This window comes from Thalia democratica, chromosome 4 (assembly GCF_965202585.1).
Source record: "Thalia democratica chromosome 4, ktThaDemo2.hap1.1, whole genome shotgun sequence".
Taxonomy (NCBI): domain Eukaryota; kingdom Metazoa; phylum Chordata; class Thaliacea; order Salpida; family Salpidae; genus Thalia; species Thalia democratica.
The window spans coordinates 49,027,189-49,147,362 of NC_139168.1; the positions used below are offsets into that span (position 1 = coordinate 49,027,189).

Below are 120,174 nucleotides of genomic sequence, written 5' to 3' on the forward strand. Positions count from 1 at the left end.
TGTTGAAAGTAATAATACAGTATTTAACCAAAAAAAATATATAAATCACTAAAAATTAAAAAATAACTTATTTTAACTACTTAATATTTCAATTTTACACAACACAAAAATAATGATCATCTACTACTACTGCTGGCCAAACTCTTTATATCTAGTAGTAATTACTTTCCTTATGTAGTATGCACTTAAGGATTACCCCAATGAACTATTTTTGGTTTTATTTTATTGATTTTCTGCATATATAGTCACAATTCACAACAATGTTGCTTAAAAAATAAACAAAATTTAACATGTAACAACAATTACCAGGGTTAAACTAACAATATCGAATCAGTTACATATTAAAAATAGTTTTTTTGTTTAAAAGTGAATAATGTTACTAAACTGGATCCGTGGTTGTGACTTGTAAGATATTTTTGTACACCTAGTCCTTGGACCAAATTATTTTTGAGTACTTGTTGGTCTTTTAATGAACAACAAGTATATATCTCTGTATACTATTGTAGTTAATTTATTTTTAAGAATATATTCATCACAAAAATTCAAAATACTGATAAAAATACATGTATTAATTATTTTAAAATAATCATTTAAATACTGAACAGAATGTATGGCTTGAGGTGTAGGGATTCTAATGATGGCTTTTAAAACTCTCAGAGTTAAAAGTTGCAAAATCAAAAACCATGGCTTCACAAAAAAAAATTGGTGCCAGTATGTATTGTTAACGTAAATTAATATAAAAATATTTCCTTTCTTGAAAATAAAATAATATTTATACCATTTTTTTGGCTTTTTTTTTCACAATGGAACTTTTGGAAAGGTAGTGCATTATATTTTTTAACGGAACTAAGGGCGCTTTTGATTGACTAATATTTTACTTAGTTTTGTTTTAATATCAAGTAATAAATTTTTTTTGGTTAACTTTTTATATATTTGGGGTAACGTGGGTAAGGGATAAGGGTATAGATAGATGTTCTTAAGATACTTTTTTATTATCTCTTTACCTCATCTGCATAATATTATGAATGAAAAAAATTCAAAAACCATTGCAGCCGACCCCTAAGAACTGTACACACACAGCACAGTGGGCTGGCAAGTGGCCATTGACTATTTTCGCGACTAAACAGTTAAAGCAAGATTTTATTTAATTGTTTAGAGCGGGGTTTCGTCTTTTAAAAACTGGGTTTGTTTCTGTTCTGCTTAAAGTATACTAAAAGTTATGTAAGCTATAATGTAGCCAAAATTTGCTTTTTTTAAGTTTAAAAAAGCCTCGAAAAATGCTCAAATTTTTGTCAAAATTAAGGTCTACATCTACTGTTAAAAAAAAAATTAAAAGCTTTTATACAAATACTTTTTTTTAAGTTTTTTCATTTCTTTGGTTTAGTGTTAATTGAAAAAATTCAAAATTCTTTTGAATATTTTAATGTAAAAGTATATTATTTCTCATTTAAAAAATCTTCTATTCTCGCCGAAAATTCAATGATGATTTCTGGCAATTTAGGGTATTCTTCAGGGTTAATTTTCTCAATTTGCCACCTTAGAACTAAAATAATTTTTTTTTTAATAATTTGGTAAAAATGACAATAAATCTATATACAATTTTACAGACAAATCTATTATGTGGAATATAACTATTTTTTAGGTTTTTACAAGCGATATTTCTGTTAAAAAAATGATATAAGATCCTATCCCTGGTTTTTAACTATGACAAAAAAGACCATTTTGTATGTTCTAGAAAGTTCTCAATTTGTATAAATTCACTTACTTTTGTTTTAATTGGTCAGAATCGAAGTTTGAAGGAATATCTAAAGGTCAAGGTATAATTTAATTATGTCAAAAAACAATGATGCTGGTCATGTCGGTCAAATGGATTCGCTTTACACCAACTGCGCATACTGTTCTTGCACATAGTGCTGAACTAATTGAGCAAAAAAACGATAGAGGTTTGCTAAGTTACACCGAAAGTGGATTGGAAGCTAACAACAAGTTTTTAAGACAGTACAGAATGAACTTTCCAAGGAAAACTTCTCAGTATGAAAATTTAACAGACTGTTTAAATCGAATATGGGACAAGAGTGACTACGATGTTAACAACACTTTAGACAGACTGAATTGCACTTTTTGTAAAGAAGTTGGACATACTGCGCGAAGTTGTTTGCAGCTAAATGAAAAAATTTCATCATGTAGTTCAGAATGGGAAACGTTGTTACATATGCTTTGTGCTACTGAATAGAGTGTTTTATTTATTTGAGAAACTTAATTTCAAAGAAGTTTTAAGAACTTACTGTTTGACTTATATTTTCTAGTAAATTTAAAGTGCTTTTTTTTAATCACAGGCTAAATTATTTTGTTTTTTGCACTGTTTTGCAACGAATAAATGTTTTTATTGTTCAGAATGTTTACGGTTTTTTTCTTTTGATACACTAGTACAAATGTAACGTTATTAATAATACAAACTTTGATATACAAAGATCAGTCTTAAATTAAAAAAAAACTGTATTTAGAGTATAGTTTCACCCGGCTTGATATTGAAAATTCATTCATATTTAAACTAAAATGGAAGTAAAGGTGACTCTCTTGAGGTAGCCAATTATCATTTTATTTTTTTTTAAGTTTCTTTCTTTAAAGTTTCATTATGAATTAAAATGTTAACTACTTTTTAAATAAAAACAAACATATTTCTTATTGTAACACTATTTGTAACTTTAAATTGTGTTATAGTGCTTTTTATGACAGTTTTATGTCAATGGCCGCTTGATCCCCGTTTTCAGCCCACTTTGCACAGTTAGCAGACCACCTTTAGAGTTTCAAGATGATAAAAGGGTTTCCCAAACTTTTTTTAATAAATTTTAAAGAAACTAAAAATGCTATAGCTCCTTCCAACAACATTTCTGTCAGAAACTAACATTAAATACGCTTAGGATTTTTTTTGGTTTTAATAATCAACTTAAGACTAGGACTCTCCTGGACCGATAAACGAAAAGTTTTTTTTTCGTGCACCAGGTCCTAGGACCAAACATTTTGAGCATATTTTTTGTCGTTCAATAAACTATAATCAATCTTAAAATGTATCAATGAGATGAGCGACTCGTGACCGAAAGGTTCTTCGTGAACTAGGTCCTAATACCAAAAATTTTGAACTTCTTTTTTTTTTTATCGCTCGATAAACTTAGATAGAACTATCTAGTGTAAGTTTTAATTTATAACCTTGCGGTGCCTCCTTTTAAAGCTTATGGCCCCTAAATTCTCTAAAATTTTCCAACAACATCTAGTATATTTTCAAAATTACCCTTTAATTCGGCTAAGTCCTTTTATTTTCTCATCATTATCAGCCATAGAATATCTAATGAAAATTTTTAATTAAGGTCTCATGGCCCCCTGTGACCCCTTTACCTTTACTACTCACGACCCCTACTTTGCTGCGTATGGCTTTCTAAATCTTTGAAAAGGTCCAAGGTTACCTTATGTTGTATCATTATATACATAGAATAAGTTTTGTCAGGGTGGCCAATGGTTTTGGAGTAATTTTTCCAGGCTCTCTGAATTTCTTCAAGGTTTTTGAAAGTACTTATTTTTGGGTCTATTTTTAGTTTAAATATAAGTTTAAGGTAAAAAACTGTTTTAAGCAATACAAAAACATTAAAAAGATACTGTAAATGATACTGACAAAACATTTCATCCTTATGATAAATTTGTCGTGTCAAATCAAAATTTCACTACTTAACATGTAAAAATTGTTTAAAATTTCAGGTTCTAGCTTTTTTTTTTTTCAATATTTCTTAAATTCTAGGCTAAGTGGCCACCTTAATTTTAACAAAATATCTGCATTGCATTAATTAAACGATTGTAAGTTTACTTTTCTCACTATCTTATAAAGCGTTGTAGTTAACTATACTATTTCTTTTATTTCTGGTATTGTTTTTTTGCTAGCTTTGGGGTTAATTTTTTTTGTTACTACTGTTTTATTAATATATATAATAGTTTTTCTAGTTATTTATCTATGTAGTTCACCTATAAATAGCTTTTTTAAGTAATTAATATAATTTTAATTACCGAACTATATAAGTTTTTTCGTGCACCAGATGTTAAAACCAAGTATTTTGAGCGTTTTTTTTTCGTTCAATAAACTAAAACCTATAATTACTAATCTAAAGTTAATAGAAAACTAAATGTTCAAAACTCTAAACACGTACTTATTATCTAACATCTACAGTTTTTTTTTAGAGTGGAAATGTTATGAAAACTACAACAGCATTTATGTTAATGTATTTTAATTACTTAATAGTATTCTTAAGTCCTGGACAAGACGTTAAAAGGTATCCTTGGTCTGCGACTCGATAATCGAAAGGTCCTTTGTGCACCAGGTTCTAGGACCAAACATCTTGTTTTGATCATTCATGTTAGGATTAGATAAATTTCAGTCAGCTACCCTAAAAGTCTTAAAAACCTGTCTAAAGTATCAGTTTTTATTTTTATACAGACTATTAGTACCTCTCTAAACATAAGATAACTTTATGAATTCGTATGCATGCACATTGCACTACTACTATTTTACAGTGTTGTTTTGTAGAAGTTAAAACTATCAGTTGCTTATAAAAAAATCTTGCTTTCATCTTCGCAAAGAAATAAAACTACTTTGTTTAACTTTAGGAAGAACATTTGATTTTAATGAAGTGTGTTTGCACTACCTCATTATTAAATATCTATTTTACTTTATAAATTTAAAAACTAAGTCGTAAATCAAACACGAAAAATTAAAAAAAAAGTTTTTTAAATATATTACATTTAATTTTAATGTATCAGTATGTATGTCAAAATAAAAGTGTTTCACTAATTTAAATTATCAATTGTTTTAGTAAGATAATTGCCATTAAACATTTATCGAAATATTTTACTTATTATTAAAAAGAAAAGCATCGTTAGTTTTAATGAAAAGAGATTTTTTTTATCCGCTGTTATATTTAATTGTGTTATGAATATAATAACCACATACAACTCTGCATTAAATAAAATAACAAACACAAAATGTTGCTTCTTTAAGTCATCTTTAATTCTATTTTGTTACTGATAAGTTTTAAAAACGTGTTTGCTTGGTACAAAAATATCTTGTCAAATTTGTTCTAAATGCAAAATTACTATGTAGTTTTGCAACAAAACAGAGATTTAATTAATTTTTAAAATTTTCTAAACTCACACTCAAAATTTTCCCTTTGCAACAATAAACATTTGAAGGTTTTGTGTGCATGTTTCAGTTTCTCCTATAATATATGCCCTATAAAAATAACATTTAAAAGAAAATTTACATTTACATACAAAAACCATCAGTAACATTAGATTTGAGAATACTTATAAAGTTAGAACCTAAAATTACTATTCAATAAGCATTTTTTAACATAAACTTTAACTGCTGTTTTTTGATTATTTCACATTTTTGGGACACTATACCAAAACTAAAATAACTAAAGTAGTTTAGACTAGGCGTTGTTCCATTTTTTTGAAGTATAAAATTTTATTGAAAGTCTAGTGCAAAAAAAAAAACTGTGGTTAACCTCAAATTATCTGTATGTAACTATTTAAATTTCCAAACTAAACATCTCGTTAAGTTTTAGAAAACTAGGTTTTATATATAAAGAGTTTGTTGGGGTCAGAGCATTAAAGTATATTTTAAAACTTTCATAAAAGTTTTCTTGAGAATACAGAAAATTCATTATAAAACTATACAGTCTAAAATTTTAAAATATTTTTTTAGTCTTTTTTTAAGGAACAAATATTTTGATAAAGTAAGACTACCTACTTTAGCTAGAAGAAGGTTGTTTTAAATAACTTCATTTGTATTATTAAGTTAATTTTCTCTTTAATTATTTTAAGTCAACTTGAAACACATCTAGCAGTAAAAATTTAAAGAAGTTTGTACTTTGAAATATAACTTAAATTACTTGATTTGGGTTGAGTAGCGGTCATAAAAAGTATTCTGTTACTATGGATTACATAGCAAGTTGATTCGTTATTTTAAAGGTATTGTATCTTACTTTACTTTAAATAACTACTTTATAATAAGCTAAGGATGATTATATGGTTTTTTAACAATTTTATAATTTGCAATAATATTTATTTCAATGGTGACAAACAAAGCGCAATTTTTATCTAAAATATTTAGATCAAAGTTGAGACATTGTAGTAAAAAAGTTTTTGTCTATAAATTAATAAGTTTATAGACAAAAATGTATTAATTACCGATTAATCTATTCCAACAAAAAATTGTTACTTTTGTGTAATTAATTTAACTATTTTACAATTCTTGCTTATTAAAAAAGTAGTAGTTACAAGTGTTTCAAACGCTTTTTATAGTTCAAATAATAGCTAGATTCTCAGATATTGGTTATAAATGTAAGTTTTAATGAAGATTTTATTTAAGAATTACCTCAGTTATCTATCTCTAATAATGGCTTAATTTTCCTTTTGAATTAGAAGAAAATAATGTCTCACAACAAACATCGAAAGATAAAACCAAGACTTTCATAATATTTAAAGTACAATAACATAGGGGGTTAATCAGCGGTCTCACTTTACTACAATACGAATTTATAAACTTATTGTATAAAAAATCCACTACATGCAGTCAACTCTCGCAAATCTACGCACATTGTTTCCACACCAAAAATGCGTAACAAAACGAGATGTAGCAAACATAGCTACTATATTGACTGTTTAATCTAAAAATGCATTAAATACAGTTTTGGTACTTTCCCACTTTTTTGTTAACAAAATTACTTTTCACTCTTCTTGTACATATATGTGAAAAGTTTTAATAAAAATTGTTTGTGTATACAAAGTTTTTTTTATAGTTTGTTCCTTGCCCACCTAAGGTTAAGCTTGTCTTGCTCTGTCTAATACCATGCAAAACAAGTTTAATCTTAGGTCGACAAGAAAGAAAACTAGCTAAGATGACATTTAATGTTGTGTTTACTAAGAAAAAGAAATAAGATTTTTGTAATGTGTATATATGGTTTTATTTAATATCATTGTCACATTTGTTAGAAAGTTTCTTTTGAGGTTTCTATAGATAATTATTCATTGTGTGGTGAACTTTCATTCTTGTTAAAGAATAATTTTTCTGTTATAGTTTTAATTAGACAAGATTTATATACAGAATACAATACTAAAATAAGTCAAGGCACGGTAATTTTTTTGTTTGTGATTTTTCCACGGGATCTATAATTAAAAAGCATCAAATGATTGTTTTTAAAAGTCTACAAATTTTTATTGCACAACATTTAAGTTTAAAACGTTTTCAGGTTCACAGCCCGTCTTCAATAAACTATGTTTATGAAAAAAAGTTATGTTTTTTGAACGGGTTGTGAACCTAAAAACGTTTTAAACTAAAGTATTGTGCAATAAAAATTTGTATATTTTTCAAAACAATCATTTGATGCTTTTTAATTAAAACTGTAGTTAACTGTATAAGTTTAGGGTACAATAAGGCATATTTAAATGTTTATCTTACCGCCGAGGAACATGCCCTTACAAAGTCTAAACAAGTTATTATTTTAAATTATATATAAAATATTAAAAACATAGTTATCACAAACCTTATATTTAAGGAAATATAAGGAATACACTGATATATATCTATACAATTAGAAGAAAATTAAAATAATACTGAAATTTTATATTATCATTAAATGATATCAGATTAAAAATTTTATAGTCTTAAAAATTTAAGTTACTAAAACTCATGACTATCCATTTGTTCATAAAAGTGGTTTATGTTAACTTTCTAAAATTAATAATATATACCTATACAGAAACTTGTGTTAAAAAAAAAAAATGTTATCTCGCAAAGTATTTATATTCTAAATATTCATTAAAAATATTTATAAGTAAAAATAAATACATTTGAATAAGTTTTCTTATTTAACTATAAAAAAGGAATTTGAATACTAAAAATAATAAAATATAAAAATTAAATATATTATTAAATGTATTGGTTGAACTTAACAGTGTGAAAAAAGACTATCACAAGTACAAATTTGACAAAGTATGTTGGGTTTTTAACGCACTTTAAAACTTAATACTACCGAGAAAATTTTTTGTTACAAATCGTCTATTATTAGACGTAGAGAAAAAAACACATTTTATTAAACAAAAAAATTAGACTACTACACAATTAGCTTCAATTAATTTTTTGTAGTATAATGTGCAAAACTTGAACATTACAACTTTATTACTTTGATATAAAAAAACAATTGAAGTTACAACACTTAATTTTTAATAAACTACCATTAGTTAAAAGCAAAAAAATCACTAAAAGTTAATCCAAGTACTTATATACAATACACATTAATTAGTATAAATATAGTGGTGGCTTATATTAGCTTTCCAATTAATATACATATATGATAAATGTAAGCATATATAAAATTTTTGTATACTATATTTTATTCTACTTGTACTTAATTCCATGTGTTAATATTTTCTTAAAAAGTTTATTAGTCGAATTTCTAACATTTATTAAACATTCTCACTATTATCTTGTAAATAGATATAAAACAGCACAATCAAGTTTATTAAAAATACCAAAAGCAGTGACAATTTTATGCAATATAAATGCATAGGAATAATTCAAAAACAAAAATAGTTTAAAATAAAGGCAAAACAAGAAAATATTATAGCATAGTTCTCGACTACAATAAAAGCTATGTTTAAACAAGTAATACGTAATTGGGAACAATTTCTCTTTTCTTGTGTGTAGTACAAACTCTTTCTTTACTTTTATATCATAATCATGCCAACTGTTAGTGCTTTGTATTAAACTTAAGCTTTGTAAATATATTACGTCAAGTTTAAGTTCCATTTTACTTTAAAAAATATTAGCTAAAAATTATAACATAATATAGAAAGTTGGTTTCGTATAAGTAATAGTAGTTCAAAAAAAAAAAAAGATACGTGGTTGATTAAAAATATCGACTACGAATAAAATATTCCAAAAAAATTCAAAAGAAAATATTTCAAACTTTTCAGCAATTAAACTTGATTTTTGTATAAACATATTAATTAAGTCATTAATCACACCTAGTGCAATCACAAGTAAACATAAAAATATAAGTTTTAACCTTACCGAAACAATAAAATATATTAAAAATGTATTTATTGAAAATAATTTAAATTTAATAAAGAAAAAATCCATTGAATGTATAAACGGCCAGATTTTACACCTTAAAGCACAGCTGTGTGAACCGATGCAAATTATTTTGAAAGTTTAAATTGAACATACAACTTGAAACGGTGGATTATGAAAAAATCTAAATCACTTAAATTGCTGCGGTTGCATCAGTATTTACACTTTAAAACACGCGAAAGTTAGTTCTTTAAATTTTCATATAATAGTAATGACAATTTTACTTGATATATATTTGCTTTATTTGTATTTTTGTTAATTCATATTAATAATTTAATGAAAAACAGCTTTAATCATGAGATCATATATCAAAAAAGTATTATGGAAATACTAAGTTAATATTTTTACACCATATGATTATCTTAATAATAGATTAAAACAAAAGCTAGTTAAACAAAAATGTTCTGGTTTATATTTAATATTTAAACAAGAAAAAAAATTCAATACTACTATCTAACTTAAATTTTTTTTGCTTGGTATAGACTTTGTATGTTCACTTACTACATACTATTTACCAAAAAACTTTATTGTTAGTACTTAAAGGAAGCGCTATATAGTAAAAATACTTTGAATTGTCGAATTATAATACAACAATCTTAGTCTTTCAATGTTTTATTAAGCTAGTATAATTATTCAAAATTTTCATAACATAAAAATCTGATTAGACTCAAATAATTATTAAAATATGACACAATCATAAAAAAAGAGTTATAAACTTTAGAAACACTAAAGTAAATACTACAAACATTATTCATTGCCTTCAACCAATTTAATATATAGTTTAGAAAGTTTTCAGTAAAACTGGAATTTAATAAATACATGCAACTTTGTACAAAAACAGTATATTTAAAAATACTCTTAAAGTTATTTAGTAAAAAAAAAACGCTATATTATTATGATAAGTTGTTTTATAGACCAATATTTTTAATTCAATTTTTTAATAAAGTTAATAATTTTAAATCTAATGTTCAGACAAGTTTTATAAACAATCTAAAACTTCGAACTTTCAAAAATAAATCGAGTATTGTAATATTAAGTAAAGCTGTTTTTAATTATAGACGATAAGACAGGGGTCGGTAGACTACGGCCTCTGGCCAGATCTGACCTGTTAAGCGGAAATATCCGGCCCACGGTGTATTTTTAGCTTGAAATTTTTTATGTAAAATAAGGAAAATTAAGTCTCTTTAAATAATTATTAACAACTGTACTCATAGTTAGGATGTGAATAAAGTAAACAGTAATGCTTAATTAATGAACATTTTATAAAAGTTTTGGTTTTTAACATCTTTTTTAATATAGAACTTTCAAAGCTTAGGAGGTCTGAGAAAACGTTTTTGTAAAAATTTCGACATGCGAAAGGCTTTTTCAAGTAAATCTGGCCCATTGCATATAAAAAGATCCCAACCCCTGTCATAACAATAATATTTCAGAATATTAAAAAAAAAGCATTATTTCGGAGTTTTAAAACTCTAAATATAGAATTGCATAAAAACAGTTTGACACAGGAAAAAGCTTCCTGAAACAGTTTCAGTGTGTAGTTCAAATATTAACCATAATTCTTTGGCTTTCACAAAATAAAATTTATCACATATGGCTTTAACTAACATAAAAAACTTAATATTTACAAAATAAAACATTTAAACTTTGATAATTATAAACTTTGAATTAGTTTTGAAAAAAAAGCAGTGATTAGTCTGACAACTTGATTTTTGAACAACGAAAAAAATATTAAACCAACAATGATAGTTTTCGGTCCAAATTTAAAAATAAGTTTACCTTGTAAGCGAATACGTAATTGTAGAAGATAAAAGGCAGAAAATAAATGAACACATTGGACTAAAAACGGCATGCGCCAGCTATTTTGATTAAACAATGTAGAAATAAAAACAAGTTAACTTTAATCATTTTGAACTTTATCGTCAGTTGCCCCACATTCGGCTTGTTCTATAAACAATGGATTGCTAATTTTTAATTTATACTTTTGTCACGTGCACGCTCTATTTGAGTATATAGGGTTCATTGCATTTGAATCTATATGTGTGCTGTAAGCCTGTAAATATTAAAACTAAATAACTGAAAATACACAAAAAAGATTAAGTTACACTTAACAAAAGGTTTACCTAGACTAGGGGGTAGACAAAATATAGCCCACCAAACAGATCTGGCCTCATATCTAAAATATCTGGCCCCGAGACGTAAATATTAGATTAAAAACAACTTGTGTAAAACAAATAAATTAAAATTTTCGTCATAAATATGTTTAATGTGCACTTAATTTGATTTTTAAGTACTCAGTGGTTATCCTAGAATAATTACAATAAAATTTTGCGTTAGAGTTTACTGCACAATTTATAATACATAAATTTAGTAAAACTCGGCCCACAAAAACTTTTTTCTGAAAAGTAAAGCCTGCGAAAGACTTGTTCTGGTTAAACTGGCCCGCCAACTATAAAAATTTTAACCTAGACAATAGGTAAAATAACAATTAGCTTGATTCAATTAGACTTTCATTTTTTCTAAAAAAGCATTAGAAAATAGTCGGCGTTTCTTGAAATTCTACAGCTTATTTTATTGGTGTGTAAATAAAAACTAGTGATAGCTTTTTAAATTATCAATTGACAATAATAAGACCAAACAAACTTAACTGAAAGTAGTTTTAATTAACATAAATATAAAACTGATATTTAAAACATTGTGCGAAAAAATAAATCCAAGTGTTCAACTGCTATAAGTTTACTTAAAAAACAATTACAATGATACGCTAAGAAAATAGCGTTAATGATAGTATTCTGAAAATAATACTCAAGTACAATAAGGTTCTTTACTCAGAAAAAAGCATACCTGCATATTATTTTGTGAGGAGTGATTTTGAATATTTGTGTTGTGTTGGTGCGGATGGCTTATCATTGACTTGTTATCGTACATGCTATTTGATGAAATGTGATGCTGCTGAGATATAATTTGCTGCTGAGGTGTCACTTCTGTTTGTATTTTTTTTTTCATACAAATAACTAAAAATACTTATATGTTTAAGCTGTAAATAACTTAAAAATAAAGTAAGTTTCTGCTAATATTGGCTTATCGAATAAATTGCCAAGGCGTTAAAAGCTAAATTTTGCTTACTCAACTATTGCAAAGAAGGATCGAAAGTACTAAAAATATACTTTAAACATTTATTGAAAGTATAAAATACATTTTTATGCATTAAATAATATATATACAATTATAATTGAAGAACAGTTTATTCCAACACAGAAAACTAGTATATAATTTTTAAACTTAAAGCAAAAGTAACTGACTTAATTAGGTACAACCAATCACCTTATTTTTACTAAAGTATTTAAAAACAATTACATAAATTTCCATTATTTTGTTTCTTTGGATTATATACATGTATTATTATAAACAAATAAAAATTAAAGATAGTATGATAAACTATTTTACTAATTTAATAATAAATTTTTCAAATAATAGTAAGAATAAAATAATAAATGATTCAAAGTTTTGTTTTAAAATACCTTCTCCAAATAAATAACGTTGTTCTATTTTTTATATCCTTAAAATTTAGAAACTAAAACAAAGTTTAGATGTAGTTATTAAACATAAAGAAGTCAGTATATGTTTAAACATAGTATAATAAATCCTATGTAGTAAATAAACCTACACTGATTTTACATCTTTCAGATTTAATGCTATGTAGAACAAACGTTGTTCTATAGATTATATTTCTTTTTAAATTATTTATAAAGTATTGAGCACTTTGAACAAAACAACAATTTATCATTGGTATATAAATTAAATCAAACATACCTTTATGTAAAAAATGAATATGATAAAAACAATATATTTAACATAATAGTTTAGTATTGTAAAACTAATCATTACAAATTACTTATATAATACAAAACAAGTTAACTGAACTAGTTTAAAAATTTATAAAAAAACTTCATTAAGAATTAAGCAGATTGTATATACTCAAGTTATTTAAAAAAGATAAAACTTTATTGACTATAAAGAAAATTTTCAATTTTGAAAAAGAAACAGATATCTAATAGGTAATATCAAAAACTAAAACTTTTTTTTTTCAAAAAAGCATATACTAGTTTACTATTAGTTTAAATGACTAAAAAAAGTTATAAAATAAATTAGAGCCTATCATTTTTACTCTTATTATAAAATAATGTAAAATACTTAAACTTAGAGATGATTTTTTTTACATAGGGTATTGTTATGAAGGTTTGGTATCTTCATTCTAAATTAAATCACATTTAAAATTGTTTATCTCTTGTATTTGCTCATCAATAAACTTTGTCGGAAAAGATTTTTTTTACCATTAGTTCTCTAACTCATTCGTTATGTTGTAAACTCTCTAAGACGAGATATACAAACACTTCATAGCAATACCCTAAGTGAAAAAACAATCTGATTTTTTTTTAAACATCACTGTATATTCGAAGATATCGGGGTATTGGGGAATTGCGTTTAAAACAAAAAATACGGAAATATTTATACCTAAAGGATTTAATTAGTCGTGTGTATGAAAGTTGAGTAGTATAAAAATTCACGTGTCCAGGTCATCTGAACAACAAGTATATTGGTGAGACTGAACGACAATTGTTAATAAAAATTAAAGAGTATGTAACTCATGGTTGCCACTGATTAAGCTGAGAAAAAATTCCTGACTTTTTACCAAAATTTTCCTGACTTTTCTAAATCAAACTCTTAAATTAAACTTATTATAAAATACATAATCTAACACTTGAAACTATATAAAGCTTTCTATCTAGTTTTTATACAGGTTAAAAACAACAGTTTTTTGCTGAATTCTATCATCAAACTTCCAGTACATCACTTGAACCATCTGTGTATGATAGATGTTTGTAATAAACAGCTCTATCAGCAAAATACTTGTAATATTACCTTATAAACACAGCTTGTCCGGAAAAAGACACAATTTTTTAGCATTTCCTAGCATAAATGTATCTAGATAAACAAACAACATATAAGGAACTTTTACAATTAAAACCTTGAATTAATAACGAACTTTCACAACTTAAATCTTAAAACAATAAAGAACACATTTTTTTAGAATTTCCTAGCATAAATGTATCTATATAAACAAAATGACATATAAGGAACTTATACAATTAAAACCTTATATCAATAAGGAACTTTCACAACTAAAATCTTAAAACAATAACGAACTTTTACAATTAAAACTTTTAAACAATAAAAAACTTAAAACATATTTTAGTTATATAAATTGTTTACTTAGTTTAATAAAATACTACCCAGACTATTGAATATAAAATCCTTAAATTGAAAATAAATTAAAAAGAATATACTTAAGTAACTATAAAAAAGACATAAAAAAGTAAACTATATATCTCTTGTATAAAATATTTCCTTTTATCATTTAGTATAAATTTTTTAACAAATAAATATACTCTTATTTACTTTAAAAACTCAAGTTACTCTACAAAAAATACAAATAATAAGTAAATTTAATTTTGGCATATACCTTTCTTATAACTTAATTTATAAACTTAAACAACTTTGAAAAAATTATAACGAGGTTAAGTATACACATTAACTTGTTTCATAAAATACTAAACTAACTGCTTAGTTATAAAGAACTCAATTATTTACTTAAACAAAAAAAACTTTGATTCTAAAATTATGCTAGATAAACTTTTGTGTTTATATCACAGTTTCATTATGGAAGTGTCCTTGCTACAGATCATCAATACTTGAAAGCTTACAAAATCTGCTTGTTCAAGTAGGGTATTTGTTAAATATGTTAATAGAAAAATTTTGCAGTTTTATAAAGGATATTTTACTAATTTATACCAGATGAAGGCATTGGAATACAAAATTAAATATTTTTGTAAATTTCTAGGAATATTTTGGAATTTTTTTCTGTTTTTAAAGGACTTTTAATTAATTTTTACCATTTAAAGGCTTTGGAAAACAAGGAATTTTGTAAATTTAAACTGACGAAATCTGAATTTTTTTTTAATCTTATCAAATTTCCTGACTTTTTTTCAAAACCCCCTATTTTTTCCTGACTTTTGTCATTTTTTAAAATTTTTCCTGACTTTTCCTGACCGAGTGGCAACCCTGGTAACTCCAACTAATAGTGCACTGTTTGAACACATCGAAAATTGTGCATATTTGGAAAATAATGATGACATTTATAATTTTTTTTAAATTCTAAAAATGTGTAATTCTTACTATAGTTTATTATCTACAGATGCTTTACTAATTAAAAAACTTGAACCTAACTTCAAATAACAACTTGGTCTTGATAAAGAGTAAGTGTGAACATACTAAACAATTTACTTTGTTTTGATTAGTTTTTTTATTTAAACAATCCTTTTTGTGTTAATTATTTGTTGTGATTATTACTTACGTATTTCGATTATGTAAGTTGGTTTACTATGATCATGCAGTTTCAATTATTTAGTGAGTAGTTAAGTTGTTTTTTGACAAAGGAATATGTTGATAATGAAAGCTAACTTAAATTGTGATAAATTCTAATTATGAAAAAAGTGTTTTGTCTTGTAATAAAATGGTATTTAAAAGCATTAATAGTCTTCACATATTAGAATTATATAATTTATCTATTTTTTGAATGGTAAAAAATACTTGAAATAGAAGCATAATTATATAAAATGTTGTTAAAAAAATACTGTGTGTATAAGCACACAAGGTTTATATAATAGTAATCGAATAAAGAGTGTTTTATGGCTACAAGAAAAAACCGCGAAAAATATGATACTTGAATAGACAAAGAGAACACTGAAAGACATTGAAATTTAAAAAAATGATTAATAAGTGAAGAATTATTTTGCTTTCTAAAATAAAACTACTTAGTTATTTTAATACCCTATAGATCAACAAACCCTTTTTTACCACTAAAACATCAAAAATAATTTATTAAAACAGTTTTCTAAATCTTAAAACAAATGGTATATAAATTTAATTACATTACATGTTAATACTATATGTTTTAGTGAAAGCACAAATGAGAAACTATACTACACACCCAAATAATAATAAAAGTAAGCAAACTTCGGTTTAAAGTAGATTATAAAAATACAATTAAACATGTAACTGTAGAAATATTTAAAGCAGAAAACATATTACAGTAATTTTTTACATAATGTAAAGAAAATTAAGTTTTTATATTCCCATTTCCATAGTTTTTCTTTATATACAGTAATTTTGTCTTACATATCAGATTTCCTTCTAAGACTTTTTGCAGACAGTGTTTATATAAACTGGTGTATTGTTAGTAAAAGTTATGAGTTTGAGGAGATGATTACACTTTTATAAATAGAAGCTTAATAGAAATGCTCGTATTTACAACTTTTATACAATATAAATAATAATTGCACAACAAACAACAATAGTTTAGTGTTTTAAAAAGAAATATCAAATTAAAATCTATTTTTAGTACGCACTTTAAATCAATTTCATAAACAAACTTGCTACACAAAATAAAACAATTTACTGTCGATACGTAAACAACCAAATTTTTGTATGTCTTGCTTTTTGTAAATTCAAGAAATAAATACTTCTTAACTCGCTTGACAGAATTAAAAAAAAATTTAGAAATGTTTCTATATATGTAAGCTGACTTAAATATGTTGTTGAATAACAATTTATTTCAGTTGACTTTAAACAAAAATAACACTAAACTATGGAAATTTTAACCGCTGCACATTAACTGACCGTTAGTAGCCTCGACTTTTATGGCAGGGTGAGTAAGTTGGCAGTTTGTTGAAGTGGCTACTTGTTCATCATGCTGTGTTGTAGCAACTGGCTGGGTTAGCAAGTCAAACTTAATACCTGACATTTGCATGGATTGTTGTTGCATCTTTGTAACTGGACAGTCACTAAATTATTATTTATTGTAAGATTTTGAAAGTGATTTTGTCATTTAATCTGCAAAAAATTTATACAACAAATAAAAAGAACAAAAAGTAAAAAGCACAAAAAAAATCAACGAGTATAGTTAATTTAAAGTTGTAAATTTCAAACATCTGTTTTTCTTTGAAACTATTAGCAAATTACATTGAATTTTATGATTTCAGTTTCTACAGTGTAGTAAATGTAGTATATTTATAAAACTACAATATTAATCTAAGAAGTGAAAATAAACTGACCGATGAGAAAGTAAAAGTTGTTTTAGAGTTGCTACTTCGTCTTTAAGTGCTGCAATTTCAGTCTGAATTTTATTAAAAATTTAATTCTAAAATTTGATGACTATAACTTTATAAAAATATAACGAAGTTGAATATTTAGTTATGTACATAAAAACGATCTTTCACATATACATTAACTAAATCGTATCTTTTACGCTAAAAGTCGGTATCCAATATAGCACTAAAATAAGACTTGAAATAAAAGCATAATTATATAAAATGTTGTTAAACAAAATACTGTGTGTGTAAGCACACAAGGTTTAAATTATAGTAATCGAAGAAAACTTAATTAAGTAAGGATGTTTTGACATATGACTAACTTTTATTTAAAAATAATAAATGGTAAAAAGAAGGTTAACATTTATAAAATATAACATCATTGTCTTTGCCAAATTTACTACTAAAAATTTAGAGCGATTGATTTTGAGTGTAAATTTATTTGAATTTCAGTGAGAAACATAAATTAGAATGTAAAAAATGCTAATTATTTAAGGTTTTTTAAATAAAAGATTTCAACAAAAAAAAGGTCGTTGAAATAAGATAAAAAAATTTGACCGTTTTTTTTAAAATTTAATAAACTAATTACTTTAAAAAACAAAAACAATAAAATTTAGTACTTTGAAAAGAGTATATGAAAATTACCTGCATAACTAAGTTGGTTTGTTGCAAATTTTTTGCTTTAGATTCTAGATTGCAAACCCATTTCTTCTTTTTGTTTCGACATCTAAATTTAATTACAATATTTCAAAAAATAACATTAGTATTAGAAAAAAAAACTTAAACAAAGAAAACCTTAAGAGTTTGTTTTAATCAAATGACAAATTTTTCATTAGTAAATTTTTAAACTACCATATATCAATATTTTGTTTTCTTATTTTAAAAACTTTATTAGATAACATTTGTATGTTTTAAAGCTAAAATGTAAGTGTTTACATACTCTTAGTTATTTGATTTACACCACCTTCATCAATTAGTTAACTGATTCAATTTACTAAAATTAATTTATAAAAGAAAAAAAAAAGTTTTGGTTTTGCTTAAAAGGCCTCACTAATTAACTTTATAATAAACTAATTTTTTTTTTCGATTTTTGAACAGCTTTGTTCAATTAAAAATTAATGACCTAATACTGGAGCAACGTCTTCATAAAGAATAAAAGCTATAAAGATTTGAACATTTTGTCTCACGCATTTTTAGTCTTCCGCAAGCCAAATAAAGATTTTTAGACGAGTGATCGATTACTTTCTCGGGAAAATTTTTATAATGCTTGCCGCTGTCATTGATGTTAAAATCAAAATACAATATTTTAAACCGTAGTATCCATCATGACGATTTAATATTATTTTCAATTACACCTATCCAATTGCCTAACGTACTTTTATTCTTTAGAAGAAATTCGATTATCTGTGCTCATAAACTTTCGTTGTAAATTTAACATAGCAATCAACTAATATTGTAACTTACAAGCTATTTACTATTAAATATTACTTAAATAATATATAACTATTATTTTTTTAATAAGTTTTAGGCTTTAAATTAAATACGAAAAAAAAAACAGCGCAAGTATTTGTGAATACTGAAAGTTGCAAACACACAAACATCACTTCTATAGAAACTCAGACAAGTGGAAACAAATAAATTACTATGAGAAAATCGTAGTGAGGAATGCAATTCAATATGTTTCATTGTAATTTTTTTTTATCGCGATGAATATTTTCGTTGGCTTAGAGCGTAATTTTTTGGGTTAGGTTGATTAGCTACCAAACAAAATCTATTAATGTTATATACTGTACTATAACTAGTTCATAAAAGTTGAGTTTAAATTTAATTCAAGTTTAAAAAAATTTATATAACTTCAATTATTTTAAAACGTAATACTAATTACTTTATAAGATTAATATACTTAACTTGTAAAAATAAATTTTTATATTAAATCGAAGTCGCGAGTAAAAGTTAGAAAGAACAACTAATTTTTAAATATTGTAGACTTAGTAAATAAAATCAAAACTTTACTTAATTTTCTTAATACAAAAACAATAATTAGTATAATTTACAACTGACAAAAAAGTAAGAGAGGGAAAAAAATGTGTGTTAACTATTTTAAGAAAGTGTTTCATTGCAATCAATAAAGATTCATTTTTTTGTGTATTTTTTGCATTATAAATTTACCTAATAAACTAAATATTTTGAAAAAAACTGATTACCATAATGCCAAAACATTTTAACAAACTATCAAGTGTAGACTTCTATCTTAATTGAGGTAGATAATGTGTAAAAATACTAATTCTTATAATAAAAACTCGATAGTAGTAAAATATACACCATTTTAAAAATATCTGATATACCTGCTTGCAGCAGCTCTATTTCTTTCTAAAAAGCGTTGCCTCTTTATGTCAGGGTCAATATCTTTACTTTGTCTACCTCTCCGCCTTCCAGTGGTAGTTGTGGGCTGCTGTTGTTCTGTAGCCTCTTTTTTAGAAGTCTGAAGTTTATCTTGTTTCAAAGCTTGCTCTTTTTTGGTTAAAGAATTTGTAGCTTCTGAATCGACTGGTGCATTCAAGCTGTCTTCCTACATATTTTATACAGTTATTCGACTGATAACTATTTTTCTAATAACAACACACACACTCACATATATATATATCGAACTCAAATCAATATTATATACATATTTCAAAAAACAACATTACAGTTTTTAAGTAAGGTCAAAAGTTAATTATTTTAAGTAAGTAGAACATTTTATTATGGACTATTTTATATGTAGTCGCTGTAACATATCCAATAGATCGTAAAATGAGAGATTGGTTAAATTTTGACTGAAATCTCTAGAATATAGAAGATGGGAATTTGATTTATTTACGCTTTATAAAATTATTAATGGCAAATATAAGGTTTTTTTCAGTCAAATTTTCAGTTTTTCCTATAATAAATATCAGTTAAGAGGAAATAATAGAAAAATAAAATGTAAACATAATTTTAACAACTGTTAGTGGCGTGGTTCATATTTTTAGAGAGCAAAGAATATGTCAGGGTTGCCACTCGTTTTTTCAAAAATTTTTCCAGTTTTTCCAAATTTTTTCCAGGTTTTAACAAGTACACATTTTTGGGTCTATTTTTATTTTAAAGTAGGGGTAGGGAGTACAGCACATTTTTTTGGTCATATTGTTATACTCATTTAAGTCCATATGATTTGGATTTTTTTTTTGAATTATTAAAAATATCTTTGAAAAAAAAAAATTCCAAAAAAAAGTTTGCTGCTCAAAAAACTAATTTCATTCCCAAAAATCACATACTTTTCAATTTTTTGACTTAAACAGTAATAAAATCACTTAAACATGTCCTAGACTTATAATTTATGTCTTAAATGAAAGCTCATACTTCTTGACATATATTTAAAGACATATTAACTGCTTTTGATGTATTATTACATCATAATCAACCAAAATGTGCAAAATTTGTCAGTAAAATGTAGGGATAGGGATTACACCATATTTTTTTGGTCATATTGTAAAATTCAAATAAGTACATATGATTCGATGTTTTTTTGATAAGTTAAAAAGAATCAAAAAAAATATTTTACAAAAAAAAAAAGTTGCTACCCAAAAAAACTGATTTAAACCCCAAAAATCACATATTTATTGATTTTTCGACTTAAACAGTAACAAAATTACTTATACATGTTCCAGACTTATAATTGATATCTTAAATGAAAGCTTATAATTATAGGCATAAATTAAAGACATTTCAACTGTTTTTGTTCTATTAAGAAGTCATTATTACACTAAATATGCAAATTTTGTCTGTAAAATTGTACTTTTTTTTCTAATATAAAAAGTGTCAAGTCGGCTAGGCAGAAAGGTATTACTGATGTAATGTCTTTTTTTTCTAATATAAAAAACAAATTCTTTTGCTGTTTTACTTTAAGTTTTTTGATTTAGAATGTAAAATGTGTCAAGTCAGCTAGGCAGAAAGGTATTACTGATGTAATGTCATTTCAATTGCATGTTGATATATGTATAAAATACATTTTAAATCACTTTCCGTTATTAGAAATTATGTCTAAGAGTAAAAGATCTAGACTTATATATCATAGAAAGTACACGTAAATTTATAAAAATTAGTGTAATTCTATTCTTTAAATTTAAGAATTTTTATTCAATTGAACAATAAATTTCTATCTGTATTATTCTTTTTTAACTTTAAGTATATTATTGTTTCAAAATTACTATTAGTTAAAGTTTATAAAGTATTGTACATGTAAATAAATTAAAACTTAGTTTATTAGCTTGTTTAAATGTTTTAATTCTCTAATTTCAAAGCTTTTTATCAAACATTCTTTAGATTTAAACTTATAGCAGTTAATTGTTATTGTATTTACTTATAGAAAATGCTCTCAATAATTATAATTTATAATAACGGAAAGCGATTTAAATGTATTTTATGTATATATATATATATATATCAACATGCTATTGAAATGACATCACATCAGTAGTACCTTGCTGCCTAGCTGACTTGACACATTCTATATTCTAAATCAAAAAACTAAAAGTAAAACAGCAGAAAAATTTGCTCTTTATATTAGAAAAAAGTACGATTTACAGACAAAGTTTGCATATTTAGTGTAATAATGATGTCTTAATACAACAAAAGCAGTTTAAATGTCTTTAATTTATGCCTATAATAATAAGCTTTCATTTAGGATATCAATTATAAGTCTAGGACATGAATAAGTAATTTTATTACTGTTTAAGTCGAAAAATCAAAAAAATGTGATTTTTGGGGTTGAAATCAGTTTTTTGGTCAGCAGCTTTTTTTTTTTTGCAAAATTATATATTTTTTTTAGATTATTTTTAACTAAGCAAAAACACATCCGAATCATATGTACGTATTTGAATTTTACAATATAACCAAAAAAATGTGCTGTACTCCCTGCCCCTACATTTTAAAGACAAATTTTGCACATTTAGGGTGATTATGACGTAACAATACATCAAAAGCAGTGTAACGCCTCTGGCTATAAATTAAATTCAGCAAAAGAGTTTTCTCTAATTAGGGGTTTTTTATTAATTAGTTAACTTTCTAAATTGCCGCCTTAGATTGAGTTTTATTAGATGTGTGGCAGTTCAAGCTTAACTTTTCTATGTGCTAAATTGTGAGTATTGTTATTAATCTCTTATTTTTAGTTCTGTCTCTTAAATTGATATTTCTAATAAAGTTAAATTGAAGTTAATTTTACTTTGGTTTGCATAAATTTGAATAAATAAACTCTGCTGTTGATAAAATTAAATTGAAGTTAATTGTACTTTTGGTTTTGCATAAATTTGAATAAATAAACTTGGCTGTTGATAAAATTAAATTGAAGTTATTTGTACTTTGGTTTTACATAAATTTGAATAAATAAACTTTGGTGTTAATACTTAATTATATTGAAATTATCTGTAATTTGGTTTTACATAAATTTGAATAAATAAACTTTGGTGTTAATAGTTAATTATATTGAAATTATCTGTAATTTGGTTTTACATAAAATTGAATAAATAAGCTTTGTTGTTGATATTTAATTTAAGTAGCAAGCAGCTTTTGGTACTCTTATAAATCTCTGAAATTTACAAACCAACTTTAATTAATTTTAAAATAAACTAGTGGGCCACACCTAACTCTTGGTATAGCACAATGAGTAACAGATCCAAGCCCTTTAGTTCTCTTTAGAGAACATACATCATACTTTAGACAAGGTCAACAACCCCGAAACTCGCTGTAGCCAACGTAATATAGACAGAGGGATTAACAAAAGGGGTGTTGACCCACACTCTTCGCGCCGTAGCCAACCTGGTCCATCAGACCAACCACAAGCAACGTGCGAAAGATAGCAGTTAATATTTTTTAACTATATGTTAATAAGTATAAGCTTTCATTTAAGACATATGTTATAAGTCTAGGACATGTATTACTGTTAAAGTCAAAAAATCGAAAAGTATGTGATTTTTGGGGGTTAAATTAGTTTTTTGGGCGGCAAACTTTGTTTTTTTAATTTTTTTTAAGATTCTTTTTAATGAAGCATAAACACATCCAAATCATATAGACTCATAAGTCCAGCAAACATCACCTAAGTACTCCCTACCCCTATTTAAAGTTAAGTTTATGTCAAGAAACAGTGTTTAAATAGTATAAGAACATTGAAGTTAAGTTTGAACTGTTAAGCTATTTTAAATGTATTTGAATTAAAAAAATTTCATGATGACAAAATTTTTTTGATATATTTTTAGAGTCAAGTCGAAATTTTACAACTTAACATGTTTAAAATTGTTAAAAATTCCAGGTTTTTTTCAAAATTTCTCAAATTCCATGGTTTTTGCCTAAATTGTCAAATTCAAGGTTTTTCAGGTAAAGTGACAACCCTGATATGAGGAACAAGTTACAACAGGATGTGTGAGAGGGTGGAACATTTTGCTTTTAACTAAAAACATTTAATTTAAATAGTATAAATATGAGTAAAATTCAGAACTTTCTAAAAAAACAGAGAAAAAAGGAAAATTTATAATACCTATCTCATCTAAATTAACTACTGATTTCTCAATTTTTTTATTTGTAATATTATTTAGTTTTATTTCCCTACGCCTACCCCTAACAAACCATAAATTTATTTCATTAATTTTATACAAAAGTGTTTTTATGTAGTAAGTTGTCGCCTTTTATATCAAGCAAATAAGTTCAAACTTTATAATGAGTTTTTTATAATATTAACTTTGTTTAATATTGTGTTTATGCTTATTTTTTGAAAATAAATGTATTTCATTTTATTTTTCTAATTGTGTGTCCTGTTTAAGTGGCACAGATTTTGATGCCTTAGTCCAACATTGCACAATAAACAATATAATAATTATTATTATCATTATATATCGTAATATATAGGAACTATCTTAATACAATATTTAGTATTTTGATGATAGCCATGATTAATAGATGTATAAAAACTATTAATTACTCAATTTAGATTTACAAGTAACACTTTAGTACACAAAGTATGGGACAGGTATGATTTCACTATAGCGTTTGCAGATAGATTAAATAAGCTTACTGTTTTTATGTGATTTTTAAACTAGTTAATTTATTCAGTTTCTAAAGCAACCACATGCACAACAATAGACTTGAAAGTATAAAGTTAATTTAAAAATACAAATAACCCTAGCTATGTAAAATTGATAAAATTGTTAAATTTTCTTTCGTGTAAATAATAATAAAAAACTATAAATTTTAACATTAAAAAATTTTTTTTTAATTTAGTTAAAAATTTTTAGTTCAAAGGATTTTTAGCAGCATGTGGTCCAGCTTATGACCCAATAGATTGCTTACAAAAAAGCTTAGATTATAATCTAAAAGTTTACTTTTTCAATATTACCAAGTTACCCAAATTCTAACAGACAACCAACTTTTTTTTTGAAAATTTGATGATATAAAATTTTTTCTAAAAACCTTATTTTAACACTAATGTATTTGAAATCAGATTTAAAAATTCTGACTCTAAAATAACGACAATAAATATAGCAAAATATTCTATAAAACTGGTTATGTTTTAAATTTTTTATACTCTAAAAAATTTTTATTGAGATTAATATATCTGGCCTTAAATTAAGATCCGATGAAAATTCAAAATTATGTATTTCTACAATTTTATTATTAATTATTAAATTTTGAATTAGTAAATCAATCGTAGTTATGTAACATAGAACAGAGCTAGTTGGTTTTTAAGAAAGCTAAAATATTTTGCATCTACAACAACACCCAAAAAGTTCAAATACCTTTACTAGTCTAGGATTGTTGGTTTTTAGAGTTTCTTTTAATTTTTGTTTTGCATCCATTTTGTTTTCATGAACTACGATACTTTTTTCAGATGTAAAATTGTTTGAACTCACCTTAAATAGAAGCATATTTATTAAAAACAACAGAAAGTTTTAAAATAAGACAACTTAAGTCATTTTTTGAGCTCAATTTAAAATAACTTCAGTAATAATTATCAATTAAAACATTCAGGTATTGGGTACAAAATATTATTGTTTTTGCACACTTAATTAAATAAATATTTTTCTATGTAGCTTTAATAATTTTTATAATACAAAGTTTTTTACAATTCAACCATTACATGATATATAAATTTTCTTAGTAAAGAAATCATTAGTTTTTGATTTTTTATAGTTTATCAGCGTATTTGAAAAAAATACTATCATATTTATTAACTCTTTACTTTTTACTTCTAGTTTGTTACAGTTTCTTTAAAACTTATTTTCGTTTAGTCTTCACAGTTGTATTTACAGTGAAATTCTGCACTGGATATATTGTGATTAAAAAGAATGATTAACACTATCTCAAAACAAAATGTCACAAAATATATAAGAGCATTTGAAAAACTTTAAGTAACATTTTATTTTGCAATTGTTTAAAATATAAAGTTTACAAATTTTATTAAATATTCTAATTAAGAGGTAACACGTGCACAAGCGATGGAAGTTAGATAATGATATATGCACCTTGATTATATAACTTTATTCACATGCCATACGATTTTTGTTTTAAACTTTAGATTAAAATGAAACTAGAGTATTTTACCTTACAATATAAATACTTATTTACTGTTTATTAAACGACATAACGGTTTTAGCACAAGAATTTGATAAGTATAATAACATTTTACTTTTTTATAGATTCTAGATCTTGAATTCAAGAAGTTATGATAAGACAGCTCGAGTTATTTAAGCTTTACAAACTACTAATCAAACTTCTAAAACTGATTATTCCGTAAAGTAATAATCTTAATACTATATAACAGACTATGAGTCTTAAAAATGTAAAATAACTGTAAAATCAAGATTTCAAAAAGTTAACACATGACTTAAATAGGATTGACTTAATCAAAAATATAAGTTTAAATAATCATAAGAAAATAAGCTAACCTAATATTTTAATAAATCAAGCAAGCCTTCTTAAAAAAGGTACTTAAAGGTACTTCTTACCAGTTACAAAAGATAAACTAGTTGATGAATAAATAAATAGTATAAATAGAATTAACTTTAAAAACTTTTTTAAATATCAGAAATAAAAAACAGCAACCACATTTTTTCATTTCAAGTTTTAGATATTTTTTAAAACAACTAAAGTTACAATAGTGTATTAATTAATTAATTTCAACAAATATTGGCTGCATGAAAAAACAAGTTTGATGATCAAAATTACTGGGCTAAAAAGAAATTCTGATAATCTTATACAGACATCTATATTTTCTGGTTTTTATTGAATATGTTCCAATAACAATAAACTTTCTGACCTTGCTAAGCTACTCACCAAACGACAACCTTAAGTTAAACCATATACCAGGTTTAAAGAAAATATTTTATAGTTCCAGAAAACTTTAATTTAAACTAATTTTGAAAGCAATTAACACTTACATGAAATTGAGGATTTATAGTGGATGTAACAACATTGTCTTCGTTATTGATGACGACAGTAGGTGGAGGTGCAAGTTGAGCTGATCCATGAGGTGGAATGCTCAATGACAAGCCTGTTGAAGACTTGATACTCCTGTTAAATTTTAAAAAATTACTACAAATCTGCTTGTATTTTGATTATTTTGTTTTAACATTTTTCATAAAATAATTTATCATCGAGTGAAATAAATTACCACTATAAACTTCAATTAAAAATTACTTTGTATAAGGATAAAATTAATAAAAAAATAATTTTTACATAAATATAATACAAAAAAAATTAATTAGTTTTAAGCTTTAGGTTGTTAATGACAGAATAATATATTTTTACTTTGTTGTTATCAATAAAAGTTAGATAGTATATAAATTTTAAAAAATTAAATTCGATCGTTTTTAACAAAAGCTTAAAATAACTTAAGTAGTTGCTTTTAACTGAACTTAAACATCAAACGTAAAAACTTATAATCTAAAAAGCACAAATTATTTGGTTATTTTTAATAACAAATTTGTAAACACCCTTTCATAGGTTATTACGAAATTACTCTATAAATCTATAAATGTATTATTTTTTAATCCAGACCTAAAGTATTGAAAAAGCATATCCAGTTATTTTATTACAAATTTACTATTTCAAACAAAATAACTTTTTTTTTAAATATAAGAAATTTCTGAAAGCAATTGTTTTAGAATATCCGAAAGCAATTCAAAAATGTTTATGAATTTTCAAAACTAAACATTTAAAAAACTGCTTTTCATTATGAAACCTTTGAAAAACACTTCAGATATATAGTTTTAAATACTAATTTTGATATAAACTGCATAAATAAATTTTAATGCTTATATTTGAAATGGGACACGTTCAAAATCCACCCGCAATCAAAATCCACCCGCGATCAAAATCCACCCGATCAAAATCCACCCGATCAAAATCCACCCGATCAAAATCCACCCGAGTCAAAATCTACCCGATCAAAACCCACCCGGCTCAAAATCCACCCGATCAAAATCTACCCGGTTCAAAATCCACCCGATCAAAATCCACCCGGGTCAAAATCCACCCGATCAAAATCCACCCGAGTCAAAATCCACCCGAGTCAAAATCCACCCGTTCAAAATCAACCCGGTTCAAAATCCACCCGATCAAAATCAACCCGGTTCAAAATCCACCCGATTAAAATCAACCCGATCAAAATCAACCCGAGTCAAAATCCACCCGAGTCAAAATCCACCCGATCAAAATCAACCCGGTTCAATATCCACCCGATCGAAATCCATCCGAGTCAAAATCCACCCGATCAAAATCAACCCAGTTCAAAATCAACCCAGATCAAAATCAACCCAATCAAAATCAACCCGGTTCAAAATCCACCCAATCAAAATTAACCCAGTTCAGTAGTGTTGGTGTTAATTTAAAAAAAAGAAGTTATAAAAAATAAAAAAAGAATTACGCTCAGTTTTAACCCATTTAAACTTCCTTCTAATTTAATTTCTCAAAGTCAATCATAATTAAATAAAAATATTTACTAAGGATAACTCATAGTAAATTAAAATATCAAAACTATAGAGTTTATAAATTAGAAGAATCTTTAATAACATTTATTAAACTAAAGAAAATTACAAAAATCAAATACCAAATAATGTAAATTTATGAAAATGTTAATAAAATGTTACAAAAAGAAAATTAAAATATTAATCTAAAATTGTTGAGCTTTTTTTTTTGATGTAAAAAGTTTTGTGTTTTGTGATTTACTTAAATTTCAAAATAGTATTACATACAATATTTTATTATATAAAAATTTTAACTAACAGTATTTATAAAAAAAAAAAATATAGATAAAGAATTATATAAAATTGCTACGTGATAATAAAATAAAAATCCTTTGTTAAATTTGGAAAAACTATCACCTATTAATTATATTTTAAACATTATTGTTTTCGACGTGGAAAAGACGTTAAAAGATATTTTTGGTGTGCGACTCGATAACTTTAAGGTATGTTCGTGCAAGAGGACTTAGGACCAAATATTTTGAGCGCTTTTATTTGTCGTTTAGTAAACAATTTATTGACGTTTCTTTTATTAGTAATTTTTAAAAACAGAACATAAATTTTAATATAAAAATACGAAAACTAATTTACTAAAAATATAAATGAGGAATATGTAAGAAATCAATAACTGTTTTAAAACAATTTTATTGTTTTCTATCTAATTTTTGTTACAAATATTTTTTAGTTATTTTTTTTAATTTATACAATAATTTTAGCTGCTATTATCTTTTTTTCAAAGTGTTATTTGAATTTTATTTTATTAAATGTTTTTTTTATAAACCATCTATTTTTGAAAAAACTAAAAATTGTTTCGTCTAAGGTAACTAAAGTTATAAGTTATTTTTAATTAGATAACAACTTAATTTGCTAGTTTTTAACTAATAGTACAAATTAAAAAGCTAAACATTTTTCAATGAATTCTAAAGTCCTTTACATAAAACAAATATCGACTCTACAATTCATTGAGTTTGTTCAAATAGCTTGTAAATTGCAACTAAAAAAGTTAGTAGTTAGACTTGAGCTAGGGAAATTATATACTTTAGAATTGTAGTAGTAAAGTTTAAATTCAAGTATAATTATTTTTATGAATTTTTGTACCAGACTGTATCAACTTAAACAATCGTATTATTAATTTTATTAATAGGTTAAGGCCAGTTTTGAAAGTGATTAATTGAGTGGTTTTATAAAGTTTAATCTCTTTTGGTTAACGTTTAAATTTTAAATTTAAAATTTTCTTATCTAAAACTTTTAATTTTTATGCGATAAATGTTCTTGAATTAATTTCCGACAATTTAATTTAAAAGCTATAACTGCATGTTTTTAATTAATTAGTTGTAAACGTTTTATGTTTTTTTTATAAATATAAAGTTGCATAGAAATTGTAATTAAGTAAGATAAATTATTATTTACTGTTCAATGTTATATTGTTAATTGATATTTTTTAATTCATAGAAATGGAAATGTTATTATTTACCACTATTTTTTTAAAATATAATCTTCATATAAAAAAAGTCCATTTGTTAAAACTTAAGAAATTTTAAGTAATTTAATTAAAAATGAAACAATATTAAAATTAGTGATGTACCGGACTCATTATCCGGGTCCGGGTCCGGCCGGATATTGCCATTTTTGTCTGATATCCGGATCCGGCCGGATTCTAATTTGAAAAAAAAGTCCGGATCCGGTTCCGGCCGGACTCTAGTTTGAAAAAATAGTCCGGGTCCGGTTCCGGCCGGATTCTAATTTGAAAAAAAAGTCCGGATCCGGGTCCGGCCGGATCCTAACAGAGATCCGGCCGGAAAAGGATCTAGTTAGTAAAACAGAGCATACTGAAAAGTATTTTTTCAAAAACAAACCCTGTGTAAATTAATAAGAGTCATTTTCGTCAGTTAAAATTAAACACCTACCGTGATTGGCTCATTCTGTACCAAGACTAATTTACATTTGTTTACATTTGAACTATGAAATACACATTTCATAAATGCAACTCTTTACATATCTTGTAAAATTAAAAGCTTTGGAATGAATACTTGCATTATTTATTGTTTTAAGTTGTGCTCAGAGAATATTTAGAGTTAATACGTTGAATGTACGAGCAAATGAGAATCATATGACAAAATGTTTCAAACTAAATACTGATGCAACAAAACATCAGAACATGACAGGCAGTTTATATGTAAGCAGTTATTTAGTTTAGTGTGCAGCTTGAAGCAAAAAAATATCTTTAACTTTTTTGTGAATACTTATTGTAAGTAGTGTTTTGTTTTAAAAGTGAATATTTCAACTGGTGTTTAATTGTTTAAATATTTAAGCCAGGTTTAAAGTTTAATAGTTTACTAAAAATGTTACAGTTTCTTGTTTACTAAAAGTTTTATTTAATTTTTAGTTTGTTGTTTTAAGTCTTTTGATATAGATTTAAATAGCTTCCAGTTTTTAAAGTGTTACCAAAGTAATTAATAATTTTGTATATGCTAGTATTTCTTGTTGTGTTTTATATAAAAGATTCATCACTCAAAACTGTCGTGTCTGATTATAGAAAGTAGTGTCAGTTAGAATTTAGTATTTGTTAGATATTAATTAAATAAGGTAGGATTTAATCATGATGGGTTGTACTAATAAGTTAAGTGTACCACCATAAGTCCACAACTTTACTACCGAATTGTCAACCTTTGCTAGCTGTTCTACTGATTATTAGATTAAAGTAATTTATTCAGTTTTTAAAAACCTCATTCTGACTCAGGCTTGTTTATACTCACTCTAGCTAGTTCTATTGACTTAAACAGTGGCAACCCTGCTGGTTTGAAAATTTTTGGGAATTAAGAAAATCTTGGACTGCCTCAGGCTAGTTTAGTTTTTTATAAAAACTCAGGCTAGTTTTCTTTTAGATTTTGAATGAGTTTGAGCTGATCCAGTTTTCAATATTTTGTATTTTTCTAGTGTTTTTGTTCCAGAACTTGATTTCAGATTTTTAATTGTAAATAAGACCTAAATTTGTAAACCTTGTGGCTAGCTGTTCTACTTATTATTATATTAAAGTTTTTTTTTCAGTTTTTAAAAACCTCATTCTGACTTAGGCTAGTTTATACTAGTGATGTATCGGACTCACTATCCGGGTCCGGCCGGATATTGCCATTTTTGTCTGATATCCGGATCCGGCCGGATTCTAATTTGAAAAAAAAGTCCGGATCCGGTTCCGGCCGGACTCTAATTTGAAAAAAAAGTCCGGATCCGGTTCCGGCCGGATTCTAATTTGAAAAAAAAGTCTGGATCCGGTTCCGGCCGGATTCTAATTTGAAAAAAAAGTCCGGATCCGGGTCCGGCCGGACCCAAAATTGTGGGTCCGGTACATCACTAATTAAAATTAAACAAAATTTTATATTGGTTATAACGAATTTAAACGGTAAAGACAACTATTGTTATAACAAATTGTTTAGTAGACAAATTAAACTAAACATAAAACGTTAAGATCTTGAAAAACGTTAAAATATATGTAAAACGTTAAGATCTTGAAGATTTCAGTAATAGATAAATACGACATGACACAAAACAGTGTGTATTTGTATGTTCTAAAAATTTTACAAAACTTTATTTTTGTACTATAGTTTCTAAAAATGGTATAAAAAGACATTTAATAACTTTTTTAAATAGTGTAAGTTTTTCTTTTAAAACCTTTAAATACCTTAATAATCTATCTAAAGTTTTTCGGGTTGCAACTTTTTGAAACAAAAAAAGTACAACAGTTACTTCAACCCAGCCACCGTGTTTTTAAAAGTTAAAAACATGTAAAATTGCCAATTAAAAAAACTTTGCATCATTATATAAGTAATTTATCCAAGTATGTAAACTTTTGTTGTTTAAAAGGAAAAGTAAAGTCTAAACTATAAAGAAAAACTTCTAGATTTACTATCTGTCTTTTTTCACATCTAAGGCTTAAGCATAATAAATGGTTTTTAAATGATATTCAGGAACTTAAAAACAAACTATTATAATTTCTTTTTCTTTTTTTGAAAATTTCAATTTAAATTTTGTTTTGTTTAGCGGACCAAATTTACATGCTCGAGGGCCACATATTTACACTTCGAGGGCCGCAGTTTGCTGACCCATAAATTAAATGGATTAATTTGTAGTATAAATGGTAGCTTTCACTTGTAATACTCAGTTTTTATAAAAATTATATCGTGTGACGTATTTGTTTAAAAATTTCTTAAAAGTTCTAAATTATTAAATTTTATACCTAGAAACAATAAATTATAATTGATTGTCGTGTAATTGTGATTGAGATAAAACTAGATTATTTTTTCTGGCACATCCTTTAGTTTTCTAAAAGTTTTAACATAGTCATATTTGTATAGTAAAACTTTAATTTATTTATCCTGACGTTGTTTAACTTTTATTAGCTCTTAAAGTTATACTTATATCAAAAACAACAGTTCCTTTAAAAGCTGCTTGCCGGCTGTAGCTATTCAAAATAATATTCAGTAATCGAAAAAACATAAATATTTTTGTCAAAAATTCCTTATAATAAGCAAAAATACCAAATAACAACTCAAAAAACTTCACAAAATAAGTTCAATCTGTAGTACAGTTTTTATATTCTTAGGTCAATTTATAAGGGACAAAAATACATGATTTTATAAGTGTTTATAAAATAAAACTTGTTTAAGATTGGTACTTTAGAGTGGTGAGATTTGTTTAAATGATACTTGATTTAAAAAGAAATAAATAATTAAGGTGCTTGTTTCGATTCGGTTGGATTTTGACATTGGTTGATTTTGTGTCGGTAGGATTTTGACTCGGGTTGATTTTAACTCGGGTGGATTTTGATCGGGTGGATTTTGACTTGGGTTGATTTTGATCGGGTGGATTTTGAACCGGGTGGATTTTGAACCGGGTGGATTTTGAAACGGGTGGATTTAGAGTCGGGTTGATTTTGATCGGGTGGATTTTGAACCGGGTGGATTTTGATCGGGTGGATTTTGAAACGGGTGGATTAAAAGTCGGGTTGATTTTGATCGGGTGGATTTTGACTCGGGTGGATTTTAATCGGGTGGATTTTAACTCGGGTGGATTTTGATCGGGTGGATTTTGATCGGATGGATTTTGAACCGGGTTGATTTTGATCGGGTGGATTTTGACTCGGTTTGATTTTGATCGGGTAGATTTTGACTCGGGTGGATTTTGATCGGGTGGATTTTGACTCGGGTGGATTTTGATCGGGTGGATTTTGACTCGGGTGGATTTTGATCGGGTGGATTTTGAAAGCGGGTGGATTTTGATCGGGTGGATTTTGATCGGGTGGATTTTGAACGCGGGTGGATTTTGATAGGATTTTTTTTTTCCAGGATTCAAGGTTTTTTTGGCAACTCTGTTACTATTATATTAACATGATACTTATACAACTAGAACTGTTAATTAATTAAAAATCTAACGATGAAGGGCTGCAAGAGTTGTTATAAGTACGAGGCAGATTGTCTTTTTGCTTGTGATAATCACTAGTAATTGAAGATGTAGTAACAGCAGATACAGATCTTTCCTCTCTCGTAGGCAAATTATTAGTTGTTTCCGTTATTGTAGTCTCATTCTGTTAAAAAAAATATCTTGTTATTACTTAAACATATTGCTCATAATGCTTAACAACAACAATCAAAAAGAAATTTTTGTATTATAAACTCTATTAAATATAGAACATTGCTTAAAAATACTATAAATTTTAAGTAAAATATATGTTAAGTTTTCACAAAGAATTCAAAAAATATCAAACTAGTCTGAGTAAAATTAATTTAAAATAGCTCAAGTAAGACTAAATGAATAGCAATCTTGAAAAATATAACATCCCATTTTAAACAAATTTTATTTAAAAACGCTTAAATATTGTTTTTAATGTTTGATTTGAAATCTTTACTACTTAAATGTTAAATTTAAGGCCATAGGGGGGGTCCACTTTGTTTTTTACAACTTGATCTTATTTTGTAGAATTTAATCTGAGCTATCAGACACTTTTAACCGCTTAAAAAAACTCAAAGTAACTTTTGAGATATAAGCGATCAAAGAAAGGGCGTTCAATAGGTTCCTTATGGAAGGCGAAAACTAAAAATGCGAAAAAAGACTATTTCACTAAAAATCTATCTCCTCCTTCATTTTTTGAGTAATCTTTCTCAAATTTTTACAGAATGTATATCATTAAACTTTAAAGAGATCGATTGTAGGAATTTTTTTAGCTTTGAGTAAAAAAAAAATTATTGTCAAAAAAATACCCTTTTTTTTAGTTTTTTGTGGATGAAATTTTTATTTTTCAAAATTTCAAAAATTCCAACATTCAGATTCTTCAAAATATTAAAAGGAACATTTCCTGAAAATTTGAAGTCTCTAGGTCAAAAAATTAAGGAGAAGATAGGTTTTTAGTGAATTTTAAAATTTCCGAGAAAATTGACCCCGAAAAATTTACGGTCCATACGTTTATATTGGAAAATTTTTACAAAAAGTTAAATATCTCAAAATTTAAATGATATTTTTGAATTCTATAAAAACTGGCTTATAGTTTGTACTTTAAGCTTTCATATAAAAGCCAAAGTTAATTTTAATAAAAAAAAATGTTGGACCCCCCCCCCCCTATGGCCTTAACATCAATTAAAGTTTTAATATATTTTTCATTTAAAAATTCTGCAACAATCTAAACTTAAAATTTTATAAGAACTTCTTATTGTGAAGGATTCTTAAAGCAAAGTTTAGATGACATAGGTAAAGGCAAGAGCAGATATTGTAAGGAGTTTAGACAATTTAAAAAAAAAAGAGTGTTATTGTACAGTATTCTTGTTGTGTATTAAAAAAACTATCAATGTTAAAATGAAAACTATACATTTTTTTATGCTAACTATGATTTGTTAGTAAATTTTTATATAAAACAACTTGCTTGATAGAATATAATAACAACAATTTTGAACATTTTCAATTTATCAAATTAACGGCATTAAGTATTTTTATAATTATTTTACATATCTTTGTAAAATAAGATTTTTATATTTATAAATAACTAAAAAACAATTGAAAATAACATTTTTAATTATTTTGTTGCTGACTGTAGTGGTTGCTTGATTGTTGTTTTGTTTTTCATTTTCGTTATCCACCGGATTCGCAGTAGTATAACTACCAAGTTGGTTGTTAAGAAAGGGATTATTAATAGCAACTGTAGGTGAAGTTGCAACCGAAACATTTGCAGCAAACATCGCCTACAAATTTACAATTAAGTTTCAGTTTGTTTACGCTATGTTTAATTTATATAGTTAATAGAACAATATCTTAAAGTACATTTTTGAACTATTTAATCTAAATCAGCGATTTTTAACCTGGTGTTAATTTAATTCTTTTGTTTTAGGGGGTATACTTTCTAGATAACAGTAAGGGTATAAAAATGTTATAAATTGTATTTTTTATTTATAACATAGTATCAAAATGTCTTTTTGTTTTTTATATAAACTCTTTAATTTTTTTAATTGTTATGTCTAATAAGCTTTCAATTGCCTAGAAATTTTTCAACGTAATTGATTCAACGTAAAATTTTCAACGTAAAACGCTTGTTATGCAATTTGCAGTCTTTGTAAAAAAATTCATTAGAAGATGTAATGCTAATTTTTACAGCACTTCTTTTTTACTAAAGAATTTGAACTTAAAACATCAAAGATAAATTTCAGAGGCTAGAAAATCATCATCATTATCCAATAAAGCAGTCAGCGATAGTTCGTCCCCAACTCGAAAACAAAAGAAGCTAACAGCAATGAACCAAGCTAGTATTGAGAATTTTCGCACTGTTAAACAATGGAAAATAAACGATCGAAACGTAATCAAACTTCATTTAAAGATTATGAACATGATAGCTATGGATAACCAATCATTTTAATTACTAGCAATCAAGGTTCCATAGACCTGTTGGCTGCTTTAGAGCCAGGTTACTTGATTCCGAGCACTAAACTTTTCACTGATACAATGATTCCTCAGACTTATGTAAGTTTGAAGATAAAAGTACAAGCTGAGTTATCAGAAATTTCTTTTTTGTCATTTACAAGTGACAAATGTTCATATTCGAAGACAATGAAATTATATCTTTCTTTAACGGCGCATTGGTTAAATAAAAGCTTTGAGTACAAACACCGAGCTTTGCACTGTAAGGACATAGAAGGTTCTCACACTGGCTTTAATATTTGTGAAAACATAAAGGAAATGCTTGAAAATTGGGGTATTAATATGAATCATATTCACGTTTTTCTGCGCAACGATGCATTGAACATGAAGTCTGGGTGTTGATGTTAGAATACTCTTTAGCACCCTGTTTTATTCGCACGCTTCAACTGATAATTAAAGATTCACTGTTTTCAGAAAGTAACATAAGTGTTTAATAGCCAAGGCCCGTCAAAATACTGGCCACTTAAGCATTCTTCTACAGCGTGCGAAAAATTAAAAAAAATCCAGGTCAATTTAGTTTCATCAGTGTCAATGCAAAAAGCCTTGTTACTTGTGCAAGATGTTGATACAAGGTGGAACTCAACCTACCTAATGCTGAAAAAATTATAAAAATAAAAATTAAGTTTCCAGAACTACGTGGTTAACAACTAATTTAAACCAGAAAATATTCTTACAGCTGATGAATGGAAACTTGTTAGCCTCCTTAATATACTGCTCGAACCTTTTTATATAGTAACGCAGAAAAGTAGTAGAAAAACGAATTGCTGTCAAGTGTAATCCTGCATGCAGCAGTACTAAAAGATTTTTAATATTAAAGCTAATAGTCCACCAGGTCTAGATCAAAGTAGTTCTACAACCTTGGCAGAAAATATAGAAGCTTTCGAAAGAATGCTCTATAATACTAATAACAGGACACGAATAAACCTTCATAATAACAAATTGTTTTACACACAACAGCTATTGATATGATCCACGTTATCGACTTGACTTTTTCCCTGCTAATCTTAAACAAAAGGCTGTAAGGGTACTAAAATCACAAGTAAAAAATTATAGTTGTCGTGAGACTGGTCAAAGTGGTCAAGTTCCTCTAGTACTATCTAATAAACCTAAAGCTTAAATACCTACAAATGATGTTTAAAAAAATTGTCGTTCTATTCTACATTTAAATCGGAAAGAAGTGCAAAGATTCACGAAAGTGAGCAATAAGATTCAGTTGATCAGGAAATTGAGACAGAAATTAAGGCTTTTTTGGCAGAAGAAAATATATCTGCTGAAGAAGTAAAATAAGCTGAAAACTTGTTTTGGTAAAACTCAAACAAGAAAAAAATACACACATCTTGCCAGGTTTGCAAGAAGATATCTTTCGGCACCACCATCTTATGTTTATTCTGAAAGGTTAATTCAGAAGCTGGTAACTTATACGAACAAAAGCGGAATCGATTGCTACCAAAAACCGGCGAAAAACTTTTATTTCGTCATTACAACTTGAAAAACAAGAATAGGTTTCTTTGTAGCTTATTGCATTGATATGAATAATGTTAATTACTAAAATACTTACTTTTGTATATATAAACAGTTTCTAAAGAAGTTATTGTAAGTAAAAGTCTAATGTGAAGCCTATCATTAAAAAAAAGTTCGTTATTTTTTTAAAGCATTGTAACATTTAATTTAGTTTACTTTTAAGTCATACAAGTACAAAATTCAAAACTAGTCGTATAATTAGCTTGATATTTAACATTTAAATTGAGATTTCGTATAGGTAATTTTTTTTTTGTTTTTTTACAACGTTCTTTTTCCTAGTGTTCATATAAAACATTTAGACAATAACATTGTGTTTTTTAACAAAATATTTATATTAAACAGTTTTTACTAATTAATGGTTCTATAAATAATAATTAAATTTCTAAGTTTGTTGTTTATCGAAACTGCATAAAACTTAAAATAATTAGGATGCGGATCAGACCGGATCTTAAATTAAAAAAATTAATGCAGAACCAGCCGGATCTTAATTTGAAATATTAGATCCGGAACCGGCCGGATCTTAAATAGTGGATCCGGTAGATCACTAGTTGACATTCATCGAAAAATGTTGGATCCCCTTATGATCATAATTATAAAACAAAAATTATGTTTAACTGGATAAAATGAACTTTCCGTACAATTTCTCCAAATAACTTTAAACACGATTAAAGTTAACTAAGATATTGTTAAACTTTTTATGTGAAAAATTCATAGAACTTTTGATTATGCGTATGACTTTTGAGAACCTAAAAAATAAAAGTTGAATTGTCTATTTTAAAATAATTAACATTTTTTGGAAATTTATTTATGCACAATAATATAATTATTATAAGTTTTTTAACGACCTACTTTCGGATGGTTTTTGCTGACTTTTATCTAAATTCACATCCAATAGGAACCAAATAGGACAACTTTACCAAATGTAAATCCAGCCCAGACCGGATACAAATGTTTGTTTTTAATAAAATTTTAGTTAGATCCAGGTCTTAACAAGTTATGGCCAGATCCGGGGTTTGGATCCTGTAGAACACTAAAAAAAATGTATAGCTCTTATATAATAGTACTTATACAACATTTTCACTTTAACTTAGCTAGTTTTATCGTATACCAAGTAAACAATCATTTCTGTATATCACTATACTCACATTTAATATAAATATTATTTAATATGTAAAACCCTGTGAATTATGTCCCCTATGCTTTCCTCTATTGCGATATCAAACACTAACAGCTTGTTTTAAGTTTTCATTTTTGTACATATTTCTCGCTGCTTTTAGAAAACTGATCATGGGGTTTTTTGAGTAATATTTCAGTTTATTTTTAGATTAACTTTATCGATTCATTATAATAAGACTTTTTCGATTAATTACTTGTTTAAAAAAAAATTTAAGATGTTGTCTTTAATTAATTGAAAGTATCAGAAAATAATTTAGATATTAAATTATTAAGTTTTTAGTGCTTAACTTCGAGCTGAAAAAAATTGACTTACCGCAGCAGCCCTTTGGCTATCAGACATCACCGAAATTAATCCTGTTGAGAAAAAAAAATGTAACACCATATACTATTAATCAAACTACTGAAAAAACAAACTAGTAGTTTAGTTTTTAATAAATTATACTTGTAATTTATCTTTTTTTTAAACTTATACGAATCTTGTAATAATGGGAAAGAACAACTTTTACTAATTAAAAACTATTCTCTTAAAATTTAACAATAATTTTGACTTTAAACTTTTAATAGAGTTAAAGTCTTTAAATAAAAATGCTGGATTTAGTGAGTAGCTATCAGATTCGCACTTAGTGTTATCATTGTACGAGATTAATGTTTTACACGGGTAACAGCCATGAAATTGAGCCCACTAACTTTACACTGTTTAACTATGTTCTAAAAGCCATAAACCTTAACTACACACCAATAAATCTTAATCTACAAATACGAAAACTTTTTACTTATACTTTATTGAAAACGACATCGTGTTAAAAATGACGTCTCATGTAAAACTGTGAGAAAAATTATTTTTAAGAGTTGCTAATGTCAAGTACAAAATAAAATACCGACCACTCCAGCACAGCTTATAATTAATTACCTACAATTAACTAGTATTTTTACTAATCCCTAGTGCAAAAAAAAACTATTACACATTTTAATTATTCCATAACTTAAACATACTTGTACAGTACTTTTATGCTCGGTAATTCATTTTATTTATATATATCAAATTAAGAATAAGTAAAAACTTAACTATCACATAGTAAATTTGTCAATATGCTTTTCACTCTTTATAGTATGCTTATATATAAATTTGATGAGTATTCTTAAGCTTTATACTAAGATCTTTAAAACTTATATTTAAAAATGTGTACATACTTTAGTGGACTTCGGAGTTTTAAAAAATAATAATGTTAGTTAAACTAGGTGCAAAAGTATTAAGTTATTATAAATCTATATCAAAAGATAAATATAAAAAATAAATACTAAAGAATTAAATAGTATAAAAATGTTTAAAAAAAAAGATTGACTACACTTCATGTAAATTGAAATAAAATATATAATTTTTTTTTTCAAAACTTTTAAATTTTTTTTTAGCAACTTTGAGTAATCATGAATCAAATATTGCATTCATAACAATAGACTTAACTTATTTGTGAATAGTTACAAGATAATCGAAAGTTGCAAAAATTACTAACCAGGATATGGCATCAACGTTGGACTCAATAAATGATTGGTTGGAATGGTCATGGGCGAGTTACCGCCACTGAAACCAGCATGTGCAGCTTGTAGTGCTTGTAATGGTTGAGGTGAAGGAATTAGAGAAGGAGGCATAAAAAAGTTAGTTGGAGTAAGACCTCCAGTGACTGGGGATAGTGCTAACATGTGCATTGGCTAAAAATGTACAAAATAAAATTGTTATCTTAAAATGCAATAAACAGATACATTTAGTTTTAGCTTCATCATTTCAGTATATAATAAATATAAGTAGTTACAGGGTTGCCACTCGTTTTTTTTAAAATTTGTCCAGGTTTTCTAAATTTCTTACAGGTTTTTAAAAGTGAACATTTTTGGGTCTATTTTTAGTTTTAAGTTAATTTCTATAAAAGAAACTGTGTTAAATAGTACAAAAACATTTAAAAGATGCTGTAAAGTTATTTTAAATGTGTTTTTTAATAAACTTTTTTTTAATTTTTTGATGATGACAAAAAAATCTTATTTATATGGTAGATTTTTTGTGTCAAATTGAAATTTTAATACTGAAAATGTTAAAATTATTTTAAATTCCAGGTTTTTCCAGGTTTTTTGATCAAAATTTCAGGTTTTTCCAGGTTTTTATCAAAATTTCTCAAAATCCAGGTTTTTCCAAGTTATTTTTGCCTAAATTGTCGAATTCCAGGTTTTTCCAGGTTTCCAGGTAAAGTGGCAACCCTGTAGCTGTAATACTAACACCTAGTATGTATTTTAAGATTTTAGCGTTGAAAAAGTGAAAAAAAAAATTTGAAACTTTAGTGTAAAAATTTATAATTTAACTTTTGATATTAACTTACATAAATTTAGTAATTTATAAAATCTGATTATTATTGAAGTAAAATAACATTAAGTAAAAACAGACTCGAAAATCAAATGTTAGTTTTATTAACAATTATTTCTTACAGTAGTTACTTACCTTATTTGCATTTAGGGATGAAATTTGACTAAACGTTTGATTTGCTCTTCTTGCTTTTGACCCCTGAAAAAACAGTATTGTTGACAAAGTAAATTAAAACTATTCTAAAACTGGATTCTGTCGTAAAATCCAAACATATTAGGCAATTTTTTTTAAATTGATTTTTAGATGTTTTAAATTTATAATTTATTAACAACTATCAAAATTCACTGTTAATTTTTTTCTTTAAAAATTTCTAAAGTTTTTTTGTCAATTTCTTCCAGATTTTCTGGTTATCTTCCAGGTTTTTAAAAAACAAGTTTTTTGGTCCATTTTTGGTAAAAATTTCAAACTTAAATTTTAAATTTTTTTTGAATTTTTAATAATAAGAATTAAAAGATCTGTAAAGCTACTTTAAATGCGTTTTTTAATGAAAAAATTAAATGATACAAATTTTATTTTATTTTTTGATAGATGATTTGTATCAAATAGAAATTTCGTTACTTAACGTGAAAAATGGTTAAAAATTCCTGGTTTTTTAGTTACTTTTGTTCTTAATTCAGGTTTTTTATTCAAAATTTCTCAAATTATAAATTTTTCTAGGTTGTTTTTCCCTAAATTGTCAAAATCAAGGGTTTCAGGTTTTTTGGCAACCCTGTCTTTAACTAAAAAAATATCTACATATAACTATTTTTGTAGTTTAACTTCGTATGCAATAAAAATTTCAAATGTTATACTTCTTTATGTGCTGCTTTGAAATCTATATCAAACGGATTTGGATTAGTAAGCTCATCAAAAAGTCCAACTTGATTACCGTATTGTAAAAACCTTGTAGGCGTTGGAGTTTGGTCTAATAAGTTGAATACGAAAAATAATAAATAAAACTATATGGTGACAAGTAACAAAAACAGTAATAATAAAAATGATAATGTAGTAATAATAATAACAATAATAATTCTATGAAAACTAATACTTTTGAGTGGTATTCTAATTTTAGAGTTACATGGTATATTTGTCATGCAGATTTCAGAAATCTTGAAACAGTTGTTTTATAGGAGTTGTAATAGGTTTTGTATGAATGCTTTTTGTATAAACTATAAATTACTTTTAATTAACTTTAAAAACTTACTTTTGGTGTGTAGTCGATTTGGTAATATTTCTTTTAAATATAAAGAGAACCTTTTGTGCTGCCAATTTTTTGAAAATTTCAGAAGTCATAACTAATCTTTTTTTTCTTAGCTTTATATGGTCATCAAAAAAAAATTATAGAAATCCCTAATCGAACTTATTTTTTATATTAATTTCACGAAGTTTTAAACACTTTTAATAATATCAACCTATACACTTATTTTTTGAAACTACTTTTAAAAATGTGAAGAATTTAAGATTGCTTTCGCTGAAAGACAAGAGACTTTTAATAAATAGTCTTACTTCTTTCTTTTTTTCTTTAGTTTTGATATTTAAAATCTTTTACGTCTCTATATTTGATCTTTTGAAAAAACTTCAGACTTTTTTAAGCTATATAATTATATGAAGGCTAAAATTAAATTTACATTGTTAGATGTAGATAAAAAAGTTGAAAAAAAAAACTTCCTTATGTCCTTCAATTGTTATAAATGTAACTGAATGCAGGATAAATAATAGGCTATATAGATATAAAACATAGTTAAAGGTTGCCACTCTTTGAAGCAAAAATATAGCCTGAATGACAAAAACTAGCTGAAGACTATGTGAGTTTATGACAAAAAGTTAAATTGTTAGAATGAGTCAAAAAAAAAGTTCAAATGATTAATCAAGTTCTAATACATAAAAACATCATAATAACAACAAAAAATCTCTTAAAAAATAGTTGATTTTAGTGTGATAAAAACAATCCTGAGATTGAGGAAAAATAGCCGAATTTTTCAAACAAACGTTTAAAATCAAATCAGTTTAAATTTGAATGAGTGTTTTAAAAACTTCAAGTTAGCCTGAATAGCCTAAGTGAGTGGCAACCGAGATAGTTGTTTTGAGATAATTTTGTTGACAAACAATGAACAAAAATTTTTTACCTTTTTAACAAATTTACGTGTAATAATATTAAATATAAACATGTTTAAATCTCAATTTCTTTTTCTAACCCAAAAACTATTAGTTCTGAAAATTTATTCCTGTAAGCTTAGATAAGTACTAGACTGAACCGCTTGACCATCGATAAAAGTCCATAAAGCGATTTTCGACCTGGTTTTGTACTTGTAGGACTCATCAGTAAGAATTAATTATGATGAACTGTTGTACCAGTCAAAACCAAACTCGCTTCACTACTTTTGAACTGAAGCTTTTGTTTGTGGGTGAAGCCAAATGCTTTATGAGTCCTAATAAGGACAAAATAGTCACATGGACTGTTTTTATGGTGGAGCGGTGCATTCTAGTGCTTATTGATAGATAGCACAACATCTCAGCTTTAAAGATAACCAAAATAATTACTACTTTTTAGCTTAGATAGACGACCTATAATATTTTGTTTTACAAAAACCAAGCCAAAGACTTTTTATCCCTTAACTTACAATATAATTTTTACAGGTATAAGCAATCAAAGTCAGTTAGTATTCTACAACGAATACGCCTTCTTTTTTGCTTTTTAACCAATCATTTTTGAATTTTACAATTAGTCCCTTGCTAAAATTTTAATAATTTACCCGAAACAGTATTTAAAAATTCTGATTAAAAAAAATAATATACAACCTTTGAGTTTTAATTTTTAAACAAATTCTTTTATTTATAAATTATCAAAGGGATATTTCTTGAATATGAGAATTCCAGCTCAAAAAACCACAATGTAGATTTTTTTTTGTACTTTTAACATTACAAAAAAATTTACAATGAAAAAAGGGCAGTCTATATGATTATATTGGAAACTTTTTTCTAAATCGATTTATAGTGTGTACTTAAAGCTTTAACATTAATGTCAATGTATTTTTAATACCATTTCCACGTCTTTAAATTTAAATAAGTAATTTGAATTTTGTACAAATATAAAATAGTATTTAAAAACCTAATAAAAACTGTACAAAAAAAATTTCAACTAAACTTAAAAAAAAAAAAGATTAAACCTTAAAAATATTCATAAAAACATTTAGTATACTTGTTAAGCAAATGATCAACTAAACTTAAAAAATATTTATATTGAAAAACCCTAAAAATATAAAATACATATTGGAATGTTAAGAAATAACAATAATTCATTAAAATTGAAAATATTTTCAAATAGAAATTTTTAAAAGAAAACACTTATCACTTACCAACAGTAAGAGCTTCAGAAAGATAGTTAGCTCCTTTAACTCCGAGTTTTAAAGTCATCTGATGCTTTGTTTCATGTGCAACCAAACGATCTTTTGATGTGAAGGTCTAAAAAAATTTAAATAAAGTTAGCTAAAAATAGCTTAATTCACACATACTTTAATATTGTATTTAATTGCTGAATAAACAAAACGTCCATAAAAAATACATAGAATCCATATTTTTGTCCAAAATTAACTTTGAGTTATAAAAAATAACTTCTTTAATTATCTTTAGGGAAATAAAAAAAAACAATATTAAGACTATCAGAGTAACAAATTGAAAAAAAATCAAAAAGCTAGCCAAGTTAAAAGCAGGGTTGCCAAATTTTTTGAGAAATTTCTTCAAGGTTTTCTGAATTTCTTCCAGGTTCTTAAAAGTAAACATTTTAAGTTAAAACTGTTTTAACTGTACTAAGTTGTATAACAACATTAAAAAGATACTGTTAAGCTATTTTGGATGTGTTTTTTAATAAAAAAATTTAGTGATGACAAAAAACTTTTCACTTTATAATAAATTTTTTGTGTCAAATTGAAATTTTACTACTTAGCATGTAAAAATTGTCTGAAATTTATTTTTGTTCAAAATTACAGGTTTTTTAGTGATTTTTGTTCAAAGTTTCTCAAATTCCAGGTTTTTCAAGGTTTTATAGCCTAATTTGTCAAATTCCAGGTTTTTTGGCAACCCTGTAAAAGGTAAAAAAGTAGTTGCACTTATATAAATTAAAATAACACCTAAAAAACTTTGAAGTTGCTAAAAACAAGACTGGAAGTATATGCTTGCCTTTTCATGTTTCTAAACTTTACCCCAGGTAAATCTAACCCTTTTATAGCAATAATTAAAATATAAACTGCTCTTAATTTAATTACTAGCTTTTGCTAGTGCTTTATTAATGTTTACTTTCTCATTTATAAGGTTATAAATAGTATTTTTGTATTGAATACTACTATTATTTTAAGGTATTAAGGTTTGCATTTTCTACAGAGTGAGGTCCACAAGAAACTCTTAATAGAAAAGTTGGGATTTTATTTATAAAAGAGTGCTAACCCCTGCTCTATAATTTCATAATCTAGTTAAGGGTTTTCCAAAGTAATAGAAACGGCCATATGGGAAATTTTGGCTATCAGGGGGAGAAAATAGTAAGGGGACAATAAGTGAATGAATAATTAACTAGTAAAAGGACAATATCTAATAAGTGAGTGATTATTTTTTAACTACTTCCAAGTAGGCGATTATTAAAATTAGTGTAGGGCCCCCTGATCTAAACACTTATTTTTCACTAAAGCAAATATTTATTAATATTTGAAATTAATGTTTTTTTTTAAACAGTAGTTCAATAAACTACTTAACAATAAACTTATTACTAATGTTGTAGTTCCAATCATAAGGGACCCTTTCACTTTGAATGGAAAACTAGTTATACCACAATAGTTTTCATCCACTTTAGGAAACCCAAAACAAAAGTAAATGACACTTACAAACTTGTCTTTACAAAAGTAAAAAAAACACTTACAAACTTGTTTTAAAATTAAAAGTACAATTAAAGTTTTTTTAGAAATATAAATTTAATACTTGAGATTTTTTTTCATTGTTTTAACTATTAACATTTTTTGTTTATAATTTAGTACATAAAATAAATAAAATTCGACTTCAAGTTTTTTGCTGAATTTGAGAATATTTAGAGATTACTTTAACCTTTTTATAATTTTTAGTTTTTTAGAAAGTCAAGAAATTCATCCATGAAAATTTCTTTAAATCGTCTAAAAACTTGTAGAACATGTTTTTGAGATGATTGTTACATGTAGAAAAACTCAGCCAAAAACTCAAAGGTCGAATTTTCAAGGTCCCACAAAATTTACACATGGGTTGTTTTTAAAAAAATGTAAATAGCGTGACGGTAAAAGCTAAAAAACTTTATTTTTATGTTGTTTTAATTTACCATGCACAAAAAGTTAAACTTATTTTTATTTTTGTGGTGCAGCAGATGCACTGCACCCTAATGTATACATGGCAACTATTTAAAACTAATAAATATATTTCATGGTTATCATTAAAGGCTAAATACAAAAACTACACTGATTTTGTTAAACATTTAAAATGATCAAATAATTTTATGAAAACAATATAATTAGTTATTAATTAATTAAGTTGACAATTTAATTACTGGCTATAATTTGTGACATTCATCTTGTCAAGTTAACTACTTTACAATTAAATTTGGAATACTTCTGGTGTAAAAAAAAATTCAAAGTTAAATTTAAATATTTTAGATTAAAAAATTTATATTTAGTTATATTAAATGAGCAAAAACTTTATTATTTAAAACAGGGTTCCCAAACTTTTTTGCAAATGGCCCCCTTTAAAGAAATTGAAAAAGCCTTGGGCCCCCTTCAACAAATTACTCATAAACTACGATAAAAAACACTAAAAACCTTTTCTTTTTGCTCTTCATCTGCAACTCAAGAATATCTAGTGTAAATTTAAAATTATGACCTTGTGGCCCCCTGTGGCTTCTTTACTGCTCGTGGCCCCCTGAATATCTGTCATGCCCCACTTTGGGAAACCCTGATTTAAAACAAAATGCTTATATTATGTAATAATTATAATAGAAGTATGACATTTTGTATAAAATAATATCAAGTGACCAAAAAAATGGCAATAAACTTAAAATAGTCCTTAATATACGCTTTATTTAAAGCTGCTTTTAGTTTTTTTTAGAGAAATAAATTTTATGTGTTTATGTCAGTGAACTTTTTACTTAAAAAACTATCTTTTTTTTTTTCCTTATGAATTTACAGAACTTTTAATAACTATTACCAAATGCATTTTCGATTAGGGTGTATTTTTTTAACATTTTCCATAGGACATAGTTACACTGTAGTTTTGCTAGAAAATTTTACTATGATATAAAATTTCAAATTATATCCTCAGTCAAATAAGTAAAAATAACTGTTTTTTGAATTTTAAACTTTATAATTACTATCAAGCTAAAGTAGTGTTTATAGAATCTTTATATTTTAAGCTAAATTATTATTTTGAAACTACAATACAAAAATTATGTTGAAATACTAGATTACTGTTATTATATCATTTTTTTTTTAATATCTAAAACAATTCAAGGCCATAAGGGGATGCAATTTACACTGGCTCTTATTGAAAATATCTATAGGTTACTAATAGCTTTATAGAATGTTAGTAATTTTAATCATTTTAAAAATTTATTTGATTTTGAAAAGGTTATTATAGATATTTATAGAGCAATCGTTCTCCCGTTGTGCAGCTGTGCATAAAAAGTTAGAAATAAAAATATTTCAAGTGTTTCTAAACAGTTTTATATATTGAGACCCTCAAGTATGTATACAATTTATTTTTTTATAACATTTTAAATTTTTAGAATCTTGTGAGCACAGAATTAAGTGCATAGGGGGGTGAACACCCTTTTTTGGTTGTTGATCTTATTTTATAAAGTTTTTACTAAGCTACAAAATGGTTTTACAGATTTAAAAAATTCAAAATAATTTTTGAGATATAGCCGGTCAAAGTTGGAGGCAACAATAAGTTCCTTATGGGAGGCGCAAACTAAAACGGCAAAAATAGACTATTTCACTAAAAATCTCTTCTCCTACGTTTTTTGAGATAACTACCTCAAATTTTCAGGAGTGTTCCTTGATATATTTAGAAAATTCTGTCGGAAAAATTTTTTAACAATTAAAAGTAAAAATTTTATATAAAAAATAAACAAAAAAAAGTTTTAGTATTAGTAATGGACTTACTGTAAAAAAATAAGAAAATTAAGATAATAGATTTTTTGTGAAACTGCTTTTCCCTGTTTTCGGGTTTGCACCTATTATTAAGAACATATTGAACCCACTACTTTGATTGCTTAAATTTTAAAAGTTTTTTAGAAATTTTTTAAGTGGTGTTAGTTTTTTACAGCCAATATAAAACTCTACAATTAAGATCAACTCCTTAAAAGTAAGATGAACCTTTTTAAGCTCTTAATCTGAAAATTTCAAATTTATATTAAATGTATTTTAGAAAAGAAGGATCAGAAATTTGACGTACACCACCTAAAATAAGAAAAAACATTAAACACAAATTAAATATCATTAACATTTTAAAAAAGTACATTAAGAAACCAAATAACCTAACCAGTGGTTCCCAATTATTTTTATTATGTGCACAGAAGGTTAATAGACAACACTTTTTCAATAAACTACTATTGTTTGTTAAATGTATTGGAGCTTCTAAATAACTATTAAAAGCATTTTCGAATAGACAACAGAATAGAATATGTACTTATTTGAAAAATTTTTGAAATTAACTTTTCACAGTTAATTAGTTTGTAAGCACACTTCTCTTTAACTTTGCAATAATAGTATTGAAAGGGTCTTTAAACAACTTTCTTATAATTTTGTGTTGTAAAAAGAGTTTTGTAAATATCTTAATAATTATTTTTATATTGAATTTTTAAGTGTACACTAGTGTGAATTAGATGGCTTATTAGGTTAAATATATAATATTTTTTGATAGTTGCATAGTGGTGTCCCTATGGATCGTACAAAACTTTATTCGCCTAGCTTAACAGTATTTTCAAATAAAGATATAATATTAAAAAAATAGTATTTTAAGATTAGAGGACTTCAACTAAAGTAAACTAAGCTTATTACATCCAAAAGAAATACTTGTCATAAAATGCAGAATTAGTTTTATTCCATTAAAATTTAGGGAGGACACTTTTGTTTTCAAACACCAACCTTACAACAGATTATATTTAAACTTATTTGACATTTTAGTCCTTTACAAGATTTATAAGAACTATTGGAAATGTGCTTAGTAATAATATTTATGTAATTTATAACCTACAACAATCAATCTAATGTTTATCTGTAAATAAAAATATTTAGCAAATAAATTATATTTTACAATGAGTTAGGTTAATCTTTTTCAGAAAAATAAATAAACGTAATAAAAAAGGAAACTCTAATATAATCAGTTTGTTGTTTTACCGGTTTTTCAAACAGATTACTTAAGTTTAGTATCAAGCTTCATTATAAATAAAAATAAAATGGCCAATTTACACTTTTTGACTACCAGTAAAAACTTGAGTTAAAATGTTAGTATTCATAAATATGTTCAAAATCAAAATATTATTTTATAGAAACTACTCAAAAAGCATGTAGTTGATAGTTTTTATTTAAATCAGTAAATATTGTTAAGCAGCAATATCATTTTAATTCATCAACTTTCTATTTTTTAGTTAAGCACATACAAAAAAATGCAAACAACGTTAATTGAAACAAGCAGCAAAAATATGAATGTGAACATATTCTTTTAAAAATTAAGTCTATTAATACTTTATTTACTGATGAATTGACTAATTTTAAAAGAATATTATTTTTTTATGTGTCAGAATTAAATTTTTAAATGAATGCTGCTCCCATATTTTTCGTCAATTTATTGTCAATAATTTAGTTTATCAGTAAAATTCATTAGTGTGGTCCTATAGTTTAAGGGTCCTAATGAAGGCTTAAAAATTTAAACGTTGCATGAACAAAACCCATGGCTAAAACATAAACAAAAAAAGGTTAAAAAAAATATTACTTTACATAAAACCAATATTGATATTTTTATTTAGTTTACGAGCTTTCTATAGTACAATTATTAATCAAGGGCAAAGGCAGGTAAGAAATCTTTTTTACATGTTGATGTACTTTTAAAGAATTTAAGTTTGCTAACAGTTGCTTTTTACCATTTCTTATAATGAAATTTAGTTTTAGAGATACAAGGGGACAAAGTCTGAGAGTTCAATAGGATACTTATGGAAGGGCAAAGTTTAAAAGGCTTAAACTAAATAGTATTTCATTAAAAATCTGTCTTCTCCAACAGTTTTTTTCTCAATATATCTCAGTTTATTCTCAATTTAATAATTAACAGTTCTATAAGATTTTTTTTTTAATTTGAGTAGTTGTCTGTTTACTTGAAAATTTAAGTATAATAGACTTTTGTTTATGCATTGTAATGCAAGGAACATTTCTTAAAAATTTGAGATAAAATGCTAAAATAATGAATGAGGGAGATAGAGATAAGAGTTTTTCAAATTTTTAAGAAAATTAGCCTTATAATTTTTAGATTCTTCGTGGTTGTATTGGATTTTTTTACTAGTTATATCTCAAAAGTTAATTGAAAGTTTTATTTTTTATAAAAGTATGTTATAGTATATATATATTCTTAAGCTTTAAGTGAGCCTATGTTAAATCCTAGAAACCTTTTTCTAATGTTTTTCTTGACTTAATTAATATTTTATTATTGTTGTTCGGTTTTAAATAATATAAAAAAATATTATTTATTTATTTGGTTCAACTAATAACTATTTATGATATTGTTGGCTCTACAGCAAAACGTTAGTTAAACATTCAACATGCAACATTTTAGTACCTGGTTACACCCATTTTCAGAGCAAAAAAACTTTTCTGCAACATCGTTGTCATTTGTATTTACCTTATTACTCCCATCATTAGCAGCATTTTCACTTTCAAGAGATGAGGACATCACTTTGAAACTTCCAATTAACTTGTTTACAATTTATCTGTATGGACTAGTATGAAAAAATTATTACTCTTTCATGGAGATGGTGATAACAAAAAGAATTTTAGGAGTTTAGGAAACAAAGTACTAAAAGTTCTTAACAAATATAAAAATTTTGTTGTTTTTTACAACTTTAAACATACTTTAAGTATATACAGCTATACAACTTTTATTAAAGAAAAAAATTATGACTACTAAAAAAATATTACCAAATGATGGAATAAAGTTTATTACAATGTTTTTCAATTACTATGTTTATCAAACACATGTAATACCATTACCAAAAACAATCGGAATAATAAAAAAATATATCTCCTATAAAAAATATTCAAAAATTTACATGTCCTAAACAACACTCTTCAATTGATGATGAAGTATTACAAACTTTTCATCACAAAGAAAATGTTTAATCACTCCAAAACTGCTTAGCTTGAGACTTAACTCTATCCTCATACTGGCTCTTGTTATGCTGGTAGATAGCATAAGCTTCTGCCTGAGCTGGATCATTGATATTAGGCTCGGTCAGTAAATCTTGGATACCTAGTAAAATTTGCTTGATAGTGATAGCAGGGCGCCAGTCCTTTTCTTCATCTAGAATAGACAAGCAAACAGTACCTGATGGATAAACATTTGGGTGAAATAATGGTGGCTCAAACTTGCACTTTGGTGGAGATGAAGGATAATCATCTTTAAACAGCATACGCAAGCGGTAAAGACCACCTTCCCAGGATGTTCCTTTTTTGCCAGGAATAGCACATTCCCAGTTCATCAAATTCATGCTACCATCTCCATTTTTGGTGGGTTTAGCCACAAAACCAAAAGGATGATCCTTGCGCCAAGCTTTTCTTTCTTCTGTAAGTCTTGCTGTGGCAATTCCATTCATGGTAAATGAAAAATCTAAAAAACAATGCCTGTTTTTGTAATTCCGTAATAAAAATCGGTACAAATAGTAGACATATAGTAGAATATCATCATATAAATAACAATTTATATAAAATATTATCACATTTTGTATTTAAATATAACTGACAAAATTCACAGACTTTTTTTTCAACAAATAAAAATATTTTAAGGCTGCAGTTGTCATTTTACTCTTTTATATAAACTCAAATATCTAGTTTAAGTTTTGAATATCCCATGAAATACACTTAAGAACTTTTTTATCTTCACGTTGAAACTTAGATTATCTAGTGAAGTTTTATTTTACAAGTCATACTATGTCTGCAGACTGCAGGTTTAGACTTTTATGAGCTGTAACCCACTCATAATAAAAAATGCTTCCATGCCATACTTTTAACCTTCATTAGTCTCAACTCCTGATATATAGAAGTAAAACTATAGCTGGATAAATGGAAATTAAGTAGCCTGATAGACTTAAAACTACTTTTAGCTACTTTACTCTGCTGTTCAACCCCCTACAATAGAACATTAAAAACCTAACACAATTCAATCCAGGTCAAAATATATTATATAGTTTATATTACAGCCAATTCAAGTTCTTTTTTTTTTTTTTGAAATCAGGATCTAACCAGATCATTTTTGTCCAATCTAGAAAGAAAAAATTGTATTTGAGGAAATTTTATCTATAGTTATTTTTATTATTCATTCTCAATATTATTTTCACATTAATCTTAAATAAGAATTGCCAAACAATCTTTGTTAATTTTCTATTGGTTCTCTGAATCTCTTCCAAATTTTTTAAATTACAAGGTTTTTGGTCTATTTTTTATTTTTAATGGAGGTTAAAGATAAAAATGTCTTAAATAATATAGAAACATTGAAAAGATACAGTAAAACTATTTCAAATTCAGTTTTTAATAATTTTCAATGATAGAAAAAAAAACGATATTTGTAGTTATTGTTAGTAACTAACTAAAATGCCATTACTTTACTTGTGGAAATTCTTTTAAATTTTGGGTTTTTAGTTATTTTTAATCAAAATTTCTATTTTTATTCAAAAAGTATCAAATGTCAGGTTATTCCAGGATTTTGGTATACTCTGTAAAATTAATGAAAAATTTTTTTACTCACATAAAGAACTTCCTAAAAGCTCAAAGTCTAAAACCTATAAACTAGGAGAGTGTATGTATAACAGTTTGCCAAGTTTTTCTAGGTTTTCTGAATTTCTTCCAGATTTTTAACAGATGTTTTTTAATATACTTTAGTATAAAATTAATTGCAAGGTAAAAAACTGTCTTAAATGGTATGAAAATATTAAATAAAACATTAAAAAGATACTACAATCCTACTTGAAATGTGTTTTATATTATTTGTATCTAATCTAAATTTCACAACTTTACAAGAAAAAATTGTTCAAAAATACAAGTATTCAAAGTTTTTTTTTATTTTAACTCTCAAATTTCTTGTTTTTTAAGGTTTATTTTTTGGCAAGTCTGATATAGGATTCCCATATAATTTTTTTTTTAATTTTAACATTCAACTTTTAAATGTACCATTCCAATCAACTGAATAAGTTAATATTATTTGGAAATATACAGGCTAAAAAAATATTTTTATCACTAATTTAGCATTTATTTTTAATTTCAGTATAATAACAAAGATGTTTATAATACATCATAGGAAGCAATTTAAGAACAACTAAGAGTTATTTTTCATCTTTTTTAATTTCCCTTAAAAATATATCAGATGAAGTTGTAGAGTCTAATGTTCTTTCTGAAAATATTCTACTGAAATAGAGAAGTTAATTTCATATAATATCAAGTTTCTACTATTTCTTACAGGGTTACCACTCCTTGAGCAATAAAAAACATGCCTGAGTAACAAAAAACTGATTCAAGTCACATAAAGCTAGACAAACCAACCATATTTTGAAAATTATTTCATTGAAAAACTATGTGAGATTTCCAAAAATATTTTAACCAGGGTTACCACTCTGAGTCATAAACAAATGTCCTGATTGACATTAAACTGTCCCAAGTCGTCCTGAATTCTTTTATCTTTAAAAAATACTTTTCAACTTTTCAAATTTAATAATCTTTGTTCTTCAATAAAATGTGTATAAAATAACAATATATTGAACTATATCTCAATTGAATTCTAGAAAAAATCTGTCTTGAACTTATTGAAAAAGCTATAACTTACCTGAGTTGTTAATAAAAAACAAAACTACCATAAGTCATCTGGAGTTTTACAATTCAAAATATTCTGTGTTGTTCTTGCTGTTTTGAGATCCTGAATGTGTGGCAACCATATAAGTAGCCTCAATTATGCAAATAATATTCAAATAAGCTTGAGTCTAGCTGTAATTATATTTCAAACTAGCTTAAGTTAGATCCAGTTATCATTAGTAGCCTGAATGTGTGGCACCCCTTATTATTTCCAAAATTTATCAGTCTAAAATTTAATCTAAATAATTATCATTTTGTAGAATTTTTTTATCAGTTTTAATGTTATTTCAGAGATAAACTTTTTTTTTTAAATCTTTTTTATGCTATGAATTTTATACCAAATTGAAGACAATTTAAGTTTTCGAAGTGCAATAGCAGTTACAACAGTTTTAAGAAATTTCCTTATATAGGACATTTCCTGTAAGTTTGAGGTCTTTAAACAAAAACAATAAAAGATACAATCTAATTATGATTTTTGATTTCAATAACAAATAAATAAATAAATAAACATTCCTTCCACATATTTGAATCGACAAATCATTTAAATTTGATTATATTGCATCAAGGCCATAAGGGGGTAAGCCATGTTTTTTTTACAAGTTGACCTATTTTTATAGAGTTTTTAATAAGCTTCAAATTGATTTTTACTGTTTAAAAAATTTTTAAGTTATTTTATGAGACATGACTGGTGAAGTCGGGACACATAATGGGTTCCTTGGGAAGGGAAAACTAAAACAGCAAAAAAAGCCTACTTAATTTAAAATATATCTTCTACATTTTTCAAGCAATCCTCTTCAAACTTTCAGTCTTATCTTTATACAAAAACAAAAAAACTTAGCTTTGGACTTAAAAAATTTTTAAGTTAAAGTACCTTCTTTTGAAAAAAAGACTTTAATTTTTGTCATAATTTTTTTTTTAAACTAATAAAACTTATAAGTAATGTTTTTTTTCTTACAATATAAGGAACATTACCTGAAAATTTAAAGAAGATTGCTTAAAAAATGAAGTGGGAGATAGATTTTTAGTGAATTTTAATACTTTTGTATCATAAAATTTCACCAAAATATAAATTATCTTATCAATTAAATGATATTTTTAAATTCTGTAAAAACTGGCTTGTTGTTACTTAGAGCTTTCATATAAAATTAAAACTTAATTTTTATAAATAAAAATATTTGTTTAAATCTTTGATTATACAAAAGGCCTTTTCAATGTCTTTTTAATAGGACTAATTGCAAGTTGAGTTTTTTTATTATCAAAAATGGGTAATTACCTAGGATGATGTTGCACCAATATCAAGCTGAATTTATTACATTTGGTTTATTTTTTAACCATAATTTTAGGCTAAAAATTAATACTAAGTAAGTACAAAAATAAAATTAAACTTATTTGTCATTAACTAACAAAAGTTAAACTTAAATTGCTTTAATTTAAAAACGTAATAGTTTATATTGATTACAATATATTACATGTTTTGGTTTTAAGAAAACAAATAGAGAGATCTCAACTACTAAAGGTGAAATAATGAATTTATTCTTTTAATAATTTAATTTACAAACTAAGTTTTGGTCAAAGACCACGGCAGTGCTTAAATAAATGTTATTCAAATAGAATCACAAATAGTAATCTTATTCAAATAGAATTCTATTGGAATAAGATTTATTTCAACACTGACCAGGTCTTTGACCAAAACTTAGCTTGTAAAATAAATTCTTGAAAGATTGAAATCATTTATTAAAATATTGTAAAATAAAACTAAATAAATATTTTAGTTTTTAACAAATAATTTTAGTTCTTACTGTGTATTTTATAGCTTGTTTGAAACCAAGTATCTTTTTAGATTAAACATAATAATATTTAGCGTAAAATTATGGCTTTAAAAGACATTGAATACAATATTATTTCAGCTTGATATTGGTGCAACATCATTCTAAGTAATTACCCAAAAATCACATAATAACTTAAAAAAACAATACAAATAACTGAGTTAATTTTAAATTTTTTAATCAATCCTAAAATTAGCTTTTTGAATTTCAAAACTAGCTTGGGTTAGGGTAAGCTTATAGCAACTTTAAATACTCTTTACAATACTTAATGACTATTACTACTCTTAGTTAAATTTTACCTTAAAAAACTTATAAAATTAATCCTATATGTGACCGTTAAGTATATATATGCCTGCTTTAAAAACTCTCAAATTAAACATTGCAAGAAAAAAAAAACTAGTGGTGAACACATGATCAAAAAGACAATTTTAAAATTAAATAACTGATGTTAATTGATTAAAATAATAACTTTTATTTCTTATGGTTTTGCTTTTATTTTTTGTTCTACTTCCTACTAGTTTGTTAGAAATAAGTTAAAGGCCATGCAACCAAAACATCTTCAAATTCATCCATGTGTGCATAGAAGTTATAGTATAAGAAGTAATTGCATTGCAGGACACTCAACACAAGGATATTTAAAAAAGTTATAACAAATAAAGAAACTACTTTTAAGTTAGATTAACTGTTCTAAAAAGTTAATTATTAATCAAAAAACTCCAAATATAGAAAAATAAAGTGTTTTGACTTGAAAAAACTATAGCCTCTTGAGCACAGATTTTTTTTTAGTTTAGTTTGAACAGCTTTTAAAAAGTTTGAATAACTTTGTAATAAAATTCAACTTTTATTAATAATAAGATTATAAACAGTAACTTTTCATATTAATTAAGTCAACATTTTTTTTGGTTTTGGTACTAATTTTTCAATCATGTACATAGTGGGCAATTTTGATAATATGAATATAACAATATGTCTTTTATTTAGTAGAAGCGCACAAAGAAGCAACTTGGAAAATATATTTTGAAATCAGGGAGAATGTTATGATTTGACTGTTTTTTTATTTTTTTTTTATTCAGGAACCAAGTGTATAAAACTTCTTTAAAGAGCAGAACAATTAGAAAGTAAAATATTTATAAAACAGAACCTCGTATGTTTTTTTATTCTATATGTCCTGGACATAACGTTAAACTGTTCTGGTGTATGACTCGATAACCAAAAGGTTTTTTCGTGCACCAGCTCCTTTGACCAAACATTTTGAGCGTTTTTTGTCGTTCAATAAACAATATATAAAAGTTAAGTTTTTTCACGCGATTGTTTTTAAACTTAGTCGAAGTTCTTGATAGAAAATTATAAACAGTAGTTACTAGTTACGGTCTTGTTGTTCTTTCCTTATCGTTTTTGCCAAAACAAAAATTTTAATTTTTTTATGATATTTCCCTTTAATCTTTTTCTAAAGCAGCACTGTTATAAGTTGGTTTTCATTAAATCTGTTGGTTTTAAAACTTCCACTTTTTTTTCATCTTAATATGTAAAGACTAGACGTACGATTTATGTTAAAAATCTGTAGCGTATACAACTGCTAAATTTACGCAATACTGCAGTTCAGGTAACTTTTTCTTCAATTAAGTTTATGTAACAGAATATTTAGACAAAGCTTTATTAGTTTTTTTTTTTTGTAACAGCTGAAAGTTTTAGTTGAATGCTTACTTTTAAGTATCAAAATCTATATTTTTTTTACTTAACGAGTTGAAAAAAAACTGCTAGCCTCTTTAAAATTAATTTGACTAAATAACAAAAATGTTAAAAATCGCTTATTACTTGCTTTGCTATACCTTGAGTTTTTGTTTAGCGGTTTATTTCTTTAGTTTTTTACACTTAGAATAGCTACCATCTAATGTTAACTAATTCAATTAAAATAGTACAAGAAATACAAATGTTAAATTTCATAGAAAAAGACTTTTGGAAAAGTGACACCTTTACAAAACTGACGCTGAGAAAAACTAATAATTAGGTGAAAGTTAATTAATCGGGATTTATTTTAACTAAGAATCGATAAGGTAGGAAATGACTCAGGTTGCGTTTGATCGGATGGGAATTGATTTAGGTTTGAATTTATCAGGTCGTTTTTATCGTATGACAATTGATTCCAGAGGGATTAGGGCGCGCGTTGCAACATAAACCCATTTATAAAAATATAACCGTAGAATTGGCACAATCAATTTACTCTCAGTTTAATTTATATAATACCTGTGATTTTTTATTCAAAAATTTTTTAATTTATTTCGCTTAATACAAATTATCATAATTAAAAATCTAGCCTGAGCTGGATCCCGTCCACAGACCTTATGTTTTTATAACCCTATTCTGTAACAAAATTATTTTAATTTTAATTAATAAATTGAACACGGTATTTATTTAATTATTAACTACATTATGGCTATAATTTGTAAACTGTTTAATTAATGTATTTGAAGTGTAAGTCAACATTAGTAGTTAAAAAAAAAGTATTAACATATATTAGATCCCAAGGTTTTAGTTAAAAATCTCCCAGGTATGTTAAATCAATCGTTAAGTGATCTACCGGATCAAAGATCCAGATTTTTTATATCCGGATTGAGATCTAGCCGGATCCTATTGTTATAGATCAGGTAGATCACTGAATTTACTTTATTTTTTCAGCTCCTTATAGTATTTGTATCTTAATTATAGTTTCATTGTTTGGTAAAATTTTAATCGATTAAGTGTTTACATCTCATTATCGCCTTATTAGTTGATAAAAAATAACTTAATACTACTGCATCTTACAGTTTTAAAATAAAAAAATCTAAAATTATTTAATTATAATAATATCTTTCCACACTACCACCTTCTGTGTAATCTTGGAGATTTTAAATTATACATTAATATTTTAATTACATTGTAATTTGTACGAGCAAAATCGTAATCGATCGATTGCTTCCAAAGACCAGCGAAAAGTTTTTATTTCTCCATTAAAACTTGAAAAAACATATTAGTTTTGGTTTTGTGGTTTAAAAGCATAAAGATTTTTTTGCAATTGTAGTACATTTTATAATAAAATTAATCAAAAGTTAATAACCTAATTCTTTTTCATTATTTTAATGGTAAAACCTTAATGCTATGTTGAATTAATTTTTTCTTTATTAAATTTTTTATCTTTTTTATTTATTTTAGATCTTTGCTTTAGTTGATATTTATGATAAGCCCATGTTGTTTACAGTTGTACTTCGTTTTATCATATTAAACAGTTTCCAAAGTCAATGTTCTATGTTAATTTTTGCAACAGTAAAATTCTAGTTTTAATTTAAATGTAAAAAGTTTTAACTTAATTTGTATTGCATTTTTTACTTCAAACAGTTACTAAAGTTGATATTTAGTTCATTTTTCTTTTATACCATACATGTAATAAAAATACAAGTCAACTGTAAATAAAGATTGTAATCATAATTTTTAATTTAAACTGAGATCTTATGTTTGTAATTCTTTTTTTTTTGCCTCCTAGTACAATGTATATTTTTTATTTGTTTTAAAAGTAAAGTATTTCATTCAACAACACCAAAAAATTTATTTATTTGCACATAAAAATTCAAATTTAAACCTTTTTTTTAAATAAATTATGAGTAATATATTACTTTAATATTGTCTGTAAGATTATATTATTTTTACATTACAAGTAACTTTTAAATTTTAGAATGTGGATTAGTGATCTACCGGATCAATGATCTGGAACCGAAACCGCCAGGAACCGGCCATCTTTTACTTGGAACCGGATCCGGCCAGATCCTAATAAAAAAAATTAAATCCGCTTTAGTTTGGAAATACTTTGTTTTCCGCGATCAGTTTCTTTCAGTTACGAGCTTGAGCTTAGCTTGAGAGCGTTTTTTAGGAATTTTATAAAAAGTCAAACTTAAGACCTAATTATTTTCCTTATCTTAATAGCTAATTTTTTTATTCTAGAGAACGGTCCTTTTTCTTTAATTAAAAAAAAAAATCATTAAATTTGGGTTTGACTTTTGAGTAGGGCCCATTTAAAAATTCTGTGTTTTTTTCTATTTTTTTATTTATACAACATTTTCTCAAAAATAATATTTTTTTTCAATTTTTTTTTAAATATACTTATTAAAATGAGTTTGATGATATTGTAAACTTTTTTTTTAATTTTTTTTTTCGATTTTTTTATACCATAAGCCTGAATAAAATTTTCAGAAAAATTTAAATTTTGCACGATTTTTGTTTTTCAGATATACAACCTTTTATGCAAAAATAAAATATTTTTTTAATAATTTTACTTTTAACAGATTGGTATAGTTATGTATTATGATGTTGTGATATTTTTTCCTAGTTTATTATTGCTTTTAAAATATATGACCCATACAAGTTTTACCTAAACTCTTAGCACTTTAGAAATAGCGTTGCTAAGAGTTTAGGTAAAACTTGTATGGGTCATATATTTTAAAAGCAATAATGAATTGGAAAAAAAATATCACAACATCATAAAACCTAACTATACAAATCTGTTGAAAATTAAAATTAATAAAAAAATATTTTATTTTTACAAAAAAGGTTGTATATCAGAAAAACAAAAACCGTGCAAAATTGGAATTTTTCTGAAAAGTTTATTCAGGCTTGTGGTACAAAAAATTTTTTTTTTAAGTTTACAACATTATTAAACTCAGTTTGTTAAGTATGTTGAAAAAAAAAATTAATTATTGTTTTTTGAGAAAAGGTTGTATAAATAAAAAAATAGAAAAAAAAACAAAATTTTTAAATGGGCCCCACTCAAAAACTCAAACCCTAACTCAATGGATAATTTTTAATTAAAGAAAAAAGACCGTTCTCTAGAATAAAAAAAAAGTTTATAATTAGCTCTTAAGATAAGGAAAATAATTGGGTCTTAAAATTGGACTTTTTATAAAATTCCTAAAAAACGCTTTCAAGCTAAGTTCACGCTCGTCTTTTAGTTTTATATGCTTAGACTATTGTGGTTTGAATATTTAATATATGTATAAAATTAGTTAAGCGAAACAGACTAATAAAATTTTAGTTTATCAATCATTTATTGTTAAAATGCAGTTATATACAGTAGTTTATCTAAAAATTAATAACTTCTCATCTTAATTTTATATATAGTACTTATATTATTTTAATTTACCATTATTTAATCTACTTTTGATGCAAGTTTGAAAACGTTTTAGCGTAGGAAAAACTTTTTTAGTCCATTATAATAAATATAGGGAGATATGATTTGGTTCTTCTTTTAAATATGTAGTATGTAGTTAGAAACAAGGTTCACACACGGTCAGGATACTAAGGATAACTCATGATAGTTATATAATTTTAAGAACTTTTAAAATTTTAGAAAACATATATTCTAGATTTTAATTTAAGTAAGATTTAGTTAATTTCAACTTCTTATAATTCAATTTTTTATAATCATATTTTTTGATAAAAACTTGAATTTTAATATTTTTGAAAAATTATAAAAATATTATAAAACTCCAGATTACTCAGTACAGTTTCATTGGCAACCCTGTAAAAATGTTAAAATATAAGACTAATCATATTATTTTTAATAAATAAATTTCTAACAGTTACATAGTTTATTTATCCAAAATAAAAAATGTCAACTGCATGAAAAAATTTGAACATGAAGGAGGAAGACCCTTGTTATGCAATTTTCAGTCTTTGCAATATACTCATTAAAACATTTAATTCTTATTCGTACAGCACTTTCCTCTTTACTAAAGAATTTGAATTCAAAACATAAAAGACAAATTTCAGAGGCTAGAAAATCATCATCATCATCATCCAATAAAGCAGTCAGCGATAGTTTGTCCCCAACTCCAAAACAAAAGAAGCTAACAGCAATGAAGTAAGCTAATATTGAGAGTTATCGCCCTGTTAAAAAATGGAAAACAAACGATCAAAAAGCAATCAAAATTAAAAAAAGAATATGATTGCTATGGACAACTAACCATTTTTGTTAACTAGCGATCAAGGTTGTTTGTTGCTGTAGAGTCAGGTTACTTGATTTCGAGCTATAAGTACTTCACTGATACAATGCTTCCTTAGACTTATGATAATTAGAAGGTAAAGATACAAATTGAGATATCAAAAGCTTCGTTTTTATCATTTTCAAGTGACATATGGGTAAGTTTAAACTCAATGACATCATATCTTTCTTTAACAGCTCATTGGTTAAATGAAAGCTTTGAGTACAAACACCGAGCTTTGCGCTGTAAGGAAGTAGAAGGTTCTCACACTGGCTTTAATATTTGTGAAAACATAAAGGAGATGCTTTTGTGTTGTAAAAAAAACATATCAAGTATTTTACTGGTTCTGAAAATAAAGTACAAAACAGCTTCAACGTTTATAAAATTCGATATATCTAAGTTTATTAAAGTATCTCAGCAACATAAAAAAAGTTACTCGTTTTTATATAGTATTTTATTTGTTTCGGTAACAAAATACTTTATTTTGAAAAAGAGTTTAGTTCAATTTTGAAAAACATTGCTTAAATAAACCAGTTTTATGGAAAAGGTGTTTTTGATTGGTTTCAAAATTTAGTATACGTTTTTTATTATACTCATCTTAGCAAAAAAAAATTGAGGTACTCCTTTAATTTTGCTTTAAATCTTACTGAATTTACGAAAAAACGTACAAATTATTAGTATCAATAGGTTAGAAATTTACAAGACTTATACATAGAAAAAAAGGATACTATCAAAAGTAGATTTAGGATATATCATAATGATTGTTTGGAAGTAGTGGACAACTTAATGTGATCAAGCACGGAGGAGAGACTAAGGAGTCTTGAAAACAATGGATTTGATATTAAGATACAGGTTAACTTGTTTTTCAATGACAAATTCGTAGATATTAGATCATCAAAACGAAAGCTATAGCCGCCTAATTTAGCCCAAAAAATCAATTGCAGACGATAATGTGTACAACCAACATATTAAAAGCATGTATTAAAACACATTTCGGTTGCAGTTAATAAGCATTTTTAAAAGGTCTCTGACTGCTAAAATATGTTAAAGGGAATAACCAGGCATTAAAAATATTTTTGTTAGTATTTAATATGACATAAAGTAACATTATAAATTGGAATAATAAAATGTAATGTAAATCGTTCAAAGGTAATATATTAAAACATAAAAAGACACTTAGAGTATTAATTGTAACTGTTTTTAAAACAGTTTTAAATTAAGAACTTTTTCAAAGTATAAATACTTAACTGTTTATGTTTTAACTTTTTTAATTAGTTTAAACAAATTGATAAGATGTTTATAAATAAGTATTCATTTAAAACTTATAGTTTTCAAAATTAGTTTTTAATATAAATAAAGTTTATATTATGATCTATTAAAAAATTAAAGTGATAGACTTTTAAATAAACTTAGAAAAAAAATAAAGGGCCTATTTTACAAAAAGTTTACGTAAAATACAATATCTGTAGAAGTATAAAACTAATATTAATGCGTAAACTACAAAAGCCTTCAGGTATGCTAAGTTCCTTACAAATTTTTTTTTGTGCTAAACTATTTTAACCTACGGTAATAAAAAAAAAATTTCTTTGCACTGTAATTCAAGAAGCTTGAAAAAAGTTTTATAATTGCGTAGAATATGATAATAAATAAAAATTAAACAAAGTAAACATCACGTGCACTTCACGATTGTTTAGACAGAATTCTAACAAATGCTTCAAGTTAGAAAAAAAATTCACCGAAATGTTATTATACTAAAAAATTGATTATACAAATCATTTATTTTCTTTAAAAATATAATTCAATCATAAAATTTGTGCATGTTTTTAAATTAAGAGTTAGTTATACAATTTTGTGAAAGTAAAAAAAAAAGAAAACTGTTCTAAATAAATGCTAAGGAAAATTATAAAAGCTATAGCTAGAGTTCGAAAAAAAAATTGTCATTTAGATTTAAACTATTAAAAAAACAGTGATAGTTTATAGTTTTAATTTACATGAAGCGATTAATATAAACTTAATTAATCATAAAAATAATTCGAAAAAATTAAAATGCGGTGTTATCATCATCAGAATTTAAATTTGAATCATTTAATATTTTTTTAGATGGTTCTGGAAGTTTGAATTTAACTTTCAGCGATGCACCACTTTTGTTTGATCTTATAGAGCTGTTTGTAGACAATTTTGAAGTATTTTTTTTGCGTTTTGGGGGTGTTGGTGGTTGTTCGTTTTCAACTTTCACTGATACTTCAGACGTGCTCACAGATGGAGCTTTTGAAGGTTCGTCCATTGCAAATATATCGGTTTTCATCATGACACTCTGACGATCCATTCGCGTCATTGGTGAATCAAAACCCATTTTTTTTCTTTAAAATTTAAAAGCAGTAAAAATAGTGATATTGATAGTAAATATTATCTGAAATACTGTAAATTAAATACAAATATAGTTTTTTTTAGATTTTTAAATTTCAGGAAAGTTAGTTTAGATAGTTGTTCTAAAAATTCAAAAGCTCTAGTTTAACAAAGAGTTATATACATACTCAGAAATACTTTAGTTTATAGATTTAATTAAATGATGTAAGAAATTAAGTTTCAATAAAGTTTTTGAATTTAAGGCTTAATTTAGTTAAAATTCTGGATAATGTTTTACTTAGTCTAGATCAGGGGTTCCAAAACTTTTTTCACAAGGCCCCCTTTGAAGAAAAAAAAAAAAAAACATACATGGCTTCTTCTCTTATTTAATTTTACATACGCCCATACGCCTAAGATATTTTTTTGCTCTTTGCAATCAACTCCAGAGTATCTAGTATACCACCTTTAACCTATATGACCTTTTTTTTTGTGATTCACTGAAAACTTCAGAATATTTAATGTAGTTTATTTTATTGCTTTATGGCATTATTTAATACTCACTGCTCCCTTTGCAACGTACGCCCCCTAAATTTCAGAAATGGCCCACAAGCGGGCCATATAACTCACTTTGGGAAACCCTGGTCTAGATAATATAATAGCTTTAAATTATTCAGTTCAACAATTTTTTAGTTTATTATTGTTTATACGCATTTTATCGCATTGTAAACATATTATTTACAAAAATTTTTGCATCAACTGCAGCAACCTTTCAAATGAAAATAAAAACAGTTTTTAAATCCTTATCGATGGGAGATTTTAATAGAAATAAGTAAAAAAAAAAAAGTTAATCTTTGCTGTATAACATAATAAAAAAGATTGCAAAGTATGTTGGTAATTGTTTTTTAACATTAAAAAAAAATATGTAGTACTGTGAAATCTAAAGTATTTTACAAAATTTATTTGTAATTTAGTACTTATTACGTTTTTTTAAACTAAACGTATATTTCAAAAGTTCTTAAAGGTACAAAAGGTTTTAAACGGAAAGCACTTTTTCGCCTGTTATTATCAGTTTGACTAAGATTTATGAAGCATGTAAAAATGCTTCATAAAACTTATTTGACACTTCTTTCTGCAGTTAAGATTTTGTAAACATTTTTCAACTCCTAAGTAAAACAATTTTTAGTGGTTTGAAAAAGACATTATAAGTCAATTCTAAAAACAAAGGACTAATAATACACAGAGAAATCTGCTAACCACACAGAGACTTACCAGAATTTATAAAATTTTCTAAATCAAGCAAAACTAAATAGTATAAAAAGTGTGAGTGTATCGAAAATAACTTAAATACATAAAGATGAAGACACTAAACAGGAATGATGTTCTAAAGCATACTTAACTTCATATACCAACATATAAAAAATTAAATAAAGCACAATTCCAGATATATCGTTGTTATATACTTAGTGTATAATCTGACAATAAAACAGCTGGTAGGTTTTAAATTTTGAAAAACTAATTACTAAAACTCATGTACGCCTTCTTCCACATCCAAAAAAAAACTAAAAAAGTTCTTTCTCACACGTTATAAAAAAAAATGTTTTAAAATAAAATAATATTGAAAAAAATTGACATATAATTATATCATCAAAGCTATGTAAAATCGATTAGTGTTTTAGTTTTGCTTTAAATTATTTATTGTACAAATCGTATTCATTAGTTTGTTATTACTACTTGAGAAAAGGTTTTGGTTTTGTTTAATTAATTGACTTGTTTGAAAGCTAATTTTACAATGTTAAAGAAATTAACATTAAGTATTCAACAAAAGTATTCATTTTTAAGTTAAAGAATTTAAAATAAGTGATTAAGCCTATTTAGGTTGAAAATAAAGTAAGAATTATTACGTCTCATTTCTGCTTTAAAAAATAAACACTAAACAAGTTTTACAGCAACAAACATTCGAAATAAGTAAATAAACCTATTTAGTTTGAAACTAATGAACGAATTATTACTTTTCTCTTATTTATTCTATAAATAAACATTAAACTTGTTTTACAGCAATAAAAAAATCTACTTAAATGTCAACTAACAAAGAATGTTTGTTGGAAATCGATGAAAACGGGTTGTAAGGTTGAGTGTTGATTATATCAAATGACTGATTTCCACTGTCTGTATCTCCACCTTTGTCTGATTCATATGCATGGTTAGAGTAGGCACTCCTAATGGTAAAATTTTAGTTATGGTATTTAGCTAGTTGTAAAGTTATTGTTACTAATAAATTTTTGATTAGTAACAAATAATTTTTAAAGTTTATTGCTTTTTGATCTTTTTAAGCTTTTTTACCTAACTGAAATTACAGCCATAAAAAAATCTTATATTTTTAATCTCATAACTTTTTAAAGTTATTAAGTCTATGTAATTTTCATAATTTAGTTTTTAATAAAAATCTTAAAAATAATCAGTTTTGATAAAGCATACTTGTAAGCAACATTCGGTTCTTTCTCGTTAGCATGGAAGTCGTCATTTCCTCCGTATCCATAAACATCTTGCTCTTGTTTAATTTTTTTTTCTTTTTTTTTCCTCATTTCATATTGCTTTTTATCTTGCATTATCTTGAAAGTTAGAAACAATTGTTTTTATGTATTTCACTTTAAATGTCTTTTTATTCTGCTTTATTTGAAAAATTATAAGAAAATTATTTATTTTTTTGGCTTTTCAAGGTAAAATAAGGTTATTACAAAATTTAAACAATTTATATGTTAAATTAGAACTAGATGAATAATTATAGTCAGTACTTTTATTAAAAAAAAGGATGTAACAATTTATAACTGTTAGTGCTTTTGTTCGTACAATATAAAAAAGAAGTGTTGCTTCTATATATAAATGATCGAAAATCGCTTTGAAAATAAACTTTAGAGACTAAATGATAAACTCAGTTTTGTTTCAATTAATATCTTTTTTCATAGAATAAGTATTTAAATGTAAAAAATAATCGCAAATAAGAAACAAATTAAAAAAAATTACAGTAAAAAAAAAGTTGTTTATTTTGTACCGAAATATACAACAAATATCATTTTTGAATATAGTGAAGAATCTGTAAAGTAGTATATATCAGTACTTAATAGTTTATACTACAAATTCAGGTATTTCTTTATATTTTTTAGAGTCGATTTCTTTATCGTGTCCAATAAACTAAACTATTACTGTTAACATTGTAGTAATTTAGCTTTGTCTTCTTTAAAGTTATTGTTAACGGTTTAGCTAACCAATTATTTTACATTATCTTTAATTTCACTTAAAACTTGCAAAAACTGTTGATGAAAGATAGCCAAAAAAACGTAAACTAATGAATGTGGATATTACTTGATCAACTGTTGTATAACATATAGTTTTATTTACTGCAAACGTCAAAATATCTATCCTTCAAAAAATAAACTTCATAAAAGTTTATTAATATGAGTTTTTAAGTTTGTAGTAACGAGTAGAAACTAAAAATAATTCAGTAAATGCAATGTACTTATAGTTTACCTAAACATTTTAAGTATAGTTTTAAGCCAAGTTTTGTGTATAAAAATTGAAAAAAAATTCATGTTTTTAAAAACAATTTTCTATATTTTGTTAAAATAAGACAAAAAAAAATTTATATCATGGATTTAAACTCATATATAAAGCGAAACAGAGTTTATAATAAAAGAAATTTGACGACTTCGAACACTATAAACTTACTTTGATTATATACATGAAAAAACTTGTGTAAACTAAAACTAATTAAACAACCGTAACTGAAACTAGTCATTTCTTTTTATAAACTTGAAATATAAATTTTTCTTGACGAGCTAAGGACTTAAGAGACTGAAAGATAAAATTAAAGACTATATACTTGCGTAGAAAAACAGTATACATGATAATTTATTAAAAACTATGGAAAATAATGCTTCATAAATTTTCAAAAGCTGGGTACAATTGACTTTTTCAGAAAATTACATTTAAAAATGATTGCCTTAAAAATAAATTTTAAGACATATCTTGCACATGTAGATGACCAAAACTTTGATGTGCTCTAGTTGTGAAATAAAACTTACATAGCACAGTTGAAACTAAGAACAAAGTAGCATAAATTTCTAAATTAAGTATTAATTATAAAAAATATTTCTAATACCTGATATTCAGAACGATTTTTGATGATGCTGTCGTCATCTTTCCAAGAGAGTGTCGTTCTTGCAAGCTCATGTAAAGCTGTCGACCACCTAATGTTAAAGGATAACTTGATTATACATTTTTCTTAGATGGAAAAAAAAATTTTTGAATTGAAAAGTTTTGAGAAAATAATAAAATTTACAAGTTAAAATATTACTTTTCTTATTGAATTAAAAACTTATATAAATAGATATATTCAGAATCTATATATTCACTTTATTAATTTTGTTTAAAAGCAACACTTAAAAGTTAGTTTTAAAACATAAGCAACTAATTTAAAAAGTATAATACTTTTTATCTTTACCTATGAATAAAAAAGTCTAAAAATAGACAAGGTTACTTAATTATTATAAATATACCTGTGGAAGAGCATGCAAGTAAATTGTATTAACAACACCACGACGAAAAAAGAAAGGAATATGAACGAAACAGGGTTTATCTGTTGGTGTTTTATATAAAAGTTAAAACATTACTACGGAAATATCTTTGAACAAACTAACTTTTTAATTGTATCTGAATATAAAAAATCAAATTTTTTTGACAGTATTCAAATATTTTAGTAATTTATGAAATTTCTATTAAAATTTATACTAGTATAAAACTTAAAACTCTATATTTAGCTAGTCTCAAATTTATTTTTGTTCTAATTATTGTTATTTTATCGTTTGTTATTATTATTTTTTAATGTTATCAAAGCAGAATATGGCAGAATAGTTTTACTGGCAGTTTTAATTAATGTAAATAACACCACTGCTTATGAAGTGTATTTCATTTAAAAACAATCTTGTCCTGGACATGACGTTAAAGTGTTCATGCGTATGACTCGATAACCAAAAGGTTTTTCCGTATACCAGGTCCTTTGAACAAACTTTTTGAGCGTTTTTTTTTGTTCTTAAATAAACAATACTTTAAACTTATATTGACAAAAGTTTAAAATAAAAATCATGTTTGATAGCGGTTTGTGATACCAAAATACATATTTCAATACAACTGTTAAACTATTATATTCCATAGTATTATAATACAAATAAGTTTAAAATAAAAACACACTTTTTAAAAATCCTAAAAAATAAAGAAATATTTTTAGCTGAATAAAAAGATAAAACAAAGATTTGAAAAATAAGAACTAAGATTAAAATAAGGTTTTTATAAGTATATAGGTCTATATGATAAACTTTTTGCTTATGTAGACCTATCTAAAGTTCAGATAAGTAGTTTAAAAAGTACAGTGAAAATGCGAAATTTATATAAAACACGGTACAAAGTCCATTAAACTGTAAAAGTTTGATACTTACACAACTACCATTTTAATTAACTACATAATTTAATGAAGCTAGAAATTAAACTCTAGTTGAACACTCTTTGACTATTGCATATTTACACAGCTGTACATTCGAGTGTTTATTTCTAATTCAAACAAGTGATGATTAGAGCAATATGCTACATAAAAGAATATTTATATTTATGATTTTCTTATTTTAAATAAAGTATTTAAAAGCCTTTTTAAGTGGGATCAGTAAAGACTGATTCAGTTGAATAAGTCTAATTCTTTTTATATATATATACATAGTTTATTTCAAAATTAAGAATTAAAAAAAATGGACATATGTTTCATGTTTCTTTTTGCCACAATCATTTTATTGATATAAATGTATGTATTTTACTAAGTTTATTGTAGAAAAAAACCGTTTTGAAGTAATTAATTATAATTTGCATTTAGTAAATATAAAAAAGCTGACAGTTAGGATAATGGATTACACAAGAAAACAAAATCATGCATTTATGTATAAACTACTAAAAGTAAAAGTTTTAAAATATTTGTCAACATGGTCTAAACTGGGCAAGTTAAACGGTATAGTTAAAACGAAAAAAATACCCATCAAATAAAATAAGTATTGTCTGTTGTTGACACTCCAAAGAACAGATTATTAAATTGGCTAGAAAAACAAATAAAAAGTTATTTGCATAACAAAGTTAGCGTTTCATCATCAAACTAGTTTGTAAACAAAATACCCAACCTATAGACATAAAAAATTCAAACTTTTGCTAGTTTAAGCAACAAAAACCTGTACACTTAAGTTCAATTTAAAAAAAATCATTGAAGTGTTTGCATTTACAAAAAATACAATACAAAATGGGAGGTACTATGCAGAACTACAACAAAACCAGAAAAAAAAACAAAATTTTAACTTGTGTAACTTGGAAAAATACGAAATCAATAAAACTAAAAGTAGCAGAATATACAAACGAAAAGAAAGAGAAAACAACCCTACCTCGATAACCAAAATATGTATTTAAAAAAAAATACAATAACCAAAATGGAAACAAATAAGACTAAAAACAAGAACAAACAGCACAAAATAAAGCATAGATTAACTTGTTCTAAAATAATTTTATCAAAATAGGCTAACTAAGTTTGTTCAAACATTTAGTCACAATATTTAGATTTAGATACATTTAGATACGTCACAATATTCTTTTCTGTAGTTAAAAAAAACTTTGCTAATAAAACTTTAATTTTGCTCTGAAGAGACGCTTTAAGCGCTAAAAAAGTTGTAAATAAACAAAGAATAGATGTTTTTTATATAATTATTATATATATAATACTAATAAAGGTTTAATGAAGAATAAATAGTTTCAATTTTTTATTGGGTGGTTGTTGGTAATCTATAGTCTAAATTTTTAGATTTTTACATTAGTCCAAATTTATGGAACTTCTGTAAGCTCTTTTATAAGGAACTTTAGAATATACACTGTTATAATAAATGTATCAAGTTTTAAATATTTTGAAAACTTTATGAATTTTTTAAATATTTAAAAGCAACAGTTTTTAGTCGGAATACTTCATAAAAACATCAATTTAAGTCAATAAGGAGATATATAAATATTTTTACAACTAGAATTATTTATAGACTTTTAATCAAGCTACCAGTTACTATTTACAGCTTTAAAGGTTTTAACATTTTATTCATTGAGGATTAAGTTAAAGATGTCAATAGGCTTATTAAAAAATGTATAAATAAAAAAGGCAACAAAATATTTAAATAAAAATCAACCTCCCTTAACGTTTTTCTAAATGCCGAGTTATTTTTTTGAATTTATAGCTACTAATAAATTAGAAAAGATTAAATGAGACAAATACGTTTATTTAAACAACTCTGCATTATATTTTTAGTGTTAAAGTAATATTTTCTTAAAAGTATCTAGCTAAAATATTCTAAAAAAAGATATTCAGTGTATATTTATTTTTCTAAAAATAGACAAAACAAAATTGCCCATTGGTTTTATATTTATAGTTAACTAAAACTTTTATATTTTGAACAAATTAAGTTATAGTCAACACGTATACCTTTTGAATAAGATTCAATGTCAGTTTATATGAAAAAAACATAAAGTCCTTTTGTTTTTACTTTTAATTTCGTTATTTCACTTTTAAATAATTTTATGAAACAAAAGCAAACATTTTAAATACTGTTTAAAAGTTAGTAGTTTTAAAATAGCTAGATGACAATATAAAAATTCTTAAAAAAAAAAATATATATATATTTGTCAGCTTTGTATTAATAAAATAATATTGAACTTTTACTCATAAGAATTTTTTTTAACAAAAAGTTAAAGTGTTAAATGCCCTGTTCAAAAACTTTAAATTAAAATTTGATATTTTAGTTACTTACATTATAGACTATTTTTAACAAAAGTACAAAAAAAAACCTTTAGTTGCTTATATTACAGTGCATCTTCGCTAATCCGGCCCGAGGTATTTGATCTCGTTCTAATCCGATTAATTTTAATTTAAAATTATATATAATTAGTAAAGCTAAAATCAATGTTTTCTCTTTAAAACTTAAAATCGACACAAATTAAATTGTTTACGGTATGATCTGTTTTCGTTAAGTTAAATATTTAAATTTTATCGACGATTTTTTTTGTTTATTTTTGTCTGTTGTAATTGTTTGATTTGTTGTAAAAAATTAATATAAATTACTTTAACAGAAATTTTAATGTGCGTTGTAAGATACGCATTGCATAATAAAAAAAAGTGTACAATTAAAAAAACGATATTTTGTTCTTATTTGGCCATAATAACGAAAAAAGCTTGCTCAAAATTGCCAAATTAGCGAGGAAGCACTGTAAATGGTAGCCAAGTTCTAGAACAGAGTACTGCTTACAAGACAAAGAAAAAATACAATGAATAAAACTTAATGTTTTTATTTTTATACTTTCAGGTTATTTCAAGAGTAACAATCAAAGTTTTCAACTTGAATCAAAGGTAAGAATACAAGTTTATTGATTCACGAATTTATTTATAAAACTGAGAATTTCATTAGTTTTATTAATTGAGTGAAACACTATTTATAAATAAATTCGGGAACCAAAAAAAGTATAAAGTCTTATGTTATCTAACTTTTAATTCAGCTCGATTAATATTGGTCTGATATTGGAATAGTGTAATTAAACTTACTTTTACTTCTTCTCCTTGGATGTATAATGTAATGGCAACATCTGTTATAGCTAGTTGCAGAGCAAAGTTTAAAACTAGCCAAAGTGCGTTAGCGAAATAATAAGCACCTGTTGCCTTGTTGCGCAGTTCTCTCAATTCATCTGTTTTGTTTTTTGGTCAAAGTTACTTGGAGTAAAACTATCAAACACAGCTAATGTAAACTAATGAGTTTTAAACGTAATAATAACATATTTAATTAACTAAAAAAAGTTGTGTGTATTGAAATGAATTGTAAAATTATATAAAGTAAACAAATAAAACAATAACTGTAAATTGAATTCAGTTGATCGAGCAAAATGATTGTGTTAGTAGAATTATAAGTTGACTAAATTAAAAACAAACACAGTAAAAAACCCTAGTTTTTTTGCTATATAATGAGTTTTTAATGCAAAAAGAACAGAATTAAATAATATAAAGTTTCAAAGCTGTCCACTGTTTATGACAGCGTTTTAAACAGTTTATCTACATTTATTTTAATTAGAGAAATATGTAGGTTTTGTCGTCACTTTGGTTAAAAATCTTTTTTTTTCTTTTGATACTGACTACTCAGTTAAAAAAAAATTTCTAACTAAAAACGTTAAGTGGATGTTTATTTAGATAAAACAATTTTTAACCTTTAATCCGCTTTTGCTCTTGTTTATTTTCATTAAGAGGGAATAAATGTTCTTTAATCAAATACTTCCAAAATTTTCTTTCATCATCTTCGATATAACTAGAAGAAAAATATTTAAAAAAATTGTTCAAAATGAATTTACATTAAGAAAAACATTCAATAGGTGAACTCTTCATGCATTTTATAATACTTGGTAAATGGCTAATCTTTATTTTATTTAAACTTTTACTTCACTAAGTTAAGCTTCAATTATTTTTGCTTACAACGATTTTAGCGATATATAAAAAAAAGGTTATTAATAGTTTTCGCTAAAAAAATAAAAAAAACTGTTTTTTAAGTATGATAATCTGTTTGTGACTATATTTTTATATAACTACTTGTACTGTTAATATTATTTGTACACAGTTTTCTTAAAAAACGTAGTAATTTCTAGACAGCTTTGATAACAAAAATTTTCTGAGTTACCAGGTGTTTTGTATGAATATTGCAGGACATTTTTAATTCAAAATTTATATTGAAATTCAATGTTGTAAAGCTTGTACTACAAGACAACTAAATTTTTAGATTAACTATTATATCCATATCACCTCAATAAAGAACTAGTAAGAACTCAAGTTATTCAAGTGAATAAGTTGTAAAGTTTTGAAGTTTACTTGAAACATTAGCTGCCTAAAAGCTATCACAAACGAAAAAAGATAGTAACTAGTCGCAAGAACTTTTATTTGATAGTAAAATATCAATGTCTATTAGCAGTTTGAAAAAATTTAAAAAAAATCTGCACTATAAGTGGTTTTGATTTAGTATTTGTTGTTTCTCAATAGTCTTTTTAATTTTCTAAAGTTCTACTTTTTACATATTCATTTTAAATTTTTTGCAGGTAAGCTTATTTTTAACCCCTTTTACAATACAATGAATGTTGAAAAAATAAAAGTTAGTAATACTGAAAGTTGTATATATTCTCATTTCATCGACCAAAAAGATATGACCGAATAATAATATTAAAAAATGCCATTAAATAAAGCTGTACTTACTTCTATTCAAATATTTATGAAGATAATTAAAAATTTACTATCACATCAAAGTAAAGCTTACCTTTAATAAGAATAAATCTTATTCGGTAGTGTATAATTAACAGTTGAAATAAAATTATTTTTCAATACATTAAAACATAATGTTAAGTATTTATTGAACCTAAGTTTTCACTAACAAAGTTGTTTTTAAAAGATTTTTATTTTTTCATAAATTACACAACAATCAACAATAACCTCTATAAAAGCTTTTAAGAAAAACTTAGTTTTCAAATATCCCACCTAAAGCTATACTTCTTGTAGTTCTTTAAGTTGTAAACATATTTTTATTTTTTTTACTCATTCATGTTAAATATGCATAAATGTAACAAATAAATATAACAGGATATAAGATTAAATAAATATTTATCAAAAAAAAAAACGACTATATTTTATTACGGTGTTCGATTTTTTTTGTTTTAAGACTCTTACTAATTTAAAGCAAAAAAAAAAAGGTTTTAACAACTTTATTGGACAGTTTTCAAGTTCTCCGTCTTGTATCCAGTTGATTGATTCGTTTTGTTCCTCTTCTTCTCTTAAACTATCAATTTCTTCATCTTCAGATGAATAAACTTCGGAAATACTTGTCTTAACAAAAAAAAGTTTAAATTGCTAGTTAATGATCAGTAGTGGTAAAATTTCATATAACTTAAGTAAGAAAACATATAATCAGCTACTTACTACGCTTGTAAAACTTTCTTACTATCTGTATTCCTAACAGACAATCATGACAAAACAGAATAATTGTACTTACTTTGTTTAAATATCTTATACAGCAAACAAACTCACAGTATTTGTTTTTCAACATATGAAAAAGTTTGTTTGTTTAATTATTTGCACGCAAAAAAATAAGATAAAGTATTTCCTTTATGAAAACTGAAAAGCACATAATTGTTCAACAAATAATGCGTTGGTTATAAAAAAGGTTTTTTACATAACCTGATTTAATATCTGAATATTTTACAAAAAAAACTTTATGTTTTACTTGCATATATATTTATCTTCTTCAATATAATCTTATTTTATGCCGTCTGATTTCAATTTATTATTTTCATGTCTAAGATTTTTTTCAATTTTTTTTTATATAGTTTTTAGTATTAGTACATACTTAATTTTATGTTGTAAAAAGGGCAAAATGTTTAGTGAACATAGAAAACTTCATAAATATATTTTGCTCTACTATCTTAAACAAGCTAAAAACATTTACATAAATTTGTAAAATACTATTTTATATTATCAACAAAAACATCGGCGAAAGTCTGCAGAGCAGAAGTCTGGACATTCGTATGCCGTGAGACAAGCTCAAGTTTAAAAAAAGGGTTGACCATACTAATTCGATCATCAGACCACAAGCTTAGATAGACTGAGACTGGTTTCGTAAATACTAAAAAAAATTTTGTTGATTGTATTTCATACGAGTGTACCAGATGTCTTGCCAAGTGGACAATGTATTAAACGTTGCACGGCAAAAAACAATGCTGACGTCACTGATCAATACCAGAAGATGGTTGCTTCATGCAAAAGCTCAATAAACCGTTTGTAGATTGGAAACTGTAAGTTTTTCAGTTGTGTCTGACTAATGAGTCCTAATGAGGACGAAACCGGTCTCAGCCTGCCGAAGCTTGTGGTCTGATGATCGACTTAGTATGGTCAACCATTTTTTTGTATTATCTTACACTTTTGTGTTATCTTATTTATTTCTTTTTAAAAAACTATTGTAAAACTAAAAGCTTGCTATGGTAGAAGTAACTGTTTTAAAAACTTAAAATTTTTTTTATAAAAATCTACAACTACAAAATTTTGATAAATAACATGTATTCTATACTAAAAGTATACGATTATTTCTAAACCATTATTTAAAAAACACACTTTATCAGAAAGGTTATCATTCCAAACAAGACTTTCCAATTCTAAAGCTTTTTTCCTTGCCTCATTTTGAGCTTCATTGTTCATTTCAAACTGTGTAGTTCTTTTCATTTTAGAGTTGGATCTAAAACATTTTTTTGTTACTAACTATTAGTCAAAACTGCTTAGTTTTCTCTCATAATATTTTATAACGTTTATATGTAACTGACATCGTTAAATGCTTATAACTAACCATAATAATTAATTTATTAAACTAGCACACATAAAGTCAAAAGCTTATTCGTTAATTAAAAGATAAACCACGGTTATTTTGAATAAGCTGCTTTACATTTAAAACAAGTTGATGAACATTTATTTTTGATTGACAGGCCATAGTATGCCGAACTGTATTGGAACTGCAAACTAATGTCAATACAAAGATATATTCTTTTCAACAAAAACTCTGAACAGCTCAGTTAAGTCTAAACTTATGTCGAACAAAGCAAAAGGTAAAACAAAGTTCAAGTATTTTGGTTGTTTATACACATATTTTAGAGATAGATGTAGATTATTTAACTAGATTTATTCTTATTATATTTAAATAAACCATTTAAAACCATAATATTATATGTTTTAATAAAAAAATGTTAGATCAGAAAAAAAAATTTTAAGCTCTCTTATTTACCTTTTAAAGAGTTGAAGATTTTTATACATTGAAACTTTAGTAATTGAGCTGAATTTTAACAACATTCTAAAATTGTTATGAAGCTCAGTAAAAGCTTTAAAGAAAGTCCATTACACTTCATGTTTGGTTTAATTTTGTTGTTAAAGTTTGTATAAATATTAAGTTGTTCATTATATTAGGTTTCTATTTACTTATAAACGATAATAATATTTTGAGTACCAAAATAATTTGCTTTTAAACTAAAACTTTATATAAAATTATTCAGAATAATATAAATAAGGAAAAAAAAACTAGTAATACTTATGAGTTTGTGAAAAATTTAATTTTAGCTAAATAGTTTCAATTACTTTACATTTAAAAAAAGTTTCACCCGTAACCAAATTAAACTGCAAAATAAAAACAACAAACTAGCAATCATATACTGTTTTATATATTTATCAACTTATAAAACAGAAAATTTGTTATAAAACACAACTGATGAATTATTTATAAACTATAAATATACAAAACAGTATATAAATATTAGTTATTATTTAAAAACTATAAAAAGATACACAGTGTAAAAATTAACCTAGACATTCTAGACAGCTTACGAATTTTTCCTGTCGTTAACTCTTCTTTATCATTGGTCTCTAATTGAAGTTTTTTCGCTTGTTTAGCTGTGATACTCATTCTACTCATTCTTTTTTTAAACTTTTCTGCATTTTCACCTTTAAAATATTTCTATTTAAAATTTAATAAATTTTATTAGATTACCATATAGTAGCTAGAAAATTAAAAAAAATTAATACTTGTAAATAAAGCTTAGTAGTCAAACAACTATAATATTTAACCTTTCGTTAATTTTCTTACTTAAAGCACAAAGACTTTGTAGCAATGTATTTAAATATTCTTATTGAACGACAAAAGAAAAGCGTTAAAAAAGTTTTGTCTGGGCCTGTTGTAAGAAAAAACCTTTCGGTTAACTTCGAGATGCACACCAGTTATAAAACTGAATCTTATCAAGTTTTATTTTATAAGACTTTCACTATTGTACATAATATCTGCAACATCTTACTAATGAAATAATTCTAAGTATTTTTAATTTGATAAAACTACTAACCGTAGTTATCTGCTTTTGCTTTACTAAATTCTTCTAGCATCTGTTCTTTTGTTTTCGTCATAGTTTTTTTACGATGCATAGTAGTTTTTCTACGAAGTTGCTGCTTTTCAACTGCATTGTTATTGGTCGGTAAAGGCTTATAGTAGCCCATACTTGAGTCGTTGATGCACATAAAACATTTACACAAGTTTCCTAAGCCGCATTCATAGTAACCATTTTCATCAGAATAATTTAGGTGCTTACTCAAAGCACTTTGGTTCTGCATAAGTTTTGATTGCAATTTTTTTACGTTATAATATCCAAAATAAAATCCAAAGTAGCTGAATAAACTGTTCTAATAAATTTTGTTTTATTTCAAAAAAGATTTTATTTAATTTGTAATAAGTTTTATTGTGTATACAAATATAAATGTACGTTTTTAAATATAATCAACAGTTTTTTATTCTTCGTGACAAACTTTGACTGCCTTTTGCAGCTTTATCAAAACAGATAAAGTTTCTTAGTCGAGAAAATGTAAAAATTAAGTTATCAAATTATGAAGTAGTAGGTAAAAAGCTTATTAGTCGTAGTTTATTTTGAAAGTTTTATTTTACTGGTTTTTGTTTAATTTCTTTTTATTTTAAGTTTATGGTTTTTAAGAAATATTTTTTTTTAGTTATGCAGGAAGAGTTTTTGTCTCTCTTTTTTTGTTTAGTGATGACTCTTTGTTTACTTTTTCAATCTCAATATTGTCTAAGCTGCCTAGTATATAAATCTTATTAATTTTCGGTTTAGTTTTAGTTCGGCAAAATATTTTTTATTTCAAATCGTATTTTTGTTGATTTATTTTAAATTATATACATTGTTTAATAACTATATGTATAATTTCTTGTCAGTTTTTGAAGATTGTCTTGTGGTTTTATTTTCTGTCTTTTAATTTTTACTAATTGAGAATACGTAAGTTTTAGTTCTGTAGTCCGTTATTATTATAAGTAGCTAAATAAATGAGATTGCTTGCTAAGCAGTTATTATATAGTGGGTAGTGTTAGTTTCTTTCTTGTTTTAAGTGCTGACTTGCTTATTGTTTTGTTTTCGTGACTAAGAGTTTATATTTGAAAATTATCAATGCAAACTTACACTGATTTTATTTTTAGTAAGGAAAGGTAATGTCAAAGTTGTGGTTGTTTTTATGATAATCATTACCTACATTTATCGCCACAGTAAAAAGTATATTTTCAAATATATTACACAATTCCTTCGAGAAAAACTTTATTTTGCTTTGATAAAACTTTAAAAAGCAGCGAAACAGGATAGCAATGTCAATAAATAGCTGTTTTTCTCAAAGTAGTTTTTGAAAAGTTTAATTAAAAAGTGCGAACAACTATACTCAGGTTTAGCCTACTGGTTCCTAAGTGAACGGTGTAAAAACATACTATACAAACTATATTTACTTTATTTATTTAACAACTTTACTTGAAAAATTACTCACTTCTTGTTTTTTATCCTCAGGACTTTCTTCAATTACTTCAGGTTGCTTAACTTCTCTTGTTCCCCATGAGACATCATCCATATTGTTTAAGCTGTGTATTTTAAAATTAAACCACTATTTACATTAAAAAGAGAGATACAACGTAATAAAAAATAAGTATAAATTTTATTGGAAGGGGCCATTGCTTTAATAATTTCTTAAAGGGGCCATATGAAAAAAGTTGGGAAAACCCTGATATAGATAGTAGATTTCTTATAAAATAGCATAATAATATCAAATTTGCATAGCTACTTGCTTTACTGCCACATTGTGTTTTGTTAAATAAAACAATCTGATACTGGTGTGAGTCTGTCAACTGTGCTATTTTTTTCCTTATGTTTTTCATTTATTTAGAAACAAATAGCAGTTATTTTACAGCAGGCACGTAGCTTGCGTTGTGTAAAGTACATTACTTTAAATTAAAGGCTAGCTTTCAAAGGTATCCTTAATTATATTTACTAGACTTTTCTATATTGATTTATAAATCTTTAAATTTATATGTAAATATATTGTTTATTGAACGAGAAGAAAGCGCTAAAAAAGTTTGGCCTAAAGACCTGGTGTACAAAAATAGTTTCAATAATATTTTATATTTTTAATTTTTTTTTAATCAAGGTTTTATATAAAAAATAGAGTTAGATAAGATTAAAAAAATTATTTATCTGAACCTGTCATGGACATGATATTAAAAGGTATTCGTGGTGTGTGACTCGATAACCGAAAGGTTCTTTAAGCACCAGGTCCTAGGACCTAATACTTTGAGCGTTTTTTTTTGTTGTCAATAAAATTATAGCGAACGTGCATATGTTTAAAAAAGATATTTAAGCTTATATATTTTATAAATTTGCAAAAACTACAATGGAGTTTTTTCAACTGAATTTTTTTTGATACTTTAGTTAATAACAAACATTGTTAGTTTGTAAGTTTCAGTTTACAATTTACTTCAACACATTCAAAGTATTTTAATGTTAAAAATAAAACCCGAAATACTAAGCTTTTTTACAGTTTATAGTTCTTTTTTTCAATGTTTAGAATAGATTCTAACTATTTAAAAAAGAATTTAAAGAACTTATGCAGATTTTGAAACTTTTTGTAATGTAGGTATATAACGAATAGTTTGAATAAAAATAAATTCAAAATAAAAGAAAAAAAGTTAACTTGAAACTAATGTAATTTATTATATAGTAACATGAACTTTTTACCTGTATATTTTTATTTATAATTCTATCAATTTAAATTTACAATAAACTATATTTAAATAAACAAAATATAAAGTTTACTTACAAAAACTATTAGTGTAACTTTTCTTATGTAACAACAGCTATAGTCACCTGTATACCATCAAGAAAATAAAAGCAGAAGGAACCATCAAGTAGTATAGAGGTCCTGTAAACAAACAAGAAAGTTCTCCAGGATGAGCAAGACCAGTGAAAAGGTATAAACCCACCAAAACAACATAAAACAGATTATTTGGGTCCAACAAAGCTGTTTATTTTGTTTTAAATAAAGTACAGCACAAAAATAATAACAAACGCTTATATTGTTTTTGATTAAGTAGATTATTCACTAAACTTTTCAACTTGTTTCTATATAATAAAATAATTTACTTGATGATGCTAGTGATCCAACTACTCCAACAACAACAGCCATCATTACAAGGGCATACACTATTGTTAGAATTCCTGCTACTGCAAGCTATCATAGAATAGTTTGATTTAGATTTTAAAATAAGACCAACTAAACAAAACAATTAAATAAAATATCTTAATTTTTTTACAGTTTTTTTTGTATTTTTGACTTATGTTTGTCATCATTGTGTACATAGACTTTTTTTTTACTTTTTATAAAAAATAGTGGTTTTATAATTTTGTTTTACACATTTATATGCTTACCCATCTTTGTCGATTGTATGTTATAAACTTTTACTGGTAGTAAAGACAAAATATCTAATGTTAAATTATTAAATGAATAAACTCAATAAAGATCCACATAATGATACAAAATTTTTCAAGTTTTAAAGTCTACCGTCAATAAATCATTTTTGTTTATTATTAATATATCATTTATTAATACTTTTTTTCATACCTTTGAACACTTACCTGAATATTTTTACTAGTAGTGTAGCAGATGATAATGTAAATGATTACTGGAATAACTGAAACTAGCATCCCTGCAGTGGCACTCCAAGAAAATATGTAACTGAATGCTCCAGCCACCATCATTATAACTGTAGCGGGACCCAAAATTGAAGAAGCCATTAAAGATCCCTTAAAAAATTTTAAAGTCGAAATATATTGTGATTTTAATGTTTCAAACAATTGACTTTTTAACCTACTATACTTATAATGTAAAATTTGTTAGAAAACTATTTGTTATGTTTAGTTTTTTTAAAAAGAAATAACTTTATGTATTTTTTGAAGCCAAACTAAATCTTTAGTTGTTAATTTTACTTACTTGGTAAGTTATATAAAACCAATTGACATAGTCGTTATTCTTGACTGTTATACTTGAATCGTTCAATATATCTAAAACGTTTGCCATAGTCGAAGGACCCCATCTGTAAAGTAAAAATTATATATTCTTAAATTTGTGCTTATGTTAGTAAGTAATATAAACTGTAACTTTTGTGTAAAAATCAAAAAAAAAATTGCATCGGCTTTACTAAAATAGTTTTGTTTGTAGTAATTTAAAATAAAACATTTTAATTGGTAGCGTAACTGAAAGTTTGTTTTGTTTTATTATTTATTATAGTATCGATTCTTATGATTTACATAAAATTAGTTTATTACATTTTTTAGTTGAATTTTAAATAGTTAAACGTCTTAAAAATGTTTACTTAATATACTTTTCAGTGCTAATACTACATATTGATTATTTAAAACATTTTATGCTTGTAAATAAAATTTAGGTTTTTACGTTTTAAGTAGTATAAACAGTTTATTGAAAGTCTGTGTACGACTAAAATTAATTAATCGTTTTTACTTTGTAGTTTTACTATATTTACAATATATCAACAAAATTTTGAACAAACAAGTATAAATAAAGTTTTAAATGAAACGTAACTAAAAATACTTAAGTTAAAGCAGAAAGTTATTAGCTGATATATAAAAACACTTTACAGAACAACTTATAACTTTAAAGTAAGTAATATAGTTTACAGTTATGCAAGATAAAAGTTGTGTTGAAAATTGTCGTTTATTTTCATACTGTAAAATGTTTTTATAAACCTTCGGCGTTGGTTGTAAAACTCGTTAAATCCTTCTGGAGCAAATGTATAAGAATCAGAAGCAGCACTGTATTCAATTCTCCACCCCCTTTTTAAAAGTAAAGTACACAACCATCTATCTTCCCCTTGAGTAATTAATTACGATATTTTATAATTTTATAGATTATGTTGAAGTAGCATTTTAAATAAAACAAAAGTGAGCTGCATGTATTAAAGTTAAAGTTTTGAAATCAAAAATATATTTTACCTGTACAAATTTATAAAATACAGTTTGTCTTAGTTTAATACACAGTTTGTTAATGAATAAGTATATAATGAACCTTGGTCCCATTGTAAGTAGTGTAGTGCTTTTGTAGGACGAGTTACATAAGTTCTTGTTACATTTATATCAGCAAGAGCTTCTCCCCTAAACATACTGAAACATCCCGGACTGCAAAGTACACACCCAAGCACATGTTCTGCTGTTTTCTGTAGCCAATGACCGACTGCATATTCAAATTTTTGAAACCAAACAACGGGGCCAGAACCTACATTTTTTTTTTGCTTTTTAGCTTTTTATTTATTTTTACTACTCTAGTTCTAATATATAAAAAAATTAGGTAATGACTGAGATAATCTAGTTTGAGAACATCAAATTATCTTATCCTAGTGTGAAATGAAATACTTACTCTAAAAATTTTGTGAATATTTTAAATAACATTAAAAATTCTTTATTAAAATTAACTTATTTTACAACCAGCTAGAAATAAAAAATTTAACACAAATTAAGATTTTTTTTTACTAGACGTGAAGTGTGTGTTCTAGTGTTCGTCTTCAAACAAAGAATACATAAGTGTACAAACTTACTATAAATATATATATCACAAAAAAGCTAATACAGACTATAATAAACGAATCTATAGAAATTCATAAAACTGATAATTTAATACTTAAACATAACCAAAAAAATCAGCATTAAAAAAAAAACCAAAAACCTTAACTGTTCTTATGTTAGAACAATTTACGTTGTTAATTGCCATTAAGACTTCAAAAACATGTGAGATAAGTTTTTGAAATTACAGTGTAGTAAGTAGCATACACGCTAAAAACAAGCATCCGAAGCATAAAAAAAAGCAAGTCTCCCGATTTATTAAACGCAAATATCATCTACAAATACTCTTGCTCAGTCGGTCAGAGCTTCTCTTAATTAAAAAAAAAACATGACAAGCACTCTGAAGAATTTCAGATCTTAGATTATACGACAAAACAGTGAAAAACTCGACCTTCTATTAAATTGCAAACCTTTTGAGATTTCAGATATTGAAAAATAAAACTTTTCATTTGAAGCTTCATAAGTTTAAAGTGGTTATAGTTAAAACTTTATAAAATAAAATTAAATACAGGTTAAAAACCTTTAAAAGAAATTTCTTACCAACTGGATGAATTCTTCCACAAGCCGCTCCAACTTTATCATTTCTCAACATTCTTTCTAGCAAAGCTTCGGCAGCTTTTGGCTGGAAATCTACGTCTCCATCTAAGGCAAGAATAAAAGTATCCTCAAGTTTTCGAATTTTTTTTTCAACACCAATAAATCCTAAAAGGTAGTACAAGTACATACACTGAGACCATCGCTTACGGTGCCTAAAAAACAACAGTTTTAGAAAATGGTTTATAAAAACTCATAAAAAGTAATGTTGTACTATATATTACCATAAACCAACCTTATTTTGTCTTTATTTTTTAAATGAACATACATTAAATTATTATTTGGAAGCATGAATTCTAGTCTTGCACCGTATGGAGTAGGGTAAATGATTGGATCTGGCATATTATAACCAGCTTCTTTTTCAACTTTACTAGAAAAAAATAGTTTTACTACTACCAATATGTATACATATACTGTCTTAAAATGTTTGATAAGTTTGATATAGCATATAATTTGTTACTACTATAATACTTACTTTATTTTTTTGCAATCAGAATGTTTTTACAAACTAAAAAAAAAAAGATTTATATGAAATTTAAGCAAAAGCGTAAGCACTATCAAAACATATATAAAAATATAGTTAAAGTATGGTTAAAAATGAAAACTAAATTTATTTAACTTGACTATTTTTAAGCAAAATATCTTTCGATTAGATAATTTTGATTATTTTTATTAAGGTTTATTTTACAAAAATCTTAACAAAGCTCAATAAATTATAGTTGTTAAATTATTTGTATATTTCAGTCTTTTGCTACTAAGTAGTGTTTTTGCTTTGAGTATTTAAGATTTCGAAGAATGTATTATTTACACTGTTAAAACTATAAAAAACAGTGAAAATCATTTTACCAGTGTTTTTTTTAATTACACACCGAAATTTTGAGTTTAAGTTAAATACAAATTATTTAATTCATTACACTAAAAATTAATTGTAATACTATTGTAATGTACTTGTTGTAATAAGAGTCTCTAGTTTTTCTGTAGTTTTTGAAATATTGAACTATGTTATTTATATTTATCATAGTAAAAAAATAGATTTGTTGAGTTTTGATTGTGAAACATTGTAAAAAATAGCTAAAAGGGTAAGCTTACTAAATGGTTTTTGATAAATAATGAACTATTTTTATTTAGATAACATTTTCTACCAGAAAAGTTTAGTATCTTAGTATTTTAAAGTAGCGACTATAGCTTAGGGTTTCTATTAGATTTTTTTTTAGTTCTAGCGTTTGTATTTGAAATGATTTTCTTTTAGACCAGGGGTCGGCAGAAGCCCGCAAAAGGTAAAATGCGGCCCGAGGGCATGAACATTAATTTTTATTTGATGATTCATGTTTGTCTTATTAATAATTTATAGTATTTAGATGATATTTGCTTTTAGTAGAATTAATGTTTTTAATTTTCTAAAATAGCTAACAGAGCTCAGGGTTGCCATAAGAGTTTTTTTTTTTTGATTTGTTTTTTTTGAACTAGAAGTAAGCAAACTAAGGCCCATAAAAGATAAAATTTGACCCACGAAAGAAAAAAATTAAATTTACTCTAGATAATCTGAGGTTTTAATTGAAGAGTTAAAAAAGGTCTTATGTACAAATTATAAGACATTTTAAACTTAAACTAGATATTTTGGGATCTGATATGGAGAGTTAAAAATAAACCCACAACTTCATCCCATAAATAGTTATATTTTATGAATTTGGCTTGCGACAACCAAATTCTTGCCGACCCATATCTTAGAATTTTTTTTATTTATTCTTTACAAATTGCCTGCACAAAATAAAAATTTATAACTTCAAGTTTAAAAAATCTATTTATAACGGTTTTTAATTGACAATTTCATAAAACTCATATCTGTATAGCGACGCTGCGCCCATCGCTATGCTAGAGATTCTCACTAACTTATTATAAAGTAAAAGGAATATCCTCCACTTTGTTCTTACGTAAGAAGTGCAAGATTAGGTTAGACCAAGTAATTCTAAATTTACATTTAGCAAAAATTTATATCTTTGTTGATACCACCTTATATAAAAACAAAACTTACTTTGCTGCTACCCGTATTAATACACAAAGTTGGTTGACCCATTTATTAGGTCGTATTCCTCCTCCTTTCAGTTTTTCAAACGCATCATCGAACAACACGTGAATATTAAACGAATATTTTAAAGTTTTTCCATCATTCGGTTTATTGCGACGACCTGCTTCATGTTTATCCATTCTGCAATATTTCAGTTTGAAAAAAAAGTTTAATTCCTTTTCATACCTTAGAAATGTAGACATTAAAATTGTATTTTTTTAGAATACTAAAATTAATTAAAAAATTAGCTAAAGTATAACTTGTTTGAATTAAAAGATAAAACCCTTTTTGAAATAGTGATAAAACTTAATGTTAATTTTCTTAAGTGTTTGTAGCTATTATGTTTAGGAGTTAAGTAGTTTTGAGGTTAATTACTAGTTAAATATTTTTATTTTAAAAAGTTTTAAATTTGAATAAAAAATAAGTTAAGAACCTTATTATTTGTTACTGATGATACTTTTTGTTTCATTGTTTTTAAGAAGTATACAATTTAGTTTTGTATTTTGTAGTTGAACTTTCTTTTTTAACAAAATAGGCTTCTCTAAGCGCTTTTCTTATACAGAATTAGTTTTATTTTGTTAAAAAATTTAACAGTTTTTTATTAAATGAAAATTTTGTCTAAATTCTTTAAACCACTTTCTAATAAATTTTAGCAAAATTTGTACTAAAAGAGACATATAATCCTAATTGTTGCATGACGATTCAATTTTGGACAATTCAGACTCATAAACATTTTTTAAAGGGTTACAACTCAAAAATAAATATGTATTTGAAAAAAATATAAATTGTGTATGTAGGTTTAAATGATAAGATTGAGATAATAAAAAACTAAAAAGATAAATTATAAAAAAAAGTTATTTAAAGTTAATAAAAACTGCTATATTTTAAAAGTTATTTTAGCCATATGTCAAAAAGTATTTAAATTTTTTCAAATAAAACTGTTTATAGGTGTTAATGAAATTTATATACACATTTTTAATTACTTTTGAAATGTATATTGCTTTTTGAATTGTGGCCCTTTTAACATTTTTTAAATAATTTAATTTTCCGTGTTCAAAGAGTCTATCGCCCAATTCTAAATGATATAGTACTTTTTGTGAAAAAAGGAAATGTTTAATAGATAAGTGTTTGTGGCCTTTTTACACAATTATGAGTTGAGCACAGTTTTTTTTTATTAAACACTAATATTCTGAAGTAAGTTTTTAACATATTAGGTTATAAACACAAACTCTATTATAAGAAAAAAGTGGACTGTTTTTTTTATTAATACTATTAAACATCTTTAAATGCAGAGTAGCAGTTTTTATAAATTTTTTTTTTTCGATTCTTGATAAAGTTGTAAAAATGTTTAAAATAAAAAATTGAATTACTTAGTGAAACATAGCCGCCTTACCTTATTAATTCACCGTAATAAAAATACTGAAAACAATTTAAGTAGCACAAGTTTTTTTAACACTTTTAAAAAAGTAGAATATGTAAAACATAATAGAGTTGTAAAAATGTTTTTATAATAAAATCAGTTTTAATATTGTACGCTACGGTTTAGAATAAAAAAGTTCTTAATTACCTTTTAAACAGTAACTGTGAATTAGTACTAGTATAAATAAAGGTAAAAGTATTGAAAAATTTTGCAACATCAATTATATTTTCAAAGTTAATAAATTGGTAAACTTTAGAATACAAATTAATAAAACAAAATGGTAAAACTATTTACACTCCAAAAAAAATTGTTACTCGTTGAAATTTAAACAAACTATTTTAGTTGTTATCATTAGAAGAAAAAGTACTTATAAACATAAAGTTGAAAGTTTTAATTTTTAAACATAAAAAACACATAACTTCTTAAAGTTAGTTAGAATTGCTATAAATTTTTACCTCATTAGTGATGTTAATATTTGAGTCATTTCTTGTTCATTTTCATGCCACATAGTGGTGCACAAGTAAATATGAGGAATCGAATTCTTCTTTTTTGTTTTTGTTAACCTTCTGTACCTAAAGTTTATAGAAATTCTTGTTGTGTACTTGAAAAAGACAAAATAAAAAATGAATTTAGAAAAATAGGTTTACAGGTATACATGACTTTGAAATGATTTTGTAAATAAATTATTCTTGAAGTTAGAAATGAACGACAAATATTGCAACTATCATACTTGATATCTAATATGACATCAAAAATAAACATAGTTTAGTAACGTCAAATTAAACAAAAATAAAAACTAAGATTATACTAAGTAGTTAGAATCTTTAATTGTTAGTGACAATGAAATGTTCAAAAGTTAATAAAACTACTACAGCTGGCAAGCTTATTTTAAGAATTTAAGAATAACCTTCATGAGTTAGTTTTTAACAATATATATTTAAAAGCGAAGTTAACTCTATAAATAATAAGTGCAAATTTATTATAAGTGTACTGAAAACCCACTACTTAAAAATTTATAAGCTTTAAAAAAAATATTACAGTGTTAAAAATCCTGTTAAAGTTGGTGGATATTTTATTTAATGAAACTGCTTAAACATCAGAGTAAGAAAATTTGTTTAATATATAAGATTTTGAAGTTATATAAGTTGGAAGTCCTGGAAAAGACGTTAAATTGTATCGAAGTACTGTACGACTTGATAATCGAAAGGTTTTTTCGTACAATAGGACTAGGTCATTGGAACAAATATTTTTGAGTGCTTTTTTTTGTTTCATAAAACATAAATACAATTACAATTAAAAAACCATCAATACAAAAAAGTCTAAGTTTAAGTTACATCAAACTTACTTTTGATTATTTCCTTTAGACGATTTTTTAATCTTTGTATCTTCTCGTTCTTTTTTTCTTTTGTTATAACTTTCTTGGTAGTTTCTTTTGTTTAACATCATGACTTGATCAATCATAGGTCCAGCGTAGATTGTTTTCAAAAAAAGAGCTTCAGTTCTGAAATTTTTAAGATTAACAAAAAACTCCTACGGTAACTAGACAAAGTATCACTTTATTTATAACCTTGCAATTTTTTCAGGTTCAGGGTACCAAATGTACAGTGTGAGTAGTAGAACTGATCCATGTGCAATTAAAACACCGATAACGACAAACAACGATACTTGCATTGTATTAAGAGTCAATACTGTGTTCCAATCAATATAGTCACCGATATATTCTAAGCTCGTTTTAGAATCTCCTATTTCTGTTATAAAGTTATTCAAAAATTTTAAATAATTTATAGTAACAAAGTTAGTATTTTAAAGTGAATTTTTTCTGCTAAATATTTTATTAAAGAAGCTTTGTTATTTTATGAGTGCTCGGAAAAGAAGTAGAAATAGTTGAACAAACTTTAAATAAACAGATTTTTTTTTCCAAAAAAATTAATTACTGACTGTCATAAAACTATTTAGGATTAAAACTAAAGTATAAATACAAGTTATAAAACTAAACAAAAAAAAATATTAATTTAAAAAAAAAGTGTTTGAAACATTTTACATCACTAGATTTGTTTAAAGGTATATGTAAAACAACTTTCATACTCATAAAATAGTATAAATTCGCTTCACTCGAAGGTATAGTCTGATCCTGTTTGTAAATTGAAAGAACAGCGCATAATGCAGCCTGTACAGGTGTGACAAATGCTAATGGAAGCGAATAGCTTGGAATTTGAACCATAGTCATACAAGCAATCCTTCCAAAATAAAATGCTGCTAGAGAACAGCCGGCTTGTGTGAAAAAAACCATCAATAGTGCTCGTGTAATTTCTCTAATCAAAAAATATTTTACTGTGTAAATACTTGTACACTAATAAGTTTAAATAGATCTATATAAATATATTAAAGAAACAAAAATTTACTTAACAACTTACCTATATGGTAAATTACTTCTTTCAACTTTTTCGAAAAAATTGTCACTAAATACTTCTGAACCTTTATTAATATCAAGATAGTCATTGTTTATAACATCAATGGTCAAAAACATCATCCCAATTAGAACACCCGATTTCACAATAGAACTTACTAACGAAATCTTAAATCTGCATTCATCTATTTCTTCATGCATACTTAAAGAATTAATTTTTATGCCAAACACTTTGATATTTGATGTAATGAAATTTTCCCAAAATCGAAATGACATAAGAATAATTCCTAAAAATATAATTTAGCTGTAAAGTTTTTAAATTCTATTCTTAAATATTATTTTGTACTAAGTTGTAGAATTTAATACAACTTACAACTTTACAAACATTTTTATATAGATTTTTATGTTTACAAAATATTGCAGTTTGTAAGTTATTTTACTAAATGAAAATTTTTAGTTCTGACCTACAATAGCCCATACTAAATACATATTAGATTTCGAATCAACGTCAGAAAAAATCTTCCACGTATTTCCAAATAACCCTGATCCAATTAATATTGTAATAAGGATTCCAACAACTATTAGAACCTGAGTATACAATAGTTTAGACATATGTACAATTTATGTTGTTAAATTTTTTATCGTTCACTTTTTCATTTAAAAATATTAAACAAATTTAATTTAACTATTCTATTTAGTATACAAAGTATTTCCAAATTTTAAATTGTAAAACATTACTTAGAAAAGATAACTAAAGAAGGTTATAGTATTTAATAGTTGAGAAAACTGTTTTTATAGTTGTTTAGTATCGTTAGCATAGAAGCTTTTAATAATTTTAAATTATAAGTGTATTTTTTGAGGTATTATGCTAACAAAGATAAACATCTTTTAATCTTTTTACAATAAGTTTGTATTGAAGTAGAGTTTCGAAAAGTTAATAGAAAAAATAAACTTAGTGTTCATGTTTTCAATTTAATCTATATTAATTTTTTTTGTGTTTTATGATAATAGTTTTAGATAAAAATACAAACTATTACTTTGATATACCTTTAAAAAAACAAAAAAGTATACATACGATTAAACTACGGTAAAAAACAAGATACAAACATTTTTAAGTGTTACTTTGATATAAGATAGTATTTTCTTATGTCTAAATTCGTTTTTTTAAAGCTCAATCTAGTATATATTTAACTTACTACAGAAGAAAACGCAGCAAAAAAGTAGAGAATTTTTGAAAGTTTCATTCTGTTATCTCTATCTTTGCTGTTTTTAAATGATTTCCATTTTGCATGAAAGTTAATTAACGATGGAAAAAATCCAACCAATGACATAAAAATTGTTGCAGCAGTACTATCCATTCGAGGAAGAACAATAAAAAAAAAAATTCCTTGTCCAAAAGCATGAATTGTTTCGTATATGACGCTCTGTGGTTTGAAAAGTTTAATTTTTATCAACAGCTTTTCTGTATCATAAGCTTAAACTTTGCAAAGATAATGTATACATTTGTTATATAAGTCATATATAAAATTTTTAAAACCAATGATAAGCTAATATAGCTTTTGTTTGTAAAAAGTTAAGATTAAACATCTTTTTGTAACAAAGTTCAATTTTTAAAGCACTAGCATGTAAAAATCTAGTTTAATAGTTTCTAAAATGAATTTTTCTTAGTTATTTTAATTAATAACTACCCAAATTAATGTTTTTAAGCTAGGACGATTACTTCTTGAATATCGAAACAGAGAATACATGATAGTGAGAGCTTCTGGAAAAAGTAACGATACAAGGATAAAAATATAAGCCCAAATTCTTATGAAGTCTTGTTGCTTTTCAGAATTGTTTGAATTTATTACCTTTGACTCTGGTTTTGCTGCGTTTGAAATCACTAGCATACACGACTGAAAAATCAGATATACAATGACAAAATGTCTTAAAATAAGTTTTAAACTGTAAAGTTAGGTAATTAAACTAATTGTAGCTGTAGATTTCTTTCTTATATTTCTTAAATATTTTTTTTCTGTTCGATAAACTACTTTATAAATAGAAGAATCGCTTATAATCATTGCAATAAAATTATAGATGTATACATAACTACTTATTTTTTGTAATGCATTCGTCGGTTTTAGTGAATTATTATTATACTTTAGTTTTAAAGATATAATGTAGAATATTATATAGCAGAGCCAAAAAATTAAAAAAGCAAATAATCAAATGTATAGTTTAACAATTTAAAAACTAACAGTTTGTATATATTATTAAAGTTTTTTCTCAATATCTTAAAAATACTTTGTTTTTGTAAATGCACGATATTTTTAATTTTAAATATTGAAAAATCTACAAAAGAAGTTTAATTTAAACTGCAGCTATTTTATGTATTATTTTTTATGTTTATTATTTTATTTTCGAATAAATTTTTTTTGTGGTTTTTTGGCAGTTCCTTTTGTTTTTGTTTCCAAATTGTAAACATTATCGTCTTATGTTTAAATTACGCATTAGCCGTAGCCTAATTTTTTTATAAAATTTATACCCAAATCACTCGTTTTAAAAGTTAAAAGACATATTAATATTTTCGTTGTGCTCAGTATAACAAGTGTAGTATATAAACTATTTACACTTTATACCAATCATTGAACTTAAAGGTTTTTGATAAGTTGTTTAAATAATTTAGGACATACCTTATAAATAATGTTTTTTATATTGATAAAAAGTACTCGAAACAACAGTAAAATAACTTTTCTAAACTACTGTTTTTCAAAATTTGAAATAATAGTTAATATAAAAATTAAATTTCAATAAGAACATTTGAAAGTTTAACTAAAGCTAAACTTTTGACTATACTTTTTTCGACTTAAACCTAACTACAAGAAAAAATAATAAAACATTTTTAGTAGACTTTTAACTTTTTTACTGACCTTTAAAAAAACAGAGCAAAGTATTTTTATTAATAATTTTTAATTTTTTTATAAAACTTGTTTTATATTTTCTCATGAAGCATTATTTCAAACTTTAGCAATTGTCATGTCTTAAAATATATCAAGTAAAATACCTTTTCAATACTTCAAAACGTTTGACAATTTAGTTTAAGATTTTATACATTTATTTATCTCAAAACAAGTTTTTTTGTACGAATATGAACAGCAAACGTCATCAGTCTAATAAAGTTATTGCGGACAAAATCAGTTGCTTTAGTTTTCTTAAGCTTGGTTGTATCTCTAGGATTTAACGCTTTATTAAGTTAAGTCTTATATTTTTCTATTTTATTACAACATGTTAAAAAGTATTATTTAGTTTTATAAATGATATTACTAATCTTGTTTTGAATGTTGCTTTAGAAAATTTCTCTAAGGAATTTGTTTAAAGTTCAGAAAAAGCTTTTGGAAGTTCATGCTTTTCTTGATTATTTATTTATTATTTTAGTACAAACAGCACGTTTTGTATGTAAAACTAACTTATACTTAAAAACATTATTTAATACATATGCAGAACAAACTACGCGTGCACATACAACTAATAACTTTTAGATATTGTCCTTTTTTAAAAGTTCACTGCACCTGTATAAACTTAATCTTATTAAAGTACTTTTTTAAGTTTTATAATAAATGACTATTATGTAGAAGTTGACTATCAATAAAACCTTTCATTTAGAATTTTAAATACATAAAACCATAAACATGCATATGTTTTATTATTAACATTTTTTTAAATTGTTTGCCACACTTTAATTGATAAAACTGATTATGTACCCCATACTTTATCTTAAATCACTTTGTATATTAAAAAAGTATGTTTATACGTTTTACCTTACTTATTAGAGCTCCAAAAAAGACGAGTCCGAAAAATAGAAAGTAGGAAAGAAGTTTAAATACTTTAGTAAAAAACTTCATCAATACTCCGGATGTTCGATCTTCATCTGCTATTGGCTCTTCAGAAAACTGATCGTACAACGGAACCTCATCATCATCAGAGCTATTACATACAAGTTTTTATAAATCATTTCGAGATTCGTAAAACATCTTATATTTATTACATTAGAGAACTTACTTTAATTAAAAAAAAAAGTTTTTTTTATAAATTTATAAGGTAAATTGATTAATTTACTATTTTGTAAAATATTCATAAAGTTTTCTAAAGTAAGCATAGGACATTTAGTAGATCTGGTTCAAGCAATACTAGTAAATGTTAATTTCTGACAAAGCATACCACATATATATAGTAAGTTTTTGAAATTTTAACTTTTCAATAAACATATTTATGCTAGTTTCACAAGTACAGGTATTGTTATAAGTTGATTTTTTCATGATGTGTTTTTCCTAACTAAAAAAGAAACTTAGTTTAGCCGTAAGACAGCATTGTTTTTTTACACTTACAAATCATCGGAAGTGTTCTGCTTCCCTGAAAAATCAAAAGTTGATTCTTGCTCCTTATTTTCTGAAAAAAGAAAACGTTAGACATTTTTTTCAGTTTGTTGTTTTATAACTATAACCATCTAAGTATGTTTTGTTTATTTATACTTATTAAGTTTATGTAAAAACTTTTTCAAACAAATAAAATAATTATAAAGATGTAATTAATTAATTCTAATATCTATAAGACATAACAGAAAAATTTTAATAGAAAAAATACTTTCAGAAAAATAAACTATTCTACTTATAATAAAACATTAGTTTTAAAAGTATATTTGATTTTATAAACGCAAAACCTTTATTGAAATGAATTTTTAGATAAAAAAGTAGTAACTTATATTAATTAGCTGTTCCTTTTCAATCATTCTAATTTCTTCTTCTGGATTAAGCTTTCCTGTAAGATACTCGATTTTAAAAGGTACGTCGTCTTTTACTTTTGGAACTTTAGATATGTCATCAATTTTTAAAGCAACATAATGTTTATTAGTGATCCTTCCGATTAATAGTGGATTTTGAGATGGTTTAATTAAGTTAGGCTCAACAATAATGACCCGGTTATGTTCAAATATTCTCAGCGGAACCTCAAAAGCATAACAAAACGCAATTACCATTAAATCATCACAAAACACGCAGTTCTCATCTTTTTCGAACTTTTTGAAATACTTTTCTGCATTGACGTATTTTCGCCATTCGTAGTCATGAGGATTATTATGCTTACTTAAATAAGACAAACATTTTTCTTTTAATCCAAAATTATCCAGAGTCAATGTCTCATCTTGTTTTACTAACAGTATTAACGCATTTGAAAAAAATGAGTATTTAATTTTCTCTGGTTGTTCTTTGTCCCCCGTCATGCTTAAACCCCATTGTTTAATTTTTTCTCGAAAATTTTTCATAGAACCATAGTTTACTGCTCCCAAAGACATTTTGATTTTTTTTTAAAGTTACAACTATTATTTTCTTCTGTTTGTTTTATCTAATTTAAATTTCATTTCTTAAAAAGTGTCTAAAAAGTTTAGAATTTATTATTTTTAAAATAGTACTGTATTTATAGTATAGCTTTTTCAAAGTATTCTATTATAACAAAATATTAATTCCAATGCTAATATTGTCAAACTATAAGCACAGAACAAAAATTAAAAAGCTGTTTAGCTTATTTTTATTTAACTTAAACTCAGTTTGAAAAAAAAAATTGTAAAATTTGGTATCGCTAATTTGTGATTCTATAAATAAAACCTTAATATAGTTTAAAAAGTTTTAGATAACGTATTAAGTAGTATAATTTCAAAGGTTATTTAATAAATTTTATATTTAATCACAAAACTTTTAAGATATAAATAGTAACTTAAACTTAAAACGTAAACTAGTTTCTTACATTACGTTTTTACTTTTAATGTTTGATAATTCTAACTGAATTACTCACGTTTATAGAGTATATCGTTTATTTTAAATTTACCTTATAATGTTTTTAATTAAATTTACTATTTATTTCCGTTACACTTACTAACCAAATAACGCAAAAAAAAATATTCTTACGAATAAATGAAACTAAAGACAGTTAAAAGAAAATTTATACTAGTTTCGACTATTTTTATTTGATAAAAACGTTATCACAATAGACTCAAGGCCAACCTAAGTAAAAATATAGAAAACAAGAGGAACATTGAAACAATAGGATAAAGTTAATCATTAACTGAACTATAACTTTGTTAAAACAAATTTTACCATATAGCAACGATCGAATTATCTTTCGTAGAATAAATAAATATTAAATATGTCATCAATTTAAACAAATATTTAGTATGTTACTTTCTCGTATTGTGAAAATATTGACTTAAATTACATTCTTATCTGTATTTTTATTAAAAAAAATTCAAATTCTTTGGTACAAATAAAAATTATACATAAATTTTCTGATTGAGACTTTTGATTGTAGCAGAATGTGATGAATTTACAAGTTTTTTGTATATAAGTTTTTTATACTTATACCTACAGTCATGAAAAAATTTTTTGATTCTCCATCATTAAATAGCAATAACACTTAGTTTTACAAGTTTTTGGGCAATTTTATTAAATTTTCTTCGGTTTTCTAGCTAAAGCATGATTAATGAATAAAGTTTATATAGAAATAATTAAGCATGATTAAAATCTACAAAACAAAAGAAAAATTTTTAAACAGATAGTAAAACTTTCACCACAAGCTTTAAAAAGTAATAACACTAAAAAGCTTCAAATTTTTCTTATAGCATAATTGTTTAAATAAAAACAATAAGCATTAAAATACATGTAGTTTTTTATTACCTAATGAGTTTTTAAAATACTTTAAAGTACAAAAAAACCATTAACAATAGGCAATTTTAAACAGTTCAGGAACAAAAAAACCTATATAAAGTAATCCATAGTCAACTTAAATTTAAAAAAAATATCCTAAAAAGTATAATTTTTTATATGTTTGTGTCTATACTCTATGGTAATAAAATACACTACAACACATAACTCTTTAAAAAACGTTCCGCTCTATAGATAAAGAACTTTTAACTTGACAATATCCCTAAAAGAGTATTTATAAGCTAACACAAGAAAACGCAGTAAATGTTATTAAATTGAACACTATGAAGACCGCTGTTTTGAAACATTTAATTTAAATCAAGGATGGTAAACTATTAAGTCTTTTTTCATCTTACAAGCAACTTGAGTCTAACAAGCAAGTGTTATAGTTTTACAATAAACATTAAAATAAAAAAGTAGTGTTTATTTGACGACCTTTTATATAAGAACTTGTGTTTAAAGATTTTTTATTTTTTTTAAATTACCGCGTGAAAAACTAAAAAAAATTAGGCTAGAAAAATATTTTTTAAAAACTGCTGGTCCTTCAAGTTGTCTTTAGGTACTTTAAACATTTTTTGTTTTAACCTTAACCATCATTTAAAATACTTTCTTTGTTTAAACTACTTTACTTACAATTTAAAAACTAAATTAAAACTTAGATTCAGGTTATACTATAATCTACTGAACTAAACAATTAAAAATAAAAAGTAATATGTTATTGGTAATGTCATAGCTTTTTTTTTCATTTTTAAAGACACTTTTTCACTCAATAATAACGATTAGCACAAAATTTAAACTGTTACAACATGAGTAGTTAATATAATTTCAAAACTTTCATTAATCATTATATCATTACTAAAACGTTTTAATTTATTTTCTTTTTTTCAGAAAAGTGTGGTACAATAAAAGCAAAAGCACATTAATAGAGTAATAAAAACACATAAAATGGTTTCATCACAATAACGTCAACGGAAAAAAAATATTAAAATAAATATAATAAAAACGAAACAAGTTGTTTAATTAAGTAAATAAAGAAACTTTATAATAAATCTATTTTTGCTTACATAATTCTTGTTTGTAAAAAAAAAGATCTACCTATTAGTCTAATTAAATCAAAAAAGAATATTACAATTTTTTATAACTTTAACTCAAAAATGTTAATAATCATTATAATAATCATTATTATCATGTAAATTAATCGCTGTAGATGGTCTTTTTTCAGAATTAGTAACCGCTTTCGTTATACTGTTATTCTTTTTCTCTATGATTTTTTAAACACACATAGGTGTACGTTTTTTACTCTTGTTTTAAGGTTTCTAGAAGTCTGCTAATATAAATTCATTCACTTAAGAAATGAAATCTGTAAATCTTATGCAACACAGTTTTTATCTAGGTAGGATATTAGGTCATTCAGCTCATATCTTGTAACTGAGTTTGAAATAAAACAACACTGTGTTTGTTTGGTTGTATGTTGATTGTGTATGATCTCTAACGTTCGTTTGTTAAAAAATAAACTTAGTTTATTTAGGTTAATCTCAAAAACTTAGTGATCCAAACTAAACTTCAAATGGAAATGACAGAGTTAAAGTGTAATGCTTAATTAAAATAAAAATTTAATGCGTGCAAAAGCCTGATTGAATTTTACAAATCTTTTTGCCAAATAAAAACTTTCCTAATACATCAATTACTGCAAATAAAATGACCCGCATGTTTGGCTCTACTTCTCATGTGAACAACTTTTTCCACTTCAAAATTGACTAAAGATAAGCTTAGGACAAAAATAATCGATAAGCATTTGAACAAGATCCTAAAGATTGCATCTTCCTTTTTATCTTTATACATCAGTTAGCTTGCTCAAAAGAAGCAGTAAAAGTAAGTCAGTTTTTTATGCCGAATTGTATGATATAAAAAAGTAAGTTATAAAAAAGAGAGTTATAAGAGTTTGTTAAAAACAGCTACCTACGAAGAACCAATTGATTAGTTCATTTTATCGTATGTGAGGTCAAAAAAAAATACTATTTTAATATTTTTATTCAATCTAAATCAAAAATGTGAATTTTAAAAAGCAAGATAAATCGTTTTAGATATTTTTTTTTCTAAATTGAATAAGTATTGTAAGCTCCATTAATTTTTTACAGAACTTAGTTGTTTTATATTGAACAATCAAGAAAAAACTTTGTTGAACTCTGAGGTCAAAAAAAGATTTTTTTGATGTTTAAATTTAATCGAAATCAAAAATGTGATATCTACAAAGCAAGACGAATCGTTTGAGATGTTTTTTGTTTAAATTGAATAAGAATTGTAAGCTCCATTAATTTTTTTCACGAAACTTAGTGGTTTTATATAGAATAAACAAGAAAAAAATTAGTTGATTTTTGATATCAAAAAAAGATGTTTTTTGATGTTTTTATTCAATCTAAACGAAAAATGTGATATCTACAATGCATAACAAATCGTTTAAGATATTTTTTGTCTAAATTGAATAAGAGTTGTAAGCTCCATTAATTTTTTACGAAAACTTGTTTATAGCGAATAAGTGTTCAAAAATGCGAATATCTGATTTTGAATATTGCGAAACTTCGGCCTCCCAGGTCCGCGAATATTTTTAAAATCTTGCCCGCAACCACAAAATACCTAGATCGTTAACTTATGAAACTAGTCATAAATGCTACCATTTTATAAATAATGATTATTAATAAAGTTATGCTAATCATAAATGTTTGTTTAATCATACCACTTCGATCATCATGTTAGACTTTCGCCGATATTTCCTTTGATATGAATAGCTAAGAGTAAATTCTTTATAAGGGGAAATATCCCGGCATAGTTTGCAACCGAATACAAATAACAGTAATTAGTCTGCATTTTCAGATGTTCTTTAATTACCATTATGGCATATGTAAATATCTATGGTTCAGGGTCACCAAATAAAGTTTTTGTTTTGAGAGGCAGGGTTGCCAAAAAACCTAGAATTTTAACTGTTTTGACATGTCAAGTAAAAAAATTTCGATTATATACGAATAATCTATCATAAGGATTATAAGTTGATGTATCATAATTATTTTTTCATTAATAAACACATTTAAATAGGGTTGCTAAAAACCTGGAATCCTAGAAATCTGGAAAAACCTGGAATTTGATAATTAAGGCTAAAAAACCTTGGAAAAGTGGAATTTGAAAAAATTTTAAAAGAAAAACCTCCAATTTTGAACAAAAATCACTAAAAAATCTGTAACCTTAGATTTTAAACAATTTCTGCATGTTTAGTAGTAAACATTTGATTTGACCAGAAAAATCTAGCAGATACATCAACTAAATTTTATTTAATTATGTAACACATTTAAAGTAGCTTTACTATAAGACCACTTTTAAAAAGAAACAAAAGAGATATATAATGATTTTCAACCTACCATTTAGTTTAAATGTAAGTTTTAAAATAGGCAAACAATTTTTAAATCTGATTACCAAATACTTTGACAAAAACTATTCATATAATAAAATATTCAGCTGTAACACAATTAAAATATCTTACTGTTGTACAAGTAATTTTAGAAGCAAAGTAATAGCACAACAACAGAATATTACACAAAAACAATATAAACGATAAAAGCAACACAAAGATAAACTTTCAGGCTAGCCACACAGTCAGGAAAAGTCAGGAAATCAGAAAAAGTCAGGAAAAAATTAGGGTTTTTGTAAAAAAGTCAGGAAATTCGACCAAATTTATAAAAAGGCCAGATTTTGTAAGATTAATTTACAAGATTTCTTATTTTCCAAAGCCATAGTAAATAGTAAAAAAATTAATTAAAAATCCTTTAAAGTCAGACTAAAATTGCAAATTTTTCCTAGAAATTTACAAAATTATTTAATTTCAAATGCTTCATCTGGTATAAATTAATAAAATATCCTTTGTATAACTGCAAAAGTTTTTCTGTTAAGATATTGAACAACTACCCTACTTGAACAAGTAGCTTTTTATGCTCTATGGTATTGATGATCTGTGACAAGAACACTTCCATAGTGAAACTGTTATATATCAGAAAAATTTTCTTGCTTTTCTTTAGTTATGTGATATCTCTTATGCAGCTTTTTTTGACATTGTACCAGAGTACCCAGCCTGTTGTTGCCTTTATGCATGAGAACATTTCGTGCTTGGTAATTAAATTGCTGTGCATCATTATGAAAGACACGATAGTTACAAACCTCAGCTTAACCAGTTATTCAAGGTTGAATTAAATGATCAAGCTTCCCTAAAACCTGCCCTTGATCTTGGTTGTGCTGCAATCAATTTGCTTGCAAATTTGTTGAAAAAAGACCTAGTTGAGGAACAAAAGGTGTTAAATTCAACAAAAAATATAGATTATTTGTTATAAAAGCAGTAGACAATCTCCGGAGCAGAATGGCTATTGGAAGTACATTTGTAAAAAATATGTCATGCCTAAATACACATAACCTTGAAAAAATAGGAGACACAGTTGTTAAGCGTTTTGCTAACATTGTGCACTTCTTAACATAGTAAAAAATGTGCTCCAACTCTGAAGGTGATACTAGTATAGAACAATTTAGAATTTTGGTAAGTTGTCCAATGAATGAATTTAAGTTCAAGAACTTCTCGTAATACTGTTGAAATCATTATTTGTGTTGCACAACGACCAGGCTAAAGTCTAACTAGATTAAGTATTGACAAATCTCTGCTTGAAAACAGTATGAAATGAAAAACTATTACATCCATAAAAAGAGTTAAAGATTATATGTATGCATACAAACTAGAACTGTATCAAGTTAAAAAAAAAGTATTTTGCTGATAGAGCTGTTTATTGCTAATACATAATCAAACACAGATGGTTCAAGTGATGTAATGGAAGTTAGATGATTGAATTCATCAAAAAAACTGTTGTTTTAACCTGTATAAAAATAAGATTGGAAGATTTATATAGTTTTAAGGTTTTGATTATGTATATTAGAATAAGTTTAACTGAGTTTATATTTAGAAAAGTCAGGAAAATTTTAGTTAAAAGTCAGAAAAAATCAGGAAATATTTTTCAGCTTGATCTGTGGCAACCATGAACTTAGCAATTGCAGCAAAGAACCTTATCCTTTAAACAATCAAAGTCTAGTTTCAAACATGATATATAGAGCAACAATAACATCAAATAAAATAACCAAACAGTAATTTAGATCTACAAGAAATACTTTCAAACAAAAAAATAGAAACCACAAATCATCAATCAACAACATTAACAAAAGTCGTGCAACAGAACTGGCAAATAGAATTTAAAAGATAAAAATACAGACTACAAAATTAAGTGGGAAATATTAAACCGGACAAAATCAAATTAGGCTGCAAACTTTGCAACTTAGAAAAAATATTAATTGATTAATCAAACAAGGCCATGCCACTAAACAAAAATAGCAAAAGACAAAGTATATGCATTTAAAATAAACAAACATTTATTATCGAAAATACTTTTTTTAGCAAAATTAAAACTAATTGAATATTAAATCAAAGTAATATTAAGCTGGGGAACACAAATAGTTTAAAAAAAAATTTTAGTACAGTTTAAAACATTTTTCTAATACAACTTTTCCAAACTTTTCAAAATGCATAAGTTCTTAAACTAATAAGATCAGTGTATTTTTTTCATACTTAACTTTCTGTACAAAACCTTAATTATTACTACTTGATAAAATTTTCAAATTCTAAATTTCTGTTAAACACTGTTTTTAAAGTTTAGCTTTACTGATGACTATATGAGGTTATATATCTCATGTATGAAACGGTCGTATAAACCTATTGTTTTTTATATAGTCAAATAAATATTTAGATCCAATTCAATTTGTTGAGCACTATCAACCAGAACTTAAAAAAAATCTTTTAATATTTATATACTTATATATGTCAATAAAACACTAAGTTTTCAAATACAGTTTTTTTCACTGTTCTGTAAAACAGAAGATATCTTCAGTTTAATATATATTTATATATGTATATATCAGGATTGCCAAAAAATCTTGAAATCTGGAATTTTGAACAAAAATCACTAAAAAACATGTTCAGTTGTAAAATTTCAATTTGACACAAAAAATCAATCAAATAGATAAAAAAATGTTTCATCATCAAAACGTTTTTATTTTTAAAACACACTTAAAGTAGCTTTACAGTATCTTTTCAACGTTTTTATACTATTTAATCCAGTATATTAATTATACTATTCAGTATATTAATTATATTGTTACCTTAAACTTAATTTCAAACTAAAAATAGACCCAATCTGGAGAAATTTTGAAAACATTTTTTTAAACCAGTCTTACTTTTTAAATAAATATTTAAGCTACCAATTTCTTTTTATTGCTGGTTTAACTTTGTGATATAAGTGATCAAAGTTAAGGAGTTTAAAGGGTTCTCAATGGGAGGTGCAAATTAAAAGTTCAAGGATAGATTGTTTCACTAAAAAGCTATATATACCTTCAGTTTTTACGCAATTGAATTAAAACTTTTTCAGAATAATCCTTAATAAATTTGAAGCAATTTGTGGGAAACAGATTAATTTTTTTTTTTAAATATAAATAACAAATAAAAAAAAATATTTTATTAACAACCTTCTTTCTGCAAGTTGTTTGTACTATTAAAACAAATATCTTCTAAAAATTTGTAGTAAAATTTAAAAATGCATAAGATAATAGGTTTATAGTGAATTTTTCAAAATTTAAACTAAGTTGTCCTTGTAAATTTTTATTACATATAGTTGAAATGGATTTTTTTTTACAAAACTGGTTATATCTCAAAAGTTGATTTTTTTTTATAAATAGTATCTTACCGTATATACTTTAAGCCTTCAAATAGGAGCGAATGTTAATTTTTTTAAAACATCAAAGTTTGAACTAGGCAAAAACTCTTCAAATCACCTATCACCAAGTGGAATAATTTTTGTTGTAGACTGATTTTTTAGCTTGGTTTGAAGCTCCAAAGTTTCAAAAATATTTTGTTTTTAGCCACAATTTTTAAAAGAAAAGTTCCAATTTTTTACTTTAAGTATTTCCAGTTGTTGACCTGCTGTGCGGGCTGCAGTTGTAATTTGAGTTGTGCAGTTGTATTATTTTTAACATGGCATTTAACTATTCATAACCCCAGAATAGTTAGTTTAAATTAATTTTATTAAAAATTCTTTAACTAACAAGAACTTCAAAATTAACTTACTAGTTTTGCACCTCCTAACTTACTTAAATGTGAACAAAGATATAATATTGCCTCCTTTTGGAAACCCTGTTTTAGATAATAATGTAAGCATTTATTTATTTGCATAGAGAAAATTGCTTATATTAAAAAGTTGTTTGTTTTAGAAATTCTTTTACTTCTAGGTAATTACTCTCTTAAGATCATAATTACAACAATTTGTTGAACAAAATATAATAGATAAATACTAAATGAGTTGTTGACCTCTCTAAAATCCCTTAAACATAAGTGGCCTACTAATATAAAAAAATATTTGGTTTTTAGTGATAGAATTACAGCAAAGGAGTAGATCTTTGTTGCTATAAGTTTTTTAAAAACTGCTCAATGAAATCTTTTTTATATCAGCTACAGTTTACATGTGGTGTTTTTCAAATGTTGCTAGATTAATTAATAAAGTTGAAAAAGCTTGAAAATTGAATTTTTTAAGCAACCTAATAAAAGTTAATTTAAAAATTGTTTAGAACTTAACTTATTTGATTTGAAACTTAAGCAAATTAAACTTTTATAAGTCAATCAATGGATTTTTATTTACTTGTTACATATTACATTAAAAATGAAAGACTAAAATTTTTACTCAAGACTGTCTTTTTTTGAATCAGTTAGTTGTAAAAAATGATTTAGAGAATATTTATGAAGAATAATAAATTACTAAGGAAGGATTTTAATTCAAGTTATCAAATAATTCAAAAAAAGGTTTTTCAAAAATAGTTGTCCAATTATTTGTAAATTTCTAACACATCGATCCTTTTTGTTCCTTTAACTTATAAATCAAGTATATTTAATTTTACTCTGTCATCTGATTAAAAAATTTTTTGTATTAGAATATAGTTTATAAGTTCAATAAGTTAATAACAAAGTGTTTCACTTAAGCATAACAAATTTTTTTAAAGTTTATCTGATTTTTTTTAAAGTTTATTGTTCTAATTTAGTTTTGTTTCAATAGCATATTGTAGAATAATGTTTTTTTTAAAAAACATAGAGTTTTTTACTTGAGGCTTAATTTACTAATACTTCAATTAAGTTTAGGTCTTGTAATAATTTTTTTTTAAATAAATATTTTTAAATGGAAGAAGTCGACATCTATCATGCCAGTTCAGAAGATATGTCCAATTTTCTTGCTCTTTTTAGTAAACTTATAAGTGAAGGCTACCATAAGGCAAGTTTTTATTTTTATGAAAATGTTGAAATTAATCAGCATTATATATATTTGTTAGCTGATAACATTTAAATACAAAAATATACAGATAAAGAAAATTAATGATATATACTTAGAAACATGAAGAAATAAAATGTCATTTATTTGTTTAATATCTTTTTTATAATTTCATTGTTGCAACAGAAGTTTCTTATAAAATTGCGATTTCTAGTAAAAAAATTAAAAAAAAAAAAGCTTTTGTTGAATTTTCAAATATTTATGGTCAATAAGTTTTATTTGAACCTTAATAAAAATTACATTCTACCTCAAAATTTTACTGATTTTTTGTCCTTTAAAAAACTTACTGATAGTTCAAACTTAAAGCTTTTATTTTTAAATCAATTTTGTTACCCCTCAATGGCCAAAACCGACAGCCCAATTTATAAGTGCCGAAAGTCTAGAATGATATTTTTTTTCATAAATGGTTCCTTTTTACTTTAAAATAACACACAAAAGGGTATAATTTTTAACTTTACAGGGTTGCCAAAAAATAAATCCTGGAAAAACCTGAAATTTGAAAATTTAGGGAAATAAAACCTGGAATTTTAGAATTTTAGAAAGAAACTTAAAAAACCTAAAATTTAAAATAAATTTTCTTTTAAAATGATGAAATTTTGACTATGTACAAAAGAATCCTCATTTAGAAGTTTTTTTTTTCATCAAAATTTTTACTTATTGAAAAAAAAAAAAATTAGTAGCTTTAAAGTATCTATCCAATGTTGCAATACTATTTAAGACCATTTTTTACCTAAAATTAAATTTTATACTAAAAATGAACCAAAAAAACTTACTTCTTTTAAACCTGGAAGAAATTCAGAAAACCTTGAAGAATTAAAAAAAAAACTTTTCGAAACCCTGAATTTAGTACATTAAAACTGCAAAACAAATAAATGAACACTAAGTAAAAAAGAAAACTAATGTAAAAAGAAAACTAAACAAATTTTAAAATGATATTTCATTTACCCCTCATTAAATACAAGAACTAAAAAAAATGACTACAAAATTTGAAATTTTAAGATTTATCAAACTTGAGAAGTTTTTTCATATAAAAAAGTGAAAAAGATATATATTTTAAGTGATTTTTTTAAATTGGAGAAAAAGTGTTTTTGTTTTTTATGGTTGTATGGGATTATTATACAAAGCTGTTCATATTTTAGAACTTTTTTTTGTTTATAACAGTATTTTATAATATATACTTTATGATTTTATATAGGAGCCAATGTTAATTTTTGAAATACAAAAGTCAGACCCTCTATGGCATTAAGTCAACAACAGATTGTTTTGAGCTGATTGAATATTTATTACGATTCTAATAAAAATATTATTATCCATTTGCAAAGTTTTTTACCAGCTTTAAATTACTTAAAATTGATAATAATTGTCCTAGTGTAGTAAATAAATTTCATGTTTTCAAACACATTAGAAAATTTTATTTTTTCTAAATTTTTCACTCTAAGTAAACTGTTCAGTGATGTGGTTTTTTAAATTAAGTAGGAAAATTATGCAACTAATGTTTGTAAAAGGTAAATACAAAGTTTCTATATGTTTTATCAACCAATTATGTCCTAAAACAGCTATAACTAAATTTATTAGTGAGTTTTAAGTCAATAAAACAAGTTGAAAATCTTAGTATTTTTTTGTTCTATTGAAAATTTATACTTATGTTATTAAAAACTAGCTTCTTGTTCTCAGATTTTTCAATTTTTACTAGTATTATGAATACACAATTACATAAATTTAATGTAAAGCTTGTGAAAATTTTTGTTATGTTTAAAATTTTGATTTACTTTTATCCTAATGTTTTATTATAAGTGTGTGATTAGTTGTTTTTTATCTAAAAAATTATTTGTTGTTTATAGGCAGCTTTACAAACTAAATACAAGCAGGCCTACTGCAGCTGAACTAAAAAATATTAGGGTACAGTTTTTAAAAATAAGTAAATAAGTTTATTTTGTTGTTGCTTAAGATTAAAACTAAAAAAATTTTTATTAACTCTAATTTGTATAAATCGTTCTCAAGTATATAAAATTATACAGAAAGGAGCCGTTATTATTAGAACACCAAAAGAGTGGAATGGTAAATGCAAGTTGTTTGCTGCCCAAAAAGCTAGTAATATGTGGCTTGAGGTAAGAAAAGAAAAACTTGAGATGGTTGAAGAGGGATGTTTTCAACGAAAGTATGAAAATGTTTTAAGAATATTGAAAAAAGTAAAGTTTAAAAATTTTCAAGAAGAAGCTGACTCAAATACTCCAGTTTTTGAGTCTGATGAGGCTAGGGATAGAAGCTTTTGGGAGAAAGATTGTATGGAAGTGAGATCATATGCTTACAATCAAGATGGTACACTTTTTCAAAAAAATTTTAATGAAAGCAATTTGAATAATCTTAACACACCACTAATGATGCAGTCGTATGCTTATGGTAAAGTAAGTAAAAATGGGAAAGTAAGAAAAGCAAATTTTCCAGGAATTACTACTTCAATGTTGTACTTTGGCTGTTATGGATCAAGTTTTCCATGGCATACTGAAGATTGTGACCTTCCATCTGTTAATTTTCTACACCAAGGAAGTCCCAAAATTTGGTATACTATTCCTGCTTCAGAGTCCAAAAATTTTGAAAACTTTGCCAAAAAAAAGTTTCCACAGTTTTTTAAATGTTGTCCTGTTTTTATGAGGCACAAGAGTACTCATATTGATCCTAAACTTGTAATAGAAAATGAAATTAAGTGTTACAAAGTTAAACAAGAAGAACTTGATATGGTCATTACGTTTCCTTACTGTTACCACACTGGTTATAATACTGGCTTCAACATTGCAGAAGCAGTTAATTTTGCACACCCTATGTGGGTGGATTATGGAGTTAAATCGAAAAAGTGCCAGTGTTCTCACTTGTATAACACTCTTATTGATGTTGAACTGTTTTCAAGAATTTATCATAATGAAAAGTATAAGAGCCCCACTAAATTCTCCATAGACTACAGCAAAAAGTATTCCAACGAGAAAATTGAAGACTGGAAGGAAAAAGTTTCAAAGTTCTTAGAAAAAGTGGAAAATGATAAATTAGGGAAGTTCTCAAACCTACGTTCTTATTTGGAGACCTATCCAACAGAAAGTTTCAAAAGCTTCAACTATTGGCAAAACTGGTCAGCTGAAAAAAACCAAGTCACAGAAAAAAATTCAAATGATTAGAAACTTTTTTTAGCTTTTATTACCAAAATTTCGAAGCTGTTAGGAAATTCTTCTTTGCTTGACTTTATCTATCATTATAAAGTCCTCTTAACTTTCCTTTCTGGTATTTGCTAGTGTTTTTATCTTGACAAGCGTAAGCTACTTCTAACGCTTCTGATGTAGTTCCAAATAGTTTTTACAGGAATATTTTCTAAAGTGTCTTCTAATTGATTAACAAAATTTATCTGTGATTATAGTTACCAAGTATTTTTAGTACAAGAATCTTTTAAAGTTGTTTTTTGATAATTTATTATTTTTTAATTTAATTTACATCTTCTATTTATCCAAATACTTAATTTAAAAACATTGTTACAAATGCAGTTTGTGAATATCTACCTGTTTTAGTATTTATTAGTTCAAATGTGTCTAAATAAAATATTGCAATCAGTTAGTTTAGAATCTGTTTAAAATTAATTAAGTACAGATAACCAAACTATAACGAACAAATTGTAGACTATAATCTTAACTTATTTTAATTTGATTAGATTTAAGATATAATTTAGTATGATGAGTATCAAAATCTAGTATTTAACAAAGTTTTAATACTGGTAACGATAAAAAAAGTTAAATTTACAGGTACATCTGTAAATGAATATATACTGTAGTTCTGTTCAATAATGTACTATTATGATGTTAAATAATTAGTCATAACTGTTTTTGTTACCTTGTACTTGAGTTATAGAATTTTTTTTTTTTTATGAAATTTTTTAGTTTTTTTGCTAGAAGTTTTGTGAAAATAAATTATAAGGTTGAAGACTTTAGTTTATTTAGTCTAGGTTAAACTATATTTTCCCAATTTTGTTCTATTATCCGGGTTGTTAAAAACATGAAAACCTGGAATTTTAATATGTTCAGTAGTAAAATTTTGATTTGATGCAAAAACTTTATCATACAGATAATTTTTTTTTGTCATCAAAAATTTTATTTTCAAAAACACATTTAAAGTAGCTTTACAGTATTTTTTCAATGTTTTTATACTATTTAACACAGTTTCTTACCTTAAACTTAACTTTTAGCTAAAAATAGACCCAAAAGTGTGGACTTTTAAAAACCTGGAGAAAATTTTCTAGAAACATTTGGCAACCCTTTATTATATTTTAAGTCTGTTTTTTAGTGGTTAATGTTGACCCATAAATACTTAGTAAGCGATTTTAAGAAACTTGTTAAAATTTTACTTTTCAGTAAAAGTGTCAAAAGTATTTTTATTGTATATAGAATTAGCATACAATCAAAGTCACATTTAATTGTTATTAAATTTATTAAGTATAGTTAAGTATTTTATTACAAGTCCTTGTCGTAAATTTTTCTTTATTTGTTTAAAATAGTTAAATTGTATCTTAAAATAAAGGTATTTAGTAGCAATTCAAATATACTAACATATTGAAAGTAGTGATTTGTTATTTAATTTTTGGATCCGGTTTGAAAGGTTTAAAAAAAAAACTGATCGCTGAGAACCTTTTAATTAGCAGTTTCCCGCAAACAAAACGGCTAAAAATTAAGTTAACTACTAAAAATTCTGCTTAAAACGATTACTAATCTTAGTTAATTTAGGATCCTCGTTAATGTTCTAAAGAAGATCCAAATCTAACTTAGTTTTCGAATTGTTAAATGAAATGATTTGTGGAGAACAAAAAAAAGTTTTAACGAACTTTACCAGTTTTAAATTTCTATTTTTATCATAAGTAAACAAGGTGCGTTTGTTTATATTTTTGTTTAATGTAAAACAAAATGTTGAAAAAAATAAGTTTTACATCTTAGTTGGTTTCTTTAACAAACGTGTTTTGCGATTTTAAAACGCTTTTAATCTTAATGGAAATAATTAAAAAAAGCTCTATTAAACTTAAATTTCTTGACGTCAAAAAAAAAAACACGTTAAATTTTTTTGCTTAACGTACCTGATGACGCCGGCGGAGGACTTACTACCGGAGTCTTGCTTGCAATTCTAGCAGTTGAAAGCTATCTGTTAGTTCCCTTTTCTATGAATTGGTTACAAAAACATCTATCCGGCGCACTCATTTTACTTAAGAATTATTTGTAATGAACCTTTTAATCAAACTTAAATTATAGGTCTTTTTTAAATTAATAATTTTGTAATCAAACCTATTAGCATCTTAGATTATGAATTGAACTTTATTTCCAATAACTTTGTAATCAAATTTATTTGCAAACTTAGACTATAGATATTCTTTTAATCAAACAAAAATTGTTTTTAAAATTTAACAACTTTAAAGTTTTACATTATGAAGTAGTTATTAGCTAAATGGGTTGCTTAGTTGGTTGATTAATATATAGTAACACAAACAAAATAAAATGATAAAAAATAAATTCAATTAACTTATAAACAATACGCTTAAATGTTTCCATAAAAACACCAAATAATAAATTTGCAATTAAAAGATGTTATCACACGGCGCCAAGGCTCAAACTTATTCCTTATTTTAGTTTTAGAGTTCTATAACTTTTATAAGTATGACTTAGCTTTTAAATTTATTAATTCAATAAACGCTGACAAGCTACAATGTTCTACAACGCTGGTCGCTGATGGTTGATACATGTTACATTTTTCTTCCTGAAATACTTTTTAGAGTTTCTGCTTAGATCTAAAAAAAAATATTTAACTATTTTTGTGAAATGAGCTGAAGTTACGAACATTAATTAATATTTTTTTGAAAATAAAAGCTTTATGGGTAAGGTTAAAATCAAAAACGTTAAAAAACATTTAGACCACAAAAAGTAAAAAAAAACACTTGTAAAAAAGATACATTTTAGTATATTTCTATATCATTTTTTTTATAATCCATAAATCTGAGAACTATATTGATTTGCACATTCATTTATATTCATGCAAGCTAGTGTATTTTTTATAATTTCTAGATTAACAGTAAAAAAATAGAAAAAAACGAAACAATTTTTTTTTAATTTACTAATCAAAATAGTTTTAAAAAATTTCATGAAACTAACAACTAAAAAAATAAGTCACATAATTTCTATTTAAAGCAACATTTTAAGACTATTATGTTTCATGTTTGATTTATTAATGTTTATGATGTCCGAATTTGTTTTGTTATGATAATAATTTTTTATATATACTGAAATTTTTAATTGGTCTTCTAATGTGCTAGAATTTTGGTTTTCTGGCCACTAAAGTTCATAAAAGAGTTCAACATTTTGTTTTATAATTTCAATTACGTAAACGGGTATACAGTAAGTATTTATAAAGATAAAGTATCTCAAAAACTAAATACTAATAAACGTTGTATGTTTTAACTAAAAGATGCATACTCGATTAAGTTTTAAACATCAAATGAATTTGAAATAACAACTATGCTGCATTGCATAGCAGGTTGACCAGAAACACTAAATACTTTAATAACGCTTCTTTATGTTTTGCATAGTTACCATATTCCAAACAGCAAAAAGACACACAGTTACTAGAGTATGGCATATTAAATTAAAAGTTTAGAATGCATTAAAAAAAAAACTGTTTATTTTGAATTAAGAGCTCTTTAAGTTTAGAGTTCTGGAAACTCTTCTTCTATTCAAATTAAAGTCGTCATTATTGAGTAAGTTTGTAAATTAACTAATTAAAAATAAATGATATGCTACATAGCAGGGTAGTCAAGATTTCAGAATTAAACCGTTCTAAATACTGAATAAATGTTTGCTTGTATTCTTTATTTGAAATGCATAGTTTTAGCAATTGTTTTGCGATTTTCTTATAAATATATATTCTAGATACAATGATAAATAGCTCATCGCATTCTACAGCAAAGTATAACTTAAGAAGTAATCAAAACATTTAATAAACAACAAAAAGACTACAACTGTACTTTAATTTTTCCGTTGTTACTCACTAAAGGTTTTTGTGCAAAACAAATAGCGTTCATATTAAAAGAAAATTTGTATAAACATAAATTAAAACATTGAAAAAATCAAATCTATTAATAGTCCAAAATCCAAATTATTAATTTTTTATTTTTTACTTTAGGTTTCTCAATAATAGTTTTGCGTAATTTCAAGCTCTGCAAAAGATGTTATGAGAATTTTGCAGACATGTTAGAACGCTTCAAATTATGTTAAGATAATATTCATATTAAAATAGAAGTTCTAAATCAAGAAAGAAACAAAGTTTCTAAATCTTTATGAGAAAACACCACATTATTACAAAAGCATTATGTTATATTCAAACAAAATACTTTTTTACAGTTATCAAACCAATTTATTTCTGGATTTCTGACAACACTACCGAGTAGGATAAAGCATAATAATTCAACGTTTTTTAAATATTTTTTTAAGTAGAGTAATTCTGCTAATACCACACCCCACACAATGGTCCCTAAACTGCAAATAGGAAAAAAGAAAGGAATTTATCTCTAAAAAATTTTGATTATTAAACCAAGATTCAAGCGTATTTAACACTACAAACTAACCTTAAAAAATTAATCTATGTAAAAATATTTATGTTTGTTGGGGCGAGGCGATTTGAATAGTTTTTTTATAGCTCAAACTTTAGTTTATTTAGAAATCGAAAACAAAAGGTTTAATGAAGAGATATTTAATAATATAACCATTTTGACAATTTTTTTTTATAGATTAAAAATTATATTTAAAATACTAAACTGTTGTTTGTTTTTTAGAAGCTGCATTAAAGATTACGTATTATTAAAGATTTAAAAAAAGTATTCATTAAATGCTTTTATTAAGGTTTGTTTATTATTTTTGTATCTTTTTTTATTAACACTCTTGTAAATTTTTTAAAATTAGGGTATTTTTGGCACGCCGGGCTGAGACCATAAATACCTTTTATTTTCTTTATCCTTGGATTAAGTAAATTAAAAAAAAAGCTTTCGGACGATCTTTTTAAAAAAAATGTATACATTGTTTATTCAACGACACACAAAAACTGTCAAAGTGTCTGTCTTAAGACCTAGTGTACGAAAAAATCTTTCGGCTATCGAGTTGCACACCACTTGGATACCTTTAAATGTCTTGTCCAGGACGGTTTATATTAGTTTTATTTGTACGGTTTTTATTAGTTTATAGTTTTTATTTAGTTTTAAGATCCTATAAATCTTCGTATTTATTGAAAATATTCTATTTTATATTTTTTAATTTTTGAACTAAACATTTCCAATGAAAAAATTTCATTATTTTTAATAGATTTTTATATTTGATATCTACTAAATATCTAAAAAATGATTTAAAAAAAGTTAATCAAAATAGAAGATGACTTTGCGGTATCTATAATTTAAATTTTATTACAAAAAGCATAAAGCACAAACATTTTTTAAGAGCAAATACTGTAAGATTGATAACTTATGTTCTATTAAAAATTTCTTAAATACTTAGTTTTGATAATTTAACATATACAACAACCATTAAAATTTGATACTTATATAAAATTACAATACTAATTGATGTAGTTTTACTCCCTGTTTTAAATTAATCCGATTTTAGCCGGCTTTAAACTTAAAGGTCAATTGTGACCATAATAGTCACTCATATTTGCTTAGTCAGCAAAAATAAGATCTTATTTTTGTTATTTAAATCTTATTCATTAAATTTACTTTTTCTTAGTTTTTATTATGTTTAAATATGCTTAAGGGTATATTTAAAGAAAAGTTTAACAACAGCTTTAAAAAATTTGCTGACGCAGCAAATATGCAAATCAGGCTGAACTTTAGGTTTGCTTTCCGATTTTAGCCTACTGTGACCCAACATGTCCACCCTGGTATGTTTTTATAAATTTAGTTAATTTAGATATTAGACCCTCACTAAAATAGTTCAAAAAAAAAAGATTCTAACTCCATAAAATTTTGTTATAAATTTTTCAAAGTTTAAATACAAATAACAAGTTAAAAAAGTATTTTAAAAAAGAGCCACCACTTTTAAAAAACCCTTTTTAAAGTTTGAAAATCCATATTGTTTCAAACTTTTACAACATCCAAACTTAGAGAAATTAGAAAACAATTGTTACATATGGTATAATATATGCTACAAAGTAACTAATAAAAAATGGCCAAAATTATAAACATGTTTGATAAAAATATCAAATGATTTAGTTTGTTTATGAAGCTTTCTGTATTGTTACTTAGGTGAATTTTATACTTATTTATTTAAACTAATAATGATCATATACAAAGCTTAATATTTCATATGTAACATATAAACTCAAGCCAATACTTAATACATTTTAAAATATAAGCATGTTAAGTACTTTATAAAAACAAAGCTGAGTAAAACAGGTTCTACAAGTTTTAAATCACTTAAGTTCAGGTAGACTTAAATAATATAAATGATAGTATTGAAGTTTCAGAATAGTTTAAAACCATTAAGTTGATTCTAACTTGGCCATTATAATTTAAGGCCAATAAAATTTAAACTAATCAAATCAAAGTCCCTGGTTCAATTTTTTACACAATATATCATTTGCTTTTTTGTAAAAGCTTTCAGTATAACTAGTTATATTAAATCAGATTCCTGCAACACTTTTTAATTTGGTATTTAGTTTTTTAACACTTAAATTCATATAATTTACTTCAAACTTATTGTTTTACTGAACTATTATCAGGGTTCATATATGTCAGGCTAAATATTTCTTTGAAACATTGTCAATAATATTTGTTATATAAGTTTGTGTCAGTTCAAAAGCATAAAAACTTGTGATTTACTAAAATAAGTTTTCAATTACAGATTTTGTTTGTAGATTATTAAATTGTGGAGTTTTTTAGCTAAGTGCCCTAAAGTTAAGTTTTTTTAGCAGAGCCCTGTGTAAGGCAGGAATCAGCAAACTAGCTAACGGGCCACATTTAAATTTTGTTGCAACTAATTTAATATGATCTAGTTTAAAAAAATTTCTAAATTTTCAAAGTTTTCTCTTTAAATAACCTATCTCCTGTTTTGTTTTTGATCAAATAAACTGGTAATAAGTTATCCTTTTTACACATACTAAAAGTGTTCCTTTTTCAATCTGCCATCCCCTGGTGTGGGATTCATATGCGTCATGCCAAATCACCAGGGTGGACATTTAACCTGGAATCCTAAAATAACCTAAAATTTTAAAATATTTATGACAATTTATTTGGGTAAATTTATGAATATTATAATTATTTTTTACTGAAAATTTTGAAATAAAATTTAAATCAGTATTCTTCGATAAATTTGAAATATATGAATTTATTTTTTAATTAAAGTTTAGTTTATAACCTTTTTTTGACTCTAAAAATGGGGATCTTGGAAATAGTCTTTTTTTCCTATTCAGTTTATATTGTACCTGCTGAACTAACTGTTTACTTTTATTCATATATATTTAAATATAATATGAAACTTAGAAAGCAGTAAAAAGTAACTAGTAAATCATTTAAAAGCTTGCAAATAAAATCAATTTAAAAAATAGTTACACATTAATATATGACCTGCACATTTTTAAACTGTTTTATAAACTAATAATATAATTTTTATCCTATACCCTCACACAGGGTGGCCTCAAAACCTAAAATTCTGAAATTTGACAATTTTGGCTAAAAAATCTGAAATTTGAGAAATTTTGACTAAAACCTGGATTTTGAATAAAATTTACTAAAAAACCTGGAATTTGTGGAATTTTAATAATTTTTTATAAGTTAAAAGTAGTAAAATTTTAATTTGATACATAAAATCTATCATATAGACAATAATTTTTTGTCAAAAACACATCAAAATTTTTCTATTAAAAACACATTTAAAGTAGCTTTACAGTATCTTTTCAATGTTGTTTTACTGTTTAAGACAGTTTTTACCATAAACTTAATTTTAAACTAAAAATAGACCCAAAAATATGTACCCTAAAAAACCTCAAAGAAATTACTTAAAAACAATTAGCCACCCTGCTGACGCCAAAACTGTATCTTTGTTTTTAAGTAGAAATAAGATTCTAAATAGTGCAAAGAGTATAGAAAGTTTAGTAAAACTAAAGCATATTCTGACTTTTTTAAAGTATATTATTTTTGAAATTTAGAAATAGTATACTAGTATATTAAATTAAATATTTGACAAAAGCTGATGACAGAGTTGATATCAATACTAATCTAAGTACATTATTATGCTGTACTTAATTCATTAGTTGTTATAACACCTAAGTAAAACTAAGGTATATTTACCCTTAAAAGTTTGAATGTTTTGAAAAAATTAAGCACTGACACTTAAGGGCATATGAAAAGGTAAATCACTTTTTAAAAGTATCTTATTTTTAACATAACAACAAAGCTAACAGTTGTTTTTACTATTTTTAAATAAAAAGTGATATAAATGGTCAAGTATTTTAGATTTATAGTTGAAAGGGAAAACTAAAAATAAACAAAAAAACTGTTTCAATAAAATCTATTTACCATAATTTTTAAGCAGATATTTTTAAACTTGTTTATGGACATAGGGGGGATCCACCTTTATTTTTACAAGTTGATCCTATTTTATAGAGTTTTATCTGAGCTATCAGACATTTTTAACCTTTTGAAAAAATCAAAGTAGTTTTTGAGATATAAGTGATCAAAGTCGGTGACCTCAATTGGTTCATACTGGAAGGCGCAAACCAAAAGAGCAAAAAAAAAACACTATCTCATTAAAAATCTATCTTCTCCTTCATTTTTTAATTAATCTTCTTTAAATTTTCACTCGAACTCCAGTATTAAGTTTAAAAAATATTGAATGCAGGATGTTTTTTTATTTTGAAAAGTAATATTTTTATTTAAAAAAACCACCTATTTTGTTTTACATTTACTTTTTAAATATTTTAAAAATTTTAACATTCAAAGTATTTTAAACTATAAAAGGAATGTTTCCTGAAAGCTTGAGGTCTTTTGCTCAAAAAAAATTAGGGAGAAGATAGATTATAAGTGATTTTTAAATTTCCAAGAAAATTGACCCCAAAAAATTTGTGGTCCATACATTTGTATTGGAAACTATTTACAAAAATTTTGATATCTTAGAAGTTAAAAAAGATTTTTTAGTTCTATAAAAACAAGCTGTAGTTAGTACATAAAGCTTTCATATAAGAGCAAATGTTATTTGAAGTAAAAAAAAATGTTGGACTCCTCTATGCCTTTAATCTAATCTTTAAGAAATAGTAATGAGCTTGTAGCTATAATTTTTTTAACTTTTAATTTTTTTTTGTAAAGGCTTTAGTTTAAATAGTAAAAAAAATATATACATATACAAATTAAATATAATAGTTTGCAAAACACACTTTTTACATAACTCAGGGTTCCACCTTTTCATGCCTTCTGATATTGGTTTATTCATTTAAAATTGTACTAGTTTAATTAGTTTTGTTATTAACTTGTAAAGGTAAGTTAATCCATAGAATTTTTTTGTATATTTTAATAATTTAAATACCTTATTTAGATTTATACAGCTTGTTATACTACATTAGCTATTACATTTTAATTCAAAACTTTTAGTTTACAGAGTAAAATTATGATAATGCTAGGTAATGAAGCACTTTCTACTGAAATATTTGGGAAGCTTATGTCTTTTCTTAAAAATGAAAATTGTTATGAACAAAACAAAACTTTGAAAGTTTTTCCAGTAAGTTACAGCCACAAAGGAAAATTACACCAAGTTCAAATTCCTGGTTTTAAACATGTCTTATCAAAAATTTTGAGTAATGCAAATGTTTCTCTAGAACAATTTTTTGATTTTTTTATTCAAGCAACAGTCAATAATGAAGTTCCTTTGAGAAAATGCTTAGTTTTTAATCAAACTCTAGCATTTAAATTTGATTTACAGGCCATGATTAGGCAAATGGCTGAACAAATGAAAACTGAAAATCAACTTGTTAAGGAATTTAAAGGTCAATCATGTGTTGCTAATATATTAGTGACAATGGTAGATAATGATTCTTACATAAGAACATCTATTCTGTCTTCAACTTTAGGCAGACTAATAAATGGTGTAAATAACTTTGCTCTATATCAAAACAATTTCAATGTACAAAATTGGAATAAATACTTGTCTGATACATTATTAAAATCCAGTTTTAACTCAGGTGTTAACATGAAACTTTCAGAAGAAAGAAGTTTTTGTGATTTGAAACTATTATTTCAAGACTTAAAGATCTTGGAAATAAAAAATGTCAATGGCATTTACCAACATGCTTTAAAAATTGACAAAAATTTTATCTGCAATTGTCTACCAAACTATAAAAATGCAGCTGACAAAACACTTTTTTTAAATTCTAATACCTTTGAAAAGTTATGTCATATGCTAAATTTATTGCATTTCAGAGCATCAGCTTCAAAAAAATCAAATGTAACTTTTGTTACCTGCACTAAGAACCAAAATTATTTAGAAACTTTATTTGTACCTGTTCTGTTCAAATGTCTTCTAGTTTTGATGGAAAAGGAGAAAGCAAGTTTTACTATTTCTGATTTAAAAATACTTATAAATATAAGTTATATTACCCATCAATACACTTTGTTACCTAACACTTTGAAAGAAGATGGTAATAAATCTATAATTAGTATAAAAAATCAACACAGTCTAGTTGATGATTACAAAAAATATGTTTCTGATAGTTACCAGTCAAAATATGACGATGAGAGTATCTATAAAAATCAAGTTTCATTAGTTGCTGTTTCATTGATAAAGTTGGAATTTTTAGATGCAAGATTGATAAAATGTAAAGAGTTTACCAAATCTAAAACTACAGCCTTTCAATCAGTACTGTATAACTATACTAGAATAAAACAAATTTTAATGAAATACGAAGAAGCTGAAAAAGAAAAGTATTATCCAAAGCTACCAAGTTTAAGCAATGTAAACTTTTTACTAATTAATTCTCACCAAGAGCTAACATTGATTGATTTAATGTGGATGAGTTATGATTGTAAATTACAACATTTATCAGTTAGTCTTAATAAAGATGACTCATTAAATTTAAAACATTTTCATCCTAGTAAAGTTGTTAGCTATTTAGAAAAG

The 120,174-nt window shown here is 25.2% G+C and overlaps 3 protein-coding genes across 5 annotated transcripts; all 3 read right to left on the bottom strand.

The window, feature by feature from the left end:
* Positions 1-8,534: 8,534 nt before the first annotated feature.
* LOC145835190 (cyclic AMP-dependent transcription factor ATF-7-like) lies at positions 8,535-51,439 on the bottom strand. 3 transcript variants are annotated; one of them, XM_082942754.1, is made up of 16 exons: positions 51,283-51,439; positions 44,808-44,913; positions 42,264-42,376; positions 41,548-41,610; positions 40,577-40,772; positions 39,379-39,419; positions 35,489-35,638; positions 33,842-33,993; positions 26,829-26,961; positions 25,188-25,301; positions 19,731-19,954; positions 18,031-18,112; positions 17,350-17,411; positions 16,916-17,079; positions 12,020-12,159; positions 8,535-11,228 (listed from the first exon to the last, which is right to left on the bottom strand). In XM_082942754.1, the coding sequence occupies exons 1-16, from the start codon at positions 51,394-51,396 to the stop codon at positions 11,163-11,165; spliced, it is 1,920 nt and encodes a 639-aa protein (XP_082798880.1). In that variant the 5' UTR covers positions 51,397-51,439; the 3' UTR covers positions 8,535-11,162. The 3 variants fall into 3 exon arrangements, with proteins under 3 accessions (XP_082798880.1, XP_082798881.1, XP_082798879.1); XM_082942755.1 differs by having other exon boundaries at positions 8,536-11,228; positions 35,465-35,638; positions 51,346-51,439; XM_082942753.1 differs by having other exon boundaries at positions 8,536-11,228; positions 35,465-35,638.
* A 206-nt stretch (positions 51,440-51,645) lies between these two features.
* LOC145835192 (SUMO-conjugating enzyme UBC9-B-like) lies at positions 51,646-52,339 on the bottom strand. Its single transcript, XM_082942756.1, has one exon. The coding sequence runs from the start codon at positions 52,313-52,315 to the stop codon at positions 51,839-51,841; it is 477 nt and encodes a 158-aa protein (XP_082798882.1). The 5' UTR covers positions 52,316-52,339; the 3' UTR covers positions 51,646-51,838.
* A 14,472-nt stretch (positions 52,340-66,811) lies between these two features.
* On the bottom strand, positions 66,812-96,163 carry LOC145833420 (chitin synthase chs-2-like). Its single transcript, XM_082940599.1, has 30 exons — positions 95,572-96,163; positions 95,202-95,262; positions 94,635-94,806; positions 92,526-92,732; positions 92,030-92,261; positions 90,845-91,124; positions 90,543-90,742; positions 89,998-90,178; positions 89,776-89,931; positions 88,886-89,002; positions 86,978-87,151; positions 85,181-85,315; positions 84,892-85,100; positions 83,801-84,007; positions 83,482-83,605; positions 82,709-82,811; positions 82,354-82,521; positions 81,862-81,949; positions 81,586-81,739; positions 80,195-80,306; positions 78,748-79,006; positions 78,217-78,355; positions 76,985-77,105; positions 75,582-75,703; positions 74,050-74,147; positions 73,397-73,536; positions 69,294-69,373; positions 68,897-68,984; positions 67,216-67,349; positions 66,812-66,956 (listed from the first exon to the last, which is right to left on the bottom strand). The coding sequence occupies exons 1-30, from the start codon at positions 96,161-96,163 to the stop codon at positions 66,812-66,814; spliced, it is 4,998 nt and encodes a 1,665-aa protein (XP_082796725.1).
* Between the last annotated feature and the right edge of the window lie 24,011 nt (positions 96,164-120,174).

What these genes read in the sequence shown, in the direction of transcription:
- LOC145835190 (XM_082942753.1), bottom strand. Translation starts at nt 51,396, where the DNA reads ATGTCCTCATCTCTTGAAAGTGAAAATGCTGCTAATGATGGGAGTAAT. An exon ending in CAACTTTTACTTTCTCATCG is followed by an intron (nt 17,080 to 17,349) that starts GTCAGTTTATTT and finishes ATAATAATTTAG; the next exon opens with TGACTGTCCAGTTACAAAGA. An exon ending in CCTCACAAAATAATATGCAG is followed by an intron (nt 11,229 to 12,019) that starts GTATGCTTTTTT and finishes TAATATTTACAG; the next exon opens with GCTTACAGCACACATATAGA.
- LOC145835192 (XM_082942756.1), bottom strand. Translation starts at nt 52,315, where the DNA reads ATGAATGGAATTGCCACAGCAAGACTTACAGAAGAAAGAAAAGCTTGG.
- LOC145833420 (XM_082940599.1), bottom strand. Translation starts at nt 96,163, where the DNA reads ATGTCTTTGGGAGCAGTAAACTATGGTTCTATGAAAAATTTTCGAGAA. An exon ending in CTACTAGTAAAAATATTCAG is followed by an intron (nt 81,950 to 82,353) that starts GTAAGTGTTCAA and finishes ATTCTATGATAG; the next exon opens with CTTGCAGTAGCAGGAATTCT. An exon ending in CTTGAAAACTGTCCAATAAA is followed by an intron (nt 74,148 to 75,581) that starts GTTGTTAAAACC and finishes TTTTTCTTCTAG; the next exon opens with TTATATCGAAGATGATGAAA.